Source organism: Amphiprion ocellaris, chromosome 4 (genome assembly GCF_022539595.1).
Source record: "Amphiprion ocellaris isolate individual 3 ecotype Okinawa chromosome 4, ASM2253959v1, whole genome shotgun sequence".
Classification (NCBI taxonomy): Eukaryota; Metazoa; Chordata; class Actinopteri; family Pomacentridae; genus Amphiprion; species Amphiprion ocellaris.
The window spans coordinates 28,953,453-29,080,596 of NC_072769.1; the positions used below are offsets into that span (position 1 = coordinate 28,953,453).

Sequence of the window (127,144 nt, forward strand, 5' to 3'; positions counted from 1 at the left end):
GAATCTCTACGATTCAACCATTCAGCTAATTTTATGGAAAGTCCTGAGCTTCTATAAGGTTAGGCTTGGAGGTCTGGAATTCCTTACAAGTGTGGTTACTAGGATGTACAAAGTATGTACTGATTTGCTTAGTTCTGGCGTAAAACATGTTTAAGTTATAATTTTTCAAATATGACTTACTATAGATGAAGACAAAAAGCTTCTTTAAGACTATATATGAAGGCTGATCAAAACATTTCAAGACTGCATGGTGTGTGTGCACAGAGCTCATGCATGGCGTGTGCATGTATTATGTGCGAGTACTAGCTGTCATGACTGAGCATGTCACATGACACCATGCTATCAACAGTGGAACCTATGTTATACCCGTTTTTTACATAATATCAAGCCCTATCTGTGATAAGCACTAAATCTCATTAACTGTGTTAAAATGGCGACTCCTCAACTTGAATTTAATTTTGGGAAAGAGGAAGAAATATAGGGAGTGGGGTGGATGGAGGTCGATGATTGTGTTGTTGTAGCCAAAAAACCCACGAGTATATTTCTAATGCTCTTCTGACACAACGTGCCTTGTCCAGTTTTCAAAACTCTGAGTTCTTCCTGGTGAAAACTGATGTTTCTTCTGTTGGTTGTAGCTGCAGACCCACCTATGATCAACGGTGATGATCTTCCACATGAAGGTGGCTCATCCCGACTGCTTCCTGACACAGAACTACTCCAGTTTGAGGTCAAATGTGCACTTAGCAGTGATTACAAAAACATGTGTCACACAATGTCATGTGACAATGGGACTTATGACAGTTGGGGATCAGGGCTCAGTCTTAAAATATTTTGATCAACCCTTGTATGAGCTAATATAATTTAGGTTGTGTTTTAGCCTCATGTTAAATAAACTTATTTTCAGAAACTAGATGATGTCACCTTTCAGATGAAGTCTACAAGCATTTGGTGAAACAGTTCGTCCAAACTTTTCTTCTGGAGTATGCCACACATGCAAAAGTTCCAGAAAAAGGAGTGTTAATCTGTATAAAAACTATAGTGAAGAAGTCTCAGTTGGCTGTCTTGTGTACAGATTTAAAACAAAACAAAACTGTAGCATGTTTTAGCAAGTTGTCTCCTCCTACTTCAGGTCTTTACGGTAAAGTGCTACTTACGGCACCTGTGGGGAAGCTGAATTTACTCTATACTACCCGTGTCTTTTAGCAGCAAAACACACTGTACACGTAGGGAACACATATATGGCTCACATATGATATTAATTGAAATAAATGTTGCACAAAAAACACACATGGCATTTGTTAGCTACTCAATTACATTAAATTCAATGTCTATGTACTTCTCCCCTCTTAGTCCTCCACATATCCCGACTATACACATCCTAAAACTTTAGATTGCTGTAACCGCACACTTATGGCAATCTAAAGCAATTATGAACCAAAGTCACAGCACTGATTCACCCCAGCAGGCGTCCAACACAAACAAATCAGCTAACAGGGCCAGTTCAAGGATGGCTGGTATGTACAGAGGAGCATCAGTGGGATTAGAGAGCCTAAAACAGAGGAGTTATAAAACAGGGGAGCTATTTGAGCAGCACCCATGGGGATGGTTCGGATTCTCACCAATTGCCTATTTTTTTATTGTATTCCACGTCTTGGAGGAGTGTGAGGAATTTTAAAACCAGGCCGGTGATCTCACCACAGAGTGGACTGATGGTGATGATGCATCGGGGACATTACGTTCAGCTCCAAAACTCCAGCTCCTCTTTCGTATTTTTCAGAAGCTCAGGGCTGAAAAACATTAATGCTGGAAATAGCAAATATGTCCATCAGTCTTTGTTTAAAGCCTCAAACCAGGGCTAGTGCTGTGTTAGTGTTTCCAAGCTAATATGATTACATGTGATTTACATAAACAATCATACACTGCGCCAAAAACTGATTCTAGAAGTTAAAAGTGGATATAATCCATTCTAATTTATATTACAGCTACAAGTTTAGATGCATTTAAAGAAATAAAAAACACTGTAAATGATTAGTGAAGGAGGCTGAAACTGTAAATAATGAAGACAAAATTTTAAACTGTTCGGCCATAAAGTACCTCTGTGGGCTTTGATTTAACCCCGAAGAATTAATCTCTGTGTTTCAGAGTTACATGTTTAGAAGTTTTTTCCATGAAAATAACATCTTCGTATCCTCTGATCAAATACTGTAAAACTACCCTGCGCTCCACAATGGTAAGGTGTGTAATTTAGCCACATGTTTGAACCAGGAATTCACTCCGAAGAATGGAAGAAGAATGATGATTTGGAAAAGTCCCAGCCTGCAAGTTAGACCGGATTGGTTCTTTTGGTTTGGTTTGTAGGAAACCTTGGAAGTCTGAATCTGCGTTTTTGAGGCTGTCATCTTTACACTGCAGTTTCAAGGTGCAAATGCTCAGCCATGAGGATGAGCGTCTATTTTGGTCCTGATGTGTCTTCTACTGTATAAAAATAGTTTTTGACAACAGGGGGTCTCTAAATCTGCATTTATAGTTTTCCCTCTCAATTTACCAGTTGATCTACCTTACCTATGGTCATAAGCGCCAGGTAGTAACTAAAAGAATGTGATTGCAGATGCAAGCAGCCAAAATGAGTTTCCTCTGTTGGGTGGCCATGCTTGGCCTTAGGAATGAGGTGAGGAGCTGAGACATCCACAGGAGGCTCAGAGAAGAGTTGCTGCTCCTTCAAGTCAAAATGAGCCATTCTTAATCTGCCATCCTAGATAGGATCCCTCTTGGGAGGAACCTTTGGAGGTTTTCTGGTTTTCAGCAGGGAGGTAGACCTAGAACTCACTGGAGAGATTATATATCTCATCTGGCCTGGGAACACCTTGGTTTCCAGTAGGAAGAACTGGAAAATGTGTTTAAGGAGAGGGATGTCTGGAATGCCCCTGTTAGCCAGCTGCCACCACAATGTCCCCCCAGATATCAGAAGAAAAGATGGATTTATAGGTTTGATTGACATTGCATCATATTTACAACTTGAAGGGGTTTCTTATGGTGGCAAACTTACTGAGAATAAACGTTTTTAACTTTTTATTTTGGTTGTCTGGTTTCACAATAAAATTAGTTTCATTTTTCTCACATAAACACAGTCCAAGCTATTTGGTGTTGAGTGTTTTGCTTAAAGGTGCTTTGCGTGATGGATTCACCAAACCTGCAAGCAATTAATAGCAGCTGTTTCCAGTACATAACTGCACAATGATTTTGATTAATATCTCAAGCTTTGCCATCTTAATTTTGTTACCCAACTAAGTAGATGGAAATCGTGCAGCTCCACAGTCAATCGGAGAGCATTTACAGTTACATAAAATGGAAAAAAATAACTAACTACGAAATTAAAAATGCAGAAAACACATTTAGACTCTATTTCATTTTTGTCAGGTTATTATGAGAATATACAGGTTTAATTTCCTGAATTAAATTTCTCACAGCTGAGCTTGGCCCCGCTCCTGACCTTTCTTTAAGTCCATCATCGAACTTCACTGACGTTCAGGATTTCTTCCTACATCTCACTTTGCAGTGCGATTCAATGATTTAGTGGTGAACGGGGGCACGTGAAATCTGCGCAGAAGGAGATATGAATCTAAACTTTTTCAGCTGTGAGGGACACAAGTTGGAACTGAGAGCAAACTTTAGAGAAACAAGATATCATAGTATCACTTAAAAACTTAGATAGCGAGGAACTAGGAGAGAAATAAAGAAAAGTGGAAAAGAAAAGGTAGAAATAAAGAGGGAAGGAGAAAAAGAGCGAGAGAGGGAGGCATGGGGAGGTATGATTCCCAGAGGACCATTGAATTTCCTTTCTTTCTTCTCTGCCTTTTTCATGGTCCTCTCACTCCCAGGTCCACACAGCTGTTTCAGGGCCGGGGGCTTCTTTCTCCAGAGCCCAGATGAAAGAGCCGCCCTAAGCAGCCCTGCAGGTAGGTCTGTTAAAGCCATTGCTCTGGCTGTCCGCTGCCCAACGCATGAAATAAAAAAAAAAGGGGGAGAAAAAGGAGGGAGTTTAGAAGAGGAGGAAAAGGAGGATGATATGAAAAGAGAGGGCTTTAGAAAAGTGAAGAAAGAGAAAAGAAGGGACACAGATGAGAGACGAGGAGTAAAAAGATGGAGAGATGGATGAGTGAGGGGAGGATATCTGCCCTCAGCCACCCCAGACCTCCTCCTCCAGCCCCCCGATAGGAATGATGTCTGCTTTTATTGACTTTGTTAAACCGTTTTCAATGCTACTTCCTATGTGTTTACAAGACAGTAAATCACGCTCCATTCGGGGTGGGGGGTTATGGGGTGAAATACGGCAGAAACATCCAAGAGGCTGGGAAGGAAGACCGCTCTGACCGAGCCAATGACAACTCTGCAGCTTTCTACTGCGCTGCCAGCACTTCACACCACAAACACACACATCTCTCCACACGGGGAGCTGATGGGGATGCCATCGTGGGGCTCTTTTGGTTTCACCAACAAGAGTGAAATGAGCATTTTTAAACTGGATGAAACTGAAATAACTTAAACCAAGGCCTACAGAGAGAAACAGCAAAACAGGACTGCTACACTCGACAGTTGTTAAAAGCTTCAGCAGAGAGCTTTATTTAATATCACCACTCAAAGTCATTATGCAAACACATTTCAGTTATGGTGAAACTGGGTCCCCTTAATCACTTCTACACACCGGGGTCATTCCCAGACAGTCGTTTCATCCAGTTAAAAAGTCATTCAAGCTCACCGCTCTGCTCAAACATGAGTAAGTACTTCAAACGTCATGCGATGGCTCGATTTTCCAAATTTTCTCACTGTAACAATTTTCTCAGGCTCTGGCATTGTGACACATACACAGTCACTCACACACTCACCAAATCACCACTGAGTGACTGAAGCTGCTCTGAGTGACTAAAAGGTGGAGAGAAACTCCCCCAACCCCACCCTCATTACCTAATATGAATTTCACAGGACAGGACCATTACTGTCCCTCGCATGCTGTCTTTCCATCGCTAAGAAGTCATTTCTAAGATGACAATAACAAATGAGGCAGACTGCAGAAGAAACAGTGCAGAGAGTGGAATTTATACGGGCACAAACTTATTAGTTACTGCTTGTTTTTACTGGACTTAAGACAATGTCTTCTGGATCCTTATGGGCATCCTAGAAACATGTTGCAGACAGCTCTGCATGCAAGATATGCAAGTAAGCTGTGCAACACACACTGAATATTCATATTCAAGAACTCAGCTGCAAAACTTGTGCTTTCACAAACTCTCCACATACAGAGAAATATCGCAATGTCACTGTTTAAACTGCCTTGGATGAAGCATTATTAATTATTAATTTCTTAATGTAAATATCCACTATAATACATTCATTGTCATTGGCAAATTGTTAACAAAGATGTCCCATGTTGTAATAAACAGTTACAATTGATAATAAGCCATTTTAAAAGGGTAATAAACACCGAATATGCAGTAATAAATGTTAGTAAGTCAAAATAAATGGTCTAAACGTTAACGTCTGTTCATCTAAACTTATAGTCTTTTATAAACAGTAATAAACAATCAAGTCAGCTGTTATATGTATGAATAAGTCATTAATAAATTGTAATTAACCATTATGTCTGTTGTTAAAGCGAACTATTATATAGTTTTTTTAAAAATGAAAATAAAAGATGTGCATATTTACAAGGCACAAAGTGAATTACTCTCTCCCACAGACAACACTGCTCCTTACCTGGCTGAAATCCTCGTTTAAAGTCAAGGTTTTCTTAGTGTTACTTATTGACATCACTGTGTCACCATTTTCTGCTCTTTAAATAGCTGTGAGCATTGCAGATCACTGTCATATATATGGGCTAAAGGTGAAGCTCCGCCATCCCATAACAGGCTTAGATGGCAGGTTAACATCCATTTTGATCATTGATAAACAGAGAGTAATGCCAGTAACATCAACAAACTGTTGCAGTCGTATGACTAGTTTGGCACACTTTCAAACAAGAAATGAGCAGCTGTGTCACAGTCCACCATTGTTTTCCTCTCTAGAGCTATGTCTCTCTGCCTATAGTTATAGATAAGGGGTTATGGTATATAACCAATGTTACCTCACGTTCACTGGGCCAGGTGGACAACAGTGCAGACTGGACTTCTCTGGAGCTAAAGAGACGGGAGCTAAAATGGAGCGTTCCAGACAAAGCAAGACAAAGTGCTGAAGCAATGTAGAGTATGAGAAAAATTACTTTTTGACCCTCAAAGCATTTAAACATATTCTATTAGACTGCAAAAATAAAATTCTAAACCTATAAATGAGTACAATACTTTAATTCTTTGCCTTGTTTAAAAGTGTTTTATGAAGTCATAAGTGATAAACTATCAGCAACACAACCAACCAGACAAAGATGGCAAAGATCCACAAAAGCCCCAGATCACTACATGTGAATTGGTTACAGTAATATGATTAATTACAAATTATTTATGGACATTGTTTTGTTAAACTCCAATATTAAATTAAGGTGGATCCTGCATTGTTAGTAATCTTGGTCATAAATGTAAGAGTCTATTTTTTTATACACAATTCATAGTTCGATATGTTAACAGAAAGTACCACACACTAACACAAACTAAGTCATATTTCAGCACAGGAGGACACTGGTTGCCCTTGAATATTTTAGCTTTGTGGCCCCCGAACAAGAAAGTTGTTAATACTCTGTAATAAACTATCAAGTCTGCAGTTATCCAAGGTCTCCAATTTCCTACGAAGCTTGTGGCAAAAGTAAATCATATGCAAGTGGAAGCTGAAATACATCTCTAAAACAGGATTTTCCACAAGTCTGCAGTTGTAAATGCTCAAATGTCATACAGTCCATTAGAGGGTTACTCAAAATGAGCGTAAGCAAGTGCACCACTGACAACCTGGTCACCCCAAATTGCTCCTCTTGATGATTTACAAATGATTTTCAATGCTTTAGTTTGTAGATGATTACCATTAATAAAGCCATTAGTTACAACTTATGACCCCTTTGAAAGAACAGCATATTAAAGGTGATATCCATTTCCCCATCAGCCGTCACGGTCCATTAAATTTTCATCAAAATGTGAATAAAATGTCAGTTAAAAAATGTAGTGTTTTAATTCCATTAGTACAACGCATGTCATTAATCCTTCACATCCTCCAGAGCCAGGAACAAATTGTAGCTGTGAGCCAGCACCCTCTCAAAGTCAGTTCAAGGTAAGTTGCTGCTGCGGTGAATGTGGTTACAGGCACATTATGTGGTTCCCGTTGTTGCAACAAAGCAGTAGTGCATAATTACAACAGGTGGTTGAGCAGTTTTTTCTTCTAAAAAGCCGCTGAGGTTTGGCCAGTGAGCGACGCTGCCAGCAGATGACACGGTGAATCACAACATCTCACATTTTCTTTCCACCCAAACACACTCATACATACTCTGTGGCTCTGTTTTTTTCTTCTTCGTCTACCTTTCCATTGGCTCTGCCTTGTGCAAGAGTGTGTATTTTTATGTCTCGCATTAGCTAGAGGGAATAATGCCTCTTACTGAATAGTAGTCTGCTCTGGGGCTTTTTCAGACATTCAGTCACTCCTTTTCTAAGAATAACCAGCGTGCATCTCTGCCAAAAGGTTCCTCTCTCTGATATTTTTTTCACAGTGCCCAGTGATTGCTGTCTTTGTACCTCGCTCTCCGATACCGAGGCTTTGTATTAGCAAACTGTGATCCAAATGAGAAAAGCAGCATTGAACGCAGAAGGCTAAAGAGAGGGGCAAAACTTGGACCTGTGTCAACTCTTCTCAAAATCATTAAGAGGCCAGAAAAGCTGCTCACTAGAGAATCTCTGGAGTGAGGCGGCAGACAGTTCGGTATGTAACAAAGCAGAATAAAAAATGATAGCTTTTGATCAGGTTTCAGAAGGAACCTTTCATGTTCAGTCTGGAGAATTTTAGCCAAACCTGTCTGACAGGTCACCTTAACCAAATGTCATTTATGCTTGCAGAGACAGAATTGTTTCTAAATTGTAAGTGGCTGGTGCAGACTGCTGGGAAGTGTAAGAGATGTATGGACTCTACAGCACCGGACCAAATGTTCTCAGTCAGGTTTCAAAAGCACCAAGCAACTGCGGGGTCGAAACACACTGTGAAAAAAATAAGCAAAGACTAAAATGTTGCATGTAGCTGAAGGAGCATTTAGGCATTTTGGGGAATACATGTTTTTGCTTTCTTGCCAGGAGTTAAATGAGAGTAATTGATACCAATCACATGTCTGTTCGTTTCATGTAAGCTTACAACCAGCAGCCAGTTACTTTAGCTTAACATAAAGAGCGGAAACAGGGCGAAACCGCTAGCCTGGCTCTGTCCAAATGCTAAAAAAAAAAAAAAAAAAAAACCACAGAAAATTGTTCCATCAGCACCTCCAAAGCTCACGCACTGTCATATTATATCTTGTGTGTTTGATCTGTACAAAAACCAAAGCGTAAAGAGCTTTTCCAGTTTACGTGAGGTTATGTGCAGGGTTGTTTCTTGGCTGAAACTTCGACTTTGTCACTGTCAATTTATATTTAAAGCTCAGAGAGTGGTGACAGTCTTCTCTTTTAACTCTGGGCAGAGTAATTATAGGGGAATTATCCAAAATGTCAAAATATTCCTTTAAGCAAAGAGAGACTTATGGCACTTCCACATTATGTATGATACCCTCACCCAACTTTCCTCCAATCCATCCATCACACCATAATAATGTTCTATACCCAAGTCCGTGTACGTCATCATCCACGCAGCGCTCGTGTACAGACTAAAAACGTGTGCCAAATACACTGCCTGGCCAAAAAAAAGTCGCACACTCTAATACTTTGTTGGACTGCCTTTAGCTTTGAGTATGACACTCATTCACTGTGGCATTGTTTCGATAAGCTTCTGCAATGTCAGTATTTATTTTTGTCCAGAGTTGCATTAATTTTCACCAAGATCTTATATTGATGATGGGAGAGTCAGACCGCTGTGCAAAGTCTTCTCCAGAACATCCCAAAGATTCTCAGTGGGGCTGAGGTCTGGACTCTGTGGAGGACAATCTATGTGTGAAAATGACGTCTCATGCTCCCTGATCCACTCATTCACAATATGAGCCCCATGAATCCTGGAATCGTCATCTTGGAATATGCCCATACCATCAGGGAAATACAACTCTACTGATGGAAAGACCTGGTCATTCAGTATATTCAGGTAGTCAGCTGACCTCATTCTTTGGGAACATAACGTTGCTGAACCTGACCAACCCCAGATCATAACCCTAAACCCCCACAGGCTGGTAGACACTAGTCATGATGAGTGCATCACTTCATCTGCCTCTCTTCTTACCCTGATGCCCCATCACTTTGGAACAGAGTAAATCTGGACTCATCAGACCACATTTGTTCCTCCAAGATGATGGTTCACCACTATCCTTCAGGTTTTAATAATTCGTTGGACGGTTCTTAACCTGATTTTAGTAGTTTCAGAAATCTCCTTAGTTGTTTTCTTTGCTTGATGCAGGCCAATAATTTGACCCTTCTGAGACAGATTAACATCCTTTCCATGACCACAGGATATGTCTTCAGACACGGTTGTTTCAGAAATAAGAAGCTCCTCACTGCATCATTTGAGGTTAAATAAGTTGTTGCAGCTGAAACATATTCATCACTGCAGTAATTATTCAATGGAAGGCTCTTATTTGTTTGCTTAGTTAAATCCAGGGGGCAACGTTTGTTTTTGGCCAGGCAGTGTATGATTAATAGAGTTCTTGTAGCAAACTCTATAGTGGAATTTTGCTTCTGGGTTCCAATTATTGAATCTGTCAGCTTGATGCTCTTCTCTCTTGGTAATCCACAGGACCACTTGATAAAGCTGAACAGTTAATTTTAACTCATGCCCAACAAAACATGTCTTGTACAAAAATGATTATCCTTATCCAAATTTTTCAAAATAAGAGAAAAATAGAGACTAAAGACAAACAAAAAATGCTGCTTGGGTCCACTCTGTTTGCCTGACTGCCAACTAACTAGCCACACCGCTTTCACCTGGATTAAAAAGCTATTTAGGTGCACTGTCACTGGGAAGCAATAATCACAACCACCTACTCCCACATTTTACAAAGCTTTCATTTTAAACGCTGTAAACCAGTCACACATATTAAGTACAAAAATGACATTTTAAAGTTATTGTATCACTGTAAAAGTTAAATATACTGCACTTACATCCACCTATATGTGGCAAATATTGATTTTAATTCCTCTTAAATCATTGTAAGTTATTACTGTTTTACAGTGATCTTAAATGATTGTATTCTAATTGTTCAAACATCAGCCTAAATGAGTCATTACATAGGGCACTTTATCCAACAAAATCAATAATCTACATTACTTCACACTGCTGGTGCATTTGTTTTAGATGCACAAACAAGGAAGACAACCAACACTCTCACCTGTCTTCAAACCTCATCTCTCAATCAAGGAAGCAGATCTTTCCAAAGGTGGCAGACAGTTTGATAATCCTGACACTTCATCCTCAACAGCGACTACAGTCTACCTCCAAAGTCGCCTGCTGCAGAGATTTTTTTTATGCAAAGCAAGTAAATATACAAACAAGCCCTCAGTGCTCTTGATAAATCACAAAGTCAAACACATAACCCGCTACCACACATGTATGGAGTGGAATGAATAAACGTTAGTTTTACTTTTGTTAGGTTTTTGGTTGTCATGCTTATTTCTGTCAGGGATGATACAAGAGCACAACTCTCAATGAAAAAGATGTCAATATCTGTGCTCAAACAGGCATCTTCTGGTTAGTAATTAACTTCTCTACCCGATAAGCTACCAAACAAGTTGCCCGTCCATTATTTCTACCAACCCATGTTAATGCAGCTCACAACACATTTTTTCTAAAGCAAGTATTTCCACTCTATTACATACTGCACCCATGATATAAACTTGAGTCTGTTTCTTCCCAAAGATACATAACTTTCCAACCTGGTATCATGACAATATGTGTGAATAACATGTTCTCTCACTTTCATGCGTTTTTTGCATTTTGTGTACAATTGCATGCCATGTTTTCACCGTGAATGATATGCTCCCTCTGACCTTACACCCGACCTTAACCGCTTTATATGATACTTTAACCTCTTAAAATGACTTGCAAAATGTTGCTGAAGCACTGTGCCATTTATGCACCCCCCAGGAGATCAACATTAAATATTCACACTTAGCAAACATCCTGGACTCTGGGCTCAAACGTACTTGGAAAAATTAGTTAGAACCAAATCTGAAAGCATCCTTAATAAGCAGTTTCACTACAGAAGGCACTTTTTAATCAATACTTATTTCCTTTTTTCTGGAGGACTTTTATCAAAGTCCTTTTACTCATTTCACAGTTGACTGCCATGCAAACAATAAAAACTGAACAAATGGGTAAAAAAAAAAAAGCTCTGATCTTATAGAATCACAAACTAACAAGCCAATCAAAATGCCCACAAACACAGACCACTTAGTGCACAAGCTGTCTAAAAACAGCTGAAGATAAATGGGCCTCTTTTTTCCTCCATGAATTATATGAAGAACACCTATTGCAGTGATACGCTGTTTAAGTTGAATTCTTGACTAACGCTGAAAATGTGGGAAATACTACAGACAGCTTTCCTAGTAATTAAGGCAAGCGAACTTCTGTCACTGTCTGGTCTTGGCTCACCTAAAGCCATGACAAGAACAGATGCTGGCGAGTATCAAAGGGAGAAAGTGAGCCATTTTGCAGTGAAATAGTGGTGCGCTGACCAGAATATGAGACTCAGATGCCTATTTGTGATGTTGGGAATGTTGATAGATATGAACAATTCAGTGGACAGGATTGGTTTACTGCATATTTTAAATGAAAAAGACACTGCACTCATACAAGTCAGAGGAATTTCAGTGAACGGAAGAATATTAAAAGATTAAAATGACAAGTGACTAACGTTTTTTTCTTGAATACTGTTTGTGTTCTACAACCATACAAAAAAACACTGTACCCTGAGTTCTGTACAGTAGAACTGTTACAGTGGGTTTTAAGTACACAGACATCCAGCATCTGGAACTGCAGATTTCCTTTGCTTCTAAATCAGATTTTCTTCAAATAACTCATGAGTGAACTAATCTGTGGGTTCAGACAGTCAAACATGCACTTATTGATGAGTCATTGTGTGGCCTTCATAAAATTCAATCGCTTTCATTATCATGCAGGTGGATTTCATGTTATGATGTGCAATCACTGCTTCATAGGGGTCAGAATCTGAAAATACAAGGTGCTGAATTGTTCCAGGTGGCAAAATCACTTGTTGCAGTGTCCCGCTGGAACTAATAAGGCAGTCCATTTTCACTCTCTAAATCCCCTGCATTGGCTAAAATGACTGATTTACAGCTAAGACATTGACCAAAACTCACATAATTATATATGTACTGTATTTAACTCTCTTACAGCTGTTCTGTGTGGAAGGTTTCCCATCCCGTTCACACAGAGAACACAGGCCTGCATGTATGAAGTCTCACAGGTGAGAGTCCAAAAAACGTGTTTTGGCTCATTAGGAAAATAATCAGATTTGAGGCTTGGAGTCTGTAACAATTCTGATTTAAAGTGCGGTTATCAAGGCGCTGGTGTCAGCTAAAATTAGCCTCACTCAGGGTGTCACGAGGGCTCAGATATACAGAGGAGATTTGGAAAGGGAGCGCCAGATGCTTTTACGCCACTTTGTGTGTCCAGTCAGTCATTTTTCAATTTGTGATTTCATCTGTACACACAGCAGCAGTGAATTTAGGGGTGAGTAGGGTTGAATGTAGCATTTGTTCCACATTTCCATCCACATTTTCTTGCTAATTTAGTTAGACAGAAATAAATCTGTCTTAAAACAAGACTCACACAGTCGTATGCACACTGATGCCGTTTTTATTGCTGTTCTTCTGTTTGTTCTCCAGATTAACAAGAGTTCCCTTCCTAATGTACTTCTGATGTTAGAGAAATTATGAGGAGCACAAATGGACCAACTTTTTTATCTAAAGCCATTAGGAGGTTGAATGAAATGGGTATCCTCCAAATTGTAGCTTTTTTAATATTAAATTATTTCTTAATATACTCTTAAAACAAGCAAAAGCTTCTTCAGCAGCACCTGAATGACATCTAAAAATGTATTTTATAAAATTGAACATAGTCTTTATTCATTGCTATTTTCTTTAAAATAAAGGAAAGTCAGTTGTTTAAATGTAATCATGACAGTGATTCTTTGAAGTGTCCCATGTTACAATCATCCTCTTTCCTCCCTATCAGACGAACATGCAACAGTCATCCTCCCTTAAAAGAAACCCCGCTGCTTTGTTGTCACTGAGAATAATTCCGAAATAATTGCATGATGTACAGTATGGAACCGTGCTGTGAAAGTAGCACACCAGGCCCAGGACACACTTTTACAAAATCAAACCAGGAATGTGAAAGGTTATGGAAGAGTGATTGTGAGGGAGAGAGTATTTGTATCCATGGAAAAGGCTTTAGATGTTATGTGAAAACCATTCTGTGTCATGTGTTCACATGGAATACATATTACTTACATATGTAGGATGAAAAAGTACATCAAGGTCCGTCCTGGGGGACCACCAAACAACCTCTAACCTGCAGTCAGGGAATAAGTTAATGTAACTGTAGATTTTCTTAAGTACATGCCAGGGAATTTTTCCAAAGGGACATTTGTACTTGTAGAAAACAAAGAGAACTGTATATTTTACATGACAATACAGTGATATCAGGAGGAATGAGATTAATGGTTCTGAATACAGGCTTAATTTAAATATTTTGTGAATCTAAGTTGCCTATTAAACTACATATAAGCCATTTTTTTCCTGAACAGACTGTGCTTCATATTAAATATTTTATCCTATATAGTTTTTAATTACACATTCAAGTTATTGATGAATGTAATCTTTGTGGATTTGCAAGCAAATAGTTGCAGGCTAAGTGTCCTAACAAGTATTCAGTTTCAACTTGGCTCCAGTCTGGACGCTCCGCCTGCTCTCGCCGAGGATATTGACTTTCCCGCAAGTTAAAGTATTTAAATGTAGAGGGAGACAGATGCTGTATTTGGACTGGAGGCAACCACAAGAAATACACGTGTGGGAGGAAGGTTGACGCTGGAGTTTTACTATCTGGGCATCTTATAGAGAGACAACTGTGACAAACATTGCTTTAACTTGTTTTGAACAAGCAGAGCCGCGCAGCTACTCGTGAGATTCATTCAGCTTTTTTTTCTCCTTTTAATAACTCTTCTTTTTAGGAAATTAACGGTGCGCAACTGATGCGTAAAGACCCGTGCGTAAAACAAACAAACGAAAAAACTTGATCAGTGCTCTGTCAAAGCAAATCACTGGGGATTTGTTTCTGCTTTAAACCTTCGTTGTCGAATGATTGAATGACACAAAGAGGATTTGATGGAGGTGGTTCAGTGACAGCGACCCTTTCTCCGGACTTTTTGAAGTTTGGATTAGCAACACTTTTAAATCTTCCGAACTTTTCAGCAGCGTGGGGAGCGGATTCTGTCTACCTGCATGGGACCCTGACGGTTTTGGATCTCTTAATTGTCACGGGTATCACTTTCTATGTGTAACAAGAGGGGGATAAAAACTGATCTGATATTCCCACCGGGAGGAACTTTATTTCCTTGAGCTTCCAGCAGCGAATCAGTGGAGTATTCATGAAGCAATATTTGAACTATTACAAGATGAGGCTGAGAACATCGAGGTTAGGTTATCTGTAAGTAAAGAGATGTCAACATAATAAAGCTATATGTGTACTTCATGAACATTTCAGCAACGGGTTGAATTTTTAAAATTTTGCTTTGTTTTCTGCTGCAGGTTACTTCAGTTCACGGCGCTTTGCTTTTACGCACAGGTAACTCACATTTTCACGTCAATAAAAAGCCGCTAATGTTGCATAAAGTTCTATGGGCTAATTAATTTAAGCAAAACTTAACAGGTAGGCACAGAGCTTAGCAGCTTACAATCCACCGTCTCTGAGTCTCCAATAGCCTGCAATAACAATGAAAACATTTTATTATGAGCGCTATGGCAATTGGCAACAATTCAAACATCTTGAAAAGAGGTAAGCTCCAGCCTTAAAGGTAATTGTTAAAACATATGTGGATGGAGAACGGCTGAAATGAGGAGAAAAAAGGGGGGGGGAAAGAAGAAGTCGAGATGGGGTGAAAGATCAGTGGTGGTAAAAAAAATATATAGAAATATATATGAGTGAAATGTCATCCACGATGGTCCTTGAAAACATCTCCAAAATACGCAGACTGCAAATTAAGAACGCAAAGTAGGAATCAGCGTGGTTTATTTTAAATATGATGAATGACATGATGAAGTGTGGGCCATGCAGGGCCCTGGGCTCCTCTGACTGACAAGCTTTAGTCTCCTCACAAGTTGACATGATTGTTTTCAGGCATGTAAAATATTGTGCAGCGTTTAAAAAAAAGAAGTATAAGGGAGAAAAAAAAAAGTCATTTGTCAAATTACTTGACATGTGTTTCCTATTGTCCGGCAGAACTCTGTGCAGTCTCCTCCTAATTTCAAGCACCATGTCACCGAGCAGAGCCGGCTGTCGGATCGGATGAGCCGCAGGCTGACCAGAACCTACCAGCTGTACAGCCGAACCAGCGGGAAACACGTCCAGGTTCTGGCCAACAAGAGGGTCAACGCCAACGGAGACGACGGAGCCGTGCACGGTAGGAAACCAGCGACCCGTGCATAAGATCAGCAAGGAGGCATGTGTGTTAGAATTACGAATATCTAATAATTGAATGTCCATTTAAGCAATTTAAGTTAATTCACAAGAGAAGGATGCAAAATATCGCGAGGATTTGCCTCGAAGTAGAATTTAATCTCCCCGACACAATAAGTTACATCACCTTTAAATGCAGTTTCATGTGTAATAAGCAGGCAGTTGATCGAAGCTCCACGTGTTTGTCTATTTAAGGAAAACCACTGTTAATTGTCACTGAAATGATGATGATCCAATTGATCAATCTAAAGGCCATCCTTTTAGAAAAAAAACTGTGAAATGCGAAACATGTTCACCTTCAAAACACGCAATTTGCTCACATTCAGCAGTGATGAAAAGCAGAGTAAACGATGTAGTCTTTGGCAGCCTGTAGGAAAAAGCTGGAGCCAGGAGAAACAGTAGTAGCGATTGTAAACATCGTTAGTGGCATCAGTGCTGCCATCTTTTATGGCCTCATGCAGATAGTTTATTTCCCCACAGTGCTGGTGGTCTAGAAAAGTCCTTGACACCTGTCATGATGGACTTGAAATTTCCCCTTTTACTTCTTGCAAGGGGGGGAAAAAACTGCCCTAAACTTAAAAGGAGCGTAATTCCTGTCACCAAAAAGGATTCTGGTGTGTCTAGCCATCTTTCCACCATCATCCAGCCCCTTCTCGATGCCTGCTGCCTGCTTCTTGGAGGCTGATTTTATGAGGAATTTTCATTGCTTTACAACTCAATGTATGACTCAATTTATAAGGAGCGGTGAAGTCAGCATCTTCACTTTATACCTTTTCCTCTCCATGCCTCTCCTGTGTGCACTTTTGTCTTTTAAATTTCTTTGCCTCGTCTCAACATTCACAGAGAGAGAGAGAGAAGGAGGGAGTCAGTCATGCACACACTGGCTACATATCCTAAGTGGGTGTCACTCTTGTAACTGGCCCAAATCTGACCGTTGCTCTGTGCTTGTGGCTGTGTCCCTGACCGCAGTATTCTCACTCTCCTTTATCCGCCAGTCTGAGCTGCATCACAGCACAGCATTTACAGACGTTCAGAAACAATCGCGCCGTGCGAAATCACTATCATTTGATGCTATTTTGGAAGGCCTGCATGCTTTGTTAAAGGTGGCTGCCGGATCATAAAAAGGGTTAAGAGGGATTTTATATGTTCATCTTTCACGAGTCCGGGTGACTCTTTTCGGAACAATTTAATGCCATTTAAAGATGACACGATCCACTTTATTACAGTCTCTGCCACGCATAAAGAACACATTCAGAGGGAAGAAGGGCAGAGCTCATTTGTCTCACGTACTCTAACATCATAATCTGCATGCCTGCACCGTGTCAGAACTGTGTCATCTCATTATTTGTGATTTGTTTTGTCTGTGTAGCTAAACTGGAAGTGGAGACGGACTCTTTTGGAAGTCGTGTTCGTATTAAAGGGGTGAAGACAGGATACTACATATGCATGAACAAGAGGGGGAAGCTGATTGGCAAGGTAATCTGGAATTCATAGTTCTGTGGCTGCATAAGGCTACAGCAACATCTTGAAGTTTGTCCATTTCTTGGAAATGCTATTCCAGATTTGCAGCTTATGGCGACACATTTTTGAGACATTCGAAGCCAGAACAAATTAGATTTTGAGATTTGTCTGAGCAGCCCTCCTAAGGTTTCAAAGTCTATTTGATTGTCTGGAGAAAAAAAAAGGATGATGTTTTATGCTTCCTGGAAATTGTCCAGAATGTCTCAACTTCTCCCTGCTTTGCTTTTTCTTTTCTATCCCAGAGGAAAGGACGAGGCAAAGACTGCATCTTCACTGAGATTGTTCTGGAAAACAACTACACGGCACTTCAGAACGCCAAGTACGAGGGCTGGTACATGGCTTTCACACGCAAGGGCCGTCCAAGGAAGGCCTCCAAGACCAAGCAGCACCAGAGGGAGGCTCACTTCATGAAGCGTCTACCCAGGGGGCACTTGCTAAGCGAGAGGAGACCGTTTGATGTCCTTCCTCTGCCTGTCCCTGCGCACCCTTTAAGCAAGCGGACTAAACATTCCCATCACCAGCGCTCCGGGGGACGCTGAGGACTGAAACCGCTGAGGGAGAACCGTGAATGAACCAGCACAAGAACCACTGCAAGACAAAAACATGTGCTCAGAAGCAAAATGATCTTTTTACAGTCAAGTGCCCATACACACTTTTTTTGCCTCATTTGTGGACTTATTATGTAATTCTTTGTACTGGATTGTATGTAAACATTGACTATCTAATCTGCTAGTTATTTCCAATTCAGACAAACTGTAGGAAGGAGTTTTTCTTATTAAATCAGGGGGCATTCAAAGTACTGAAGAGCTCAACAATAATGTCATGAATGAAAACCTTTGTTTAGAAGTTAGCCAGCTCAGCAACAAAGAATGTTTATAAGTGAAATGAGTATAATGAAGCTAGACATGGCAGCTATCTGTGGTTACAGCATCTGAGCCTCAGTTGACATGCTATCTTGCCTTTAGGAGGCCGTTTTGGAGAATATGTAACCTGTTGTTTTTTTGTTTTTTTTTTTACATATATGAATATATTTTTACTGTAAAAATGTAAATTACATCAAATGATGGAAATATTTATTGTAGAGTGTATATTAAAACCACTAAAGAATCACTTCACAAGCTGTTTGGCTTTTCTCTTGTGTGGTTGTTTTGGGATGGAAAGCTAGCATACAATGTTCGTTGTGCCCCAAAAAACTGTTTTTTGTTTTTTTTTTTGTTTTTTTTTTTCCCCCTCTTCTTCAAGCCGGAGACCCAGATAACTGAGGGGCAATATCTGTGACAGGCTACTGAATTCAATGTGCTCAGCAAGTGAGACTTGGGCCTGAATGGCCCAAGCTATGCATTAAAAGCGATGAGGTCAGCCCACCATTTTGGCCCAAACAAAGGTTACCACCATGTAGTTGCATTTCTCACGATCGCACACCGTAACCCTCTGATCAAATGGGCCCTTTGTGAAACCTCATATAAAAGGGCATGTTATACAATAGTGGGTTCGAATAATAACACGAGGAGGGGTCAGTTATCAAAAAGAAGCCAGTCACACAGGGAGGGGTGAGGGGGTTTGGAAGGGGTGCGGGGGGGAGGCTGTTCGGAGAGGGGCTTGCAGAAAAAGCATCAGGGTCTGTGTGGCAAAATGTGGCATCGACTGAAAGAGGGGGAATGGCTGGGAAGAGGCATTCGGGAGTGAAAGGGAGGCAGAAAAGAAACCCTCTTCCCAGAAGCAGTTGAGCATGACCATCAGAGGCCAAATGACAGGGGAGGAAGAAGACCCTGAACAGAGGGACTCTGCTGCTCTCACAATGCATGAGCTGGATGTCCAATTTGTTAGTTGGTGTTTGGGACATGAATTTGTTTTGACAGCAGCTCGAGCTCAGAAGACAGTAAAGTATGATAGAAAGTTACCAAAATTAAGACCTCAGTGTGAACATTTATTTAATGCGTCAACTCAACAGCAGAAACCTCTGTGGGTTGTGTATAATTTAAATCAACACAGCAACTTCACACAATATCTAAGCACGTATATATAAACGCATTTTTGTCATAAATCAATCAAGGCCCTCCCAAGAATTTACAAAACAACAGAACGGACTGGTTTTAAAATGTTTGCTTGTATCCTGATCTTTCCATCTGGAAGAAGACAAAGCACAATAGTCAGAGACCTGTGGTTTTGTCTGTGCTTTTTGTCACTTGCTCTCTGGGTTTGGATAAGTGGCAAAAAATGCAAGGAATCACAAGGTTGAAACAATCTATATTTAAATGCCATTGTCTCATTGAAACAGCACTACTCTTTTTTTATCCACTGTCTAAGTATTTCTGACTGAGCAGTTTTTTTTTTATGAAACTTAGTGGAAAAAGTAGACAAATATCCCATGTCATACAGTATATGCACAAAGAATTCCATATGTTAAAGATGCAAAATGTCGACTGTTACATTCCTCCCGACTATATCAAAGCAAATTTAAAACAAAACTCTGCAACATCTACTTTTAACTTGTGTCTACATGGCGTGATCGCTGGAGACCAGTAAGTCAGAGCAGCCCTCTGTTGTAATGGGAAACGGTAACACTAGTTTCAGTAATGGCTTTCAGGGTGGCCCACTACATGCAAGGAACATGAGGGTATTCATTTAACACAAATGGGATGTCCTCGTAACTGACCTCGGAATGAACAGGGATGAAGCATTGTGTGCTTTGAGTGTTTAACAAGGACATCAGTGAAAAGAGGGTGGTAGTTATGTGACCCCCATCAAAATTACTCCATAATACGTTTGGTTAAAAGCAGCAAAAATATAACCTGCTGTGGTGCAATATAGAATTATTTCACCGTCAAAGGAATAATTTGGGGAAACAATCATGGTTAAAAAAAAACAAACAAACGTAATAAATCTAGTCTTGCATGAACTAGGAATCTATCTTTTTCAAATAAAAATTGATGTAGACAGTTCAATATTAACAATTCCAGGAAGTGGACCCAAATTACTTAAAAGAATTCGAACCATCAAGAGAGTGAAAAGGCACGGAGAATCTTAATGAAGGGATTTAGTACAGAAAGATAAATGAGAGCTCACATGTGCTTTAGATGCAACGCAGAATTATTTCTTCTCTCCCACAGTCAGAATTCACTGAGTTTTGCAGTCGACGTCCCCCTCAGCGGTCCCCTTCAGTTTCTTCAGTTCCTTCAGTAGCTCCTGCTCAAGTGTTAACACCTCTTTGGGTTTCTTGTACTGGTGAAAAGAGAAGAAAAATATGTAAAGCTGTCATTGTGCACTTCATCTACTGCAATTGTGTTGAAAGAACGTTTAAAAAAAAAGGAAATGAAACTCTACCAGCAATTATTGCTAGCATTAAAAATAATTGAAGGCATGAAGAAAGGAGCACAAAAATCAACAACATAAATAACAAACCATATTGGCAAACAGCGTTAAATTATTTACACATAATTTTTTTTTTAAAAGGACAGTGATAGTTTTCATGGGATTCTCTTTGAATTTATGGTACATAGAGATTTTTTCAAATCCTTTTGCAATTATTTATAATGAACAAATGATGTTCTTTAGGCTGCTATGTTCAAAATTTTAGCTACAACACATATTTAGGAGTCAACTTTTAATTTTTAGAATACCGTATTTGAATGATTAACCCATGTAACATTAGAGGTATAGATTAAGTTATTTTTCATTATTGTGCAAACTTACGCTGACAATTAAAGTGTTGTTGGCATGAGTGAAGCTGAGTGCTGAGCTATCCAATGGCAGCTGACTTCGATCGAGATCAGGAATACTGAACTTCTTATAATACCTGCGAAGACATGAGGAGGATGTCATGGATCTATCAAGCAGCTGTTCTGTACAGGCAAATGTATTGTAAACAGTGCCATCTATAGGGAGGACACAAGGATTGCATGCAACAAGTGTGCAGCACACGAATTAGTAGACGGTCAAGGAGAAAACCGGTGTTCTGCATATTCACTTTTTGTTTGAGGTTTTTATGATGATGTGTCTTTCAGACGGCTCCACTAAAACACTGAAGACATCTTTGGGGTAGGGAAGGTTGCGGATTCTCCACTGAAAGCTGGTCTTTGTGTCTTTGCGCATGAACACAGGCTGTTGAAACAAAAACAATCAAAACTATTTTACAGACCTGAAGATTCAAATGTAATTTTCAAATAAAAATTTATACTACGACACACCCTACCAGTCAATAGTTTGGACACACCTTCTCATTTAATGATTTTTCTTTATTTTTATGACTATTTACATTGTAGATTCTCACTGAAGGCATCAAAACTATGAATGAACACATATGGAATTATGTAGTAAACAAAAAAGTGTGAAATATGTCAAAGCATGTTTTATATTTTAGATTCTTCAAAATAGTCACCCTTTGCTTTGATTACTGCTTTGCACACTCTTGACATTCTCTGGATGAGCTTCATCAGGTAGTCACCTGAAATGGTTTTCTAACAGTCTTGAAGAAGTTCCCAGAGATGCTGAGCACTTGTTGGCCCTTTTGCCTTCACTCTGTGGTCCATCTCATCCCAAACCATCTGGACTGGGTTTAGGTCAGGTGAATGTGGAGGTCAGGTCATCTGATGCAGCACTCCATCACTTTCCTTCTTGGTCAAATAGTCCTTACACAACCTGGAGGAGTGTTTGGGATCATTGTCCTGTTGAAAAATAATTGATGGTCCAACTAAACGCAAACCGGATAGGATGCCATGTTGCTGCAGGATGCTGTGGTAGCCATGCTGGTTCAGTTTGCCTTCAATTTTGAATAAATCCCCAACAGTGTCGCCAGCAAAGCACCTCCACACCATCACACCTCCTCCTCCATGCTTCATGGTGGGAACCATGCATGTAGAAACCATCTGTTCACCTTTTCTGCGTTGCACAAAGACATGGTGGGTGGAACCAAAGATCTCAAACTTGGACTCACCAGACCAAAACACAGATTTCCACTGGCCTAATGTCCATTCCTTCTGTTTCTTAGACCAAACAAATCTCTTATGCTTGTTGCTTTTCCTTAGTAGTGGTTTCTTAGCAGCTATTTGACCATAAAGGCCTGATTGGTCAGTCTCCTCTGAACAGTTGATGCAGAGATGTGTCTGCTACTAGAACTCTGTGTGGCATTTATCTGGGCTCTTATCTGAGGTGCTGTTAACTTGTGATTTCTGAGGCTGATGACTTGGATGAACTTATCCTCAGCAGCAGAGGAGACTCTTGGTCTTCCTTTCCTGGGGCGGTCCTCATGTGAGTCAGTTTCCTCGTAGCACTTGATGGTTTGTGCGATTGCATTTGGGGATACTTTCAAAGTTTTTGCAATTTTCTGGAATGAAGTAATGATGGACTGTCATTTCTCTTTACTTAACTGATTGGTTCTTGCCATAATACAGATTCTAACAGTTGTCAAATAGGGCTGTCAACTATGTACCAAACTAAATCCTGCACAACACAACTGATGGTCCCAACCCCATTAAGAAGGCAAGAAATTCCACAAATTAATCTTGATAAGGCACACCTGTGAAGTGAAAACCATTTCAGGTGACTATCTCGTGAAGCTCATGGAGAGAATGCCAAGAGTGTGCAAAGCAGTAATCAAGGCAAAGGGTGGCTATTTTGAAGAATCTAAAATATAAAACATATTTTGATTGATTTCACACTTTTATGTATACTGTGTGATTCTACTTAAAAGGTGTATCCAAACTTTTGACTAGTGGTGTGTGTGTGTGTGTGTGTGTGTATGTATGTATATATATATATATATATATATATATATATATATATATATATATATATATATATATATATATATATATACCGTAAACAGAAAAACTTACATTGGAGCAGTTCTCCTTGATCACATCAGAATCTGGAGATGCAACTGGGCTTGCTACTGGCTCCCCAACCTCTACCGTCCACTGGCCCTGAGCTCCAAGCGTGCTTTTATGGCGCCACTTTCGTCCTGAAACGCATCATATGTTTCATAAGACACACACTCATCCTGTGTATTGAAATTTATAATAATATAACACTTGCTTACCAATGAGCTCATCTGTCTTTAAGTCATACTCTTCTGCCATTTCTTTTCCATCTGTAAAGAGGTAGTGGATCTTCCTTTTTCCTGCACATGAAATTTGGAAATTTTGACATATATTTTGTTTTTATGACAAAAAAAGAGAGACGAGAATGTGTTTCTACTTTAACACTAACAACTTAACTATATAAATTATTAACCTAGCAGTAAATGTGATCACAGTAATATTAAATAAAACTTTCTGTATTTATTGTGATTTTATCAAATAATATAATGATTTGTATAATAAAGATTGGTTGTTTCCACACAGTAACTTTGTTTGGGGGAGTCTGTCCTTAAAACTGGTTGAACTTATAGATTGTGGCACTTGGATCTCCACATTATGCAAATGGAACTCTTTGGTGAATAATTTGCAATTAACCTAAATATGATATTGTAGGGTCTTAGACTAAACATTTAGTTCAGTCAGATAAAGCTGTATTTTATATATTTTACATATACACAAATCAGGTAAATTCACATAATAAATAACACAGAAGGGTGTTAATACCAATATTTAGACATGTTAGGGTAATTCCTAATGCCAATCTTATGTTTTAACTCAAAAGCACTTTGGCTCAACAGTTGTTGCTTTAAATGTGTCACATAATAACAGTGATTTGACTTGGTTTGACTGAAAGCAGCTTGTCATTGTTGTGGAAGGGCAAAGCATGGAAGACTTCATATATTAGAAAGATGACAGAGTTTATGCAGTTGAAATGAGATGCTTAATTAATTTGTTTCTTAGAGAGCAGTAAGTCCCACTGTGCATTTCTATTTCGGGTGTACCTTCTCAAATATTGTCCTATCCAGATTATTTTAAAAATAGAAACACTTCTGTCACTAGCACAGGTTTACAGTCTATTTTTTTTCAAAATCAACATGTGTAATACAGTGCAAGAACAGTTGTGCCTGCAGCTTGTTGCCAGGGAACATTGTTGTTAGCTGCAAAGCTAGCTACCACGTTGAGTTGCTGAAGTTAACTACTTGACGTCGGCAAAATGAAACTATTTCCGACGACTTTACCAAGGTCATTCTTTTTAAAATTAAAATCACCTCTTCTTCGTTGCACTTACCATCGTGAATCAATGCCGTTTTCTTGGATGATTTTAGGATTTCAGTCCAGCTCTGAACAGCCATGTTTTCAAAAATGCTCAGCCACTTCCGGACTCAACTTGTAACCACAGCAACCGTGATCAGCACCCAAATTAAACAACTCACTTTTCATAGAAATAGATACATTTTATTACTGGAAATGCTATTTAAACCTTAATTAAATGTGTAAATTTCAGAAATTTTACAAATTCATCCTAAGAAAATAAAAACCCAGCACTTGACCCGGAAGGGAAACTTTTAAATTGTACATTGTCCCCCTTTCATAGTTCCTGTGTTTATGGTTCCATCTGAAAAGGGGTAAGAGCCAAAATATTATTGTTTCGTGAGTTTTCAGGTTCGTATATGCAATTTTCTTTGGAAATGTTTAGTTATTTAAAGCGTAGTTTATATATCGAGTGAAAATAATTGTTGAAACAGTCTAAATATCTGCTGTTTCTGACGTTAGCGTCAGCTAAAGGTAGCTAGCCAAGACTGTATTTTGATAACATTGATTTTTCGGCCTTACCAAACAGACTTAACTGCTGTGTCACCTAGCTTTATATGTACACAAGTCGGGACATGTCCAACTTTCCCCCTATGCCTGAGTCCAAATTTAATACTAGAGCCAACAAAAGCACAACTAAAAGATTACTTTTTGCTGCATTACGGTCATTTAGTTACAAGTTACTTTGCAAATCATGCTATACATTATAATGTACCTCGTAGCGTTTAAAGTACTTAATCAACTGTTCTTTCTTTAAAACTTCAACATTAAAATGCTACCTGTACATTGATGAATATAACCAGTCATGAGAATATTTATACTGTAGCACTCATGGGCACTACTCTGCTATATGATGATTACTTTCACGTTTGTTGCTGAAATACATTTTGGTGATGGTACTTTCAGTGACGCATTGTGTTGAATGCAGGATTTTAATAATGTAGTATTGCCAAGCTAGCATTAACACATCTGAATACATTAGTAAGTCACCACTATCACAATAAAAGTTTTAAAGTTGCTGCCAAATTAAAAATATTACAAAGAAACAGAACACTAGCACATGGAAAGTTCTTTTGCAAGGGTTTGTTAGTTTTTATTTATTTTTTCTTCTGAGATGTCTAAGAGTCATTACAACATTTATATTGTAGAACATGTTAAAAGAACAATAAATTAAATTAATTTTTCATATGTTCATATGCTGGTAATTCCACAGTATGCAACATATACCTGCTTTTGTCAATTTTAGGGTGTGGATGCAACATAGTAAACACAATTAGTTTAACACCAGTTTTATACTGCAGAGTTATTCAAAACGTAATAATTTTCTTTAATGCCACAGGCCACTGGCTCCCACCTTCAACAGACAAGATGGAGCCTCGTCATGGGATCATGAAAGCTTTCCCCAAAGTTAAAAGGGCCAAAGTGCTACCGGGAAGGGATGCACCCCCACTAAAGAAGAAACCTGACGAGTGTGATATCACAGGTCGTTAGTGTGTTTGTATGTGTTTATTCAAAGAGAGAATGTGTGCAAAGAGGCAGTGATAGAAACAGATGGAAGATAAGGTAGCCATATATACATAAGGATGCATGAGACTGATAGAGATGAACAAATACTAACACCGAAGTTGCCAGATAATGCAACCTATTCACTCAGTGTAATCTTTTTTGCTCCAGGAAACACTTTTAATGGAGTTACAGTTTACCTTCTACCTGCTGGAATAGGAAATGCCAGATGCCAGATCTTCCAAAGACAAATTCAGCAGAATGGAGGACAGACGGACCGTTTCCTGTCTCCTAGTGTCACTCATGTTGTAGTGGATGACAACATGGACTGTGACAGGGCTCTGCGCCTGCTCAAAGTGGATTGTATGCCCCCTGGAGTACAACTGGTTAAATGCACTTGGTTGAGCTTGTGTATCAGCGAGAAGCAACTGCTGGATGAAGACAACTACAGTCTTCTTTCGCTCAAGAGGTTTATGATCTAATGTTATTTTTTTACGTAGCTAATGTCTGAAATGTGTTGTTACTTGTATTTCTGTCATATGATGCTGCCAGTTTATGGCATGTCTTGACTTACACTTGTCAGTACACTGCACGCTATTATATGCGTCACATTTATCCTTTAAGTTGAAGTGTTGACAAGAATCTGTTGACAGTAACACTGCAGATATGTGCTAGAACACTTAATAAGTTATCAATCTGACAACATCTTAAACTGTCCTCTCCATAAAGCGACTCTGAAACAAAGCATGAAAATATTAAGGAAGAGCCGGCAAGTATCAAACCTGCTGCCGAAACTATTGTAGGGCCATTGACTGATCAAACCAAGCAAGAGGAGACCATAGATGTGGTAAGTTACCATGACATGTCTAGAAAACAGTTTTATAGCTATGTTTTTGAGATTCAATCTGTAATCATTTTTTACAATTGTAGGCAAAAGCTTGACCATGCACTCAGAAAAACTGTTAGTGTCTGTTAGTGTTGGATTGTCTTTAAAATCTTACATTACATCCTAGACTCAGGCAGACGCAGACAGCAAAGAGGAAGTGCAAGGAGAAGAAGACGGCGTCTCTCAGAATGACCTGGAGGCTCTCATCACTGGCCAGCACCCCAAAGAGGACACTCCTGGACCAAGCCTCTGTTCTAGTCCAGACACTGCTGCTCAGAAGCCGATCTCAGGGAAGTGGGTTTGTGCTCAGTCGTCACAGTCCAAAAGTAATAACTTCAACAAGCACATCACAGACAAACTTGAAGTGCTGGCCAAAGCCTACACACATCAGGGGGACAAGTGGAGGGCACTGGGCTACTCCAAGGCTGTCAACGCACTGAAGAGCTATCACAAGCCTGTTACATCATATCAGGTAACCTTATGCAGATGTTTTAAATGCAGTGTCGATAGCGCTGATAACGTTTTGTAATTCTCTGTATCTTCTGTGGTAATGTGGGGGATTGTGTAATCTTGTATAATTGTATATTTTTATTCTCAGGAAGCTTGTCAGATACCAGGAATAGGAAAACGCATGGCCGACAAAATTGATGAGATAATGGAGAGCGGTCATTTGAGGAAACTTGATCACATTGGGGAGGCCGTGCCAGTGTTGGAGCTTTTCAACAATATCTGGGGTGCAGGAGCTAAAACTGCTCAAATGTGGTACCAGCAGGTGAAAACAAATGCATCCTCAGTACAAAATATTATGGTCACGGTTGTTTCATGTGAAAGATTGAAGTTGAAGGATAATGTAAAGCATAAAAGGGTCTTAGTTTAATATTTTTGTTTATTGAACAAAATAGTTGTCTGTCTTTACTGCCCCACAGTGTCTGCACTTTGTCAAGGCTGTTTTACTTTCCCTGAGAATATTCATCTCTCCTAACACAGTGACAAGATATCTAGTTGTACTACAAGATATGCCAAATAGAACTGCAATCAAGATTGCATCTCAGAACTGAAGTCTCACAGATAAATCAGCCAGGCTAATATGGTGCTAGTATAATCCCACTTCTGCTATATTGGTGTCAAGTGATTGCAGTGTAGAAGTACCAAAGATGTTTAAGGTCATTTAAAACTAGTGTCACCGCTGCAGCCCTACTGGTCGAGGCAGATGCCAGCCAGTCTGAGTCTGGTTCTGTTACAGTTTTCTTCATGTTAAAGGGGAGTTTGTCATCTGCACTCTTGCCAAGTGTTTGCTCAAACATTCAAACCCCTGACGGGAAGTGAATCAAATCGGTCATCGCATTACTTTGCACGTTCTGCTGGGAAAACTTGAATCCTGGCATTTTGTACATTTATACCAACCACCTAAACATTGTTGCACACCAAACAAAGACAAACAGCCCCAAGGCATTGGCCTGACTTTCAAACTCCCCTGATCCCAGTCCGATTGACCATCTGTAAGATGTGCTGGAACAAAGCAGATCTACTGAGGCCAGGCTGGATCCACTGCCAACGTCCTGGTGTCAGACGCCACAGGACACCTTCAGAGTTCTCCTGTCCATGGCCTGATGCGTTAGAACCCTTTTGGCAATACGAGGGAGATCTACACAGTATTAGGCAGATAGTTTTAACATTGTGGCTGATTGTTGTATGTGGTGATATCAATATTACATTTGCTAAACTCTCAAATATTGAAATGTTGACCTCAAAAATGAAGTATCAGTCAGACTATAACATGGATCCCAGTTAATTAGGAGACTCTTTATCAGAGGCTTTATTTTTCTGTAAAATAAAAGCAATAACCTAAAAGGAAGTGTAGCATCTTCATCAGATATGTTAAGGTTTGTGAAATAAACAGTGTTAGTTAAGCTGTTGCTAATATTGTTTTGTCATAATTTAAAAACTAAGATAAGAATAAATCAGAACACATATGTCTAACATTTTAGACATATTCTTTGAAGATCTTCCTCAAAAATTTAATTTTTCTGTCAGGGATTTCGCACTTTGGATGACATCCGCACAAAAGCCCACCTGAGCAGCACTCAGAAAATAGGACTGAAGCACTACGATGATTTTCTGGACCGAATGCCCAGAGAGGAAGCGGCAGCCATAGAGAAAGTGGTAATGCATCCTCACTTGTCACAACACAAGCATATATTATTCTGTGATGACCGTGGTAATATCTTTGCTTCTTTCACCACTTCAATACATTCGGTCAAGTTTACATAGCAGTGAAGATATCTTTGTAAAAGATTCCCCCTCAAAACCTTCAGAAATTTGGAAACAGAGGGCCTGAAGCAGGGAAAAGTTTGTGTCAGCTTTCCCTCACTGCTTGATAATGGGAAAACCAGGTTGTATTCTCACAAAGTGGAGCATCCCAAAAGGGAAAAGTAAATCCTGAAACTTGCTGCATCTTAAGTTAGCCAGATACCTGTTCGCTCCAGAGCGTTAAGTACAGCGCTAGTTGTTGTCATATTGCATTACTTGGATTTTGTTTTTCCTCCAGTGCTGCCAGATAGAGAGCTCACATGAGATAGATGACTAAAGCATGTGTGCTCCCTCAGGCTTGTCAAAATAATATGTGATGCTTTCGCAAGCCTACCTCCCAGTATTTGGCTGGGAACAGGTAAAAGCTTAGTTGTTTGCCAGTTGGGGGCACACAGTAAAAACAAGAGAACATACAAAATGGAAATAGAGCTTTTCTGTGACTGAAGAGCTAAATAATAGCAAAGAAAAAGATGTTTTGGCAGTGAAGAGGACTTTGTAAAATTCCTGCTTCAATTTAATGACAATAAATAGCAACTGAATGACATTGTACTTATACCTCTCAGTATTTGGCTGGGAACAGTAAAAACAAGAGGACATACAAAATAAAAACTGCTTTTCTGCTACATGAGACTCAATTATTAAAAAAGACAGATGTTATTGTGGTGAAGAGGTTTGTGAAAAGGTTGTGCTGCAGTGTAGTAGTGGCCTTCATTTAAGAATGATATTTAGCAATTAAATAACACTGCATTCATTTGTAGCTTTCCAACACATTACGTTACATTACATGTCTCTATTTTGTGTTTTTTCTTTTCTGGGTATGTGCAGGTGAAGGACGCCACACAGACCATAGACCCAGCCCTGGTAGCAATGGCATGTGGCTCCTACCGTCGGGGAAAGGCCACATGTGGAGACGTTGACGTACTCATATCTCACCCTGACGGAAAGTCCCACAAGGGCGTTTTCAGCAAAATCTTGCAGAGCCTTCATGACAGTGGTAAGCTCCATCTTTTTTTCTTTCTTTCTTTTTTTTTTAGATGGAAAGGATATCTTTCGATAAAACTGGTGTTAAAAACAATCAACTGTTTGTTTCTCAGGGTTCTTGACAGATGACCTGGTGAGCCACGAAGAGAATGGAGAGCAGAAGAAATACATGGGCGTGTGCCGTTTGCCAGGACCAGACCAGCGCCACCGCAGGCTGGATGTCATCGTTGTGCCCTACAATGAGTTTGCGTGCGCTCTCATGTATTTTACGGGGTCGGCACACTTCAACCGCTCAATGAGAGCCCTGGCAAAAACAAAAAGAATGAGCTTATCGGAGCACTCGCTCAACAAAGATGTGGTACGTCAAGGTAGTGTCAAGGTGCATGGTGGCACTCCACTCCCTACACCGACAGAGAAGGATGTTTTTAATCTTTTAGGGATACCATTCAGACTGCCTCATGAAAGGGACTGGTGATGATTTACCAATCACAATGCCTTTTCTGTCTGATTATATAGCAAGTAATCATGATGCTGATGAACTATGAAACTGCTATTATAATGCATGAACTACTTTTAAGGATGTTTTGTTGCTCCACCAAACATGTAAGAGACCTGTTTGACTTGAATGCTAATTTTAGCTTTTGCAGACTAAAGGACAAGGGTCACGGAGACTCCAAAACAACTCACTTATTGCTAGTTTGATCTGTCCCTTAAGAATCTTTTATGTGATATGTGAGCAGGGTTAACAACTTCACCTCCAAAAACTTATGCTGCAACTCCAGTTAATCACAGCTAATGGCATTTTGCTGTAGTGCTTTTAAAAATGCATTTTCTATTTTTGGTTTAAACTACTTAGGGAAAATTACATTTTTTCTGATAGATATTACAATTGGATTTGCCATATAATTTTAATAGTCAAGCTTCAGTTCAGTAGCTTTAAAACAGGTGATCAAGCATTTCCCACATGGCATACTATCAAAGACCTGACTGTCACACTAGGCACAGCATAACATGACATTTCAAACCCTAAATTAGACATGCTGCAAAATGTATGAGGTGCGGCTATTAAATACAGTGACTGGGCTTATTTAAGTCAGACCCCGGCTTGGATGTTTGAACCATGCTTGTTACTTTGATAGTGGGCATGTAGAAGCAAATCCTGAAAATGTCAGCCAGTTCCAATTAAATAAAACTGAATTGCACTATTAGTCTAATTATTTACTAGACCCACCTTGTATTTCCTAAAATGCAGCTTTTTTGATTTGCTAATTTGTTTCAAATTTTCAATTGATTGGTTATCCCTATTCTGTTTGGTTGGGATGGATAATCTTGTAGAAGGCAGTTGCCAAATACCTAGGGGCATTTCTAAAATACCGCTGACTGTAAAAGATGACATTATGCAAGACTGGCAACAAAAATTTCAGAGGCAAATATCTCAAAACATTAGCAGGTGAATTAAAACTATCTGCAGGGATGGATACCACTTAGTAAGTGAGCTGTCGCTTAAAAACACGCTAACGTAGGATGTATAAGTATATTTTAATAAAGACAACTAATAATAAAATATCATGAAGGGGAAAAAGTAATGTCTTTTAGTGTCTGCCTTTTTTCAGATTGACAGTCTTTCAGTTGAGTTAGAAATGATGTATCTTTGCAAGCTGTAGTCTGGACAAAAAGTCCTAGTTACGGTAATAACTAGAAAATACACCAAAGACGGACTGGGTGTGAATTTTATTGACCCTGGTCACAATGTAGAACATCTTTGCCTCCACGTTTTACAATCTTGTAATGAAAATAAAGATTAATCTGGGTAATACGTAAAGCTGGATAACAAACAAGGACTTGCCTGCCTTCCGAACGTGTTCCCAGGCTATGATGGGGGGGAACCCAGGATCATAACAAGGCCATGCACTGGAGACGCACCGACCAGTGATTGGTCAGTCTGCTCCCAGCCGGCCCGGACTGTCCAATAGCGGGTCAGTCCGCAAAAGCAGCTATGATCCGCGGAACTGAACGCCCATCACGTTGCGCACATGGATCGGGTCGAGGTGACTACGCCACACCCAGCTGAACGAAGCGGAGTTCCTGTGCTGGAGGAACAGCTTGTGTAACAGCTGTATCAGCCAGTGGCACCAACCGGTTGCGCCAGCACCGTCCCCACGTTGAAATGTCCTGAACGCAGAGGAGGCGGCGCATACAGCGGCCTCTCAGCGCGACAGGGGCCGAGAAGAACTTCAGGATATTCAGGACACAGTTTGCGGGGCAGCAGCGGCGTTTGCATGCTCGTGTTTTTGCCGTAGCCACTTCTCGGAGGAATGAGAGGCGTATGTTTGGGGCTTAAGATGGGATTGTTTTTGCACGCCGTGGGCTCTGTCACCCCCACCGAGTCCGCAGCAGACAGGGTAAGACTGAGCCGTCAAAAACAAGCCCCCGTCCCGCTGGGCTGCTAGCTAGCTAGTCATCTGGCTGCGTTAGCAAGCTGTCCAGGTCGTTTTACACACTTAGTTACTGTTTCAGCATGATAAAAGTACTGTGTTTAGATGTTTTCTGACTGTAACGTGTACCGTGTGCTGTCAAGAAACAGGATAACTTGTTTGCTAAGCTCGGCTGTTAGCTTTGGTGGCTAACGCACCTAGCAGTGTTGAAGTGGAGAAACCCTGCTGAGCCAGGGGCCTTGTTCTGTTTATGGTAGAGGGCTGACATTTTAGCCAGAAGTCAGTTGCATACACAACAAAAGCAGTTCTTGAGGTGTGAGTGCATAGCGACTAGCACTGGTTAAACAAGAGCCTTGTAATTGTCTTTGGCAGCTAAACAGAAAATAGCTCCTGTTAACCTAATTAACCTCATCTGTACCAAGGTAACATTAGATGTTATTGTCAGTGTGCTGATGAGGACATTGTTATGGTCTTGTCCTATCAGCTGACCCAATCATTGGTTAATTTTATCCTTTATATAAATGAATATTTTTGGAGGAGAATTGTTACTACTGGGCTATCTTTTGTAAAGTGCAGAAACTAAACTTCTTCATAAAGTCTACAGAACACTTAAGCACCGATCATTTGGTTTGAATGATCATTGTGGCTAAATAATTACAGCATCTTCTAAAAGATAAGCAAAAAGTCTTAAATGTAAATAAATTATGTTTTAAAAATATGATGTATTTGAACTGTGTAAGTTTCAAAATTCACAGTAGATGGCTAAAAATTTTCTTAAATCACTGTTATTTGCTATATGAACTGTATTAAAAGTCAACATATAGTCCAACCTAAGTGATTACTTAACAATGTCTAAAAAGAGGACAAATGCAAAATGACAACAAAACAGCTATCTTGGTGCTTAATGAAAAGGGATACAGCGAGAAAGTCATTGGTTACCAGCTTCAACTACAAAAACAGCTCTATTCCAGCCTTAAGAGAAAAAAAAAACACAATATGACCTCACCAAGAATCGCAAAAAAAGAGGCAGAAATCGGTGGACACAGTTGTCTAATATTTATTTCCAAAGCTATATATTCTGTAAATTTTGTCTTCTGTTTTGATCACTGGTGTACAGCTCTCCACCCCAGATTAAGATAGGCTGTTCTGACAAATCACTGTGTTCATTGCAGGGCAGCAAACAGTTATTTTCATTGCCAGAAAATGGTAAAAACTGTCAATTAACTTTTTCCAAAGCTCAGATAACATCCCTTCAATTGCCCACAACTCAAAAATATTCAGCTCACTGTCAGTGAGAACAAAGATATTCCAGAAAATATTAAAATGTAGGAAGCTACAATCAGAGAACTTTTGCTGTTTATGTATTTTAATAATGGTCAACTGTTGAGTAAATTGTGTCTCAGTTTGGGTGAATTCACCTTGTATCTTTAAAGTGATTTTTCATTTTGGGAACTTACTTATACTTGCCAATATGGGTATTTTACCATTTTCAGTCTGTGTATTTTTTTGTTTTACCGTTTTGATGTGACATGTTTTGGAGAAGCAGTAGTTGATAGCAACTATCTAATGTCTGGTAGTTGATAGTTAAGACTCTTGTACCTGTCAGGATTAGAATTTCATATATTTAGTCAGCAAATATTCTTGATTATATGACCATTCAGTAAAAACAAAATCAGTGTCACTCTTGATGCATTGAGCTGCAGAAAACAAAAAGTAAAGACACATAGCATGACAACAGAGATGCAGTAACAATATTCTGTGTTCTAGCTGATTGCAGGCTCAAGGATGCATCAGAACTATGTCTTGATGAGCTAGACTAAATAGAAATTCAAAGCTCATACAAAATTACAGTGTTCTTCTTGATAATCTAGACTAAAGACATCGGTGGCATCTCCTGCATTGTTGTTTTTGTTATGGCTAGGAGAAAGTACAAATGCAAATTTGTAGGTGGGTTCTGCAGCATGTTGTTGCTATTAATGTAAATGTTAGGTATTTGTGAATATGTACAATCATCCATATTAGTGCTTGATCAGTCACTTCATGCAGGATATCACCCTATTTCTTTTGTCAGCAACTAAATATCAACTAAAATATCAGTAAAGGTTTACATACAGTAAGTGCTGACTTTTAAAGTTCAGCTGTTTTAGTAAAATTAAGGCACCAAGGTCACAGATTAATGGACTAGTTTTCTGCTAATTTTTTTGGAATAAGTACATTTACTGCTCTTGTCACATGCTGTGTTTTTGTATGTTATCAGTGCATGTATGTGTGCATAAACCTGAGAGTTATGAAGGGATGCATATTTACCAGCTTGCTGAAAACATTTGTTTGTGCATGTTAGGTCAATGGCTCTTAGCTGTTGAAAGACACAAGGCCCAAAGCTATATCTTCCATTTGGAAACTCAGAATAGCTCAGAGCTTTTGTCTGTGTTGAGTCTTTATCGTAGCAAGTGATCACTGGTCACTTATGTAATGACTGATAGTGATGTTTCTGATAAACATTAGAACCCAGCTCTGTAGCGTGTCTGCAGTTTATACAATGAATTATCCCATTCTTCACACTGTCCCATATTAGAAAAAAGGTTCGACTTACACACTAAAAAGAAAAACTATACCCTGCAGTCAGAATGAAAGCTCAGTCAGACTTCATATCTTGCAAACAAAACGTTACTTTCTAGCTTATTGTGAACAACAGTCATTATAATTTATTCAGGCGCTGTTGTCTTAAAAAGTTTGCAGCTGTTTATAACAGCTATATGAAGCAAAAAGAAACTTTACCGAAAATAGCTAATTCTTTGCCTCTTTACCTAAGATTTAAAATAAGATAATAATAAACTGAATATTGCATAGCTATTCTGTAGATCTTTTGTCTGGCTGCACCTCATGATCATTCAGCTATGGAAAATGACTGCCTTGCTTGTATTTTTTTTAAATTAACTGCAAATGGAGCGTTAGGCTAGTATGCAGTGATGCGGGAGTTGTTTTGGTGAAACATTTATATGCATTAATTAAAATGTCTATTTTGCCAAAAGAACCATGCAGGTCTGCCTTGTTACAGGATCCAGACATTATTTAATCTTTGCTATTTGTCAGTGTATTGATTGCTATTGTTGTTTCCTGTAGAAATAATAATTTTAAAGTGATAACAGAGAGATAGCAGAAATGGAGGAGAAAGCTCTGCGTATGTAAAATGTGCAGCCGAAATGTTTGCTTATACCCAAAATGTACTTGGAATGAGTCGGACTGCTTAAACATAACTCAACTCCTACAGTCTCATTAAATCATGCAGTATAATAAGGCTAGCCTATTACACAGTTACCCCTCTCAGCCTCCACCACACACATGCATGCAGTACCATCATCACTTGATTTAAAATCACTAGTTTTATAACAACTTTAAAGGTTTTCCTTAACCACGTAAACCTTTACAAATTCACCTTTAAAGCCCCCTCCCCATTTAAAAAAAAGAAAATAATAATATAAAAATAATTTTAGTGTCACCAAAATGTATTCAGGTGCTGTTGTAAATATGAAATTGAAGACATGGTAATCTTGCAGAGTCTAGTTCAGTCGGTGTTGGTAGAATTTAAAAGCAGTGATGGATCTTCTGTTTGACTCTGTTGCAAATGTTAGCATTAATTAGCTTCTAACTTAGCTACAGCAGTACTGTGTCAAAGTTCGATTGTAATCATTCGATAATACGGCTGGAGTTTGTCTTAATCTTGTATGCTAAAGTGATGCCTCAGTTGCTGGGGACTGTACTTTTTGTTCTAAATTGGAGATACAAGTTAGTAACTCAGAAGCTTGTAAATCTGTCTTCAGCTGTTGAAATTTGTCCGAGGGGTTTCATGGCATTAAAGGTTGCTGCAGATGCATCATCAACATTTGTTCTGCATAACCTTGATGACTATGAAAGAGCACCTTTCCTTGTTGCTGGACACAATAATAAATAAGAGGTCAGCGAGGTCCTTGTGTCCATTGGCTGACTTGCCAAGTCCTACAGGCCCGTGCTAAGTGGATCAACTCTGCCTGTGCAATCAAGACTTCAACAAAGAACTGCAGCCATTTGTGTCCAGGAACAGTAGCTGATAGTCACCAGGAGATTGCCAGACTGTTCTTGTCGTCTGCACGTTTCAACAGCTTCTCATTATTATGGATGTTCTTTTTTTTTTCCTAACACACCAATAATTTGAGGGACTGTAACAAAATCTGCTTTTAATCTGGTAGTGTGGCATGAGAGAAGTGGATTGTTTCATTGTTGGCGGCTTGGATGGGAGTTGAGGGAATGTAGTCTGTCAGGATCTTTAGCTCGGTCACTGTCTGTCTGTCTGGATTAGTAAAAAGTAAGAAATACAAATGGTCTTTTTCAGGTTTTTCCAGGGTCTTGTATTTGACATCATATCGCCTGACTGACAGTGGCACAAGTTGCCTGACAAAGACTCAATTGAGCACTGTTTCTTTCTCTGCTGTTTTTATACTGCACACAAACCAGATAGTTATCTGCACTAAACTGCAGAAAGAAGTCCAGTTTGCAAAGTGAATGGTGGAGAGTAGTAAGTGAGTCAGTGAAAACACAGCTGACAGATCAAGTTAAGGAGCAGAACATTATGTGATTATTATATACACTGAACTGAATCTGTTTTGTGTTGAGCAGGCTTTTAAAAAATAATCATGTTAATCAAATTGAAACAGCTGATGATCCATAAGGTTACAACTCTATGTCAGCAGTTTGGTTCATGTTGATCCCCTGTGACGAATCATTCCTGTGTTACTGCTCTGGCTTTCTTAGTGCTTTTCTTGCCGTTCTCTCTCCCTCCCAGCCTCGCACTTTTACACAGACCTCTCGCCGCTCTGTACATCTTATTATCATGCAGCGGCCCAGCTAGGAGCTCGCTCTCTGCTGCTGCTTGGAAATTTCCGTAAAGCAATCTTTGTCTGCTGTTCGGGCCTGAATCGGGAGTGGGGTGAGGGAGTGTGTGGGTGGGTGGTGGGTAGGGTCGACAAAGAAAGAGAGGCAGGCAGGCAGGCAGGGAGGGAGAGAGAGTGAGAGTATGTTTGAGAGCTGTCTGACTTTTTCTTTCTATGGGATAATGACCCATGAGGGAGAGGATACTTGTCTGGACCCTGGATCATCATGCCTCTCAATGTGGGACCTGCACTGGTAATCTATGGAGAGAAAGAACTGTGCTTAGAGAGAGCTTTGGCTGGCTAATCATTAAGCTAATCTAGAAGAGAGCATCAGAGGGATCTCCTTGGAAAAGTCCATAAACCTGTTTCATGAGGTTTTTGATTACAGTGCACTCTTGTGTTTTGCTAATCTAGCTCCTCCGATTACCCTTTCACTGCTTAGCTTTTCGCAAGTTTGTAAGGTTAACTTTAGAATTTGCTGCATTGAGAGTTAAAACACACCACAGACTGTCTGAGTGAAGACAAATGATTGATTTAGTAAGAAAGTGGACTTTCTTGCCTTCCGACATTTTCCTTGTACAGATTTGACCTCAGCGAATGTTTTAAGTTGAAATAGTGCATTAGATGTGGTGCAACATAGTCAGTGGTTTTATGCTGGCTGTAATCCAAAAATTTGCACTTGATATGGGCCTTAAACACTGGTGAAATTCTATCAGCTTACCAGCACAAGGAGTTAGGACTTGTTTACTTGAGATCCATAGCTAAGTATAAATGTTGAGCTCTAAATATCTGCCGTGTTGTTATTACTCCAAATCAAAGGTCAGGGTTAGTCATGTAATATGGCCCAGTTCTTTATTCCATATTAACTGTACACATAATAGACTATGTATGTGGCTGTTTTTAGTAGTTGGCAGTTGAGAAATTAACCTGTTTTATTGAAATTACACAGACCATTACAGGGAAGTATGACTTTAGAGTTCAACTGAACCGCAAACTTGTAGAGATTTACTCTTTTTTTGCAGCACCTTTCCTGAATTATTTAGTTTTTTTTTTTTTTCGTTTTTGCACCTTTGAGTGGTGCCTTTATTTTTGCATTGTTGGGCATTAGTGCAAAACTAGAGCTGTTCCAAAAGCTTTGAAGCTTCTACCATTGTCATGGCAATCATTGTCCAAATCAGTGTTCTGTATTTTGTTTTTCATCTTAAAAATATATGCATTATGGCAAAAGTCCTGAATAGCCCATGAAATAAATAGAAGTTCAGCCGTATTTTTATTACAGTCACGTTATTTATTAGTTATTCTTAGTGACAATTTAGTACATACAGCTCTCGTTTAAAGTTACCTCCACTGACACCGGGACATTCACGAGACCACTTTACAGCTTTAAAGGTTTTAATTACAAAAATATATGGTGTAACTTGCTTATCTCAAATATACAACCAGTTTAGCCAATGCTAATGCAACGTGCAAACTCATAAAGTTTAGTGTTAAGTTACCATTTGACTAATTTAATGTAATTACAAATGCATTAACTGAATTCTTAAAGTTTGATGTGTATTGTTTTGTCTCTCTGCCAAATAAAATTATATTTGAGACAGCCCTGGTAAATACAAGTACATGTAGTGGCCTCTTGAGTGAGTATGTACAACCTGCCGTACTAGATAAAACTTGTTCAGAAATGTAACAGGAACTGACACAGGGCATGTTTCAGTAAACTGACAAAAAGATACATTATGATACCTGGAACAGAACTGTTCAACCCTCCAATCCCCAAACAGTTTCTAGGTGTTACATTTATAATCACCAGAGACTCATTTTTCACAGCAAGTCCTGCACCCCATAGAAACAGTGTGGAGAACTCTAAATAATGTCTTTTGTCTTGTATAACTAAATTACTATGCCATAAATCATAAAAAGATGGAGAAAAAAAAGGAAAGTTGAATTTCTTTGATTATTTATTTAAAAAAAAAAAAATGGAATCAGATTGAACAACATTAGTCCAAGTGCCCACAGGTGTTACTAATACTGCCGTCCTGAGGTTTCTGCATACTGTAGATATTTTATTAGTTAGATTTTGTTTTGTTTCAATACTTGTAACCTCTCTGCTCTGTGTAACAGCAACAGTTTTTAAATTTTTCTTTTGATTTTTATGGATTCTGTTTAGTGCAAAAATGAGTTTTTGGCAAATTTTAAAATGATAAATGTAGAATTAACAGATTTTGATGATTTTGAAAGTTTTAAGCTTCAAGTTTTCCAGCAGTCCAGTACATCACAGATGATTTGTTCGAGGACTGTTAAAAACTTAGAAATCCAACAATTCTTACTATCTGTACAGTTTCTACTTCTGATAAATGACGTAATTATCGTAATTGGTAAAATGCTAAAATGAGATAAAATTCTGTTAATACCGCAGTAAATTCTGAACATGCCTTTATGCTGACAGGTTATGGGTTTCAGAGGGTTTAATCAAACTTGGATTTTATTTGAAGACATCATTTTCACATGTTACAGAAGAAAATGCTGGTTTAAGCAATAAAATTAACTAGAAGGGCAACATATATTTGGGTTCTACCTTCATGTGTGTTTCAATTTTCCACCAGGTTTCATGAAATTCAGCCTGGTAGTTCTTGTGTAATCTTGCTGACAGGGAGACAGACAATGAAAGGACACTGAAAAAATATCTCGACCAAGGCGAGAGCCGAGGCGGAGGCATGATGACTGAATTCCATTTAGCAGCTTTAGTTTCATGCTCCAGCATGCTGCCTCTCTGCAGCACTGTAATGACTCACTGAGACACTAGAATAAAACTCAGCATCATTTATGTTCTCAGCTTTTATCAGAGGGACCTCACATCAAAATGTATGTATAGCAAGTGTGAATAAATAAAGTATAGCTAAATTGAAAGATTTAGATTCAAAACCAGGAGGACAATAGCTAAAGAGACAATTAAAATCAGTTGTTGTTTTTTTTTTTTGTTTGTTGATTAGTTAATGGTCACCACAGTTTAACAGATATCTTGTGAAAGCATCAGCTGAACCTTTGATATTTAGATTGTGTCATTGATTTATTTATTTTTATTCATTTATTGTTGTTTTTTAAGTTGAAATGTGAAAAACATGTTTTTTAAAGGTGGCAGTGTTTCATGTCTGAATGTTTTTTTTCTTCCAGAGTCTGCTGCACTGTGAGGGTGTTAACAACCAGAGCTACATCTGTGAGTCTGGACACTGCTGTGGAGAGTCTCAGTGCTGCAGCTACTACTATGAGCTCTGGTGTAAGTCTAACTGACTTTTGTTATTATCTACTTAGTAACCCATCTCTTCTGTACTGAATGGACAGAAACAATAATGGGAAAGATCATAAGGGTGAAGTACAGAACTGAGAGGCATTTTATGTGAAGCAGAAAATTGTGGCCTTCATTCCTAGTCCTAAAAATAATGTACATGTCCTATGTTAACCTCAGAATTATCTCTAAAGTGATGCAACAGACTGCAATTAAATGGGCTACTTCCATGACCAAATAAGGCAGTTTGTGCAGATAAGGATTGCAGGTCAGAGTATTTGAAAGAGAACATCATTCACATTTTAAAAAGGTTAAGTGGCCTGCAAAGCACTTGACGGATGTAAACTGCAGGAGGATAATTACAAAATTACTGAAATGTGGGCTAATTTATCTATAAAATATACACATTTACATATTTTATCTCATTATCTTTACAGTAAACAATGTTCTGTTGTGCATTATTGAAATATATAAGCACATTTTCTGCATTCATTGCCCTATTTATGTCACATTTCAGGCCTGACTGTGTAGTTGTAGTGTTTTTTATAGTCACAAATGTCACTGATTTGCAGGAGATTTGCCTTAAAAATACAGTATTGGTCGTTCTCTACTGAGAATTCCTGAAAAGTGACATTGAAGAGCAGTTTTTACCAACTACAGCCCACGTGTAGTAAAAATTTGGGCCATTTTAAAAATGGAATCTATGTAATTATTATTAATTAGTATATTAATGAATATTTATGATTTTTTTTTGCATAAACACAAATTTCTGAGTGTTTTTTCTTTTTCCTTTTTTGACCACAATACTCACTCAACAGACCGAAAAAACTTGTCAGCATTCATCAGTTTATAAAACATGCTTGTTGCATCCTAACAGACACTGGTATATCTGCAATTAGCTGATATTTTAAAAATGTTGGGAGTTTGAGTCATGATTTTCACCTCTTTCTGTTTATTGTTTGGTAAATTTTGGTTGATCATTCAAATCTTGTCCAGTCATAGGTAGCAGAAAGGTAGATTCAAGAAAAAGGGTGAAGCGATTTGTACAAAAAAGCAACATTCAAAGTAACTTGAGACGGATTCATATTACATTAGCTGTTTACTGATGTCCTGATGAAGAAAATGGTCCAAATTCTCTCAAAATATTGAATCAGTCAACTAAACTTAAGTGGTCTGAACAGAACAATCATGTCTCATGAGGCATGAAAATGCAGAATTGGTATATTTCAGTGATTGCACAGCACCAGCAGAGATCCACTTTACCCGAGCGCCACATTATGTGGTTTACATTCTTATTTTGTGAAGGCGCAGACTGCCTTACCCTTTTGTCCTTGAAGTGACATTCCCTGCATTTTTCTCTTTCAAACAGTAAACACAAACTGTTTTGTAGTTCAATCCCTGCTGCTGTTTTGACTGAACTCTAGATAGTACAGTTTCGCAAGTAACTCATTTGTAGAAAATGAGGACTTCGTGTTGCTCAGAAAAAGCACAGATTGTTCTTAAGCGACGTAGTTTTTCCTGGCAGTCAGATAGTTTATGTTAAAAAAGAACTCCATCTACAACTCATTTTCCTCTAATTGTATTTTAATGCCTTGTCCTCCAACATTCTAACATTTTGAAATGAATTCTCATTATTGCTGTAGCACATACTTTGCTGCAACAGAATATTTCAGTTTCATGAATTATGTCTCCCAAAGTAAGAAATCTGAGGACTTTTGCGATGCAGCTCTGGTGTCAAATATGCAGCTGCTTCTTACAGAAAGATTTGGGAAAGACTGTGAATCAGTCAGTGCTTTGTTGTGGTGATAAGAGCGAACTTGGACTCCTCAGAGATGGTGGATTGATTCTGTGCTGTAAAATGCATAATACAGTACAGTATATAAGCATGTAGATTTTTGACTGTGTTAGAACCAGATGTTGTCACTATTTGATCTACAGTGGGGTCATTTTGTGACATGTTGCACCACTGTCTGGTTTTGTTCAAAGTTTACCAGTGTTTTATGAAATAATTTGGCAGAATTTTGAGAATTTGTATATGTTTTCAGATGCTTTTTTTTTTTTTTTTGTAATTTCACTGTCAGTAAAATATCTTACCTGGGAAGGCATTTTAAGAGTTCAGTAACTAAAGAAACTAAAGAACTAAACTGCCTGAGCCAGTGTAGAGGCTCAGTCATCATGTTGCATTAAAAGCTGTTGCATATTTTCATGTGATTGCATCCCCTGAGTGATGTCTATTTATTTGATGTTGGCATATACTAGCCAAACGTTTTTATTTTTTTGTTGTTATTTAATGAAATTTAGTATGGACACAGAAGAAATTTCTTCAGACCAATTCAAAGCAGAGGCAATTTTTTTGTTATATACTGGCCCTCAAAATTTGAAAAGAATGCAAAACTTTGGAACCAGGATTCAATTAGGCCCTCAGATAAAATCCTTTAAGTGTGTATATGTGAATGTATCCATATTTCCTAGCAAAATTACAGCCTTTGATTGACATTCACCAACTTTTTAGGCTTCTTAACATCAGTAGAACTTGATGAGGGCTCTTTATGTTACCTCACCACATGGATGTTGAGAAGCACATTTTTCCCCCTTAAAACTATTTATCAATATGTGGGTTTATAAAATTAAATAAAAAAAAAAAAAAGATCTCATTTACATTTTTTCCTTTTTTGTTAGAGATGCACAGTAAATGCAGCTGTGTTAATATTCCTCTGACTTCAGGGTTTTGGTTGGTGTGGGCGATCATCTTCATTTTGAGCTGCTGCTGCATTTGTCACCATCGACGTACCAAACATCGGCTCCAGCAGCAACAACGACAGCACGAGATCAACCTCATCGCTTACCGTGAAGCGCACAACTACCCCTCTGTGCCCTTTTACTTCAGTAAGATCAGCCACTCAAACATACACCCACATTATGTAATTCATTCATTTTATTGTTTATTTTTACAGGGACAGCACAGCATTAAAAGCTACTGTACCAGAGTGAGCTAGCAGCTAGTTTACATCTGTTGTTCTTAGGAAGATAAACATAAAAAAGGCACAAAACAGACCATTAAACATCACAATATGTAAAAGTCTTACATCAGTTTGAGATAATAAATGAAATCATTATTATATAGGCAATCATTGGTGGTGACCCTTTGGTGCAAACTTCAAACAAAGTTTAAGGCTGGTCTTAAACAGTGTAAAGCATCCTGGATTTCTGTATGGATTCTAATTCTAAAACGTGATGTTGATGTTATTATTATTATATGCAATTAATAATGTGCATCTATATCTATCTCTTTATTAGAGGAAATATTCAGAGCTAATCTGACTATTTTCAGCTGCAGTAATCCATATACATATATTAACCCTCTGATCCTCAGGCAGCTTCTGGCTCCTGTCACATTTTTACTCACTGTGGGCTCGTTTTTTACTGCAGTATAAAGTCCTGTATCTCTATGGAAACAGCACAGCCATGGCTTGAAGTAGAGATAACTCAAACATGTCATTTGTTTAATGTTACAAAGTTATAATACCACAAATCATGAAAACAGCAACAACAGATGCTGAATTTCTTTGATTATTTACTTTACAATAGAGATGTCCAATATTGACTTTTTTGCTGAAAACCGATATGCTGATATTGTCCAACGCTCCATTTCTGATTCCGATATCAACCGATACCAATATATGTGGGCTTGGAAATAAAAATAAAACAGCTACAGTGCAAAAATAAATAAATAAATAAATAAATAAATAAAAATCTAGTTTATAACCACTAACTATAGTTCAGTTCAAATAATAACAAAAAACATTTAAAGTGTTCTAAGAACTGGTAACTTAAATAATCAGAAATAAATAAGAAAATAGAAATTAAACAAATACAGTTTACTACAGAAAACTACAGTTCAATTTCAAAAAAACATTTACAGTGCTACAAGAACTGATAAGCTGAATTTTTACTTTTTCCTATCTCTTTCTTCTTTTGTTTGTGACATCTTTTACTTCTTCCATAAGTGTTGAGGCTTTGGTAATGTTCACTTTTCTGTTTGCCAGATGTTGAGTTACTCTGGCAGCATCATCACCAAAAAAACAAACAAGCACATTAAGACTTATGTCCGTGCTCTGGCGCGTGGCTTCATTATATTCAATGAAAACACACATTGTTTGAGGTTCCAGAAAGACTCTTCTTAAATGCTGGTGCTATGTCATGTATTTATGGAACCAGCATGCTGATTTGACACAGACGATTTAGACAAAACATGTTTATCTTCAGCCAACTTTTTACACAGATTAACAACTGGCTGAGTTCTGGTGAACGATAAGTTCTGCAATGAACGAGAACACGCGTATTTTCAAATCACAAACCCAGTCAGTCTGATGTCGGTACCTCAGCGGTGGATGTTGCTCCTGGTAAACGAGTTGTGAGTTTCAGAGCTGACAGCAGCTCTGTGGGTTTGACTCACGACGTGGTACAGGAGCACCCAGCTTATTCATTTTTTTGCACCAGCAACCAAAGGGCTTGCTGTCTCTGTTTAACTCTTCCAACCACGCAAAGCGTCGTTTGTTTATTACTCCGCCAAGGAACGCCGCAGAGTTATGTGACAATCGGCGTATGTTTGTCCTTCCGTGTATTTGTCTGTGCACAACATTACTCAAAACAAAACAAAACAAAACAAAAAAAAACGGGCTAGGGTTTTCTGTTTTAGTGTTTTCAGCTAATTGTTTTCATTTTACATCTACATGTACTTACCTATTTTTGGTTCAGGTCACATCTGTTTTGTTTCCACCTGCACCAAAAAGTTGTGATATAACTATTATATGCTCCCTCCTTAGCATCAACAGCAGACGGACAAAGTTAGCAAATAGGTTGAACTTCTGTCTGGTGCCCTGAAATACAACAGTAAATGAATACTAGAGCTGCTGCATTTCTGTTGCATGTGTAAATAACCAACTATTACTTAATTTTTTGCACCTTTTTGACATCTTTATACCCCCCTCCCTCCTTAAATGTCACATTGTTCTCCTGTCCACCTTCTTTTTTCAGTGTTTCCTGGAAGGAAAAACTCAAACTCAACTCTAAAATTTTTTCAAATGGAATTTCTCATCAGTATTTTTCCAGTAACGTCTAACTGGGCAATTTGACACTAGCAACAAGCAAATCAGTGGCTCCTGACTCAAATGTAATGTTTGCACTGAGATCCATCCATGGTTTCACACGGCGTCAGAACCTTCTCTGTTTGCATGCCCTAGTTTTCAGGAAACAGCACAGGATTGCTTTCTTGGTACCCTGCCAGTTTTGCAGCAACATCTCGCACAGAGTTGCCACAGCCCTCGGCACAGAATTAACCCAGAAATGAGCTTGTTTTGTCACATTTTTTTCCCTCATTGCTTTGGGAATGCTTGGATTGTGGTCTGGGAAGCTCAGTGAGGTCACATTGAAAGTGGTGTTTATTTAACATATGTTTCTGAGTTTAGTCGTGTGCGATTTGTGTTTTTCTTTTTTTTTTCTAATCAAAGAAGTTGTTTCTCCTCTTTCGCTTCAGGGTTTCTACCAAACTACCTCCTGCCGGACTATGAAGAAGTGGTCAACAGGCCACCAACTCCCCCACCTCCCTACAGTGCCTTACATACAGGCCCATCCTCAGTGGCCACTAGTCCACTGGCTCCTGAGCAGCAGGAAGGACACTGTCCAGCCATCCAGTCCTCTCCAGTGCCCCCAATCTCTGACAGTCTGTGTTGCAGACCCAGTATAGAGGACCCACAACCTCCCACATTAGACTTCAGGCCAAAGCCTGACAACAAGCCCTTGCAAACAGCACAAGATTCAGGCAGGATACTGCTGTCTGATGGGCTCAATAGAGAGGAACTCACCAGCCAGGAGAAAAGAAGTGGGGATGAATCCTGCAAGGACCCCCTGCTGAAGGATCTCAGCCTGTCGGAGGGTTGCGCTGAGGACAAAGAACGGCTTCCCAATGGAAGGAGGAGGCGATTCACAGGGGACTCCGGGATTGAGGTGTGTGTTTGCGGCACACGTGGGAGCGGCGGCTGCAGTGGAGGTGGAGGGACAAACCAGGAAGGCAAGGAGCTGAGGGAACTGGAGAGCCTGCTGGGGCGCGAGGTGGATGACGACGAGGAAGAGGAGGTGGGCGACTGCTGCGACAGCTGCGGTCATCGGGCCTCCTTCGGTGTGGAGGAGGAGCAGGCACCGGGCGGGCCGGAGAGACGGGCCAGACGTGGGTCAACAGGAACTCCGCTCCATCCTCCAGTGTGCCTCCTCCTCCACACCATCAACGAGCAGGAGGGATCGGGCCACAGCACCAGCACTGAGCCACAGGGCTGAAACACATCCGACACAGAGGGAAGGAGAGCACTTCACTGCTTTTGTATCAGAGCAGGATTTTCATGCCTGAATGCTTTTTAAGTGAGTATTTTTTTTTAATGAATGTGCGGATCTTAGATAAAACAGGTGTGGAAGCTGCAATTGAGATCTCTGCTAAAAATCATTTCTGAGATCCCAAGGCTAAGAAAGCCTGCTCCTCCCAACACTAGAACAGTGGCCTTAACCTGTGTATTTTGGGTTATATGTTGGCAGTACGAGCCCTTTAACACCCTGTGGCAATTGAGACTACTCACACTACACACACACAGATACAGTCCTTCAGTTGTCCTTCTCGTGCAACACAAACTACTGACGGTCAAAGACTCGATAGCCGAAGCTGTGACATCAGGACAGGACCTTCACTGCCTCGGATAGATGCAGCTCTCCTCGCCAGGTGCTCGCAACAGTCCTGCAAAGCCGTTCTCAGCAGACAGTGAACTACGTAGTAAAATAACACACACAGCAGAAACATTTCGGATGGGTGCAATGTGGAATTCCCACATACTGGTGTGTGCTTATGCAAACTGATCTTGTACAGGGACATCAGAACAAGACTGTGGGACGTGCTGTCAGACTCGTGCATCGAAAGTGCTTTTTCAGCAATTTAAAACCGCTCTGCCTTGTGTCTGTTTGTGTTGCTCTATCAGGCCCGCTAGTGGGAGGGAAGTAGAAGTGCATTAACAGATCTTCATGTGAGCAGTTACTATTTTGCACAAAACTGTATTTATCTTTATATGTAAAGCTATTAACGGGGTAAAAAAAAAAATCAAAACAAAATACTTAGTTTTTTATTGATTTAGTCTTAAATTGCAGCACATGATTAGTTTCTTGCAGTTTCGTTGCAACATTTGTAACAAATGAACCTCTGTGAATTGTCAGTAGGGAATGCAACAGATTTACTTTGTATACAATCATTTTTAAACTTAATTTGTTGAATTTTTGTAGAATGTGCCTACTCAAAAGAAAGCAGAATTTTGATGAGCAATTATAAGCTTCAATGAAACTGAGAGACCCTGAGAAAGCAGGTACCAAAAACAAGACAAGAATGTTAAGCTTCATAGAGATTATACTGGAGATGGGCAACGTCAGACCTCAAACTTTTGTGCCAGTCACTTCGATAGATCACCACCTTCACCAGCTTTACAGTACAAAATCATAAGTGGTTAGTTTTGGTCTTTCATTCTACAGCTTTGGAGTTCATTCATTAACCATTTATAACATCCTCTTTTAGGAGTCCATTAAGGCTGATTTCAGTCAATCGGACTTGTTCGATTTCAGTCAAACTATGACTTGCTAACTGAATTTAACAAGCAGTTTGTTCTTCCAGTCATCTGCATTTGTGTTGTCTTATCTCAGAGGGGAAAGTACTACTTTTAGGAAGAAAAAAAACGTTTTGTAGATGTGTGTTGTTTTTCTCACCATTGAAGGAACACTGTTCTCTTACCAACTTCATATAAAGGTGATCACAAGCATAATGGCTATGACTGTGGAGCAGATAGAGTTTGATTTGTAATACAAGTAATCAAGTGGGGTAGTTTTAGGATAAAAATCACTGCAGTTGTAGCAAAAACAAGGAAAGTAGTTTAAAATAAGAGTTGGAGAGTTGCCAGGGATCATTCTTAGGCCCACTTCTCCCTCTTGGTCCTTCTTTCTGCCTTTCCATCTCCAAAAGAAATGGGACACCTTTACCTACGCAACAAAAGTGAGTGTTATGGCAAAGTGGGGAGGATTGGGGTTGGACCTTAATATCTGAATATCTACCACAAACAAGGGTTTGCACAGCAGGATGTTGCGGAGTTGTTTTTCTTTTCTCTGTGATGGACAATAAAATTCTTGGCACAGGATGCGATTAAAAGTACAACTTAACAAGCAATATGTATAATAATATGATATATAGGTATCTGCAGATAGAAAACAAAGACCATAAAAAGAAAAACAATCAAAAATCAAAGAAGTGACTTCATAAATGCACCTCCTCTTGTAGACTCGTCGGTTTAAAATGCCATCTCAACTGTTGTGAGATCCTAATCTGTGCAGCAGCTGTGATACAGTAGATGTCCACTGGTGATGAATGTGCCACTCATGATGCTGTATGATGAGCGTTCTGTGTGCAACTTTTACAAATTGTCTTAGGAGAGAGAAATTACGTTTTATCAGACTTTCCTTAGAGCTCCTGCAAAAATGCTAACATTGCAAAGCACAAACATTTCAGCCACGGGTCTCACAGGTTTATATATATTAAAAAAAAAAAATCCACACCCTGTAAGCATCTAGCAGAAGATTGTTTCCCAGAATTTCCAGCACAAGCAAAAGCTTAATGTGAACTTTCTGCATTACCAGTAAGCTAATAGAATTGTACCCATCGAAGCCTGAAAACACTCTAAAGTGCTTTATATGTTAGTGCTTTTTGTGAACTAGAAAGTGTAATTGTGGTACATGTAGTACAAAGATGAGCTATTTTTCATATCGACTGAATCCTTTAAAAATTAAAAAAAGGAACTGAATGAAATCTCCAAACCACTTTATATTTGCAGAATGTGTACAATATTATGTAACTTGTTTGTGAACCAAATAGTCGCTTTCATAATTTTTATGAAATCATTAGCTTTATTTGTTACGGACAGATTCTTTTTTTTTCATTATGGGTATTATTTTGTTTCTGTTGAGTAAAGATTTAACTTCTGTTGAGACTTTAACTGAAGTTGTGTGAAGGGTACATTTGACTAACTATACAGTAGGTAATTTGTTAATAAGATCAGGGGCATCTTGCCAAAGACATTTTTCTTTCTTCATAAGCGTGTGTGGTTTTGCACATATTCTTTGAATGTTCTGATCGTAAGCCATTTATTACAGCTAAGATGAATGTATGTTCAATAAACATACTAAATCCAAGGTGACTATTCTGTCTGTGATTGTCATGAATGAGTGAAGTTTCTTTTTTATGTCGGAAACTATTAAATATTGACACATTGGGTATAGAAAAGATTCACCCAGTTTTAAAAAAAATCACAATTTAGTTAAAAAAAACAAAAAGAAAGGGAAAATTACAAAAAATAAATGACAGAGTCCCTTTGTTTTTTTTTTTTTTGTTTTTTTTTGCTTTTTTGGATATTTCTCTACCAACACTGCACGTTGACACAGCAATATTTGCCTAGAGAATTGTTAAATCTCAGTGATATTGGATGGCAGCCACAGATTCTCAGGTGAGTTTTAGTCTCAGCTCTTTCTAGGTCATATGAGGACCATTTTGTGTAGTTAATTTGGCTGTGTGCTTTTGTCATTGTCATGTTTACAGGTGACCCTTTTCCCCATCTTCAACATTCTGGCTGAGGGCAGTTGGAATTGCATGGTTTTTTGGTATTTTGTACCATCAAATTTCCCTTAAGTCCTCAGAGCTCCAGTAGAAGGCAACTCGCCTTCTCTTTTTCTTGTTCTTGAAGATGTTTCACATCTCCAAGAGGCTTCTTACATTCTGAATGGCCATGAACTGAAAAAGCATCTTGGATGAGAGATTAAACATTAAATTAACATGACCTCAATGACTGAGAGTCTTCACAGATATATTCTCTTCAGTCCTGACATATGCAACAATCCTTGCCAGATATAAACTAGTTATTCTGGATATTGGCACAAGAAACTTTGTTTTTATTGAAAATGTATATTGGTTCCAAATATGGTTTATTGGCCTTTTTGATTACTAGTAATTAGTGTCTGTACTGGGCATGAACAGCTATCCCTGTGGAATTAAAAGGACTTGGAGAAGTGTTAGAAAACACTGGTGTTTTAAAATTTATATTTATTTCTTTAAATTGAATAAATGAATAAATAATTTTCTGATTTTTTTTTTATTTTCATCCTGGGTTTCTCATTAAAGAATTGATATATTGATATTGTTATTGCTCGGGTGCTTCTGTCATTCATTCTGGTTTTGTCTTGTTGACTACTGTTGGACTGGATGTTTGTTTTGTATTGTGGAAATTGTCCTCCATTGTCTGCAGCATCCTTGTCTGGTGAAGTGTTTTTCTACAGCCGTGAGAAGGCCTTGCCTGAGTTTTGCCTGTGTGATCCCTCTAGTGGCCAGAGACAAAAGGATACAGATACTCAGCCTTAGATGCATAGATCGTTTATTGATCCCATGAGAATTTTAAGCTTCCAGGAGCTTAAGAAATAAAGATAAAAACAAACTAAGCATACAGAAAAATGTAATACATACAAGGACTATGTAGACTGAATAGTATTGTAATGCAAAGACAAAAACCTGTTAAAGTGATGATTCCAACTATAATTACTGTACACTTAGTCTGTTTCTTTGTCCCCACACCCTGAAGAAGGCACAAGCCCACACATGTTGGTGTGTTTTTTTAAGCCTTGAGCCCACTAACATAAAGACCATTTACTTTTGGTTTTAATTATATTTTAGTTGGAATTCTCACACCCTTCTTTATCATTATTTCCTTCCATAGAGGGACACCAACAGTGCTTTTGTTGCCTTTCTCCTGTACATTACTAGTAATGTATCCTGGGGGTCTTCTGGTGTTTGAAATCTTTTCAAAATGAAACACTCAAAGTTTCCATCCATCTAACCATCTTCATTTACTCACTTATTTTCCTGGACAGGTTGCCAATCCATCACAGGACCAACACAAAGGCAGACAACATTGCACACTCACAAAACAATAATAGACAATATAGAATAAAATATTTTAACAATTAATAATAAATACATATTTGGACTGTGAGAAGAAGTTGGAGTACCAGGAGAAAACCCACGCAGGCACATGGAGAACACACCAACTCCACTAAGAAAGGCCTCAGATTGGAACCCATGGCCTTATAGCTGTAGGATCACAGTGCTGGATGTAAATGGGAATATAATAGAAACATTAATACACCTACTGATGTCCCGTTTGCTTCCAACTGATGCCTGTGAGTCAGATTAATTCCTCTGATCTTAATAATTTCCTGCAGTAGAACGATCAGCATCTTTTAAATTTGAGACTTACATGCGCAGTTACGGACATGGCACAGTAGCGGCACGTTAACACCGGATCTGACAGTATACAATGTTCTATATTTCACTGACAGATCAGCAATTTCAAGCAAAATCCCAGTTTTAAGGGTGAAATTTCTGTAAAGCTTTTCCGGATGAATCCTAGGCTCCATCCGACCTGTCAAGTCATCCTTACGCACAAAATTACATTTCATCGTTTTAACTGGAGCGTTCTGGCAGCTCAAATAAGAGTGGACCACCTCACCGATCTCTGACTGAAGATCACACTTTTGTCTACTCATCATGACCAAATAAAACCACGTGCTTCACTCTATTCGAGGGAGTGAGGGGCGGAGCGAGCCGCAAAACAGGAAGACAGCTCGGATATATGACCTGAGGCGGGTTCATTGGAGGAGAGCAGAGCTGGCAGGAGCTGACTGACTTTCGCTGCACAAACCGTGAACTTTTCGAACACCTGCAACGATGGCTGATGGCAAGAGGTGAGAACAGGCTTATACTCGTTTGTTGTGCCGTTTTAAGCGGAGTTACAAACTGAACAAGCTGCATTTGTCAACTTTAAAGCTTCACCTGTAGCCGCAATATGAAACGTAAACAGTTTACACTAACTTTAATAAGGTTGTTTACACAGTATTACGCAGCGCAGAGTAACGTGTAACCGTGTAACTTCTCTTTATTTGCTACTTTGCGTTAGCTGCAGCTAGCTAACACTAAGTTAGCACCTAGCTAACAGCAACTTTGATCTGATCGTGACATTTCATTAGAAGTTAATCATTGATTTATCTGTGTGTTTCTTCTTCCAAGTAGCTGTGCAGATGGTTTCTGTCAAACCTCCGTTCACGTGGACGTGAAGGTAACGTAATGTGCATCACTCATGCTATGTTAGCTTAGCTCAACAGCTGCTACTACTGTACGTAAAACAGATTTACTTTTTCATTTAAACATAATCCTGTCAGCAGTAGATGTCGACTGGTGGTGATTGCATAGAGGATGAAAGGGGGCTTACTCAAATTTAAATTCGTTTAGAAATAAACAAAATAAATAGATTTATTTATTTTTTAAATGCAATTTGGTGAGTTAAAATAATTGCTTAAATAAATGCCCTGAATTTATTTATTCCTCTCTCTAAGTACATCAACTTTTACTTAGCTTGTCTCTATGATTTTACATTTCTTCTATGCATTTTTCTTGTTTTTTTATGTCTATATGCTTAATTAGTCCAAAGCAGAACTTGATCAACTGCATAAACCAGACAGAAGCAAATGATTACTGTCAAATCTACACAACACCAGTTAATGATGCCAATCTTCTATTATCTACATGCAGACACTAATATTTTTTTTTCTTGTAAAATCAAACAGTGGAAAAATGAAGACATAAATACATGTTGAAGTACATTACATATCTGGATAAATGTAAAAGTACATAAATGAACAAAAATAAATACATAATTGAATCAATGAAATCATGCAGAAATGATAAAGAAAATAATTGTAAGTAAATAAAAGTCTTTGTATGGAAATTTAGAAGTAAATACAAGAGAATCATCTAACTGTATCCTTTTTCCCAAAACATATTTATTTTTGATTAATTCACCTGTTGAATTGATTTATTTATTACTTTATGCTTAGCCCCTTACGTTCAAGCCAGTTTTATAAAAATTTCCTCATGACATTTTTTTCCCCCCAAATTTAGACAGTAACAGCTGCAAAACTGTCAGGCTTCAAACAGTTTCAGGCTCTATGCATAGGTGACATTTGGGACAATTTTGAAGTACAGCCCTTATTTTTAAGACCAGGCCAAGATGCTGTTAAATATTTCTAATTGGGGTTAATCAAAACTGTGAAATGGAAGTTGACTAACAGATTTTTAAAAAATGGGTCAGTCAGCTGTGGGCTACCAAATTTGATATAGCACAAATGAAGCACAACAAATGCTGTATTTGCTTTTTTCACAGTAGTACCAGGCAGTAAATGTGAAATGCTTGGTAACCTTTGAATAATGCTGCCATAAGTTTACAGTTTTATAACAGATAAGGTCTGGTACCTTATCTGTTATAAAACCACAATCTGCCTGGCACAATAACCTCCAGGGTGCGGCTAGTTAAGTAAGTTTTCATTTTCCATGTGTCATTGTGTCGTGCAAATATGCTTACTCAGACTTTCCTCGGTTCACCCTCATAAATGCACAAATTGCATATTTATAGAATTCTGTCGTTTGGTTCGGAAGCTTAGAAGTAGCCTGTTATTATTAAACACTCATTTCTTCACTGCTTACCTACCTGCTGTGTGATTATGAGCTACTATTGCCAGCCTTTCTCTGTGGATGCAGGATTACTATGGTAAGAGGCTGCAGACCCAGAAGGACCTGCAGACCAACGCTTGCCTGGCTCCAACCAAGCCCGTCCCTCCCTTCATTCGCGAGGCTCTGAAAAAAGTCCACCCTGAAGTCTCTGACAAGTTAGTGGGCTGCTCATGCACACACTAATCTTGGATCCACGTGGCAGAAATCTCACTCTGATAGAAACAGAGGTGTTTCCCTTTTTCCTTCAGGTACTACGGCTGTGGGCTGGTAGTGCCAGAGTGCTTGGAGGGCTGCAGGATTCTGGACCTGGGCAGCGGCAGTGGGAGGGACTGCTACATGCTGAGTCAGCTGGTGGGAGAGAATGGACATGTCACCGGCATTGACATGACTGAGGGCCAGGTAATGTGCATCAGCTTACTGACTGATCACTGCGTCTTAATTCATGGTTCAACTAGAATTACCACCTTGCAGTTGGAGTTTACATGCATGACCTCTGACCTTTTGGATATTAAATGCCGCACACTTTAGGTCTTGTTTGTTAGCTATAGTACCAGGTCGCGGCTGCTGGTTGCTGCTCTTACTGTTTAATACAACCAGAGGAGGCGGGCACTTCTGTGTTGGCAAACAGAGATCATTGTGAAAGGTTAGCTAGTAAACAGTGACTGTCATGACTCTTATTGAAATCAGGCCAGTGATTGAGTGTTATATTATGCTGGGATAAACTAGGGCAGTAATACTACATCCCAGTGGAACTTCTGATGGCTATTTTTGCAGGGTTTTTTTCACATTTCCACGACATCAAATGCAATAAAAAACACTGGGCATATGACTGTGATGATACCGATCACTTCAAAATTCCTGTGACCAAAATTTTGTCATAGTTAGCAGATGATTTCTTTTGTTACAGTTAAAAACATGTTTTATGAGGTCACAGTGACTTTTGACCACCAAATTTTGATCAGTTCACCCTTCAGTTCTAAAAAATGTTTGTGCAGGCAGAGAAGCTGAAAATACAATGCCTTCATTGCCAGTGTAGAGGCATAAATGATTTTCATGTGAACTAAAACTAGCTCCAAAATGGCAGCATGAGCTTGTGAACAAAAACTTTCCCACTTCTGTATTTTTACATGAAATTTTGCTCCTCTGTATGCTTGTGTGGACTGCCTAAATGCAGCCAAAAATTATAAACTGTGGGCAAAAAAAAATGCCACATCAATGCTAAAAATCAAATGTACACCCAGAAGAGAGACTTCAGATAAGTTTTTTCTCTTGTAGCTTGAAGTGGCCCGGACATATATTGACTACCACATGAAGGAGTTTGGTTTCAAGAAGCCCAACGTTGATTATGTCCAGGGCTACATTGAGGCCTTGACTGAGGCCGGCCTGCCAAAGAACTCCTATGACATTGTCATGTAAGATGACTTTTCTTATCTCCCTGTGTGAATACCTGACAACTGTTCTGAACATTGTTGATTTTCTCTTGACATGTAGTTCCAACTGTGTGGTGAATCTCTCTCCGGACAAGAAGCGTGTGCTGGCTGAAGCTTACAACGTACTGAAGGTGCACTGCTTTTCACTTTACAATATGATTAAACCGTTAATCATAAACCTATTAGTTTTGTTTACATTGAAATTCACCTCATGCACTGCTCCTCTGTCGATCATTAGGATGGTGGTGAGCTGTACTTCAGTGACGTCTACAGCAGCGCAAGACTACCTGAGGAAATTAAAACTCACAAAGTGCTGTGGGGTGCGTCAGATTAATATGCTGCTGCCATAAAAACCACAGGCACCTGTCAGAATATCACATTGTGGTTTATCTCGGCAGGTGAGTGTCTCGGCGGAGCACTCTGGTGGAAGGATCTGCTGCAACTGGCTGACGAAGTGGGTTTCAGCCCCCCACGGCTGGTTACAGCCAGCATCATCACTGTTGATAACAAAGAACTGCAGGACATTCTGGGTTTGACACTCTTTTCTTTATTCATCGCTTATGGAATTTCTTTTGTGTTTTTCCTCATACGCTAGATAAGAAACCATAATTTATGGTGCGTTGCAGGAAAAAGCATAAGATTTCTAACTAGATTAAAAAGATCCTATTGGTTTATTCCATCTTAAATCACCAGAGGCCTTCTACTTGACCATCTCAGATTTGCTTGAAACTTTTTCACCATAAATTAGAGATATTAAAACGATATAGTCATCAGTTTTTCGGGGGTTTGTTAATGTGTGCTCAAAGATGGATTCTTTTTTTTTTTTTTCATATTTCAACTTACCCAGAACCACAAGTTATTTGATCTACTTGTCCAGCTTTGCAGATGTTGAATCAATGTTAGGATGTGAAATAACAGATTTTAGGCTTTTATCTTTAATAGTTACTGAGATATTGTCATTTAAACAGCCTTAAATATCAATGTGCAAATTTAAGAGCTGAAAATAGGTCGACTATTTGATAAATCATGCAAAAAATTTTACAGATATTGTTATGAAGATCCATTTTTTATGCTCCAAAATTTTCAAGCAAATCAATGATGGTGAAGCAGAAATTGGTCAAAAAGTTTGATGATTTGACTCAGAGTGACCTGATTGCAGTAAATTTACGGACTAAACAAGTCTTAAATGAAAACTTTATTTTAAAATTAAACATTACAACCCAAATTAAAAGACTAAGTTCATAAAATTGTTGCCCACCTGTTCACTTGTTATTTAAACATCTGCTAAAGTTGAAGAGAACAGCGACTTCATTAACTTTGTGGACCAATAAGGTCACACTGCATGTGTGATCTGCACGTGTTCACTCAACGAACATTGCACCTGCCAGTTCTGTCTTTCTACATTTAACTTACCTTTAACAATGGCCTTCAATAATAGAATTATTTTATTTCTTTATAAGTGTAATTCATATTTAGAGTAGTTTACACTTACTCAGGGCAAGCGAGAAAGGGGAGTGCAATGAGAAAGTGCTGCCCTTGAACTCATGTTATATATACATCATGTCGATAGTCAATGTGGCTATCGACAGATCATTTTCTCTGTTTTTGTGGACAGCCTTTGACAGACGGTCATGTTTAAAAACAGTAGGTGAAATTTGTAGATGATGTGCTCCTGCAGTTCTGCCTGAGCTTTAACACTCACGCAGGCTGTACGTGTGCTGAACCGAGGCATACAATTGAAAAGCAAGAGGTTCTGCGACCGTTACACACAGCTGAAGTAAGCATGACTCCGCTGTAATAGAAGAAGGAGAGAGATGTTGATCAAGCAGGTTTACACGCTCACACAGTGGACTAATTAGCTTTAATAAGTGAAAGTGCTTGTTGGGGTGGGGTTAGAATAGAGTGATGGGTTCACGTGATGTAACTTCAAGAGTTATTGCACGTTATAAAACACTAAACATTTTGTAGTCATAATGATCTGGCCGTTACCATCAGTGGTTGTTGATTCTGTAAGATTTACCACGAGTCCAATATGCATTTTTAAAATAACATCTGCCTCTTAAATTTTAGGGCAGTTTTTTTTTTTTTTTGCATGATCTAGTATTAAGATTTTTTTGCTTTAATAGACTAAATTTGTGCCACACAGCTCTGTTTAATGATTAGCAAGTTCTGATGACATTTTATCTGTCCTGGTAACGCAGGTGACTTCAAGTTTGTTTCTGCCACATACCGTCTGTTCAAGATCCCTAAGGGCAATGACAAAACCTGTCAGACCATATATAATGGAGGCATTACAGGTGCAGAGAGCAGCTTCCAGTTCGACTGTCACTACACCTTCAAGGTTTGTATGTCCTGCACTAGAAGACCATGCAGTATATGTACTACCATACTCTATAGTATGCCAGAGATAGATTTAGTATGTCCCAACACACTGTATATCAGATACAGTATGTCAGAAATACCTGCCCTGCTACATCTGGTCAAATTTTGAAATGTGCATTCTGAGCCACAATCCTCTGCACAGTTGCAACACGTGTGTCATGTGCGAGAACAAACAAACTTCAACTGCTAAGAGGGCACAAACAGATTATAGCTCATTTTCCACAACAGATTGCGACAGTCAAAGTATAAGACACATTGATATGATCACGTAGTCTGTCCCAAATGTAAGCATACTGCACGAAACGGTACAAACTTTGTAGCTGTAGTATGTTCTTAATGTGCAAAGAAAAAGTATGCGATTTGGAAGGCAACTCAAAATATGTTTCGTGCTGTAGGTAATTGATGTCAATTATGTGTGAATTTCGCAGGCCAATGAAGTGGTGGAGGTGGACGCAGAGGTGGCCAGCATCCTGACACATTCCAGATTCACAGAGAACTTCACCTGCCAGCCACCAGGGGGCTCCTCTACCTCCTGTGGAGCCAAACCTAAGGTCAGTGTCTCATTTAAATTCCTGGATGTAAAACTATCTGGTTTCTGAGCACTAGAGGTCAGTGTGTTTCTGGTGTCAGTTTGAAGTATGTGACACACCCAGAGAGGCCCACTGTCAAACTACGCACACAGTTGCGTGCACACACACACACACACACACACACACACACACACGTACGTGTGTGCACAATGCTGCACACTCTCATACTCACATACACGCTCAAACATACATACGCACACATCCTCATGCACAAGGTCAAGCAGCTGTCTTGGAGTCATAACCAGACTGTGGAGCCATGCTGGGAAACCTTGAACAGGAAGGAATGTTCTCTTCTCAGCTAATGGAATGCCATCTTATCAGCGCTTATAGTCATTTGGTGCACACACACGTCTAATAACATTTTTAAATGAGTACCCAAACCCATTAATCACCCCTTGACACTTTTATTCTGCTATTGAGAGCCTTTTCGAATTTGTGGAACGTACAGTGAATTACAAATTGTAGTGACAAAAGTATTAAAATATGTTTCATGGTTTAGCCTTTGGACTACTAACCTGAGGTAAAATCAGGTCTGAGACACTTTTTTTCTAATCAGCACAACTCTGTTGTGATAACAGTAATAAAAAGCCTTTGATCCTGCTCATGAAAGCACAGCTGCTGTGAAATGCTGATTTTAAATGATCAACCAACATCTGATAAAATTGCCGTTGAGCTGCACAGCAGGAGTAAACATAATAAAGCTCAGTATATAAATGCTTGCATTGTGCTATCATTTAGAATGTGTAGCATATTAATCAGCTTGAACACTTTATAACCTTGTCCTCATTCCTTACAATGATCTTGTATCCGTTATTATGTAATATTTAAAGGAGGAGTATGTAATTTTAATTCAGTTTTGGTCGAAACTCTGCAAATATCTCTTCATGATCCCATGGCTGTCCGAAAAAATAATCATGTCTGCACAGCTCTTGCCCTGTAAATGGAAAACAAACAAAGTTTCCACACAACACTATTTCAGTGTGTTCTATGCACATTTGTGCTTGTGAGGAGGAAATGGAGGAAAACGGTAGATCAGGGGCAAAAAGGGCAGAAGGGGATATTTGGCACTTCACCATCTAAATATGCTAACTAGCTAGATATCAACAAACTTTACACAGTTCACCAAACAGAACTTTGTGTATAATAAACTCCAAATGTTGTCTGCTCTGTTGAACTCTTTGATACAGACAGGAATTGTGGATCCTTTCGATCTGGCCCTTAAGTTGGACAAGCAAGGCCAAGGTTCCACCACTGGGGGATGCTGTGGCCCACAGTCTTCTGCCTGCTGCAAATAATCATGGGAAGAGCACTGAGAAGTACAGGCCCAGCATCATACTGTGTAATCCCAGTAGTTCACCTGTGCTGAATTCATGATGCCTTCTGCGGCATAATTACACTGTGTCTTAACATTTCTGATGGAAAAAAAAAACTAATTGTTGCTCGCACATATACATGTTGCTTAATTATGCACTTTTCCCTGTTAATCTTTTTCTAAAAGATTAAACAGTTGTGCTGCAAACATAAAATGACCCCAAATCAGAGTTCAAATCATCTTAAACCGTTTTGTAAACTGCAAAATATTTTGATAAATTTTTCTTTATAACTTTTGTTTTTCTATCAGCCTACAATGTTAGACTTCTTAAATTCACATTTATTGTAAATCACACCTTCAGCCGGACTTTTCATTAACAAATGATACCACTTGTGTTGTAATACCGCTACAATTAATCATTTAATTGATTTGTTTGGGCAGTATATTGACAGGTATTGCATTTGGGTGGGCTTCATACAGTGTCCTAATTAATATTGGCTTTAATATGTAAATTAGAATGTGCTATCGCTTTTATAAAACAATAAATATTGACAATCAACTGAATGTACTATCTTCATTTTTGATTCCTCATATTATGGGTTCTTCTCTGTGTCTTTCAGAAGCTGCTGGAATTATTCTAACTAAACTATCAATGTTAAACGACTGTTGAGTTGACTTTATAAAGAAAACAGCAGCTGGTTTAACAGTTAATTCCAAATATGTATTTCTGTTTCATAAAATTATTTTTAGGACACAAGTTTGTGACTTTATAAGTCAACCAAGACAGTGTTCACATATTCTAGTGGTATATGTGACATTAAGTTGCTGTAGGGGCATAAGGAGTTTCCAGCATTCTCTTACATAATCATATCATTTTAATCATATAGCACCTTTAATACAACCTAGGTTGGACTAAAGTGATGCACATCTTATCAGTCAGGCATCAACAAAAATGTGTGCAAAACAACATAGATTAAAGACTTGGTAATTCAAAATAAAATGGCAGGAAATACACAGGGCAAAACAAGATAGAAACGTGAGATAAATTTCTGAAATGAATAAAGTAAGAGCTGTCCCAACAGCTAAAGTGTATAGTGGAAAAAAATACTTAAGTACTGCTGATACTGTATCAATATGAAATAAATAAAAAGATAAGAGTAGCCCAAAGTAACTGAAAACATGAGTGTTTTGAGATTTCTCTTTAGATAATCAATATAGGAACATTAGTTTGAATCAGCAATGTAAATAATACAAATTTTAAAAATTATATTGGACATCTAAATGATGTTAAATCAGTTCCCTTGGGATTAATAAAGTATCTGTCTTTTACTCACTGTTACACATTGAGAATTTGAACATGTCTACATTTTTGCACATTCTACTACATGCACTTTCTTCTTCTGTCCATACAACTGCGCCTTACATGTACACCTCTTAACTTTTAACACAATATTCTGCACATTTGCCCCTGGAATATCAAAACCGGCTACTCCTAAAAGTTCCCCAATCCAGGCTAAAAACAGAGGGACCCTCTCACTGTTTTATTCCCTACAGCATGGAATACGCTGCCACTTACTGGCCCTGCCTGTACAGATTAGCATTTGTTTAACTGCTTCTTCCTTCTCCGATGCTCTGTGGTTGCTCTTTTAAAGGTTGCACTGTCTTTACGAATGTTCTTTTAATATTTATATTTATTTAATATTTGAATGTTTTATAAAGCATCTTGCAGCTTCAGGTCTGAACGGTGCCATAGAGATTAATCTAATTATAATAATTAAGCACATCTTGCACCACATTACTTTTTCTTACATGTTCAGCAATACGCACTAATAATGCACACTGTTTTTAATACACAAAATAAGCTATTCTTTACAACAATGAGCTATACCACTGCTTTCATAGGTTGCACTTGCACATGATACATTTTACTATATTTTTATATCTGCATATTTCTCACTGCTTTATTTCAAGTGTCGGATTGTATGAATGCACTGACATGATTGCTGCTTAATTTCGTTGTGCAATGACAACGAAGGAATTCTGATCTATTTGACATCTTTTAGTTCTATTTTATTGCACAATATGTGTGTCAGTTCTTTGCAGATGCGTTTAAAGCATGTGCAGGCCATCTCCTATAGTAGGATGTATGTTTTAAGAAGTCACGAGTAGAGTCCTGTCCGTCTCTTAACATGAGGTGCACTTGTTTTGGAATTTGATTGGCCGAGGAGGCTGCGGACGCCCCGCCCCCCTACCTAAGGCGCTTTCTGATTGGTCGCCGGCGTCGCCTGTCTCGGGGACATCAGGGGAGGCACGAGTTGGCCCGTAAGCCTGCGCTCCGAGTCATCAGTGTCGGACACGTAGTGGGAACGAGCAGGTCCCGATGCACAAGCCACGGCAACCCTGGGCGGAGATGAAGGCGGACTCCGACTGGCTCTGATTTTTAAAAGCCCTTTTCATTCAGGAGGTTGCTTGCCGATGGTTATCAATATGGCAGATCCGTTATCCCGAACACCCACCGCTGCAAAAATGGCGTCACTTAACCGGGTCCGAGCTCTGGCGATGATTTTCTTAACTGTCACCGGCTGTTGTGTCGCCCCGACAAGTGGCAAGGAAGGGTCCGAGGAGACCGTCATCATCGGGCTCCGACTGGAGGACACGGACGACATTTCCTTCATGGATCGGGGCTACCTGCGGGTGAGCGAGCGGTCCCGGGTCAAACTGAGAGTGTACGGGCAGAACATCAACAACGAGACCTGGTCCAAGATTGCTTTCACGGAACACGAACGGAGCCGGGCGGTGGGGAGCCCTGACAGCTCCTCGGGGGATAACCAGAGCCAGGAGGACTCGTCCGGCTCGCATCCCTGCGGTATTAGGACTTCGGATATAATTATATCGCCCAACATCATCCTGAACCGAAAGACATCCGGAATAGTTGAAATCGAGGTCAAACCGCTGCGGAAGACGGAGAGGAGTAAAGCCTATTACCTTTGCATCGCCACCTCGACGCCCGCCGCGGCCGGGATGCACGACCCGTGGACGGAGAACACCTGGATCTACCACGATGGAGATGACACCAAAGTGATAGTGGTGGAGGAGAAAAAGTTTCTGCTGCCGTTCTGGCTCCAGGTCATCTTCATCTCCATGTTGCTGTGTCTGTCCGGCATGTTCAGCGGCTTGAACCTGGGGCTCATGGCTCTGGACCCCATGGAGCTCCAGATCGTCCAGAACTGCGGCACGGAGAGGGAGAAGAATTACGCCAAAAAAATCGAGCCGGTCCGGAGCCAAGGGAATTACCTGCTTTGCTCGCTTCTTCTGGGGAACGTGCTGGTGAACACCACGTTGACTATCCTGCTGGATGATATCGCCGGTTCGGGCTTGATCGCGGTGGTCATGTCCACCATCGGAATAGTGATTTTCGGGGAGATCGTGCCACAGGCCATCTGCTCCAGACACGGCCTGGCTGTAGGCGCCAACACCATCTTCCTCACCAAGTTCTTCATGCTGCTCACCTTCCCGGCGTCCTACCCGGTGAGCAAGCTGCTGGACTACCTGCTCGGACAGGAGATCGGCACCGTGTACAACCGGGAGAAGCTGCTGGAGATGCTGCGCGTCACGGATCCGTACAACGACCTGGTGAAGGAGGAGCTGAACATCATCCAGGGCGCGCTGGAGCTCCGGACTAAGACGGTGGAGGACGTGATGACTCCGCTCAGAGATTGCTTCATGATCCCCGGGGACGCCACCCTGGACTTCAACACCATGTCCGAGATCATGAAGAGCGGCTACACCCGCATCCCCGTGTTCGAGGGCGAGAGGTCCAACATCGTGGACCTGCTCTTCGTCAAGGACCTGGCCTTCGTGGACCCGGATGATTGCACGCCGCTCAAAACCATCACAAAGTTTTACAGCCACCCGCTGCATTTTGTGTTCAATGACACCAAGCTGGATGCGATGCTGGAGGAGTTTAAAAAAGGTGAGGCAGCCAATCAAAGTTTTTGCTTCCTGAAAGTTTCCGGAGTCTCACACGTGACTCCTGACAGCTCGCATTATGCCTGTTATTAGCTGTCTCCTTGGGATGAGAGAGTGTTGCATCCACGGGTCAACTTGTGTGAGTGAGTGAATCCAAAATGTCTAAAAACATCTGATTTTCAGGAATGAAAAGAGGATTTTTTTTTTTACCCTTCGTAGTGAAGGAAAAGGGAGATGGAGCAGCATCAGGTGTGACATGCAGCTTGCTGTGAAAAAGAGAAGGTCTTTATCTTTTCTCCATCACTTCCATCCAGTGTTAATGTTCACACACTTTCTCTCCCTCCCTCCTGCTTTTCTCCTCTCGCCTCCCTCGTTCACTCTTTCATCTCTCCCTCTCTCTCTGATTTGTGAATGCATTTAGGACATGTGGGAATGGTGCAACGGCACTGCTGAGGTTATCAGGTGGGGGCATCTTGTTTGAGAACCTGCTTAAATCCCCTCTCTGCCTTCTCTTGTGCTTGCCTCTGAGTGATGGTGGCGATAACTCCTTTTGTCCGGCCCTGGAATGCAGTCGTGTGGATAATGAATAACAGCCTCTAACACCCTCCAGCCTCCATGTGTTGTATGTGTGTTTGTATGCGCATGGCGTTTGAGAAAGATGTTTACCTCACCCATGGTTTTATCTGATGTTTTTCTTGCATAGCCATTCCCCCTCCTCCACTCTCTCTCCGTCTCGCTCTGCTGTCACCCTCTGACTAAGTTACTCTTGGCAGGTGTTTTATAGATTTGGTCTGGATACACACACCTATCAGCAGCTGGTTTTTACCAAACCTTTAAAAAAAGAAAAAAAAAAGCCTGATTGATGCATTGCATGCTCATTAGAATATTCACTTGGCTTTAAGAGGATTAACAAAACGGAACAAATCATTGAGCTCCATTACCAGAAATTTAGTGTAGCGCTCAGTGCCAATCAAGCATTGCATAACATACTATTTGGGGGTGTTTGTTTGTTTTCATCACAACTGACTAGTTACAGACATGCACCAGTTTTATGAGTGAACCACAATTGTGCTGTCATGTTATATTATGCGAATATTTCCAAATATGACCCCAGCAGCTTCTCTCCCCCTATTTTGATATCAGTTGTGATAGTGTTCACGCAACAATTTAAGTTTTCTGTCTAATTTGTAAGTGTGCATATTCACTGAAGTAGGTGTCAGACTGCTAGAGGACTGCTCATCAAAAGTCGCAGACTACCCATGAGCTGAAACAACTCTCAGTCTTTTCATCAATATTAGCAGTAAATCAATCTGCAATTGTTGAGATTAATCAGTAAACAAGAAAATAATTGACAGAGAAACTTGTAAGAAGTTTTTGTTGTTGAAGTAAATGAGATTCTGTGCTCAAAAATGTCTATGCTGATGAATGCTCAGTGACCAATCACAACTACTGTGTACCTATTCTGCGCTGTATAGTTTGTTGTGACAAGAAAACACTTATTCTACATATAATCATCTTTATACACTGTATATCTTTGTACACTGTCATGGCCTATTGCCTTATTTTGGTTTGCCCATCCTCACTACATCAATAGACATGGAAATATTTGGTATTGCAAGATTCAGGAAGACCTTGTCTTTGCAAAAATACAATTGATTTTCTTATATTTGTTATTTATTTGGCACAAGAGCAGCTTAAATACACACTGTTCAAAGTTGCAATTAGAGCTGTAAGTTGGATCTTGCAGCATTTTGAAAGCGAAAACCACAGAATTACAAATCTTGATTCAATTATTTATACTAGATGATATTTTTCTGACTTTAAGTGAACAAAAATGTTAATTTTTTACACATTTTTAACCGACTCCTCTGTTTCAGCTTTTTGGTCACTTTCACAAGAAACTTTTCACTCTAGCAAGGCCTCATTCATGTATATAGTTATTTTAGTTCAGGCAAATCATTTGACATGTTTTTGAATTAAAGTCATGAAAAGTTAAGTGTCGTACTACTATCACACACCATTTTTTTTTTTTTCTCCAGAGAGCCCAGCCCCCAATTTGTGTGCGAGATCTTGATCTGGTTGGAGTTAAACGACATTAAAACGCCTACTAACCTCGCCACGTCTCTTCAACATCCAAACAATCGCAGGCTACAAATGTAAAACTGATATTTACTGAGGTTTGGCTTTAGAGTGACATTAAACCAGTGCGACACACGTCTACATTAGAGTTAACATCAGCAGTTTGAAATGCTCACCTGCTGTGAACTTGGGTAGAAATGTGCTCACGATGCAATCAAAGTGCGCAGGTTAACGGATACAGTATCTTGTTCTATCATGATCCTCTTAACTTAACTCTGAACTTTAGCTCTGTTCACCTCAGATATGTATCTACTGTGGGCTGAAGTTGGTGTGTTATGTGAATTCTGTTTGCAGCCTCCCACTTGAAGACAACCACACATGCGGTATGTTGTTCAAATCCTATTGCAAACACGCTCAGCCTCAGCTCTGCCGTGCGGTAGCTAAAGACAGGGTGTTTCTGCGGCTGGCTGGGCACCAGAGGGAATTCGCCTTCAGCCCCTCATGGAAGTCATAAGCGACTGTTGTAGGGAGCGCTGCGGGGTCAGAGTTTCCCGTCAATCTGGCTCTGTTCACAGCGCACGCTCAGTTCAAAGTGCTTTGTATTGTAAGTCATTGTTAATTAATTTGATGCCACTCGCGGAGCTGCATAGTTGTCTGGAGTCTGTTACAAAACCCCCCCCAAAAAACATACCGCTTATATTAGAGACTGTGTTAGAGCAGATGTCGTTTCTCTTTGTGGTGTGGATTTCTAAGAGATGATTTTTGTTAACTTTACAGCATTACATTATTCTATGTAACTCTCAGTTTGCCATTAATTAGGGCTTACAAACTCTATATTTTTGGTTGAAAATACTTTAAAATACACAAGAAACCAGTTGAGTTTTGATCAGTGTTCTGCACCCATGCTTAAGGTGTACCTGGCTCATATGCAGGCCCTAGGTCAGGGGTTACAGTCACATCCATGCAGGAGCTTTTTAATGCAGGCAGACACCCTTCTGGAAACTTCTGACCCCTTCATTAATTGCTTTCTGTCTGCCACCGCAACAATTACCGTCATCCAGGGGTTGCTTGTCAAGCTGCAGGTTTACTGGTTAATGAGTGGGCCAGCATGTGCCATTTGGGACCAAACCAAGTGGCTGAGTCAAAAACAAGAATGTAGCTGCCCTTCTGACTTCGAGTTATGTGTAATATTCCTGAAGCTATTCACTCACTCACATGCAGTGTTACCAGCTCCGTGAGAGGAGGAAGGGATCTACTGTAGGCATGAGAGCTCAAATCAGGTTATGCACCAGGTTTTGCTTTCTGCCCCTGGGGAGGGCAGGCCGCTTGGTTGATATCAGACACAGCAGTTTGTCTTGTCTCTGTCTTTAAAATTGTGCGCCAGTGAGAAATATAGTGTTTAATACGTGTATCTATGAGCCTTTATGCACAGTTCTCCACTTTCTTACACGATTCCCCTCTCATCTGAAAACCTGTTGATTAGCTTCATGCTAAATGACCAGAATTTCAATCCACTGTCATTCTGTCTTTCATTCAACCACTATTCCATGGCCCAGGGTATAGATTCTTCACCGTTTCAGAAGAAGGTCCCCAGTGTAAAAAGAGCCTACATGAGGCCTGGCACGTCTTGAACTAGTTCCCCGATTGCTGCAATATAGGCCAATCTATGCTTAATTCAGATTCAGCAGCCTTCACGGTCTCTTTGCTCAGTACTTTGTCTTAAAGTGAAACTCATTTTTTCCCTCTTTCGTCCTTGTTCGAAATCCTGACAGCACTTTTGTGTTTTTTCTTTAAATGGTTTTTGCTCTTTTCTGGGGTGTTTGTATGGAGCGTATCATAGCAAATATCTAGCAAGCCTGTTGGAGTGTTTGCCCGGTAACCCTTGGTGCTAACGCTGCAACAAGTGTTGGGATTAAATGGCATCACGTTGGTAAGAACACTTAATGTTTCCTGATGAGGGACACCCCTTTGAACTCAGCAGGACTCCTTCTGCCAGCCGCCCACTTTATCAGAACTAATTACCTTGAATCATTCCAGTATACTTGGTGTTACAGGAGACGGCATTAATAATAGATTTTTCTATTGTGTGGAATTTAATTGCGCGTTAAAAAAAAAAAAAAAGGTCCATGTAGCAAGAATATAATACACGTTTCCAACTGCATAGTATGTTAACTGACTGACATGTTCATTTAAGAGTGATAAAGTCTTCATATTAATGCTGTTCTTTTCTCACTCATTTGTTCACCCTTATATGCTGTCGTTTGGGACTACATACTTTTTGAAAACTAATATTATCTACTTACAGTTTTCTTCTCTTTCTATTATTACTACCTGTATATATTTTTAAGCAAGTGTTTGAGGTTTTATATCAACTAAATGCATTTTGGCAGCACAAAAAAAGCTAAAAACTTGCTGTTGTAGCAACCTGTTGTTTAGTAACTGTTGTTTTCATTACTTAGCCCACACAAGCTGTTGTGCATGTTTTAGCCCATTTACTAAAAGTCATTAATAAATCACTGCCATCAGTTTTTCCAAAGCATGGCATAGTTTTGTAGAAACTTTTTGGACAGTGCTGTTGGTGATCCATCATAGTGAAAATTTCTTTGCCTTTGTGTCACAGTTGGGTTATGTTTGCCAGCAGGAATGGTTTTAATGCTTTGTTTGTGAGTTTAAAGTCACACTAATTTATTTCTTTGTCACTTGGTAACAACTGAAACACCTGAAAACAAATTTTGTACGTATACACCGTATATAATCATACGTTTTAGCCTCTGCTAACTGCTGAGGAAGATGTTGGTCTATTTAGCTGGTAAGTGTTCCGCTGTGTTCGCCAGCTAGTTGCTAATTTTTACTCCATTCAGACTGACGCAATGAACTAATGTAAGCCATCGAAGATACAACACTACTATAGATCTGGGTTGGACATTTTTTGGTTTTGAAAACCGTATGTTGGTGTCAGGAATGGAAATAAATTGATTGATTCTGAAAATGCTGTATAACCACCTGCTTAAAAAGTGACTGAGACAGAGAAAGAGACAGAAATAGAAAGAATCTATATTGAGATGTTCCTAAAAACTAATTTTCCAGTCAGTTAAATTTTAAACTCAGCTTGTCTAAAAGTAAGAAAACGCTGACTTTTCTCTAATATGGATGTGATCGGTTTGTGCCCTGGCACTGTGTATTTGGAAGCCTTTGCCTTGAGTTGAAGCATTATTTTTTTGCTGTCATTTTTTCTGCATTATCTTTTCAAAGCAAGCAGGATCACAAGGCATTCAAGTTAACTATGTTATATTGGTTTACAAATGGTAGCTAACGTTAACGGTGCTAACACCAGCAGCATTATGTCCTTGCAGGTTACCGTTCACGTGCTAAATGTGGCTTACGCATTCTTTGTGATGTGTGGTTAGATGGCATTTTTTCCTGATACAGCCTACATACAACTCTATTTCTATATTATAAATCAAAATACTGCCGAACAGCCCTGGTTTTATGAGATGGCATCTGTCCAGCTTTCCGCTTTGCTGGCTTTTCAAGATCCATGTTGTACATGAATAAAATATAAATAATTAATTTAACTGACTAGTGTCAGAGGGTAGCAGCATTTCTCTGCTTAATCGACTAATTGTGGACATCCAGTCTTGATATGAGACCTCAAAAGAAAGGACACATACCTACACAAAAGCAATGGTTAAACTAAGCCTTCAGTTTTGCAGACTGAATACACATGAAGTTGGTTTGCAGTCTAACGGTGTTTGTTGTCTCTGCGTTGTTTTGTGCTGAGCAGGTAGTTGTCAGCTGATTGATGACTTTCTGCAGGAAAACCAAAACGAAGAGCTCAAAGATGCTAAAATGATCTGTAGAGCTGCACTGTAAGGAGATAATTCTCTGCATTTTTTTCCCCACCATGAGCAATTTAAACAGTACAGTAATTTTGTATTGTGCAGCTTCAAGGATGCTCTTCCTCAATTTCAGCCTCACTTACCCAAACAAGCTGACATTATTAACATTCACTGTCCTTGTGTTTGCTCATTGTCTGGCTTCTGGACTTGTTTTTTTCCCCTTGTTTCAGCACCACAGTAACATAGTTTTGGAATTAAAGTGTTTGATTTTTCAATGCAAATTTAAAATGATTCCATTTATATTTTCACAATAAAATGAGAAAAACTAGGGGTAGTAAAATTATTCTGAATACTAAGCAGTATGCAAAGTTCATGCTATTTGTACTAAACTGCATAAAGCGTTAAGTCCATCAGTATATAAGGTTTTCTTTGATTCTGAACAAATGCTGCCAGTGTTGAATATGTGACATTGCAGTATATGAAACTGCACGTGATGTAATATGGAATTAATTGTGTTTATTCAAAAGAGTTCTTAACTGCAGCGTAAAATAGAAATGAAAGAATAGAGTTGACTTTTGGTGATTTAGATATTGACTGGGTTGAACTCTTGATGTTGTTGTGTTACAATACTGGCTTTTGAATTGGCCTACATTCTTCAGATTCTGGTACAACATGTAAGGCTTTTAAGAGCCGATTAGTACACCACTTGAGGAGTGTGAATCACGACGCAGTGCATTCCCCAAAGCCTGTCTGATCTGGCATTATGACTTTTCTTTACATTTATTTTCTCCCTGGAACCCCATACTATGTGTTTACCACTAAACACTCCGTGCAATCTGTCCACAGTGATCCTTATTTGCCGCTGAGTGTAATGTATATCAAAAAAATAAGGTTATGTGTGCAGGCCGGTCTGTTCTCACTTAGGCTACACAGTTCTTACTGCCCTACAACTCCTGCTTTTGTTGTTCACCAAACAAACAACTGTGTCAGTGTCAGCCTGCTATATTTGGCAAAAGCTGGAAAATACTTTAGCCTCCAAATTCGCCCCACTTGGCAAACCTTGAGTGCAACCAACAAAAGGTACAATAAAAAACTGAAAAGAAATCACAAGCACAACAAGGTCCCTGTTGCATGAAGATGACTTCTTATGAAGCGCCACTTTGAAGAGCAAATTGTGTGGATTTCTTTTATGGGGGACTTTTGATCTAAACCTCTGCCATCTGACCTGCTCGCCTCTGTACGGCGGATTTCTTTGTACGTAATCCTGATGAATCAGTGGGCTGCTTATAGTACGCTGACAATGGGCTTTTATGGACATCATGATATACTTTTATCACTGGAGTCCGTTAAGAATAAGTCGTATATTGTAGCAAGGAGGTGAGTAGACTGAACCTGAGGCACCTGTTGTAGAAAGTATAATGATATTACTGTATTACTGAGGTCTCTGGGCAGAAAATATCTAAAAGGCACAGATTTCAAAGCCTACAGCTTTTTCCCCTCAACGCTGCATGTCAGTCCACATCTTTTCTTCCTAATAGTTTGAGCACAGACTCATTAGTGACTCATACACCTTCTGATAGTCTCTGATGATGACTGTTCCTGAAGAATGGCCTCGGTAATGTTCTGTTGTGCATGTAGTTAAGGAGCTGAGTCTGCTTCCAGCACATGTTGCCTAGGATCTGTATCCATGCCCTGCTGAGGAAAATTTGTTATTATGCAATCTAGAATGCAACCACCCCCACGTTGCTTTTAATAAGCCAATTCCCAAAACAGAGATCACACTGGACCTGCGTGTGTGTTTTTTTTCCTTCCTTGACAGATTATTTAGACTTTATACCTGACCTGGTTGAAGAGCGATTACTATAACAGCAGACTGAGACACTTGTGCTTATAGTGGAAGTTCATTTGTTGCTACTAACTGTTGGTCTGAATTTAATTCTAATTTACCTGAGTGGGAGGGAAATGTCTGTCTCTTTAAATCATTTAAACAGCTCACATCTTGTTTAATCAAAGGCCAAATGACCATCCATCTCAGTGTGATAGTGATCACATTACAATGTGAGAAGCTTGAACGATTCAATGCAATCGGGAGCTTAATGGCGGTTCTCACATTAAAAGAATGAATAGACGTTAAGACCATTCAGTCAAGATTGTAATCAGAAATTCTCCTCCACAGCTAGAAAACCACAAAAGCTTAATCCGTCTTAAACTGTAATGTCATCAAGATAATTTTAAAAAATGCTCTATTTGCATTTAATGACAGGGCTCATCTCTCAAAAGCAAAAATATATTTCATATTTGAAAAAGATCCTGAATGTACTCGTCTGTAAAAAGTCATTAATTTTGTCAGTGGAGAGAGGAAATGTTTGTTTTGACTGTAGTTATGTCCTTAAGATATTATCAGGGTAATTTGGGTGGTGTGCATTATGTCATTCTTATGAAATGAAGGGAAATTGCTGCTATTAGTGTCGCTGTATGCTAATTAGGAATCTTATTAGCAAGACGCTGATATGTGCAAATTTGTGCATTTCCCTGTAAATGTCAGGTTTGCTGTGAGATTCAGGCTATTTTTTTCCCCCTAACTGTCAATCCTACTGGTTTCTTTTGTTGAGCTCTGGGGCCAATGATTATTTACTCTATAAAAGCCATTAACAGTGATTAATGCTGGGATAGGCAATATTTTCTGGGCACCACTGAAAAAATCCCATTAATGATATATCTGCATGTTGCACCTCCGTCTGGCTCTCATTTACAGAATTTAGAAAACATAGCCCATAATAGAAGACTTTGGCTGCGTGGGTTAAACAGAGGACTTTCACGCAGGAGTTTGGCGTTTAAGCTACGTTAGAAGCTAAAAATGAATGTTGACATTCATCTTCACTATTTTTGCATGTTCAAAGTGCGTGAATATGCCCTGAAAAAGTTTTGATGGCATCAACCTTGGTTTAAAGTTGGCCAGCATCCTCATCAAAGTAGTCTCCTTGTGAAGCGATATGATGCTTCTACTACTTCTGCAGTGCTTGTAACACTTCCTGGAAGTCCCGTTATGTAAACACGTCAAGCACTGTCTGCAATGAGCAGCAGCAGTGGGGATTGTGTTGTGGCATCCACATGCTATCAGGTCAGTTTTGCTGAATGAAAGCTTAGGATGTTACAGTAAAACTTGCCTGCAGGACTAATTCCTGGTGCACAACCGCTGCAAAGGGAAGAGCTTTAGAAAGACGCCATATTTCCAGATTTCTGCCTACTGCAGCTGAAACTGGCATCTCTTTGACATCTGTTGAGTCTCTGATGTGCAGTAAGGGTTGGACTAGCGACTACCAAACACTCTGAATCTTGTGCAATACGGTGCTGTTGCTGTTCCATTTTTGTATTTTACATCAAGTACCACTCTCCCCACCACAGTTACTCTCCTCTTCATTTGAATACAGTGGTGGAGAAAATACTCAGAACCTTTTCTAAAGTACTAAAGTACTGATACCACGCTGTAAAAACTCTATTATTATTTATTGTTAGATTGTTGATGCTGATGTGTTAATATAAGCTATAATTTTGATGTTCTAGTTGGCTGATCTGGGTGTAGTTGTGACTTCTTTGTATAGAACTGCAATTATTATTCTCATCGTGGTTATGATGGTTATCAAATACTTCTTTTTCAAACTAATAGTCCTGGGCCATTTGCATGAGAAATAATAATTGTCATGAGACAAATATTTTTGTCAATCAACTAATCATTTCAGCTCTTTTTGTATTTACTGTTTAGTCATTTGGTTAATCATAATATACTTCATTGACTCTTCCCTGTTTTGTATGCAAAAACCTCAGATAAGTGCAGCGCAGTAGAAGTATGAGAAAGAAAACAAAATTGTTCTGTAAAGTACCTCAAAACTGTATTAAGTACAGTGCTTGAGCAAATGGACTTTGCTTTATTCCAACGCTGCTTATATGCAACTATATCTTTATCTAGTTTGTGTCTAGCTTTGACTGCGGCTAAAAGAAAAATCAGGCCCATTCAGGCTGTTCCTGAGAGGGACAGAAAGCTGTGTGGCTCAGTCAGCCTGGTAACCAGCTCTGTGCAGCACACTCAGGGAAGCAGAGCCACTTGCTTGTGCAGCAAGTCCCATCCCCCTCCTCCCACATTCCCTCTCTCCCTCTTCTCTCCATATTGTCCTCTTGCCCATTTCCCTCGGTGTTATAAATTACAAACGACACAAACCTCCAGGCCTAATGCCCTGCTATGGACGCCTTCCAAGCTGCACTTTTTGGAGAGCCAAGAGGCTGGCTTCATTGATAACACCAGGCACACTGTCCGTCTCTCCATTTACTGGCAGGAGGAAAAGCCCCATACGGGCCCTTCACAGGCCCGAAAGACACCAGCGCTTTTTTACAATCAGCTGATGGAGCCTAGTTTGCAGCAGAGACTTCAGCAGAGGCCGTGTTTCATTTCAGCTGCCCACGTGAAGCGCATCAATAATGAATTAAAGCTGCAAGCAGCGTTGGACGGGTCCTCGCATCCTTGCTGGTCGGCGAATCCGCGCACGTCCACCAGGTGGCGCTGCGACCGAGAATGCATGTCGGCCTATGGATGCGACGAGGGCTGGACTCTGATCACACGTGTAAAATTTCAGGTAGATTGGAGCATGTTTAGGGCAGTTACACAGCAGTTGATTTTTCATGGCGAAGCATCAAAATTCACGAGGCTGCCATGGCCACGCCCTCAGACTTAAGGTGAGCATTTTGATAACTTTTGATCATCCATGCCTGAAGTACATCCTGGCCAAATTTCAGCTCACTCGGTGTTACCCTGTTTGAGTTGATAGCTTTTCAAAATGTGTAAAAATCACCCAAAATTTAAGGTTGGTGTTAAATTCTAGAAAGAAGAAGAAGATTAAAGAAAGAAAGTACATAAAAAAGAAGCAATTAAATAAATGGGAAAAAGTTAAGACAATTAAACTTTTATAAAGTATGGGGGGAAAAAAAGATGTAAGAAATTAAAGAATTGTATTTAATAAATAAACAGGAAATTTGTAAATAAGTGTTGTAGTCTTTTGCAGTTAATTGATGGATAGGCGTAGTGAGAGACAGCCAGACAATGGGGTAGAAATAAGAATGAGAACTAATATAGCACGGGGTTACGAGCGGGAATCGAACCAGGGTCTCAGCGTTGAGGACCTACTACATGCGTCAGTGGCTTAACCTGCAGAGCTCCATAATCGCACATGTTGTATGTCAGCAAAGGTGTACCAATCCAAAAGAAAGTCTAGGGGAAGGGTTAGGGTTGGAGAGGTAGGTCCTGACAGTTGTAATGTATCATAAAAAATTGATAAAAAAATTAAAATTTTTTCATAATTTAATATTAAGCCACTCAACCCAAAAAATTCATAAAATAAAGTTGGGGTTTTCCCTTGAGCATTGTGGTTGCACGTCTCCGTCTCCGTTAGAGGATATTTAGACCCACAATGCTCAAGGGAAAACCGCGGATTAATTTCTCGGATTATTCTGTTGCTTAGTATTAATATTAAAAATATTTATGTGTCATATTAAATTTACCTTATTTTTCATTAATGCTGTAAGGACCTTGCTCTGTAACCCTAACTCTATCCCTAGACTTTCTATTGGATTTATACACGTTTTCAAGGCGAGAACGTGTGCTCATGTATCTCTACGGGTTACGCCTCTGACGTATGTACTTGGTCCCCGCCGCTGAGGCCCGAGTTCGACTCCCGCTTGTTCACCCCATGCTGTATGAGCTGGCCTACCTCTTATTTCTAACTCCGTTGTCTGGCTGTCTCTCACTACGCCTATCCAAACAAAAAGTGAAAGAGACTAGTACACTTATTTAAATAGTTAAATGTTTATTTACAAATAAACACCTTAAAGACAATAACACTTTTACTAGGAATTAAACACAATTTACTATGAAAACTTTAAATGTACAATTACACATTAAAATCTACTACAAGTTCTTACAATTACAAACTACAAGAGTTTAAACATTTAATATTGAAAATAATATTTTTACTCATCACATCCAATAATACTTTTCACTCAACAATTACACATTAAAAAGACAAAACATTTGGACATCTAATCTAATATTATAAAATCCTAAAGAATGACAAAAGACCAAGGCTAAACTTTTAAGATGAATCTAAATACAGACAAAAAAATTGAAAAACACCAGTGACACTTTTGAATATCTAATTACACAGAAGACACAATAACAAAATCCAAAAAAACAAATAAATTTACATATCTTAAAACGTTTTCTATTCTGAAACAAAAACATCTGGTTGTTTCTTCAAACAGTTCCTCTTTCAATGTTCTGGGTTGCACTATGAATTGATTTACTAATAACTCTTTTCTCAAAACTGCTTCCCTCATAAAGTCTACTAATAGTTGAAATCATTGATCAAACTAATGTTACCTTCTGATCACCATTAACTATACTTTTCAGTGAATACAATCAAAGTTTCTGGACCATTTCTAAATAGCACACAGGTGAACGTCTCACCAAAACTCAAATGGATACTCTAAATGTGAAATCAAGACTCATGTTCACAACTTTTAAGGCTTCGATTAAACAGAAATTTCTAACTAACAGAGAAGTACTAAGACACTTTGCACATTTCAGTCCTCAGACTATCTGACATTTCAAACTGAGATATTAATAATTCAATTTTCATGGCGAGAAATCGAAATTCGCCGCGCCGCCACAGACACGCCCTTTGATGTCGAGCCACCATTTTCTCTGGGAATCATCATCAATGTGTTCTGGCTTATGTCACCAAATTTGAGGTGAATCTAATCAACGTGCTGAGAATAGTATATCAAAGTGTGAAAAATGTCAATTTCCTGCTACCACGAGGTGGCGCTATGACTGTGAATGTATATAACCACATGGATGTCGTCAGGGCTGGACATTGATCACACATGTGAAATTTCAGGCAGATTGGAGCATGTACAGCAGAGTTAGACACCACTTCCTGTTTCATGGCGAAGGATCCATTTTTTTGGGAGTCGCCATGGCCACGCCCTTTGAAATGAGATGAACATTTTGATAACTTTTCATCAGGTCGCGTGTTTGCATATATTGGCCAAATTTGACGTCCCTTGGACTTATCTCCGATGAGTTATTAATTTTGAAAAATTTACAGCTAATTCAAGATGTCCGACTTCCTGTTGGGTTTAGGGCGTGGCCATGATTGACTTTTTTGGGTTTCCTGATGTGCTGAATATGTAGACAAAATTTTGTAACTGTAGATGAAAAGTCGTTCAAGTTGGCCTAATGACCAAATTTTCAATTTTCCAGGGGGCGCTATGGAGCCATTTTCCCACACACATGCGCAACTCCCATAAAATATCAAATTTTTCGCCAGTCCTGATGAGCATGCCACGTTTGACGCGTTTTGGGGTATGATAAGGCCGCCAAAAAGGCAATTCAAAAGACGGTAAAATAATAATAATAATAATAATAATAATAATAATAATAATAATAATAATAATAATAATAATAATAATAATAAATAATTCCTTGCATTCCAATAGGGTCTTCGCACCATTCGGTGCTCGGACCCTAATAAAATAACAAAAATGGCATCAAGACGTTCGCTCTTGCAGGACACCTCATTATTTAACTATTAATGAGACTTTATGGATTTTAGAGATCTGTGGGAAAGCATTCAAAGCCATTTTGGGGAGGGGGGACATTTGGAAAATTCTCACACTGCTGTTTCAGTTTCTGAGAAATTCGCACCAGCCACCCGTTAGCATTTATTAGCAACAGCCAATGGGCCATGAAGTGTCATTCTCAAAAGTGCATGTGAGCATTTTAATGCCATTTCATGCCCTCACGCTGCCAAAGTGAGCAAATTGTAATCACAAAGTTGTTCCGCTTAAAAGTAGCACCTCATATTAGTCGAATTGAGTGCAGCTCTTCCTGCTGATACTGCAAACATTACAGTAGGTTTGGTTTCTGCTTTCAGTTTTCACATTTAAATATCACTTTCTCCACATTGCAGACATTTTAGTCACTTGATACCTTTTTGAAAAACACATCTTCATCTGAGGGGGGTCATCCCTATTCTATTTTCACATTTAGATGTAACAGCTCCTGTAAAAACTCTGACTCAGGGTGTTCAAATGAAATCAACCCTGCTGTCTTCCTTTATACCACCTGGAAAAACTCTCTCTCGCACGTGGCACAGATGTATTATGTAAGTGTAAACAGGGGGAAAAAAAAGCAGTTGGAATACAGTGTTTTCAGAGCTTTTTCTTTTGTCTTTTTCGTGCCACATCCAAATGAAGAAACAAAGCGGACAGAAACCAGATATCTGCCTATGTGTCTTTGTTGTACAGACGCAGATGCATTTTTAGGTCATTCAGTTCTCTTGGTATGCCTGCAGTGGAACTTTTCCCTCTCTGGAGTCTCCCAGCTAACAGCAAGGGAGGGAACTGCTAGTAGAGCCCCACTATGGGTTGCAGGCCCCAGCCACTGCTCCAGCTGACCCTCCAGACCCAGATTCAGTCTCTAAGCTTTAACCCTATCCACAGCTCACCCTCCAGCTTGAATTATTATTCCTGTCCAGTTTGCTTCCATTGCAGATGGCTGTTTGCTGTACCTATGTAGCGAATAAGTCTTTTAATCCTAATTTCTTGCGTTGGGAGACTTGAATGTTCAAACTCATTGGAATACCAGTTTTAGAATAGAATAGAATAGAATAGAATACAAAACAATACAATACAATACAATACAATAGGTCTTTATTGTCACTGTTACAGAAAACAATGAAAATCGGTTTGGTATTGTCCGAATAGCAGCATTGAAAATAGACTATATAACACACCCTAAAATATATACAACATAAGAGCAAACCCTAAAATATTTATTTATTTATTTGGATCTATCCTTAAGGAACAAAAACCGTAGCCACTTTAAAGGGAATTGTGATTTTTATGAGGAATAGTTAATTATTAATACTGAAGGAGGCTTTATGGCCATTAGAGCTTTACAGAGTCAAGACCCTAATTGTTTGAGAAGAATAATTTAAGATCATTTCCACATGGTGTTAATGAACAGTCTTTGTTGAAGGCTTTGTAGAATCTCTGATTAAAGCACAATTATGGCTGGAAAATGATAGACGAAGGGACAGAAGTCTATTATCACCTATTGACTGACTGATACAGAGTTCAAATGTTCATTTACTACTAACATGCCATTAAGTTATGGCTAGTAAAGGTGTCAGCTCCAGCTATACATTATGGATTTATCTGAACACCTGAAATTCAGATCCAAGGTTCATGTTTTTTTTTTTTTTTTCTGTTGCATACATTTGATCGTGTCAGTTTTGGGTTCTCATCACAATTGTGCAAGCACGCTAAAAAGCTTCACATATCTGTTGTCATCATTAACGTTGGCTATGTCTGCCTGTGTTTGACATTATTTGGTCTGTAAATGAATTAGCTTTTTCTAATGTATTATTTGTACACTGATGCTTTAGTTTCTGTATCTTCAAGTGGCCTTTCTATCCCATCTTCTTATATCCTCTCATCTCTTTCATCCTCTTAAAAACATTTTATGATTTTTTTTTTTCAAGTTTGCTATTTATAATTTAGCTGGAACATAATTATATTAAAATTGTGCTGCTGTGACTAATCTTACCTTTCTAATGATAGCCTACCATAACTTTCTGTGATTGCTTCAAAAGTCTGAGCCATCCCAAAATGTTTTCACATGAAAAATGACTCACACCATGGTTTTGTTTGACTTGTTTGACCTGGAACTGATCCACCTCTTCTTGTTGGACCAAATATTTGGATGATGTTCATTTTTGTCGTTGACTATCATAGGATAACGTTATTTCTTTTACACCGACAAATCAAAGATAAGATGGTTTTACCTCAGCTGACATGTTTCAACTGCAACTGCAGTCTTCTTCAGAGCGTCATCTGACGTGTGCTGACGTGTCCTTTTTTTCACCATCCCATACATCCATGGGATAACAGAACCCATACAGCGCATAATGAAAAAACACAACATCAATACAGCAGTAAAACCACATACAAAACTCCGACAGCTATTAGTCCACCCCAAAGACAAAATAGAACCGGACAAGAAATGCAACATCATTTATGAAATTCCGTGCAAATCTTGCGAGAAAACATACATTGGAGAAACAGGCAGAACATTCAACACAAGACGAAAAGAACACCAGACAGAATGCGAAAAGGAAACAATCGGACGACTCACAAGAATACAAAAAGAAAAAGCCGAACAAGAAAACAAAAAATCAGCCATCACGGATCACTGCAAAAGAAATAATCATATCATGGACTGGGACAGGGGGAGGATTGTAACATCGGAGACCAACAAGCATAAACGATGGATCAGGGAGGCCATGGAGATCAGGAAGCGGGCGAGCTGCTCCATGAACCGGGATGAAGGGGACTACACCCTCTCGCACACCTGGGACTCCATCCTCCAGAGACCACCGAACGGCGGGGGGCGTGGCCTATCTGACAGATTCTGACAGATCTGTCAGACCGGTCACCTGATAAAAAGGACACGTCAGCACACGTCAGATGACGCTCTGAAGAAGACTGCAGCTGCAGTTGAAATACGTCAGCTGAGGTAAAACCATCTTATCTTTGATTTGTCGGTGTAAAAGAAGTAACGTTATCCTTGTTGGACCAAAGTTTGGCTGTTTGGTCCGCATCGTAGTGCAGGTTCAGACCAAACTAAATAGTCTGGACCAAATCTGTTGGGTATGAAATAGTGTGACTCACTGGATGTAGGCTGTGAGTGTAAACCTGCCATTAGCTGCTTATTTTAGCCAGATTCATCCTCTTTTTCTGCTATTGCTGTCTACGTGTGACCATTTTTTAAATCCACTTCACTACAGGAAACAGCAGCAACAACCTCTGGGTAGCAACTTACCGCACTGAAAATTAAAAATTTTGCAGAGGATTTGGGTTATGCAGTAAGGCAGACCTGCTAAATTTTTTCTAATTATTATTCATTTTAATAACAGAGTTCATTTCTCTGCATGAAAATGTTTCATCAAAACAATTCCCACTACTGATGTTTCCCCCCCCAGTATCCACCTGTCAGTATGGCAAGTAAACACCAAAGCCGCATCCTTTGCATGATACCACCCAAGACATTTGTGATGGGTTTAAAGAAACACAAACAAGCCGTGTGTAGCGGAATGATAGTGTGGTACAACCAGACCATGGTGTGCTGCAGTATTCAAAATTTAAACTGGAAATGCATAAGACTGAACTACGATTCTTTACTTAAGATTTCACTAAAAGTGATACCAAGTGTTAAAATCCTGATGAAAGTGCATATTTACATTTGGAAACGCCGTTATAATATTCGTATTTAGGGCATTTATGTGACCATTTTGAGAGCAAATCTATAAGAAGTCAATATTTTCCGAGGAGCATGTATTTGTTGAATCTGTAGGTGAGAAATGCAATAAAAACAATAAGTATACAGGATGTTCGTGCAGGTTCCGTGTTTTCCTCCACATTCTCAAAGCTTATTGCACAAAGCACAGAAGCTTTTTTTATTGAGTACTTAGCTCATTCTAGCTTTAAGGATTTCGCCCCGGCTAATTGTCGATATTGAGGTATTAATTATGTGTTTTAAAGCTGCTGTACTTGGTGCCAAAAATGAGTGTTTTCAGGTGTTTAATTGCTCTTTCTGGGTCACAAGTGGAGAGTGCGTCAAATGATTCAGTAACAGCTGGCGACAGCGATACGTGATGCATTAATGCTGGTGATCATGTTGGCATTCACTGTTAGAGTTTAGGTAATTCATCAGCTGTTTAAAAGACTCGCTTAGTGGATGAAACCACAGTTAAAATGCCGGATGATCATTACATTGTTAAAGTGTCACACTGTTTGATTTGTACATGATTAAGCACAACATGAATTGAATATAAGCAGCTATTTTTCAAATGATCAATCAATCAATCAATCAATCAATCAATAACACTTTATTTGCGATAGAACCATCCACACAGTAATTCTGTACAGATGGTTGATAACAAGACAGTTTAAATTTGCAAAGTATAACAATTTGCAACCCGGCAAATAAAATCAATAAAAATGATTAACAGAATGATTTAATGATGAATTCAGTAAAATAAACAATTAATTTAAAAAAATGTTCTAAATACTTTCTAGTTAAACGCCAGGCTGATAAAGCGGATTTCATGCTTGTGTTTAAAGATGACCCAGATGACTTTCTTTTTTTTCTCGATACTTTATCTTCAGTGTTTTCATTTTTTGAACAAAACAGACAAGAACCAGATATCACCACTTTCAGCTGTTTGCAGATCCTCAGCCAGAGAGCTTGAAAACTAAAGGCTGCATTGCCAAAATGAAACCAGTTCAACAAGTGAACTGGTGCACAGCCTGACTCACTGAGTGCAGACTGTGTGTAATAAGTCTGCGATTTCCGCCACATATTTCATGCAGCACTCTCCTCCGCTTCCATTATCTGAGTGTAATAGTTTTTAAAATCTCCTTTTGTTATGAAAAACAACAACTCCAACCTCCAAGCACAAATGGCAACAAAACTGTTTCTTACATTTATCTTTGAGGAACAAAGCAACTTTTGAACACAGCTCAGAAAAAAGTCTCGCATGGCCATCATCAGTACGAGTTGATTTGCCACGTCTGTTTTCAGCAGCATACGCCAATGACACCGACTTGACCAATGTGCTAATCTGTTCCCTTGTCTGTTAAGTCCAGTGCATTTATCCAAAGTTTAAGTATAAACAGGTTTCATTTTTAGGTGACTGATTGTCACATCATGTCTGTCTTTTTTAGAAGCAAAGGTTATATCACAGTCATGTCTTTTAAATTGTTTTTTTTCCTTTTTCTTTGTCATCTTAATGACAGAGCTGGCCTCTCCACATGCACATAAGAAACAAAAAAAATTCACCAGCAACACTATTTTGCAGGGGCAACATCACTGCATCCTGGGCTTAGTGCTGCCCAAGACAACTGTGATTTGTTTGAAGAAAAACAAATGAGTGTTTTTTCCTTCCTATAATGAGAAATATGGCATGTAGCCAGACCATTCTCCAGCACAGACACAGCGCTGTGGAAATAGGTCTGGCTATGTGGAGTCAGACCACAGGGTTCTTTACAGTAAACTGTTTTTAAATGAATACGGGACCGAACCGACAACCAGTGTAAGACCTTTAAAACTGGTGTGAAGTGTTCTCTCGCTTCTGGTTCCAGAATCATCTGGAACTGATGTTTAACAGTCTGAACTGACCAGATAGGAGCAGTGCAACAGTCGAGCCATTTACTGCAAATAAAAATTCCTTCTGCCGCTAAGAATTGTGCCAAATGAGCTAATTCTTGATTTATATTTAACTTTAAATATGTGTCACATATAAACCTACCTACAGGATGTAATTAAGCATTTATCCTTTAACATTTATAGTCAGAACCGACATGTTTTAGCAAACAAAGCACACAAAGGAGCTGCACAAAGTTACAAAGCTGCAGAGGGCCGTCAAACACTCAACACACAGTAGCCAAAACGTCAAATGTGGTTTTACATAATATGTGAGCTTAGCCGGTCGCTCATATCATATCTTACTAGATAAATTATGTGTACGACTCCAAGTTTAGGATGAGTCCTCAAAAATAGTTTAACATTTTCTATAAAAGCAGAGCAAGACGATGTGATATGATATGATAATAACTTATATAACAATTGATGAAACAATAAGCCTTCTGAATGCTGGGCAATTTCTAATTTTTTTTTCCTCCGCTGTCACATTTTTGGACTCATTTTTCACTGCAATGTATAGTCCCGCTGCTCTATGGAAACGACACAACCATGGCAAGAAGTATAAACAATGCCTTTTGTGCAGTATAACAATATACAATGACATAAATCTAAAATAGGTTGAATTTCTTCACAAAAATTGAGAAAACTTGGAATCAACATATACAATACGTGTTGTCAATACTGGTGACTCGACATACTAAAGATATTTTACTATTTATGTGTTTAATTTGTTTCCATACTTGTCTCCTATCTGCTCTGTGTAAACACAGCCTGCAGTTCAGCCCAGTATGAGTGAAAACTCCCTGAATTTTTGTTGCATGACTGTTGGCCACAGCAGAATCACTAATGAATTACTGGCTGTGCTGACAAGCACATATTTGTTTTTCACAGAAGTACTTTAAAAATTTTATTGATATGAAAGCTGAATGAAAGCTCAGATTAGGTTTCATTTTCCAACTGAACTGCATGTCATAGATAAGAAGTTTATGGACCCTCAGAAAGTAAAAAGTATGACTATTCTCTCTGTGTGTTTTGGGGCTCAGAGAGTTAAGGAAAAAAATACAAATCAATATGCGACTATAGATAATAACACAACTAATAATCACATGTATTACCAATATTTGAGTAATTAATTCTTTAATCCACAGATCAGGTTAACTGTGCTAAAAGTTTCTATTTGAAGACATTTTTTCACTCAGGAATCTTAACGTGCAACATAATAACAGAGAAAACGTAGTTCTAATTCTACTTGTTTTTACTCTTTTAAAACACTTCCAATTCTTGTCATTATTGTGTGATGTGCTCACCATTCAGCAGTTACCACACTCACATAACAGAGCAGCACCTGACCACAGGCCCATTCATTTATCCCCACTGGTTTCCCATTGATGCCTCTCCTTATGACTGAGGCCCAAAGGAATCTCCACCCAGGGGACCTTTCAACAACAAACGCAGCCAGCTACGACAGCAAGCTGCTTCTCTGAATGAACAACAATGTCATTCCAGCAGTGTGTGTGTGTGTGTGTGCTGTACTGTGTGTGTGTGTGTGTGTGTGTGTGTATCGTCAAACACCACTGGCTAGTAGCAGCAGAGTGTTCTTGTGACCAAGGCCCCTTTATGACGGTTAGGAGCTGGAAGCAGACTTAACTTCCCGGCATTGACCTGATTAGTCTATATCATGCTAACTGTACTGTTTGACCCAAAGGCCAAGCAAGGCAAAAGGGATTGAAAACAAACACTGGACTGGTTGCAGAAATGAATTTATGCTTTCAGGTGCATTTCAGCTAAGGTGAGCAGATCTGCTGTCTCATTTCCAGACCAATAGACTTGGTCCATGTGATAATACACCATTACAATTAAAATAACTTCAGGAAATAACGCTGTAATGACCCATCAGATATTACACACAAGTTTCCTTTCAGTTGTGGAATCCTAAGGCCAGTAATCTCCTAAATTAATGATAATTAATCATCAGAGAATCACTGGACCAGCTCTCCATCTAACGGGTCAGGTTCCTGCAGCCCAGAGGGATTTCACCCAGGTGGGATTCTGAGGAATGATTAAGCTGGTTGGCGAGGAAGTTCGCCTAGCTGCTCACTGCCTTCTTCCAGACGCCTATGCCACTTCCTCTAATACTTAATTTAACTGAGTAGCCACTTTTGAATGGTTAAATTAATTTACCGATCACGTCTGTTGACAGCAGCTTTCCTCTAAACGGATTTTGCACTTAGTAAATTGCTAGGTTTAAAATTTAGATAATATTTGATAATATTTGGTGTCTGCATTAAATATTCAGCATTTTGTTTAAAAAAAAATTGGCACTAATTTCAATTTATTTAGCAGTTGTTATAAATGTGGACATGGTTTTCTTGTGAAGGTCTGTTTGAGCCTTGTTAGTTTTATTTTTGGTCTTTACCTCCATTGTATGTGTGTGTGTGTGTGTGTGTGTGTGTGTGTGTGTGTGTGTGTGTGTGTGTGTGTGTGCTGATTAATCTTCTGTCTGCTTCCCTGCTGTTTAACTGATCAACCAGTAAATTACAGTGCATCCCTTAACTCAGCTGTAATGGTTCGTGTCCATCTCTGTCAGAGTGGCTCTGTGTGTTGACATCTGTCAGAAGGGATACCGAATACTGTGGTTTTGGACATAACACTTTGTTTGCACATCTCGTTGGCAATTACTCTGCAACAGTTGAGAAGTAATGGTTTTGATTATAGTCTGAGCTCTAGATCAATTTGTGACAAGTGAGAATGTTATGGGGGTGGGCAACATTCAGACACAAATGTTTACAGAAGTCAGCCTTTTTTTTTTCCCACAGTGGACATAATGGTTTGTTGTTGCTCAGGGACGCTTGTTATTTATCCCTATTCCCCATATTAAATTGACAGAAAAACAACTTCAATGAGATGTGAAATGAAGTGCATGTAGAGGAGATGCACTGGCAACATCAAAACTCTAGTAATAGTTTTGTTAGTCAGATACAACGTAGGCATACCTCATCCTATGACGCTGGCACACTAGAAAGGCACTCGGAGAGGACATCCTCCACAGAAGCCAATGCTTTATTTCGCAGTTTTAACAAAGGTGATCTGGATCCGCATCAAAAACGACCGGGTTCTTCTTATGTCCATGTTTCATCTCTCTACCAAGTTTCATAAAAATTGACTGGTTAGTTTTTTGTAACCCTGCTAACAGACAGACAGACTGTGTCTAAAAGATGGATGAAGTGACTGTAACATGTCCCATTGGTTTGTGGACCAACGTTCTGAAACTTTGGAATTTGGTTTGTCACTATGCTGGAAACTCAATGGAACAAGCAAGTGCTGGAATTGACTGAGAAGTCGAGCACAATATTGTGGTGCTATAGTAGCGACCTGTGAGATCATACCCTTCTTTATTGTGTATTACTATAAATTAGATTATAATTTACAAAATTAACACCACACTGTATTCAAAAAGTGTAGAAACTAAGTATTGAGACCATTAACTCGGTAGGAAAATGTTTACTGAGGTAACTAATCAAGTCAGAAGTAGCATCATTTTCTCATAGGCTTTTATACAGTCTGACCTATTTTTGCAACTAAAGGAGCTACCCCTTGCTAGCTATTAAAAAGAATGCAGATTAAAAGTCACTCCACTGTTAGCTTCACTTTTCGCATGTTCAGGCTATATCCATATTTACATACAGTCTATGCGACAGACACACAAAAAGCAGTGATCACATTCCTTTACCTCTGCTGTTCTGTAGATTACCAGCATCACTTCTGTTTCTGTGCTGAGGAACATTATGCTTATTATTCAAACTGCAAACTAGAAGAAGCGGGAAAAATATTTGTGGAACACACAGCTCTGTTGTACTTTAAACATATTGTTATCTGTGGTTGTTCCCAGAAGTTTGTTTCAGAGAAAGAGAAAGTTTCCTGGTGTCCTATTGTACGTACTGCTGTCATAATACGGAAGTCTGTTGGTGCTTAATGGGACTCTTTGGGGATTCTGGTCAACCTTTAAGGCGGGAATAATAGGTCTGTGAAGATTTCTTTAGACATCTCTGCAAAAACAAATAGGGTATTCTGAGTAACAGTCAGTTACAGAGACTCACAGAGGAGCTGACATATACACCTCTCAAACCTCAACATTGTGTTGGCCACATGCACACAAGGTGATTTGTTGATTTAAAGCTGATATAGGCAGGAATTTGGAAAAATCACCAGGTTGTGAAAACACAACTCCTGCAGCTATCCCGGGACAAGGGTGGACATATGCACAAGCTCTATATGAACATGCAACACAAGTTTGATCAGAACATGAAAATAACTATGAAACTGAATTATCTATAGCCACAGCTGTAAGCATTTAGCTATGGCTACCAGACAGCTAAACTTGTATTAACATTCCAGATAGTCACTCATTTCCAGCTTGCATGGTAAATGTACCTACACATCTGTCTAACCAAATGAAGCTAGCAGCTCAGCTGTCCAGGAGTGGTAAGCTCAGGATACAGTAGGTATTGGACGTAGCTCCAGTTCTATGAGTGAGCTTCGGCTTTATCAACACAACTTTTACATGTTTGTTGTCAGACCTATTTCATTGCCTTGCACTATAGGTAGTTGTTAAAGTGCTGGAATGACAGCTTTTCCAGCACCGAATCAGGCTTTTCACCATCTGAAGGGATTTACATGCATAACTGCATTTTCAGAATATCCGATATGAAGATTGCCCTCTTGCTGAAAAGACCTGTGTTCGTCCCTTGTCTCCTGTTATTATATTATATTTTTAAAGCCTTAAAACAGACCTAAGAGGAAGTTCAAACATCTAGTTTCTTCTCAGACCACCTGAAATACAACATGCTGACATGTTATTATTGCTTGCTATTGTTTTTGCCCAGTGATGCCAAAAAAACCCTGCCTATCCAGCTTTAACTCCAATCAGAAGACGGGTTCATATGAGATAAATGTGAACAAGATCTGGGCAAGTCTGCTTTCGTGCAGCATATAGAATCATGCTCCAATTGTTTTGATGTGTTTAAAAGATAAAGTTTTATAAAAATTTGTTGAAATGTCTGCGATACAGTGTTTGAACCAGTTCTACTAACATCAGCATGCTCAAATATTAGTAGCCTGTGCCTGAATTAGTATTCAGCGCAAATGAGAAAATTGACACAACCATCTTCAAAATTAGGGCTTTTATTCTCAAATTTAAAGTCTTGACAGGTAATAGTTTCAGTAGGATCAATAGAAGTGAATATGCTCAAGTTGTGAGTCCTCCTGTGTGGCTCATTTCAGCAAGAGCCTCTCCAGAACAGCATCTGTTCTGCAACTTTAAGTGACCAATTAAGGATAATTTATTTCCCTATTTATATTAGCGCAATGAATGCCTCAGCAGACAATTCATTAATCTCCTCTATCTGTTTTCTTGTGCAGAAAAAAGAGACACTTATGCACACAAACATACAGACAGACACACATTCCATTTATGTCTCCAGATAATACAGTCCAAGCTGCAGAATGACATTATTTGTTGCCTGTGTATTCAGTCTTGCTGTTTGTATAAATGAAGAAGCTGTAAATAGCTGACATGGTACCAGAATTAGGGTAAAGTTTTTGTTAATGTCAGTGGAAAAATGGGTCAAAATAACTTGGAAACTTTTTTTTTTTCATTGGAGGTAGATTCAAAAGAAAGACTGTCCAATGGTTTCCCATCACCCTAACGTTGCACTATATTTGTCAGGGCTCAAATATTTGGAAAAATAGGGGGAGCAAGACAAGGAGGGGGGCAGTGATGAGTGTCCACAACAGATACTGACCCCTCATACTCCCACCCCAAGTCTCTGAGCCTTACGTGCCTATTTATAGGGGAAAATTACGCTATGGAAAAATATAACAAAGCTGCATTCCATAAATAAGCTGGGAATGGTGGAAAAGAGCACGCGGCTTAGTCTCTGAAGGCCTGACTGGAGGTTCTCAGGCTTGGCTTTGGGGTATGGATGGATGGATGGATGGATGGATGGATGGATGGATGGATGGATGGATGGATGGATGGATGGATGGATGGATGGATGGTTTGTCCAGGTGCAGTCATCAGATATCTGGAATGAATTTTAGCCTTTGTCAAACTACAGGATGAAATGAACCCATTGAAAATACTGTTGCTTGAATTGTTTTATCCTCAGTTGAATATTTTCCACAGAATTTACTGCTATGGTGACAGGCTCTTTGGCACACTGGTCATTACACGTCTTTAGCTGATTTATTCTATAAAGTAATTTTGATCCCTGGGTTGTCGTTTCTTTGGTAACAATAATGTGCCACATATGAAATCAACCAGTACGTGAAATGAGTGTAGGGCTGATGCGACACGTCATGCATTTTGCATGTTCAGCATTGCATTGTACTGTGTCAGAATAAAGAAATGATTAGAGCCTTGCCAATACAGGACTTTTTGAGATAATGATGCAGTACTGATTTTTGGAGCCTCAAAAATTCCCATATCGATATGTTGGACAATATTTTTTATACATATACATATTAATACATCAGTACACTGGAGTAGTCTTTAAAGAGTAATATGATGGAGTGCTTGTTTATAAGCGGTCCAGGAATGCATTTCACAAACTAGTTAGCTGCTTAGTGTGAAGACACCACTTGACTCCACACCATCTGCTTAATTGTGATACATACTCAGCTACATGTGCTGCAGAAAGTACAGACAGCATTGTATGCAATGAATTCGGAGATGCTGTACTGGACAAACTATGTGATGACAACATTTCTAAGTTGCCACAAGCATTTTCTATTGCTCTTTGTTCTATAAAAAACAATTAAATAAAAGTTTTCATATTACCCCATTTCTGACACCGTGTACACCAACACTCACATATCTATTGTAGGTCAGTTGGCCAATGACATTGGCTAACCAGCTCGAGTTTAAATTTTAGAATTTAAAGTTGTGTAATTGTGCTAGCAGTGTGACTTTTCAGAATAAAACTGATAGTGTTCACTTTGGCCCCGACTAAAAAAATATGACATAATGACAGTAGGCAATTATCATTAGGGCTGATGATCAAGACATTTTAGTTAATGAACAATAGTCTTGCAAATTATTATTATTACACACACTTTTTGTGTTCATTCTATGAATGGAAAAACACATTTTAGCTAAATTTTAGAGTTTTAGTGGTATTAGTGCCTTTGACTGTCATGTCTTTGATGGCATTCCTCCAAATCACTGGGCTGCGCTTTTTTATTTGGCTGAAAACTGAAATGTTCCAAAAGTAATGTTGTGATGCTTTATTTTGTGACAAATGTTAATGTCTATAGATGTTGATCAAAATACAGTCGGTCGAATTTTGTACGTTAATAAGCATCACAAGATAAACAGTTGTTGGCAATAAACCATAGCAGAACACAGTGGAAATCGGTGTAGAAATAGTGATTTAAACATGACATTTATATTATTTTCATCCAGCTGTTTTTATACAGTTGAGTGGAAAGGATTCTCATGATTATGCTAAATGATAACAGTTCAAATAATTGCAAACAGGTGATTATGTAATAATTGTTACAGGCCTGATTGTCATTACTGTTCAGTGTGCCAAAATATAGCACAGTGTGTGCAGCAGTTTATTGTTTGTGTGTGTGTGTGTGTGTGTGTGTGTGTGTGTGTGTGTGTGTGTGTGTGTGTGTGTGTGTGTGTGTGTGTGTGTGTGTGTGTGTGTGTGTGTGTGGGGGGGGGGGTTGTTTATTTGTTTGTTTTGTTTTTTACTTTTTATGCTTAAATACATGCATTTGTCTGATATAATTTTTGGTGTTGAGAACCATGGAATTTAAATGGCATTGGTACTGACAACCAAATTTCTGGTATTGTGACATTTACCTTAATGTTATATTAGCATGCAGATTCACATTAGCAGGCTAGCACATTAAAATAATGAACATGCTAAACATAACATCTGTTAAAGCATTTCTTGGCTTCACTGTATACTGCACAGAGCTGCATTTTTAAATCATATTTGAGGCCAAGAAGAATTGTCTAAATAAATATAACAAACATCCCTTCTAGAATTAAAATCCTGGCAAGTAGTAGCAGGAAGCTCCTCTAAACTTGAGAGAATTGTGCATCAAATCTCTGGGACATCGTACACAGTTGTTATTAAAAATATGCTTAAATAAAGCAGTTGTATTAGTTAAAGATGCATGACTTCAGTTTTTGTAAAAATCTTCCTTTGAAGTGGATCTTTTGATGTGCATCTTCAGCCTTATGCAGCGCAGGTTTTCAGGAGCAACTGAACTAGTGATCTGTCTCCTCAGTGAGATGAAGCACTTCCTGGTTCTGTACCTCTGCTGCTCTGTTGTGAAGGGAAACAAAACAATCCTGTGTATGTGTGTGTGCCTTTACTTTGCCCGATTACAAATGTAAACTGAAGCTGCTATTTACAGGGCTGATGACATAACCGCTGTTCTCAGACTTGTTTTAGAAACCAGCCATTAATGACTAATGTGTTTCAGTTTTTTTGAACACGCTTCCTTAGTGGACGAAACTGAAAGTGAATTGACCCCCGACCCTGTTGTGTGCAGTGTGCCTGTGTGCTGGACTACCCAGCATGCATTCAGCCTCAGCCCAGCTAGACAGCCCCAGATGTCAGGCAGCAGTGGTGGGTTATAGGACCCTAGACGACTGGTCCTTGCAAGGACACGCTCTCCCCGAGGCCCTCTGCCAAGTTCCAGGCTCCAGAGGGTCCAGAGGGTCCAGAGGGTCCAGAGGGTCCAGAGGGTCCAGAGGGTCAGCCTCCCCCACCTCCCCTACCTCAAGTCCCCCCTCACAAAACCCACTGCCTTAACAGCAGCTAAGAAGCTATGAATAAACAGCCTGTCATTGTCGTGTAACATATTTATGGAAGACAGAAGCTGCATTTTTTTCTTCTGTCGCTGGTGTGGTATTTTGTCTTTGTGGGAAACTGGAAAGTATGCACTCATCTTGTGGGACAGCGAGACAAAATGAATTGGAGTGTTGCTACTGTTAGAGTGTGTGACACTGAGAGGCAGAAGTAGATTTCAGAGTAAAACAGTAGCGAGAGTTTACATGAGTACATTATTGGTCACCTTGGAGCTTTTTGTAGATTCCCATCTGCAACTACTGTCATGTTAGAAAAACGTAAATGTTGCCCAATTGAACTGACTTCTGAGAGTGTGAGTTTTGGAGTTTGGATCAATCAAATTAATGCAGTGTAATTTACTGAGCGCAAGAAATTACACACATCCATCCATTCATAACCCTAAGCTTACCTGCATGAGTCTCAGCATAACTGATGGAATATTTGTAATACACTGTAAGCTGTAATCTGATATTCACTAATACCTTGTTGACAGTTATATTGCTTAGCACTCTGTACATGACAGTGACAAACATCCTTAATAAACAAAAAATATTGTTAGCTGGAGAAAAATCTAATTACAAAATGGAATTACAGCCATGCCAGCAGTTCTTTAAAACTGTAATAACCAGCAGTGCTCACTCACATGCTCAAAATGACAATGTGAAAATGATCCTTTAATCCCGATTGGCGCTAATCAAGGCAAACTTTAACTGGTCAGTATTTCCAAGAACCTTAGCCCAGTCTTGTGTTTACGTCTGCTGTCATATACAGTTGAAACCAGAAGTTTACATACACTGTGTAAAAAGACACATAACCTTTCTTTTTCTTTCTCACAATCTGACCTTAAATTAGACTAAACTTTTCCTGTTTTAGGTCAGTTAGGATTGCCAAAACTATTTATGTTTGCTAAATACCAGAATAATGAGAGAGAGAATTTTTTTGAGTTCTTTTTTTATTACTTTCTTCAAAGTCAGAAGTTTACATACACTAAGATTACTATGCCTTCAAACTATGTGGGAAGATCCAGATGATGATGTCATGACTTTGAAAGCTTGTGATAGGTTAATTGACAATATTTGAGTTAATTGGAGGCACACCCGTGAATGTATTTTAAGGCACACCTCAAACACACTGCTTCCTTGGGTGACACCATTTGAACATCTAAAGAAATCAGCCAAGATATCAGGATTTGTTGTGGACCCCACAAGTCAGGTTCATCCTTGGGTACAATTTCCAGATGCCTGAAGGTTCCACGTTCATCTGTTCAAACAATTATACGCAAGTATAAACACCATGGGAATGTCCAGGCATCATACTGCTCAGGAAGGAGACGGGTTCTGTGTCCCAGAGACGAGTGTGTATTGGTGTGAAATGTGCATATCAAGCCCAGAACAAAAGCAAAAGACCTTGTGAAGATGCTGGCTGAAGCTGGTAAGAGAGTGTCATTATCCACAGTGAAACGAGTCCTGTACTGACATGGGCTGAAAGGCTACTCAGCGAGGAAGTCATTACCCCAAAAGCAACAACAAAAAAAGCCAGATTAGCTTTTTTTAGATTAGCAAAGAGCTGAAAAGGCCTACAAACCAGACTCAATTACACCTGTTCTGTCAGGAGGAATGGGCTACAATTCCAGCCAACTATTGTGAGAAACTTGTGAAAGGAGACCTAAAATGTTTGACCCAATCATACAGGTGATGCTACCAAATACTAAGGAAATGTATGTAAACTTCTGACTTTGAAGAAAGTAACAAAATATTCTCTGTAAAAATCTCTCTTTCATTATTCTGGCATTTAGCAAATAAAAATAATTTTGGTAATCCTAACTGGACTAAAACAGGAAAGGTTTAGTGTGACTTAATGTCAGACAGTGAGGAAAAAAAAGGTTATATGTCTTTTTATACAGTGTATGTAATCTTCTGGTTTGAACTTTATGTGTTCTAAATTTGAGTACTATTCTAAACTTGTGAATCAAAATGAATCAATATGTGATATTATGTACTGCTTTTGCTTATACTTTTAGTGTAAATTTATACTTTTTTTGTCCTTGATATACATATTTTTTTCTAAATAATGGCAAATATCTCTAAAATCATAGTATTTTTACTTATTTAAATCCAATAAAATGGTGTAATTTTATAGGCAAACGGAATAAATGAACCAATTAGTATTTGTAAAAATACAGATTTTGACATGCTTGTTTATACGTTATCTGTGACTTAAACAACTCAGGGAAAAAACTGCTAAAAAGATTTTTTTTTACAGTGTAGATATATACTTATGGTATTTAGGATATTATTATATGCATGTTACCAATGCAATATCAGTATTTATTTTTTTAAAAATAAGACAATTATTGTCAATACTGATATACCATGACATCTTGAATCCATTTATTAGCTGGCGAGAAATTCCACTCTAGAAAATAGTGGCCAATTAACCCTCGCTGCCTTCCTTCCTTGGAATCATGTCAACCAAGCATTACTTCAGAACATCTCCCTTGTGAAATATATAGCAGAGTGACTTCCATGTAAAACATGCAGAATAGTATAAAGGAAACACTGAGTGTGTGATTTTCCTTTAACCTCTGTTCCATGGATTCTGTAAAATGTCCGTCTCATTACATCGCAGCCCAAGTGGCAGACTCTAGAATAAACACTATTAAGCTTTATATAAACATGCTTTTCTCTGTCATTTCTACTCACTAGCTTCCCATTTACTTATATCCCGTCATTGTGTGTCATTCTTATTTTGAACCAGCGACCTACACTGCCTCGGCTGAACCTCTTCCGGCGAGGTCATCTCTAATAGTTAACCCCAAGTCACCTCCTCGCTGTGGACAAACATCCTGGTGGGATTAATTTAACTTGTCAAACAAGTGACTTGTGCTGTTACATTTGTGGGTTTAGTGTGTGTGACTGTGTGTGTGTGTCTGAGCAGAGCTGATTGTGTTTGATCTCACAGACGTCCTGCACCACTTTATCAGCTGGCTTACATAAAGGTCAGAGGTCGGGCCTAGATTTGTGCCAGACAGATGAGGTTAAGTTGACATATGTTCCCATTGGTTGTTCCTGATCCTGTGATAAAACTGGATCAGTCCTTCCCATATACAGCAGAGGGGAACGATAACAGGAATAATTTCACAATTAAGTCACATTTCTCTCAAAGGACACTTAACAGAACCATTCCAGTTTTTGTTGACTTGTGGTCTGTGTGTTGGGTTACATTTCTGTAAAGCATGTAGCTGGTTTGAAAGAGTGGGTCATTTTTTATGTATTTAGGAAATCTGCTGAATACTAATAGCACTGTTTCTTCTTTTTTTGTGTGTTTTACTTTTAGAAATTAAATATTCATTTAGCTTAGATATGTTGTTTAAAACTCTGTGGATTATTGAGTGTGTGAAATTAACATTTATCTCAACCTGAAGTAAACGAATTAGCTTTTTCCAGAGGATTGAACCACATCTCACTGTAGCCACTTGTTTGTCATCACATAACCTTTGTTTAATGGTCATTATGTCATAAAAGGTTGGTTTATATGGTGGATATTATAACCATAATTAATTTAGGGTTGGATAATCATTATACATAAACCATAGTTGTGTACTAGTGTATGTAAATGAAAAATGAGAATTTTGGAAAAGATGTTTTTGTCCAACTGATAATTATTGCTTCTTTGCAGTGAATTCCCACCACTCTCATATCTGAATACTGAATATGAAGCTGTAGCCTACAGCCAGAAGCAGAAAGTCTATCTATATCTGCCTACATCTTTGTTATTTTATGACCAACAGGTGTTATCAGTGGTATATATTTTATTGCCTTGGAACAGAGACAGGGTATCTGTTTTTGCTCGTTTTCAGGCTTTATGCTAAGCAAAGCTCACCTGCTGCTGGTATTTACTGTACAGACACAAAATCTTCTCATCTAACTCTTGGCAAGAATGAGAATATTTCCCATAATGTGAAATTGCTCCTTTAAATGGGACACATCAGTGTCACTTGATACATACAAAAACAAGGGGATTTCTGCTGAGACATTTTAAATGGAATCATCTCGCTTCATATATGTGCTTATTTTCCAGATTTTCATGTTCAGTTTGTTTCAGGTCACCCTCTAAAGGGACCTAACGGGTGACATTTTTGCAGAGCAACCTGTGTTCATAAACCCGACAGCAGTGGAGTGGCTGCCATGAAGGAGAGTGAAGTGAGCATTGATCAGTTTCACTGTGCTGTGCTGTGCTGTGCTGTGCTGTGCTGTGCTGTGCTGTGCTGTGCTGTGCTGTGCTGTGCTGTGCTGTGCTGTGCTGTGCTGGCCACTCCATTTGCTTCCCCTCCCTGGGCAGTTTAGAGTAATTGCGTGCTCAAGGACTTCTGAGGCCTGATTGCTTTAACCCACGAGGCTCCATTTGTGTTTGCCCTAGTTAAACCCAGCCCCTCGTTGATAAAGCAATATGCTGGTATCTTAATAGAAATAGGAATACTCTGCTCTTCCTTGACAAGCAAGACTTGTACACTGCCTACCACTTGCAGACTCTTTGTATTAGTGGATTTCTGTGTTTACATTATTAATACCTCTCTTTGGGGATCTTACATTGCTGGCCTGTTAGGTGTAACCTGAGTGTATTCCTTAAAAGCATCAGTTCTGCATCCAAGCTCACAACATTCTCACATAGAGACTCTCAGGCTCTGTCTGCAGCACATCGGCGCTGTCATAGTGCTGCGAGGAGCTGCAGTGCAATAAAACACTCTTGGTGATCAGCCCAGAAGTCCTTTCAGTCTCTGCACCAAAGCGGCCGGCATCAGCTGAAGCAGCATCTCAGCACAAACTCGGTGATATACCTGCGAAAATAAAACCCACAGATGCTAAAGTAACCGCACGCCCATGACACACGTGCATGCACACGCACACACCAGCACACTGACGTCCTCCATTATTTACACCCAGGTGTATCTGCATGCAAACGGCCCATTCTGAGACAATCTGATCACACAGCGGAGGTTCGCCCGGTCTGTTCCTTTGCTCGGTGAGAATATCGCCGGGGCGGAATGGAAACTTCATTTTGCAGGGGCTAATATTAGCCTGGGCCTCTGGAAAATTCCTTTTAAATGATCACAAGCTGAGAAAAGGCAAAGAATTTGTTTAGTGTTTTGCCTGACAGTCTTCTCTGCATACACGGCAGTTTGTTTCTTTTTTTTCAGATGGTACAGCACACAGGAGGGTCCTGGGAACACAGATGTGGAGGCAAGGAGGGCCAAAGGGGCTCATATGATGAAATTTAGGACTCTTCGACTGTCAGCCCGTCCGTCTGTTTGGCTGGATGACTTTTTCCTGGCACTGTTGACACTTTAACACTTGAACTACCATGTTCTGCATCCCTGGCCAATGAGAAGAGTTCACATCACTTTGTGTCACCTGTCCGTTGTGTGATGTGGACTGCTACAATACTTACTGCTGCTTCAGTGGCATGACACTGAAGCTATTAGACATTTATTGTAACTTTTTCCCCACAAAAAACTGTTCTATGTAAAACGTTTGTCTGCGATACATGTCAGATTGGTACATTTCAGATATAAAGAGCCATGTGTGTCCTTGCCTGCTGTTCCTTTGTTCACTGCCTGACCTATATTTAACTGTCTTTATGATTATATGACCCTAACTTGTAATCTATGTGTGCGTGTGTGTTTTTCTAGGAAAATCCCACCTGGCCATAGTTCAGCGGGTGAACAATGAGGGTGAAGGAGACCCTTTCTACGAGGTTCTGGGTATCGTCACCCTGGAGGACGTTATCGAAGAAATCATCAAGTCAGAGATCCTGGACGAGACTGACTTATACAGTAGGTTCCCCTTGCAATGCTCATAGTCTTTAGACTTTATCAATGGAACAAATGAGATCATGAGATTTTTGAACGGGTAGGAACAAACCAGATGAGAATTATCAGCCTGCTCTACAGTCTCCCTCAGTGACCAAGGATTTTAGCTTCATTCAGCCCCATTGTTTTGTTTTTTTGGCCTCAAACTCCGCTTTTATTAGCAGTTTTTTTTAGATGTAACCATGAGGTTCTCTGTGAAAACACACACTGCACCCAATCTTGGATCCATCAAATAGCAAAAATATAAGCACAATCTGGTAAACACAGTGGAGCATTTAACAAATGTAGGGCTCATATTAATATTGGTATTATCGTTAGTGTTGACCAATAAAGGCCTGCAGATTTATTTGAAGATGTTACATAAAAATGAATATGGCGTGTTGTAGGTGTAAACTGATGCAGTTTCCTGTTTTGCAAGTGAATGTGTACACTTGAAAAGCTTTACATTTTATGTCTGCACCTGCCAGTGAGACATCACTACTAAAATAGACATAATAGTACTTTGATTCCACTATAGAAGACACTTTTTGTTTTCTGAAAATAGATGACAAAATATATGCTTATATTGGTACCAACATTGGCAATCTGACAAAATGAGCAAGGAAATATTGGCATTTGAGCAAAAATACAATATTGTGCATTCTTAAGCAATTAATGTGAGTGATAAATGTGAGCCAGTGTAAGTTAGTAATACAACATAGTACATTGTATATGGTAATATTGCATTTACAGCTTGTTCTGGGAGGAAAAACTTTACATAAATGTTCTCCATTTGTTGTAAATGCACAGTAAAAGTACAATAAATCTAGTATTCCCCTCCCTTTTTTGCTCCGGTTTGGTTTCCACCAGCTTCAGAGAAAATATCTGGTTCTCTAGCAGCTACATGTTGACCAGCTTGTCATTAACTTCTGTTAGCCATTTGGTACCGTGTGGTTACTTCAGGATGCAGTCGTTGTTGCTGAAAAGCTGCCGGCTCTGCCAAGGCAGTAAAACTGGCAGCCAAAAATACAGAATGTTTATCTAAAGAGCTTCGCAAAGCCAAGGTGATAATTCTCTGAGGATTCTTGCCTTTGAGTGACAAGAGGTGTAAAATCATTTTGTATTAGGATGTTTTAATCCTCTTTGTTGTCATCTGGTGTTTTGAGAATATTACTCCAGATAAAGATGCTTTATGTTTTTCATTGAAGAGATTCTCTTGTTTATATCACATCTCCCAACTTACGTCACCTCCAACTTTTTCATGTATCACACCAAACTGTGAATCGCCTTTAATCGTTACACCTCCAGTGGTATCAGTAAGGGCCTGCTTAGTACGTGCCAGTCTGTTTGTTGCCCTAATACATATGGCTTTCAGTAATGCTAACAATGTGGTGAGAATGTAGCCCCCTATAGCTCTCCTTTAGTTCTCAGAAAGACGCCACTGCTATGTTTCCGGAAAAAGCAATAAGCTTTGGGTAACTCCAGTTTAGTCCCCCTGTGACCCGGGACGACTGGCTCGGTGTCTGTAGAGTGACCTTTTCCTGTTGCAGAAGAAGTTTTGTGTCTTACACCCGACTTTTTCATTTTCCCTCCTCAGCTGACAACAAGACGAAGAAGAAAATCACCCATCGGGAAAGGAAGCAGGATTTCTCGGCCTTCAAGCCTACTGACAATGAAATGAAGGTTAAAATATCACCTCAGCTTCTGCTGGCTACCCTGCGTTTCCTAGCAACAGGCAAGTGGGCTGCGTTGCTGCTTGACTTCCCCCAGTGTGCCCTCAGCCCCTCACTGCGGGGAGGGTGTGTGTGTGTGTGTGTGTTTGTGAGTGCGACCTGTTTGTGTGTACATGTGCCCGTACAGGCTTTGAGTTTTGGGCAAGTGGGTGTAGAGAGGAGGAGGAGGAGGAGGAGCGAGGATGTGTGTAGAATGAGTATCTGTTGTGTGTGTGAGGGAATGAGTTGTGTGAGGACTCACAACAAGCGTGTTGGTATGCATGTGTGTGTGTGTGTGTGTGTGTGTGTGTGTGTGTGTGTGTGTGTGTGTGTGTGTGTGTGTGTGAAGAGGTGGAAGGCCTCTTTTGAGCACGGCACGGGATGTCTGCAGATCCAAAAAACGCAACAGTTTATTTGCTTGCATGTCATGCACTGAAGGTTACATGTTGGGATCTTAACTCACAGCTTTAAAAACACCACCCTGTTTGCTTACACTCGTTCCTCAATGACATCACGTCCAGCATTTTTGGCCTATGGTCGCAGTTCTCACACAAGTCGACATGCTTGTGTACTTACTAGTGTAAAATGTGAAATATTTCACCCGCTTTCCCTTGGGAAATGGATTTCAGAACAGGCAGCAGAATATCCCAGTCCTACTACAGCAGCAGCAGCAGCAGCAGCGGTGGTGGTTCACTATGCCTCATAGCAGTTGGATTTGCTTTAGAACTTTGACCTAGCAGCTAAGCATTGATTAAGTTCCTCTAAAGGCTATTAGGGAGTTTAGTTCCTGGTGGTGGAGCCAGCAGCCAGCTGACACATATCACTGCTACTGAGTTGAAGGAGCTGATTGGCCCAATAGGTGGTTGAGGCAGACCAGTCACGATGAGGATACCTCATTTAAAATTTCTCAACAAGTTTCTGGTTTGCTCACATGCAGTAGCAGCTTATGAAGTACTGGCAGCAGCACAAGTCTGCCAATGTTTTAGATTTCTGTTATCTTTTAAAGAACTAAACCATCTAACCCTTGTCTGTTGTTCTCATACTAAAGACATCAATCTTTAAAATGGGTCGCATGATATATATATATTTATCCATTCTATCATTTGAATATTGATCTACTTAGAGAGAGTTTTGATATATTTGTGAGAATTACAGCAGCAGGACAGTCAATGAGCATGTGAGCTAGAGCTGCCACAAAGGATTATGTTTCTATTGGTTCATCTTTGACTATTTTACCAATTAGCCAATTAATCAAAGCAAAAAATTTTCTTTCAGAAAACCAAATCAACCATTTAATTTAAGCTATTTTTTCTGTTTTGAGCTGCATGACACTATTTAGTAGGTACAAATACAAAAAACAATGAAAAGCTCTTACCTATTAACGAAATGACAACAGATATGGTGGTTTTGTCTTTTCTGCTGGTGCATCTTCCAGAGTAGGTCCTGCACAGTGTACAAACTATGTTTTTGTTCTGTGATAGTTTGTATGACTCCCATATGTTCAAAGTCTTGGGTCAGTGGAAAATTTGACATTGAACTGAGTTGGGCTCTGCTGCAGCTGCTATTTAATAAAACTGATGAACGACTGGTGCCAAACCCACCGTACATTGTGATGCAGAAAAGTGATGCAGAGCTGAAGCTTTTGTTTAAATGAACTGAAGCCTTTTAGAAAAAAAAAGTTTAAAAACCATATAGATGCTGACTAACTGCAGCAGCTGTAATGTCGTCAAGTCCAACACTGTGGCTCTCCAATGTCTTTATAGAAGTTTTTGGACAGAAACTGGATCATTTTTTAAAAAAATCTTTTATTCTAGTACAGAACAAGTTTGTGCAAAATGTGCTGCACAAGGCAAGACTTTAGGATTATAATTGCTCCAAATGGCCACACTCAAAGGCGGCGTAAAAAGGTGGCACTAAGAGGTTCACATTTTCAAACTGAAAGACATTCACAGTGTTGTAATAGCAAGAAGCTAAAACTCTGGCTCTTTTCTCACCATCACACATCATCAGTTTTAGAAAATTACAAAAGTTGTCACGTACAGTCTCCTCAGTAGTTTCTGAGGAAGCAAAACTGTCACATTTAGACACGAGGCATCGACTACACAAGCAACAGTATTGCTTTTCCCCAATAGGTCTTTATAGGAACGTCATTGACAACAAGTTGACAAAAAAGTATAGAATGTTATTTTGTGTACAGAAAGTCATGCCATCATGACTCAAATGGTTTTCCTCTCCAACAGTCTCTTTGTCTCTCCGTCTCTTCAGAGGTTGAGCCATTTGCACCGGTGCAGATGTCAGAAAAGATTCTGCTGCGCCTGTTGAAGCACCCAAACGTCATCCAGGAGCTGAAATACGACGAGAAGAACAAGCGAGCAGCAGAGCACTACCTCTTCCACAGGAACAAGCCCGTGGATTATTTCATCCTCATTCTGCAGGTGTGTGGACACACTGAGGCGCAAAGTGAAGCATGCGTCATGAGTGTTCCAAAAAAAGAAATATCCAACATTAAAATTCGATGATTCATGCACCAGAATGGACTGATAGCATGAAACAATCAGTTTATGTCATTTTTATTTCATTCAGGGCTATTATGAAGAAAGTCATAACAGTAATTGTACCCAATTCTTCTAAAATAGGGATACAGTATTTTATTGTATTTTTGAATCTTTTACAACTCGTGTCGTCACTAGCAACACTACACTGCATAATCACACTAGAAACGACAAGCCATTGTTTTCCTTCGTCTTTCGCTTTCCTCAGCACAGTCATCGATCTAACTGAGCTGTACTGCAGGGGTTTGTTCCCACAGCGGCCATTCAAGGTATGCATGGTATGACTGTACTGCAGGGCATTTCAGACTAAAACAAGCAATAATACTATAGATAAACAGTTCATTAGTAATAAAAATGTCTGACTTCAGAGATACAACATTTCAATGTACTACTGCCACATTCCACAGCATTTATAGAACTGAGCTAATTTATGATACCAGTCCCTAGATGGGCTTTTAAAATGCATGGAAACTGCAATAAAAGACAGACAAATGCACAAAACTCAACAAGAAAGTACTGCATACAATGGCTCGAACAATGCTCAGTTTACAGTGACACAAAAAAGTACCATGAGTCAAAATCAACCCAGATTATTCATGACAATAAATATATATTTTGAGTGAGTTTTAAATGATCTCACTCAGTTCTGAAGAACAGAAAAACAAAAATCTGTCAAAATGAGAATGAATGAAACCACCAGATCCCTTAGCACCTTAGGAGCTGTTTAATAACAAAAACATAATGAAATGATCAGAACTTAATGTATTTTACATCTTCTGAGCATCACAATGGTGTGATTTTACCAACCGTCAAAGTTTTTAATTTCAGGTTAATATGTCATCATAAGAGACCTGATTGTCATAGACGCTTAAAAGTGATTTTGATGAAATCCTGGAATGCAGGTAACTTTTTCCAGTATTAAATTGCAAACCAACTAATACATTCAAATTTGCTCATCATTTTAACATTTTTCCAAATGTTTAGGCCACCACTGAAAACCACTGATTCCTTTGTCCACTAATCTTTAAATTTGACTAATTAACTTCCAACAAAGGCTGAGCTCTGCAGGAAAAGCAAACAGACAATTCTCTTAAAGCCGGAGTGCAGGACTTTTACATATAAATGAACGTCCGTTACATCCGCTCCCTCGCCAAACAAGTTCACACAGTGCGGATTAAAGCCTGCCAGTGCCAGGAAGATCTCTCTGTACTTTGGCGTATACAGGACTTTTTAAATGTGGTGTCTGTGGTAACATTCCCACACTGGTTCACTTTACATGAACCATCGGTTGGTTTGCCAGAACTGTAGTTTAACGGAGATAGAGAAGGCTACAGCTTCTAGGAATATGGTGGAACTACCTAGGATGCGTCCAAAAAAACATTTCTGATGCTTCAAATAGAAAAGAAACTTTGCGTTCACAGTCTTAAACGGGAAGCGATGACACTGATTGTGTAATTACTTTTACTGCCAGAAGGGGGAGTCAAAAATTCTGCACTGCGTGTTTGGCATTAAATGTTAGGAGTTTTCTGACCACACAGCTGCAACCGCTGGGTAGAAACTGAGGAAACTGTTCTAGTGGACACATGGAGTAATGTGCAAAAAACATTTAAAGCAAAGGGAGGGTGATTTAAAAAACAATTATGCCTCCAATAGTTTTAGACTATCAACTTGACATGAAGTGCACAGAAACACAGGAAAACAAAATCCAATAAATATTCAGGGTGAAGATCAGTTGCTGAACAGCAGCAGTTCTTTAGGGATGCCTGCGCAGTGTTTTTACGGTGCTTTGCCTTGTCCTCTGTCCGTTCATGTCATCCCAGTCTGACTCCATGATGTTGAGGTCAGGACTTCGTTGGGGGTGGACCATCTCTTGCAGGACTTCTTGTTCTTCTCGTGACTAAAGATAGTTTTTTATTACTGCGGCTGTATGTTTGAGGTTTTCGTCATGCAGCGCAATGAATTTGGAACAACTCTCTGATGGGACCGTGTGAAGGATAGGAATCTTATATTTGCACAGTGGTGCATATGAACATATCATCTACATACTGTACATCTGAAATCTGCTTCAGAAATGAATCATTTACTGTGTATAACAACTGAAAATAAGTGGAGAACGATGTGGAATTTGTTTATTATCAATAATTTCATTTAACCCTTTAAACATCATGTCATTAAAATATTAATTAAGATATCATCCACATATTTTGAAGTTTTGTTCCAATAAAATTGCCGTTCATGCCTTAAAATGGCTGAGTTGTAACTCTATACCGCTGCTTTCTTGAAAATGTGCAGATCTGTGAATTCCCCGCCTCTTTCTTCTTCACTCTTCTCTCTCCACTCCCTGCAGCTGGAGCACACCAGCTCACCTGCAACTCTGTTCAAACACTGTTAAAGTACTCTGCACCACACAATAGCACATATTTATTTTGGAGCAATTCAGAAATGCATTTTCGAATCAGAAACTGAAAGCTGATATGACTGTTTCCTTAAGTTTGTTACATATGAACCCCTTGTTGTCTGAATCTGTGTTTTTGAGACTGTCATGGGTACATTCTGGCATCTAGGCAGAGCTGCTCAGCCATGATGTTGGCTGCTTATTTCACTCATGACATGTGTTGAAGCATATAAAAAACAGCATATGATCATGCTAGCAAGGTTAAACACTTGACTGTCACCGGAGAGAGTCTTTAAAAATCCAGAAAAACTTCTGTAAATAATAATTTAAGCTTTGCTGTTGGACAGAAACCAAAGATGATGCAAATAATTATTTGATTCCAGACAGTCTATTAACTACATCAGCACAGGCAGGATACCAGTTGCTCTGTAGTTGCAAACTTGACCAAGTGCCACTGATTTGAAGACGGTATCTCATTTTTTTTTTGCTTTCAACAAAACTTCCACCTGGTTTGTTGGAGGACCCTTATTTTCATATGAAGTGTACAGTTAGTGCACAAGAAGCAAATGTCCTGTATATACAAAGCGAAATATACTGCACAGTGTGTATTTCCAAGTTTTCAAGTCAAATAATTGCATTCCTTTTCTACTGAAAAACATAAGAAACATTTATGTAACAGTTGTACATTCAAAAAGCAGATCAAATCAAGTGCTGCTGATGTCGAGTAGTCTGACTCTACAGTTTGAAAATGGTCCTGAATGTCTGTTGTCTTTATGATTTGCTCCCAAGTCCCAAAGAACTGTTCCTAAAGCGGAGTTAAAAGTCTTCCCACTACAACGACACATAGAACAAAGTTGTTTCTTTTTCCACATATATTCTCGACATTCACAGACTTTGTATATTTTCCCTATCAGTCCACTAAGTCAACATGTACATTAGCCTCAGATCAAATGAGGTCCAGCCTGGACAAGTGCATGGTCACTGCCCTGGAGGCCAGGCTTTGGAGCAGATTGGGAGCTATTAAACCGAGTACGGATTTTCTACAAGTAGTAAAAAGGAAAGGAAAGAGGGAGGGCGGGGTGGATTTGTTCTAAACTCACGGGCAGGATGAATAAATATATTTGAGCAGGAAAAGTATCAAAAGATTTTGGATAGGGTGAAAGTGGAATTGCAAAGCTGTAGCGGAAATCCCAGATAGAAGGGCTGAAGGAAATACACTGTAACCGACACAATGACCCACCAACATTCACAGACCCTTTCAGAGGATAGCAGAAATTATCTCAGTGTAATAATGAGTAAATGAATTGCAACTTTTGGTGTAACAAAGCTGTAAAGATATATATTTCAAATAATGTGTTGAACATTTTCTCTTGATCTGGCTGTCACAGGGGAAAGTGGAAGTGGAGGCAGGAAAAGAGGGGATGAAGTTTGAAGCGGGACCGTTCTCCTTCTACGGGATGATGGCTCTGACAGCCTCGCCAGGTGAGATCTCTTGTCTAAACTTGAATGATTAGTCACATTGTTTTGAATCGTTTCAACATGAGTAAAATGAGGAAATAGTTCATAGTTTTTATGTTAAAATGCCACTTTGTGTGTACCCTTCACACTGAGATCTACTGTATATTATTGCCAATAATAACAACATGCAGGACTGGATATCAAACATTAAAACTTTGTCTAGTATTAGCCAAAATATGTTCAAAACAGCTTTTTAAAACCTAAACTGGGAGCTCGTTTAGTTTTTGTTCTCGTTTCTTTTTACTTAGATTTGATTAGATGATGTCTGATTGAAATTATGCCAATATCATACTTTCCTTCTTGTATTTAGAGCATAAAAGATAATGTAGCCACTGAAAAGTGTTCCTTAAACCTGCATTGTTTCTAACAGCCAGCAGGGGGCGACTTCTCTAGTTGCAAAAGAAGTTCAACTGCTATGAGAAAATTTCCCTGCTTCTCTCTTGATGTGTAACCTCAGTAAACATTTTCCAGGAAGTTTTTGGTCTCAGTTGCTAGATTCAAGACTTAGTGAATGCAATGCAGTGTTCATTTAGTATACTATGGTCCAATTTAGAATGAAACAGACAGATAATGACCTCTCACTTATAAGGTCCGATTTCAAAAGGCCAAGATGGCAACGGCTAAATTCTAAACTCAAGGGCCTCAGGAAGAACGATTGGCTCAACCCATGTAAAAAAAACCAAACAAACAAACAAAAAAAAACCTAATTATAATCTAATTAATGAATAGAATATGGCTGAACAGGATTGAGCAAAAACGTTAATAGTTAATTACAAGGAATGGATAAGCAGTGGAAATAGATGAGCAAAAGGAATGCGTACATGATTAAAACAGAGAAGTAATGGTGAAAAAGAGAATAAATGGTTTATATAGCTACCAAAAAGTCTGACTAATGGTTGAAATGTTTAGCTAATAGTGCAGATAAACACATAAAATGTGGGCTAAAAGCAATGAACAGCTGAAAATGATTAGCTAAAAGTATGGCTAGTAGTAAAAATTGTCAGCTACAAGTATGAATTAACAGTTAAAACCTGAAACCAATGGGTAGATGTTAAAATACACAATAGAACCGTAGTTATTGTACACATTGGGGTGATTTTACTGTTGCAGTTTTACCAGACTAATTTATGTTACCTTAAAAGTTATGCATTATTATATTAGGATTTGGCACAGCTGAGCTTATTATATAATTAATGGTTTCGTTATTAATTGGAGCACTATACTGTACATATTTATACATGTAACATTTAAGCAGGTTATTTTCCATCCCTTGTCTGAGAGTAATTTTAGTTCCTGCCTGCCGTTGTTTCTGGTGGGACAGATGTGAGTGTAACAATGTCCAAATAACATGTGCTGCAGAGATTAAGGTGAAGTTCTTGTTGTCTTGCTGTGTTGATTAAAGACAATTATTCAGACTGTAGTCACCTGCCACCCAGAGAGACTGAGGAACCCACCAAAGTACCAGAGTTACAGTAGCTTAAACTAACAACCAAACTGACCTAAACACTGACACATCAACTGGATGAAATAATATTTTAACAACATCCATCTACACTTAATTAAATGTTAAATGAAATCCAATTTAAAACAGGTTCAAATTAACACATTTCAACATGAGAGGTGGTGTTGCTGAAGAGGTTTTGAGTCTATCTGATTGAGAGATTAAAAAGGTTGGGAGTTGCTGATTTAGGTAGTATTTAATTTTTAAAAAATGTCTCTTAATAACACTTTTGTATAGTTCGAAAAAGTAAGTAAGGAGAAAAGTATTGTTTTTGAGCCAGGAGCTAAATTCCAACCACTTCCTAGTCCTGCTCACAAACCTTCCCACTGCACTTACAGTAAAGAGTCAACATAACATCATGAACAGACATCATGAGAAAGCGTCACCCAGTGATTCACTCATTCAGTTCATTCATAAACTACACTCCTGTTTCTCAACTGTTGTGACTCATTTGGGTGGTGGGATCTGAGAGACACCTACTGGTGAAGTAGGAGAATAAACCTCCTGACGTGTTTGTGAAGTTTCTCAGCAGTTACAGCTCAGAAATCACATCAAACAGTTGATGATTAGACATGATGGTGTGTCATCTTCAGCTGCTTTCTAGTAAATGATTGGTTTGACACTTGGCCTCTAAATGACACCTTTCTGACAAATGTGCTATTTGTATGTATGCAATGATTATTTCTCGACTTTAACAGACTCTCTTTTCTTTCCTGCTTCTTTTGTCCTTCTCTTGTGTCTTCTCTCTCTTTCTCCCAAGTGCCTCTGTCCCTGTCTCGTACATTTGCTGTCAGTAGGGCTGAATCATTAGCAGGATCTCCAGGTACAGTGGCCATTTCTGTCTATACATACACCCAATCTATCAATGAAATGTGGCGGTTTTGTTGAAATTATTATGCAGTTTATCCTACTGTCTGTACATACACGAGTGTGTTTTACCATGTTAATCCTCATAGTCTGCCTGCATGAGCACTTCTGTGTGCAAGTAAGTGTCAACAGGTGCACGTCTGAGGAAGTCTGTCTGTCCCTGAATGCAACATGTACTGTAAACTTCAGTGTGTGCAAGTGAAAGACAAAGAGCGCAAGAGGAAAACAGATCCAGACTGAGACTTAACGCTCTCATCCCCTGAGCCATTAGTCAAGTGGCTGAATGGTGTTGGAGACTGGAGGCCCCAGTGCAGAACCAGGCTCCGCCCCGCTCGCCCCTAACCTTTAACCCGCCGACTACATAAACAAGACCTACAGCTACAGCCCCCTGCCGGACACCACTGAGCGCACATACAAAGACACACACGTATACATATGTTCACATGCACAGGCCCATGTACGCAGATTGCAAACGCTTCGCACAGAACTGCAAACCACAAGTGTGATGCTGTTGTACAAATACACTCTCTTTCTGTCTTTAGCAGTGACCTGCAGTGCACCTCTTCGGGTGTTTTTTGTCGCACAGTTCGGTGCCGTGTGCACACCATTGACTGTGTGTACGTGCGTACATAAATGCACCAAGTGTGTTTGCTTGACACAACACATTGCCGTTTTTGTGTTGACCTGGCCCCTGTGGCCCCTAGAAAGTGGAGTACTAATCCACAAGAGTTCACATGCCAGGTCTTTGGCCCACTGTGTTCCGTCTGCCCACACACACACACACACACACACACACACACACACACAGTCGCACAAACACACACACACACACTGTCACACACACACACACACACACACACATACACACTCGCCCACAAACACACACGCTGTTAGTGTGTCTCGCTCCCTCTCTCTCACACACACGGACACATATTCCAACATGGGATTACATACATTCCAGTCAGCGTAGTAGCATTAGCGTTGGCCAAGCCGTTTCCACTTTGTTGTGTGTGATTTTCACTAGGCTTCTTTAAGAAGTGGAAAACATAATCTGGCTTTAATTAAAAGTTACACACAAAAAAAACCCCAGAACAAGTCTTCTATGTGGCAGCACATAGAAGGAAGCAGCATCACTGGAGACCACCGACTCATTACATGCTGTATGAAACTCCCGTCACTAGAAGCTTTACACAGAAATTAGATTTCCATACATCACAGCAAGCATCTGTGCTAATATTTAACACTTGACCTGGAAAAATGTCACCAGTACAGAGGATCTTAGCTGCTGCTGAGCAGCTCAACTAGTTATTAATGAGTTATTGTCTTAACATTGCAAACATGAAAAATATTTACAGTACCTAAAAAAGTAGTATTGAGGTTTGGGCTCTGGCTTGGCCACTCCACAACCTTTGCCTTACTGTCCTTAAACTATTTCTGTCTAGCTTTAACTTTATGTTGGGGTCATTGTCTTGCTGGAAAACAAATCTTTTCCCAAGTTGCAGTTCTCTTGCAGACTGCATCAGGTTGTCCTCCAGGACTGTCCTATACTTTGTTGCAGTCATTATACCCTCTAGCTTTGCAAGCCTTCTAAGGCCTTCTGCTGAACTTCTCCACATCATGATGCCACCACCATGCTTTACAGTGGGGATGGTGTGTTTGTGATGATGTGAAGTATTTATTTTGTTCTTGCAAAAGCGTACTCTTTTTGAACTCTTCAACCTGTGTTTCTACATAGTGTGACATAAAGATAAATCCGTGACTTTTTTACCTCATGCAAGTATTTAGAGTAAATAGGAAGAAATGTAAACCAACTCAACAAGTCGAAAGATTCCCAAATTACTGGTTTCACATTTCCGTACACTTATGATGCATCTCAACACATTTCCCGCCCTTTTCTCTCAGTCCTCCCTTGCAGGAATAACGTGACAGATTTTACACCGCAGAGGTTAGAACTGTATACTCATTGCCTACACTTGCCTAGATGTTAAACGTCTTGTCCCACTCTTTCACCTCTTTACAGAGAATAAATCTCCTCCACGGCCATTTGGACTGAACCACTCAGACTCTCTGAACAGGAGTGATCGTATAGACGCCATCACCCCGACTCTGGGCAGCAGCAACAACCAGCTCAATTCCTTCCTGCATATCTACGTGCCTGATTACTCCGTCAGAGCACGCTCAGACCTGCAGTATATAAAGGTGAGAAAACACACAGGTGAGCAGAAAATGGGCTCGTGTGTATTCATATGCTTGAATGTTATATGTTGTATTCTACATGACTCAGTATTTTTATATTAAAAGACCATAATGTGAAACATAGAGCTTGTTGAGGTAAAGATTTTTCACCTGATGCTACAGTTCATTTCAGGTCTGCAGTCTGTTTAAGTCTCTTTTAGCTCATAGTTTATGTTTTACGACCCACAACTTTAATGCTTTGGTTCACCCTCATGAGCAGCACAAACTATACATCGCGCTGCAACTGAAATCTACATGCATTTAGTTGGTGATGCGGAAAATGCATAAATATGTTTCTATGCTTGGTTCTGGTTTGCTGGCAAGTCCGTTTTTCACTGCTGGTAATGCAGCCAATAAAACACTAGGATATTACAAAAGTGCTTCATGTATTAGTATTTATCACTGAGAACTTTCAGTCAGCAGACTTTAAATTGACCTTATTTGGCTAAAAACTTAAGTGATTTTCACGTATCCTGCATTACAGGTCAGTGTGAGACCTACATACATTTCTTGAATATCATGTTTAAATGAATGAAGTTCAAAGTTTGAGAGCTTTGAAAGGCAGCTGTCATGTTAGAAATACAGTAAGTTGCTGCATTGACGCGTAACATAAATAGGCAAAGTAGGTGACAGGTGATCTATTTTGTGCGCCAAATGACATGTCAGATGCCACCACAGGGTTTCATGAAGAAAATCTGGGTGAACAAAGAAAGCTATTAACCACTGTCATGATGCTAATCATCTCTGATTGGGGTTTTAGGTTTTTTCAAACCAGCTATCGCAAAGAAAGCCTGGCTCTGTCAAAAAAACAAAACAAAACTCTGTACTCTATCTATGCAGTAGTAAACAGCATTAACCATTTGTCAGGTCACCAAAGACACAAAATGTGAAAATTAACATAAAGCTGTTTTGTCAGTTTTATATCTTGTTTTCACTGAGTAACCTCACTATACTGTTTGTGTCACACCCTATTCATGAGCCTTAAGTTGACTACAAATCAGTGTGTTTTATTTTGGTGAACCTTTTATATTAGAAATACCAGGGCAGAAACCGATCTTACAGGAATCAGTCAGTCCTTCTTTTCACTGTCCAGTTAATCACTTTGTAATTTTATTATCCTTTATTAAGATGTTTTATTACACATTTTTAGTCTCCCAGATATCTAATTGATATAAAACATCATAAAATGATTATAAACCATCCATTAGATAATTGCTTCATGATCATTTGAAAGGCTGTCTCACCATGTTTGACATGTAATGCTGAAAAAATTAATTTGATTGACTGCTTGTCCTTTCTGTGGACACTGAAACAGGTAATGGATGGCTAACACTTGACTAAGGGCTGCTAAAAGCATCATTCTGATTTTTACTGTTATTCTTATACAGCTATGTGCAGTCAAAAAGTCAGTACTTGGCAAATATTTAATAAAACAAGCGTACTTTGTAGCATATCCATGTACCAAACGAGCAATTCCAGACTAGCTAGCTGATGCAGTTAATCAAACAACCAACTGTTATGACATTTGACCTGACACCACCTCCACCGTTTCCTAGGTAACGCGCCAGCAGTACCAGAACGCTGTGATGGCGTCGCGGATGGACAAGACTCCCCAGTCGACAGACAGCGAGTTCACCAAGATTGAGCTCACGCTGACAGAGCTCCACGACGGCGTGGAGACGCCGGTGGTCGTCACCACCACGGCCAGCACCACGAGCACGGCCCCCGCCGTGGCCATCGCCGTGGCCAACGAGACGTCCCACTTGCTCAACCAGCAGCAGAACTGTGTGGGCCTGAGCAGGAGCAACCACAGCACCCACAACGAGGGACCCATCTAGCCCCTGCCGCGCCCGGTGGAGACCCAGACCCTCCACCCTGTCTCGCACACGGAGCAGCAGCATAGATGGAGATGAGGGAAAGTGGGGAGGTGGAGGCGGGTGGAGTGAGGGTCCTGCTCCAACCAGTAGCCCCCAGTCAGTCAGTCAGTGAGACCCTTTCACAGAGGGGTCAGTGGGGGAAAACGGGTGCTGCGTCACCCCGAACACCCCCCACCTGAACGCTGTCAGAATCCCTGCTGTACTACACCCTCTGACGGAGGGTGCACTTGGACAGAACCTGTGACTGAGCTTCTATTTTTTGGGACAATCTGACACTTTCATAGCGGTGACTTGGACTAGAGGACGACAGAGTGCACACACAGACACACAACATAACACAACACTCGCTGTACTTTCTCCTCAGGCCAAAGACTTTGGTCCACCCCCCCTCTCTTTTTACACTGTCTTTGCACACACAAACATACTCCAATTCACACACACAGAAACAAACGCACCTCCCCGAACCGGCGCATCGATCAGGGAGGCTCAGTCGACTGTTGATCCCATCAGCAAGGACTCAAACCCAAACACGCAGAGAGCAACGGTTGGTCTAAGACTGCACCAAAAACCGCTTTGAAAGAAACCGTTAAAAAACCGCGAACCAAGAATGTTTTCCTGTATTTATTTATTTTATAATATTGTATGTATATATGTATGCGTGGGGACATGATATGACATAAACTGGCAGACGAGCATGCATGAGTGTCATATCAAAAAGAAACATGCTACATATATGGGGATGAACATCCATTCATGTATATGAGGAGGGTGAGGGTCTTTTACAGATACAGTATGTATATTACAGATCTTGTTATTTTTACTATTATCTTAAATCAGGCTTATGGTACACTATCTTTTTCACCTTTAAAAAAAAATCACACTATTGCCTTTAAGAGAAATCATATAATTAATTATTTTAACAAAGTGCAATGAACAGAAATTTATTTAAGAGATGATTATGAATAAAAAGAAATTCACTGTATTATAAATTGACAGATATATTTGTATGTATGTACTGTATGTATATGTATATTTGTTTTTGAAAAATGCTAAACTGCAGCCATCCACAAGCAAAACTGTTCTTAGTCAGTCTCGCTTTCTCCTTTTGTCTCTTTCATGTTTTTGCATCCTTTGACCTCAAACGCGTCTTCTAGTTGTTCATATGGGAGTCGTTAAGCCTTAACTTGTCACCACAGTGTAGTTCAGGGGGATGGGGGAGGGAGGGGGGGAGGGAGGCGGGGTTTAGCCAGGTGGTGGTGGATGGGGTGGGGGGTGGGTGGGGTTGAAACACGGCATCTATGCATGTGGAGGTTATGTGTCTTTTATTTTTGTCAATTTTACGTAATCAAACTTGATAATTGCACAGTATTAATGACCTCATCTAACATGTTGAGCATCATCAACGTCACAAAAAGCAACCTCGACATTAAACGTGTCCATGAATGATACACAGTTCTGTTTTTTTCCCCACTGTTTATGTTTGTGAATGTTTTTTCCTTTTTCTGCATGTGTGTTACTTGCATGTCTATAGAACGTAGCCTGATCATTCTGCTCATGAAGGATGGATTTTGGGTTTTTTTGGACAGCAGTGAATATGAAAGAGACTGTACTCCTTTTGGCTATTGTAGATGATAACCTATGCTTAAAAAATCTTCAGTTAATTCAGATCAGACTCTAAAATATTCTTCTTCAGTGGTGGCTGCTATTAAAGAGAGATATTTATATTGTTTTCCTTCTATCCCAGACAACATGTAGCCATTTGTGTTTATTTCACAATTTCAAGAACACACATTTAAAGGTATACTTTGCAGGAATTGTCGGCACTGTTAGTGAACTTAGCCGATCTTCCCCTCCTTTTTTGGCACCCACTGCCTAAATGTTGCAGGAATAGGCTGTATGTAAAGATGGGCAAGCCCTCCATGACGTTATCTGTAGGTTTCCTTTGAAGTTCAGTGCCATTTTGGCAGTGCCTGACTCCTGGCTGATCTAAAAGATGAACAAAAGGTGGAGCATGAGTGGAGCTGAGGCGCATGGCAAGCCGTTTTAACACTTAAAAGCTGAATTTCACTATGTGAAATTAATATTATAGATATCAGCAATGATTTTGAGTAGCTTTAATTACACTGTGACTAATCAGGATTTTTATCTAGATGTCTGTAACGTCATTGTGAGTAGTCAAAATGCCAGGTATCCATAATTCAGTTTTGTTTTGTTTGTAATTCAGTCAAAATAATAGTTTAAGATATATGAAATGTCATCATGACGCTGCTCATGTGAGGCTTTACATTAGATATTGCCCATGGTTGTGGTGCTGTAGTGTGTTTGAAAAGCAAACGACTTCGGCTGCTTCTGCCGTAGTTTATGACATGACAGCTGCAACATCATTTCACCTTTTCAAAACTATAATTCAAGACACCTGTAATTACATCTGGACCAGTCATAATTATAGTTCAAGATACCTAAAGCATTAATCTAAGTAGTTCAAGCTTGATTGGAGATATCTAAAAAAAAAAAAAAAAAAAGAGGAAGTAGATATGAGATATTAGGGGGAATTAAGTTTGACACGTCAGAATTAAACTGTAGATACCTGAAAATATAATTACTGCTAGTCATAATTCATTTGCAGAGATCTGGAATGAAAAACCCAATTCAAATGAATGGTGAAAGTGATGTCATTTGGAAATATGAGCAATTAGGATGGAGATTTTTGAAAAGATGATATTGTGAGTAACTGAAATGTTGTTTTTGACAAGGAAGAACTGAATTATGAATATATGCTATAGATACATTTTTAAAAAGGCCTGCCGTTGAGGTGGGGCATGAAGAATGACAGAGCTAAGGAGCGTCCTGTGATGGCACCTACTTTTCACTCAAAGCAGAGTGTCCTTGATTGCAGTGTGGAGGCCATATTTTGCAAAATAAGAATAAAATACACGGAGAAGGAGGCAGAGTCTCTTCTGCAGATAAATATACAGTCACACCCTCTAAGTGAATCACTAACAATTAATAGAGGGATTACCTTCATTTGACTTTATTGTTATTATTATGATTATTATTATTCATTGTTATTTTTAGAATATCCTGCATGGTATACCTTTAAAGAATAGCTTTGTGGAATACATTTGAGTTAGATTTATACCACTCTCTTGTCTGCTACAGCCCCACCATCAATCCAAAAGAAAAAGGCTTATTGGTCCGTGTACGGACCTGGTAATTGGATTTTCCGTTCTAAAACGGGTATTGAAAAACAAAAAACGAGTGGTTATTTGAGTTTTGTTTTAAAATACAAACATTAAAATTGAAATACAAGACGTTTTTCCTTTTCATGATCAAAAAGGGATATACGAAATTTTAAAAATGCTTTGATTTTCATTTTATATTTAGAATAACAAAAAAATAAAATCAGTAAGAGACAGAAACGAAAAAAGGTCCGTTTTTTCATTTTCTGAGACCGGAAGTGGTCATCAGCCAGTGTGGAGCCAAACGACAACAAGATTCTCAGAGGGCGGAGCCAGAGAGCAGTGATTGGTCAGACTGATTGAGAGCCAGAGAAAAGTGATTGGTCAGACCATAGATATGAATAGAAGATAGCGCGCTAGCGTATCTAGTCTTCTGTGTATCTATGGTCGGCAGGTCTGGTAGCATGTCTGGCTCCTGTTGACCTTGTTTTTGGAGTAAAACACGGTAAGAAGATAAATACTTCTAACCTGTAGCGTTGTTTGTTGTACGTTAAGTCAGCGACTTGTGAAGAGTTGTGTTTTGTCGTGTTTGAACAGTTGGTCCGGACGCGTTAGCTCGCTAAGCGGCTAAGTTAGCTAGCGGGCTAATTAACACAGGTGGCTAACTTACCGCTGAACACCTGTGTTAGTTGCTGCCGCAGCTGTCATTATTAGAATGACTTTCTCAACCTGTATTTTTCTGCTGTGTAGTTTAGCTTTTAAAAAATTTATTTTACTTTAAGGTGAACTGAAACCCGTTGAGCTGCACTGAAGTTTAACATTCAGCTGGTTTGAATTAAACCGCGCTTAACATTGCGCAACATTACCTCTCTGAATCTCCATAATTTCATTAAATTCCTTCTCTCTTACACTGCTCAAGTTCAATCCAGTATATAAAGTGGCATTAATAGTGAATAAACTAACAACCAGCCATTGTATTTATTTATTATTGCATGTATTTGTAGTAAAACATGAGTTGAAACATCCTACTTTTGGATCTAGAACTGCACAAGCCGTTCATTTTCAGTCACCTGATGAGTTAAACTCCCCTTTTTATGTGAGGTTGAAGCAGAAAGTCTGAGTTAACAAAGAAAGTTCTTTATAATTTGTGATACCTGTTATCTCTGACTGAGGCTTTAGTTTTAGTTGAGCCAATTTACACGTAGAAACTTTGTTCAGGAAAATTTCTCAGTAGCTCAGAGGACAGGCTGCTTTTTACACAACCTTGTAAGAGAATGTCTGTCAATGCTTTCAACAGACTTCAGAAACACAACACTTCCTAAACAGATATTTTGAGGCTGTGAGGTTGAACGTTTGAGAGTATATCAGTGTGTTTGTTTGTGGTCTTTCTGTTTCTAGGTGGAAGCTGAATTAGTGAGGATGACTCCTGCTCCTGTCATCTCTAAGCTCCTCACACATCTTTACCTGCACATGAGGAAAATCACTCCTGTAGAATGCAGGTATGTTTGTCATTATTATAAAAAGATGTTGCCTGGTGACCTGTCAGAAACCCATTATACAGAGTCAGCCAAAATAATGTTTACACACATCAGGAAAAGAAAAACTTGCATAAATATTTCAATACCAAATTTATTCAGACATCATGAGATTAATAAAAGTTATCTTTGGCCTCTACAATTACAAGAGGTGCTCAAAGTGGTGGCCACTGGCTTCCAGACATTTCTGTTGTGTTGTAGACGTCACTTGTTGATGCTCCATTCATGAGGGTAGCGCCATCTGTTGGGAAAACATCGTACAACAGGACACAGAGTTATCGTGATTTGATCAAACTTAGAAAGAGGTATCTATATGTATAGAAGTACTTATACAAATGAAATATTTATAAAAGTTTTTCTTTTCCTGATGTGTGTACATTATTTTGGCTGACTGTGAACTTAATGAGAACAAAACTGTCATTTAATTGTTGCTCTGAAAGCTTCTTTAGTGAAACCGGTTGGTGTTCTGCTTTGAAACAAACTGCTGTTGAGGTCTGTGTTTTTAGGTTTAACCCCACAGTTTCTGAATGAACTGATAGTTTGTTTTTTTTTTCCCTGATCAATGTGGACGTTATAATTGATGGTAACATTTACTGATCATATAATCAGCATGACAATATAACAGTATAACATTCTGACCACCTGACTAATACTGTGTTGGTCCCTTTATGCTGCTAAAACTCCTCTGACCCAGTGGTTCATCAGAACCTCTGGGTATGTCCTGTGGATTCTGTGGGTCCTGTGGGTTGCAGGGTGGGTCCTACCTAGACCAGGCTGATCCTGGACCATCCCACAGATGCTCCATCAGATCTGGATGTGGGGAGTGTGGAACCCAGGTGAACAGCTGAGCTCTGTCGTGTTCCTCGGACCACTTCTGTAGTAGCAGTTTTAGTTTGTCCTGCTGAGGATGGCAGCTGGCATCAAGGACTGCTGTTGCCATGGAGACTAGGGGGTTGTTTGTCCTGCAGTGTTTAGGTGGTGGTACATGTCAAACATCCACATGAATGTCAAGGTTTTCCAGCAGAACGTTGCATTAGAACAAGATGATGGATGTTGTTCTCTTCAGCTGTCAGTGGTCAGAATGTTGTGGCTGATCAGTGGATCTGTCTGCCTTTACTCTGACATCCAGAGTTATACAAAAGTGTAGTATGTGTGCAGTGCAGAACAGATTTACTTTATTGTATGCAGTTTTAGTGGTCCCATCAGAGAAAATCATATCCATATACAGATTTTTATTAATTCCAGGGCAGGTTCAGTAAAGATTATAATCATAACTACATCAGATAATTCTTGGTTGCAGGTGGAATTTAACAGACTGAGAGATGGTTGAGAAGGTTTGCAGTTCTTGTTTTAGCAATATGTTATAATAGAAGATCTTTAATGTCATTGTACATGAAATTATCTGCAAACCAGCAAAGTGTATCAGTCTGAGGTATCTAAAAATAAATAAGTAAAGAAAAGTGCTTCTAAAGCCAATAATAAACAGAATATTTTGAGGGAATATTCTAAAAAGGAAAGAAAAGCTCCATTCTCACTCCTCTCAGGATAAACTGTCATTAAAATTGACTTTAAATTTAGCTTCAACAGGAGATAAAAACATTTACTTTCATTACTGATGTCAAGTTTTAATAAAGTTCATGCTACTTTTATAAAATGATGAAAGTGAATAAATTGTATTTCTGTGATCCGTGTTTGATTTCTGTATTTTCTCCTGTCATCCAGATGTTCAGAGGGAGATGATGCCACATCTGGTCCAGCTGATGGAAGGTCTTGAAGTTCTCTGACTGGCCTCGACTGAAGATGGTCGTCTCACTGGATTTAAGGTTCAGATGCTCAGTAACAAACTCCACCAATGAGCCAGCAGGGAAGCTTTAGGTTTATTAAATGTTGCTATGAAGGTTTCACTGTTTTTCTTTGTGAATGCAATGTGCTCCAACTGAAACTTGAATTAGAACTTAGAAGTAAATCCTTCCATCCGAAAGGATTTAGTTGCATTAATAACCTCATAACATTCTAATTTTTATTCCAGTCTTGGTTGGAAATAGAATCTCTGTATTGATTCAGGTAAAAACTGAACTTCACAGCATGTTGGAGCAAAACAACCAGATGAAAACTGTGATGGTGTTGGATTGTCAGACCGTAATGTTGCAGCTCAAAGCAGCTTTTCTAGCTCAGTTCATTCTGACATTCAGCTATGAATCAACACAGCAGATGGTGATCCATGCTGTGGAAGTCTCACATCTCCTGATTTAATGGAGCTGCTTTGCACTTTTTACACTGTTTATTCACCAACACTTTATTTAATAAAAGTCCCATCTAGTTTTTATGAGGAATGTGATGTTTTAATTTCTCTGTGAATAACTGCAGTCTAATGCAACAGCTGGAGTTGTAACATCTGTCCTGATATTGATCATGAAGTATTGATCAGAATACTTATGGTCAGCAGTCATCCCTGAAGTTTTACATTAAAATTTTTACTTGTGTTGTGAACTTTGGTAAGAAGCAGAAACTTTAGCGTTGCCATGGATACATGAGTGTTAAATTCTGTCCATGTTTCCATTTTGGGAAATTCAGTCCAGCAGATGAGTTTGTTGTTGCTGCCAGCTACCATTCAATCTGAGATATTAAGAATAAATAAATGTGCATAATGTGGAAATGAACAGGTTTTATTTTTATTTATTCCTACAGCTGCTGCTTATAAAGATCCAGAATGTGGAGGAATTTAGTCTCACAATCACGGACAATAAATATTATCTGAAAGTCGGGTTATTGTTGTTTATCAGCACAATACAAAAAGATTCATGGTAGAAATATTCCAGTTAAGACTCTAGAATATCATGATTTATGTAAATTTACCTCAATAATATGAATGTTCAGGTTAAGATTGTACAGTGATATATATTATGTAAGTTTAGCTGATTAAAGTTTATGACTCTGCACTAAAATATTATTTAAACTTACATCGTTATTATTATATTTAGGGTCAGACCCTACAGTATTGAGATTAAGAAGTCAAATATTCTATAAAATGTAAATACACTGAACTCATTTGGATATATTTTAGTGAGACTCTACAATATTATTTGACACAAATCTATCTAAATCAAAATTGTAATCATTCTTACTCCAAACATTTACTGGACTGATTTAAATATTAAAATCACTCCTTTCTAATCCTCTGCTGTACGTTCAAACCTGAGGCCTTAAATAGAAACACAAGTATCTGATTGAAGGAACTTCTGCAGAGTCCTGGTTCCAGAACATGATGATAGAATTATAGACAAACTTTAACAAAAGCTGCCTGAGAGTTTACGGGTTTTTATGTTGGATTTCTTCAGTAATTTAATGAGAGTTATCAGCAAAAATCAAGTGTTCATTTGATGAACTTCATTTCCTAAAACATCCAGAATTGGAGCTCATATCTTTGGCAGCTGTAAAGTTTCTGCTCCTTCAAAGTTCACAACACAATGAATGAATTCCTAAAACACTCAATGCTGGAGAGCTTTTGTGATGCTGAAGCAGTGATCAGTTTTTCTGTTTCTTCTCTGGAGATGCACAATGAGGGACGTCTGCAGAGACTGAGAAAGAGTCTCACCACATCCTGACATGAGGAAAAAGACTTTATTGAAGACTACAATGAGAAAAACTATCAGACAGCAGACGGCTGCATTCAAGGTGAGCTCTGAACATTTGATCTGGAACAGGAATTCAATAACGGCAGCATGAGTTTCATTTCAGTCTGTAGCTGCTGAATTCATAGATGAATCATCTGGCACTAGAGAGGAAGACCATCAAACATCCATGTCAGCTGATGGAGGTCCAAGAGTCTCACCCAACAAACAACCTACAGAGTGAAGACCTCGAACCTGATTGGACAGCCTCCTATTCAGCCACATGTGTGAACAAATGCCTCTAAGTTGATTTGTTTTCTGAAATAAATCTAGTTTGAGTCCTAATCTATGCCTGTGTGTTTGCTTCTTTACACCGCTGTTAACAGTTTAGGCTGTTAGATTGTTCCAGATAAGTACAAGATACTTCAGAGCCGTTCTACCACGAGCCTGACAGGAAGAACTCCAACAGCTACTGAATGTTCCTGTGGTCCCCTCAAGGCTACAGGAGGAGCCCTACGAGGACGAGTCGGTCCACCTGATGGCGGCCAGTCGCTGCGGTTCAAAGCCAACACCGACTACGTGGACTACTACTGGACCACACGGAGGCCTTCAAACCGGACCAACAAGTTCACCGACTCCCCGACTCGTGGGTCTGAGGACGCCGCCGAGCCTCGGCCCAGCTGGCCTCCTGTCTGTGGGTGTTTGAGTGCTGAGAGGTTTGTGGATGCATGTGAATGTGTCTGTGTTGAAACAGCAGCTTTTGACTCAGTAACGCTGGTAAAAACCAAGAGCTCCTTTATTTGTGACTTCCACTAAAAAACTGATGAAAATAAGTTTGTCAGGGTTCTGACTGATGACAGATTATTAAATAATGAAAATAATAGTTTAAATATTCCTTTAAACAGTCCTTTTCGGTCTACATTTCCTTTACACTGACTTCTTGGTATATGTACAAGTATTTTGGGTCGAATATACCATTAAGCCCAATGTTCAAGGGTTCTTCTGGGAATATACCATTAAACCAACCTTTTAGGTAAAAGTTTCATCATATGGCACGTTTTTACAACATGTTGAAAAATCGCATTTTTTTTCGACATAGTATAGTAAGGCGTTTTTTTTGCGCCAAAATTCATGATGATTTTTTTTTCAAAGAAAACCTTTCTGGAGTGTTTTTCATGGCCTCCTTTACATTATTTCATCATATGGCACGTTTTTACAACATGTTGAAAAATCACATTTTTTTTGCAACATAGTATACTATGGCGTTTTTTGCGCCAAAATTCAGGGTGATTTTTTTTTCAAAGAAAACCTTTCTGGAGTGTTTTTCACTGCCTCCTTTACATTATTTCATCATATGGCACGTTGTTACATGTTGAAAAATCACATTTTTTTTCGACAGTATACTATGGCGTTTTTTTGCGCCAAAATTCATGATGATTTTTTTTTCAAAGAAAACCTTTCTGGAGTGTTTCTCACGGCCTCCTTTACATTATTTCATCATATGGCATGTTTTTACAACATGTTGAAAAACCGCATTTTTTTCTGACATAGTATACTATGGCGTTTTTTTGCGCCAAAATTAATGATGATTTTTTTTTTCGAAGAAAACCTTACCATAGTGTTTTTCACGGCCTCCTTTACATTATTTCATCATATGGCACGTTTTTACAACATGCTGAAAAATTGCATTTTTTTTTCGACATAGTATACTATGGCGTTTTTTTGGGCCAAAATTCATGATGTTTTTTTTTTTTTCAAAGAAAACCTTTCTGGAGTGTTTTTCATGGCCTCCTTTACATTATTTCATCATATGGCACATTTTTACAACATGTTGAAAAATCTTTTTTTTTTCGACATAGTGGGAATATACCATTAAACCAACCTTTTAGGTAAATGTTCCAGGATGTTGGGTAGAATATACCGTCAGATCAACCTTTTAGGTTTACATTGGAAGATTTTAGAGTAGAATATTACTCCAAACCATCCTTTAGGTCTACATTTAAGGTGGAGTACTACTTTACACCAAGATTTTTTGGTCAACATTGAAAGATTTTAGGTGAAATATTCCTTTGAACGAACTTTTTAAGTTTATGTTCAAGGATGTTGGGTGGAATATACCATCAGACCAACCTCCAAGGTCTACAGTAGTGAATTTTAGGTGGAATATACCATTAAACTCACCTTTTAGGTCTACATTGGAGGATTTTAGGTGGAATTTTTTTCCAAACCGTCTTTTAGTCTACATTTAAGGATGTTTAGGATGGTATATTCTTCCGAACCAACTTCTCGGGTCTACATTTCAGGTGGAATATTCCTCCATACTAACTTTTTTGGTCTACACTGAAGGATTTTTTCTAAACCACCCTTTCAGGTCTATATTTGAGGTTTTAGGTGGAATATTCCTTTTAACCAGCCCCTCAGGTCTCTTTGAGGGTTTTGGATGGAATACTCGGTTAAACCAACATTTTAGGTGCATGTCCAAGGATTTTTGGTGGAATGTTCCTTTAAGGTGGATGTTTGACGACCTTGTAGGTGGAATACTTCCTGAAACCAACCTTTTAGGTCAACATTCAAAGATTTAAGGTGGAATATTCCTTTAAACCAACCTAAATTTCATGTTTTGATCATTATCAAGTGAGAAACCTCAATCCAGACTCCTCATAATGACGTTTGAGATTTATGCTGCTGTTATTTGTTTAGTCCAGACTAAATGACAGAAATCCACAACTGTAATTTTATTTCAGGACTCGGTTAGTAAATGTCAAAACAATCCATGTGACTCTGAAAACTCAACAGCCTTACAAACTCTAAGATTAAAGGATCCAAAATAAGTTGGACTTCTACATGAGCGCTTTAATTATTCTTCATCTACTTCCTGAAAAGTTTGGTCAATAAAAAAGACAAAAACTAATATTTTCAGCTGAACTAAAGACAGACTTTGTGATTTTTCTGCTCACGTGTTGTTGTAAACGTACGCTTTCAAATAAATAGCTGCCTAACCCCCTGGAAACCAGCATTTGTCCTGTTTTTGTGTTGCTCCTCGGCGACCCTAGACAGCCGGGTCGTAATGTTTTTTGAGCAACACACCATACTATGACGTTTTTACAATGATGGTTCTACTATGAAACCAGTTTGACATATTCAGGCGTTCTTTGTGTGAAAACTCAGAGATTTCAGGTATCAGAAGGTTGTTTTCAACTTTCTTTGTTAACTTTCTGCTTCAACTTTAAACTAAATTTACTCCACTAACCCAGCCCTCTGGACTTCCAGTAAGCTGTGTTCCTATTGGCTGTCCAGGTGGCTGCTTGGTGTTATCAGGAACACCTGAGCAGCTCAGTCTCTTCCTGCTTTATTTAGCTGCAGACAAACATTTCCTCTGCTTCTCTTCACCACTTAACCGGGTTCAGCTACATTGCTTTAGTTTGTTCTTTAGGCGTTGGCTTTAATGTGTTTCTTGGTGTGTTTTAGGGCTTTGTACTGGATAGTTGTCTTGGTAAATGTGGTTCTGTAGCCACAGTTGGCACATGGTGCTAATGTGTGCAGTGATTAGTGGATTTGGTCCAGCTGAGTTGCGTCTTTATCTTGGCTGTAGTGAGTCTTTAGAGGTTTTTGGTCAGACACATTCTGTATTCTTGTTTGAGAACCAACGTTGGTTGTCCAGAAGGTAAGAGTTCCTGTCCTGATTCTCTGTTCTCAGAGGTTCTCTGGTAGGCTGCAGGAGACTTTAGCGTTTGGGTTGTGCTAGTTTGGTTTTTGTATGGTTTAATTTGGACGACTATCTTGAGGCCCCTCCATGTGGTTTAGTGAGGTTTTCTGCAACAGTTCTACAAAGCAACCTGCAGCAGAAGAGACTTTGAGAGTTTTTAGGAAGTTCTGGAGATCAGACTTTAGAGCAGCAGAAACATTTGTCAGCAGTTTGAGCAGGAGAAGGTGAGCTTCAGAGTAGAAATGAGACGGAAACCTTCTTGACCCGTGTGGTGAGGTCCTGTACCAAGAGTTTGAGCAGGTTGTGAAGAGTCTGTAGTTCTTTGGTCTGAAAGCACAAGAAGAGTCGACTCATTAAAGGAGAAAACAGGAGATGATGTTGGTTCTTCTGTCGCTCTGCATTTTCCTTAGACTGAATATAAAGTTTATATTTTAAATGATTTCCCATGTGAGCCCAAGAAGACTTCAGTAAACTCCCTCCATCCCCTGGACACAACATATTTTATTGCCATGTTGAATCCTTTTTTTTTTCCTAAATATTTTTGAGTTTTAATCATAGTTTTAGCATAGTTTTTTTCTCTTTGCTTGTTTAGCTTTGTCATCTGTGTAAACGGTGCTAAACAAATAAAGTTGAATTGATAAACTGAATAATTGACTGACTCATGATTGTGACAACAGAAGTGTTTTCACTGTGATTTAAGGGTTTATTTCATTTTTAAGGTTGGGGTTAAAGTCTTGACAGAAAATGAAGATTGAAGAAATAAACTACATAACAAAAAGCAATTAAATCAAAGGGACAAAAATTGAATCCAATAAAACTTTAAAAAAGTTTTATTATTAAAAAGTATTTTTTGAATGTTTAATATTCTCCTTGTTTAGTTGTATTTTTTAAATGTTTAATATCCTTCTAGTTTAATTGTATTTTTTAAAATGTGTAATTATCGAAAATATTTTATCTGTAATTTTGAATATTTGTATTTTAAAAATTTGGTTTAATTTCATAATGACATGTATTGTATCTTGTTGAATTATCTAATTCAATATTTTGTCTGTTTAATATCATTTAATTCTATTTAATGTTTAACTATATTAAATTAATAAATATAATAAATTAATATTGGGAAAGAAAAAAATTCAAACAAGCCGATAAAACAATCAAACATTAAAAAGACAAAACATTTCGAAATCAAATCAGACATTAGAAAAGAATAAAAGGTGAGAAAAGAGCAAAACTAAACGTTTAAGAAGAATCAAACTAAACAAACAAACATTTCCTCTTTCTATGTTCTTGGTTTGATTGTAGACAGATTTACTAAGTGCTCATTTCAGAAAACTCCTTTCCAGATAAAGTCTACTAGTAGTTGAAGGCACTGATCAAACTAATGTTACCTTCTGATCTCCACAAATTTTACTGTTCAGTGAAGAGAATCAAAGTTTTTTGAGGATTTCTAAAAAACCCACAGGTGAAGGTCTGAGAAGAACTCATATGGATGGTCTAAATGTGAAATCCAGACTCATGGTCACAAGTTTTAAGGCTTCCGTTAACCACAAAGTTCAAACTAACAGAGAAGTACTGAGAAACCTTTAAGATTTCAGTCCTCAGACTGTCTAAAGGTTCAAACTAACAGAGAAGTACTGAGAAACCTTTAAGATTTCAGTCCTCAGACTGTCTAAAGGTTCAAACTAACAGAGAAGTACTGAGAAACCTTTAAGATTTCAGTCCTCAGACTGTCTGAAGGTTCAAACTAAAAGAGAACTACTCAAGAACTTTAAGGTTTTCAGTCCTCGGACTGTGGAAAGGTTCAAACTAACAGAGAAGTACTCAGGAACTTGGAAGATATCAGTCCTTGGACTGTCTGAAGGTTCAGACTAACAGAGAACTACTGTGGGACTTAGAAAATTTCAGCCCTCAGACTGTGTGAAAGCTCAGGTCCTGAGGACTCGGGAGGTCTGGAGGCTTTGGAAAGTCTTGGAACTGAGGGTTCCACCCTCCAGCACAAAGGCTGAAAGTCCAACCTCCGGAGAAAAACGGTCGAGTCGAGAGCCGAGTCAAAAAAAATTCGAAAACGACAAAAAATAGATGATAAATGCGCAAAAAAAAGAAAGTTTAATATCTGAGCGAGTAGCTCAGGGGGATAAGAGGATAGACTACAGAGTGGAGGGTCACAGGTTCAAGACCCGCCACCGGCCCTTTTCTTTGTTTGTCTTTGTCAGGATTTTGATAAAACTTAAGAAGGGTCTGGTCTTGAACCAGCGACCTGCAGCTCCATAGGCAAATCCTTAACTCACTGAGCTACAGAT

General features: G+C 39.1%; 6 protein-coding genes and 1 long non-coding RNA gene across 12 annotated transcripts; 6 read left to right on the plus strand and 1 right to left on the minus strand.

Moving 5' to 3' along the window:
- The first annotated feature begins 14,081 nt into the window (after positions 1–14,081).
- On the plus strand, positions 14,082–18,474 carry fgf8b (fibroblast growth factor 8b). The gene is made up of 5 exons (XM_023266826.3): positions 14,082–14,814; positions 14,916–14,952; positions 15,607–15,787; positions 17,213–17,319; positions 17,607–18,474. Exons 1-5 carry the CDS (start codon positions 14,756–14,758, stop codon positions 17,901–17,903), a joined length of 681 nt encoding a protein of 226 aa, XP_023122594.1. The 5' UTR covers positions 14,082–14,755; the 3' UTR covers positions 17,904–18,474.
- A 1,120-nt stretch (positions 18,475–19,594) lies between these two features.
- On the minus strand, positions 19,595–24,623 carry dpcd (deleted in primary ciliary dyskinesia homolog (mouse)). The gene is made up of 6 exons (XM_023266828.3): positions 24,511–24,623; positions 23,402–23,482; positions 23,199–23,323; positions 21,332–21,465; positions 21,058–21,160; positions 19,595–20,586 (listed from the first exon to the last, which is right to left on the minus strand). The coding sequence occupies exons 1-6, from the start codon at positions 24,572–24,574 to the stop codon at positions 20,482–20,484; spliced, it is 612 nt and encodes a 203-aa protein (XP_023122596.2). The 5' UTR covers positions 24,575–24,623; the 3' UTR covers positions 19,595–20,481.
- A 161-nt stretch (positions 24,624–24,784) lies between these two features.
- poll (polymerase (DNA directed), lambda) lies at positions 24,785–31,777 on the plus strand. 2 transcript variants are annotated; one of them, XM_023266834.3, is made up of 9 exons: positions 24,785–24,847; positions 25,873–26,016; positions 26,208–26,505; positions 26,766–26,883; positions 27,050–27,394; positions 27,521–27,694; positions 28,957–29,085; positions 30,058–30,226; positions 30,327–31,777. In XM_023266834.3, the coding sequence occupies exons 2-9, from the start codon at positions 25,902–25,904 to the stop codon at positions 30,686–30,688; spliced, it is 1,710 nt and encodes a 569-aa protein (XP_023122602.1). In that variant the 5' UTR covers positions 24,785–24,847; positions 25,873–25,901; the 3' UTR covers positions 30,689–31,777. The 2 variants fall into 2 exon arrangements, with proteins under 2 accessions (XP_023122602.1, XP_023122603.1); XM_023266835.3 differs by having other exon boundaries at positions 24,843–24,884.
- A 438-nt stretch (positions 31,778–32,215) lies between these two features.
- Positions 32,216–50,104, plus strand: wbp1lb (WW domain binding protein 1-like b). 2 transcript variants are annotated; one of them, XM_023266846.3, is made up of 4 exons: positions 32,216–32,615; positions 40,724–40,826; positions 43,560–43,721; positions 46,372–50,104. In XM_023266846.3, exons 1-4 carry the CDS (start codon positions 32,529–32,531, stop codon positions 47,166–47,168), a joined length of 1,149 nt encoding a protein of 382 aa, XP_023122614.1. In that variant the 5' UTR covers positions 32,216–32,528; the 3' UTR covers positions 47,169–50,104. The 2 variants fall into 2 exon arrangements, with proteins under 2 accessions (XP_023122614.1, XP_035802533.1); XM_035946640.2 differs by lacking the exon at positions 32,216–32,615 and adding an exon at positions 37,750–37,808.
- Positions 50,105–52,584: 2,480 nt separating this feature from the next.
- On the plus strand, positions 52,585–60,797 carry as3mt (arsenite methyltransferase). 3 transcript variants are annotated; one of them, XM_023266837.3, is made up of 11 exons: positions 52,585–52,697; positions 53,023–53,068; positions 54,547–54,674; positions 54,768–54,918; positions 55,795–55,931; positions 56,011–56,080; positions 56,188–56,269; positions 56,348–56,479; positions 58,151–58,290; positions 58,760–58,882; positions 60,109–60,797. In XM_023266837.3, exons 1-11 carry the CDS (start codon positions 52,681–52,683, stop codon positions 60,214–60,216), a joined length of 1,134 nt encoding a protein of 377 aa, XP_023122605.1. In that variant the 5' UTR covers positions 52,585–52,680; the 3' UTR covers positions 60,217–60,797. The 3 variants fall into 3 exon arrangements, with proteins under 3 accessions (XP_023122605.1, XP_023122604.1, XP_023122606.1); XM_023266836.3 differs by having other exon boundaries at positions 52,590–52,697; positions 53,020–53,068; XM_023266838.3 differs by lacking the exons at positions 52,585–52,697; positions 53,023–53,068 and having other exon boundaries at positions 54,541–54,674.
- Positions 60,798–62,346: 1,549 nt separating this feature from the next.
- Positions 62,347–114,015, plus strand: cnnm2b (cyclin and CBS domain divalent metal cation transport mediator 2b). The gene is made up of 8 exons (XM_023266832.3): positions 62,347–64,206; positions 97,998–98,141; positions 99,754–99,891; positions 102,134–102,303; positions 106,204–106,297; positions 108,595–108,657; positions 110,722–110,900; positions 112,493–114,015. Exons 1-8 carry the CDS (start codon positions 62,709–62,711, stop codon positions 112,772–112,774), a joined length of 2,568 nt encoding a protein of 855 aa, XP_023122600.2. The 5' UTR covers positions 62,347–62,708; the 3' UTR covers positions 112,775–114,015.
- A 2,427-nt stretch (positions 114,016–116,442) lies between these two features.
- Positions 116,443–121,483, plus strand: LOC129348693 (uncharacterized). Of its 2 annotated transcripts, XR_008601335.1 has the most exons (4): positions 116,443–116,497; positions 117,391–117,491; positions 119,250–121,202; positions 121,307–121,483. It is a non-coding gene; the product is annotated as an uncharacterized LOC129348693 (long non-coding RNA). The 2 variants fall into 2 exon arrangements; XR_008601336.1 differs by having other exon boundaries at positions 119,250–121,483.
- The last annotated feature ends 5,661 nt before the right edge of the window (positions 121,484–127,144 follow it).

Excerpts from the sequence above, each read along its gene's own strand:
- fgf8b (XM_023266826.3), top strand. The coding sequence starts at position 14,756 with ATGAAGCAATATTTGAACTATTACAAGATGAGGCTGAGAACATCGAGG. Across the intron at positions 15,788-17,212 it reads AGACGACGGAGCCGTGCACG|CTAAACTGGAAGTGGAGACG; the intron begins GTAGGAAACCAG and ends TTGTCTGTGTAG. Across the intron at positions 17,320-17,606 it reads GGGGGAAGCTGATTGGCAAG|AGGAAAGGACGAGGCAAAGA; the intron begins GTAATCTGGAAT and ends TTTCTATCCCAG.
- dpcd (XM_023266828.3), bottom strand. The coding sequence starts at position 24,574 with ATGGCTGTTCAGAGCTGGACTGAAATCCTAAAATCATCCAAGAAAACG. Across the intron at positions 23,483-24,510 it reads AACGGCATTGATTCACGATG|GAAAAAGGAAGATCCACTAC; the intron begins GTAAGTGCAACG and ends TTTCATGTGCAG. Across the intron at positions 21,161-21,331 it reads ATAAAAACCTCAAACAAAAA|GTATTATAAGAAGTTCAGTA; the intron begins GTGAATATGCAG and ends ATGTCTTCGCAG.
- poll (XM_023266834.3), top strand. The coding sequence starts at position 25,902 with ATGGAGCCTCGTCATGGGATCATGAAAGCTTTCCCCAAAGTTAAAAGG. Across the intron at positions 26,884-27,049 it reads AAGAGGAGACCATAGATGTG|ACTCAGGCAGACGCAGACAG; the intron begins GTAAGTTACCAT and ends ATTACATCCTAG. Across the intron at positions 27,695-28,956 it reads CTCAAATGTGGTACCAGCAG|GGATTTCGCACTTTGGATGA; the intron begins GTGAAAACAAAT and ends TTTTTCTGTCAG.
- wbp1lb (XM_023266846.3), top strand. The coding sequence starts at position 32,529 with ATGAGAGGCGTATGTTTGGGGCTTAAGATGGGATTGTTTTTGCACGCC. Across the intron at positions 32,616-40,723 it reads CCGAGTCCGCAGCAGACAGG|AGTCTGCTGCACTGTGAGGG; the intron begins GTAAGACTGAGC and ends TTTTTCTTCCAG. Across the intron at positions 40,827-43,559 it reads CTACTACTATGAGCTCTGGT|GGTTTTGGTTGGTGTGGGCG; the intron begins GTAAGTCTAACT and ends CTCTGACTTCAG.
- as3mt (XM_023266836.3), top strand. Across the intron at positions 54,919-55,794 it reads TTGACATGACTGAGGGCCAG|CTTGAAGTGGCCCGGACATA; the intron begins GTAATGTGCATC and ends TTTCTCTTGTAG. Across the intron at positions 58,883-60,108 it reads CCTGTGGAGCCAAACCTAAG|ACAGGAATTGTGGATCCTTT; the intron begins GTCAGTGTCTCA and ends TCTTTGATACAG.
- cnnm2b (XM_023266832.3), top strand. The coding sequence starts at position 62,709 with ATGGTTATCAATATGGCAGATCCGTTATCCCGAACACCCACCGCTGCA. Across the intron at positions 98,142-99,753 it reads GGACGAGACTGACTTATACA|CTGACAACAAGACGAAGAAG; the intron begins GTAGGTTCCCCT and ends TTCCCTCCTCAG. Across the intron at positions 106,298-108,594 it reads GGCTCTGACAGCCTCGCCAG|TGCCTCTGTCCCTGTCTCGT; the intron begins GTGAGATCTCTT and ends CTTTCTCCCAAG.